The sequence below is a fragment of the Xyrauchen texanus genome, chromosome 12 (genome assembly GCF_025860055.1).
Source record: "Xyrauchen texanus isolate HMW12.3.18 chromosome 12, RBS_HiC_50CHRs, whole genome shotgun sequence".
NCBI lineage: Eukaryota > Metazoa > Chordata > Actinopteri > Cypriniformes > Catostomidae > Xyrauchen > Xyrauchen texanus.
In genome coordinates, this window is record NC_068287.1 from 28549927 (window position 1) to 28664738 (window position 114812).

Sequence of the window (114812 nt, forward strand, 5' to 3'; positions counted from 1 at the left end):
TTACAAAATCCACCGAATATGGTGAGCTGTCTAAAGCCTTTATAATTATCTTAATGTGCCACAATGAATCAAGAACAGACAAAAACCTCTTTGTTTAATCCTGGATGATTCTGAATCACTCATCTCCACACTCTTCTCTTTCACAAATGTCTTTACAGTAGGATCTCACAGCACTCAGTTGTTTTGAGACTGTCACATTTAAATGTGTTTTTGTTCATGTTTTGTGTTCATGTCTTTTATTTTGAAAGTTTAGTCGCTATGTTTCCTGTGATATCCTGTTTCCCTCCATGTTCTTGTGTCTTGTTCTCATTGGTTTATTGTCTTGTTAACTCGTTATCAGTCTTGTGGTGTCATTGCTTGTTATGTGGTTACCCATGTCCATGTATTGAAGTCCTCATGTTTACCATTGTCTTTTGTCAAGTATTGTTTTGGTGTAATGAAGATAAGTCTTCACAGGTTTGGATACCAACACTTTGTAAATAATATTCGACGAGCCAGTTCTTGAAGCCTTGTCCATCCCAGGGCCAGCACCCGAAGCCTCGTCCGCCTCGCCTGCCACGTCATGCCATTCCTAACTCGTCATGCCATGTTGCCACATCTGCCACATCATGCCATTTTACCACACCTGCCATGCCTAGTCAAGAGGCCACCATGTCACATCGCCATGTCTGCCCCACCTTATCAAGTTGGAAAACTACCCCTTCATGCCAAGTCACCATGACCCCTGAGCCTGCCACAGCTACATCTCCTGAGCTTCCCATGGCTCCGCCTTCCGAATCTCCCACAGCTGTGCTCACTGCCGTCCGGAAGCTGAAGAGAAGGGCTCCTACTCCCCAGTCTCTGCCAGTGCTCATGACCACAGAGGTAATTCCCCTGTCACTGCCCATGCTGTATTCACAGCCACAAAGGATGTTCCCCCTTCAGTGCCAGTGCCCATGACCATGGAGGTCTTCTCTCATCACTTTCATGCTCCCGACCATGGAGACTTTTACCCTTCCACTGCCTGTGCTCACAGTCACTAAGACGTTTCCCCTGTTGCAGCCAATCCCTGAGACTTCCACGGCTCTGACCCCTGAGCCTCTCCCTCCTGAACCCTGTCCAGTGGCCACAGCCCAGAACTCTGCCCTGTGGCTGCCTCCCAGGCCTCCTGTCCTGTGGCCACCTCCCAGGACTCCTGACCCTGTCCCTGTGATCAACACATGAATGTTACAGAGATTTTCCTGTTTTTTTGGAAACTTTTCTTTGTCAGATTAGGATGGTGAGAATAAAGGTCTCCTCTTCATCTTCTAATGATGTTTGGCAAACTAATTTATGGTTACCACCACCCAAGTGGACTGGAGTTTGAAGCTGTTATACATGACTGTTTCAAATTAATTGTAATGTAGGCTACTGTACACTTTTGCATTTTCTTCTCTGTTACTATGACGTATCCAACCAGAACCAGTTTGTTCTTTAATACGAGAGTTCACCTTAATTTTCCTGTACCATATTTCCTGCCTTCCCATTTATCTCTGCCTTGCTTAAAGGAATAAATTACCCCAAAAGGATAAATCTGTATTTATTCATCCTTATGCCGTTTTAAACTGTCTTTCATCTGCGGAGCACAAACAAGGTATTTCGATGGAAATGTAAGGTGTTTTTTTCCTCACAATGTCATGTTCAGAGAGGCTCAGGACCCAAATGTAGAGTAAAAAAATAATGGTTTATTTAATATAAAAATAAAACACAATCCAACATAAAATTCCCACAAGAATGAAAAAACAAACATAAACAACCCATAGGGGAAAACAGATATCCAGGCTGGGGCAGAGGAAAATGAGGAACGGGACTGACTGGACCGAACAGGGATGGGAAGGTAATCCAAAACAGACAGGGAACAACAAACAAGAACAACCGACAACACAGGACCGACTGGATCACACAAGATGAACTGGCACTGGAAAGCTCACACGAGGAGCCTAAAATAAGGAGAGAATTCAGTCAGGATCCAGACACCATGCTCCAGACATGAAAGACAAGACAGCTCACGGCCTGGGCGCATAACGCGAGGCACACCTGTGTTCGCGAGAGACAGACACAAACTGAACCAGACAGGATTTCAGGATCCAGACACCATGCACCAGACATGAAACAAGAGAGACCGAAGAGCGCAAGGCAGGGAATTCAACTGAAACAATGTGCTCACACAAACACAGACATGGGACGATGATGCCTCAATCCTGTCAGACAAAAATCCAGACTGACAAAGTGACAGGACCATGACACACAATGCAAGGCAATGGGGTCCAACACTTTCAAGCTCCAAAAAGACATAAAGGCAGCATAAAGGTATTCCATACGACTCAGTTTCTGCAAGTGGTTTAATCCATGTCTTCTGAAGCAATATAATCAGTTTTAGGTGAGAAACAGAAAACATTTAACTCCTTTTTCACTGTAAATCATGACATTTGCATTCTCCTTGGTGATCATGATTTGAAGCTTAATTACACTTCAATTACATCTTCATTTGTGTCCCGCAGATGAAAGAAAGTCATACGAGTTTAAGACAGCATAAGCGTGAGTAAACGATGGGAATTATACATTTTGGATGAACTATACCTTTAAATGGACTTGTATATAATTATTTGCGTATAATTTGCGTTTATTGCCCTTCATTCCTACATGGTCTGCTACTCAAAGAAAAACAAGATTAGAACAAGATCAGAAGAATAGCTTATATAATATCTTGACATGAAGACTGGCCACTTAAATTATCATGGAAAACTAAATTATGACTCTTAATTAACGTTATCTGGACCTCAGAGAAAAACAAATATTTCCTTTAAGCCATTGATTATCAACTTTTTTATGTGTACATCAAGAGCCAACACAGCACCAATATTGTACAACAGTAAACACTGAAATGTAATAATTGTATGGAGATGAGGGGATGTCAAGCAACCTATCCATGTTGACACCTGCCTTATTTGGCTGGGTTCTACCAAGTAACAGATGAATTTGCCAAAATACTGTAGAGTTTGATTGGCTACATGGCTACTTTTAATGTCAACATCAAAAATCTAGGAAGCATTTTACCATCCCTTTAAAAGGTTTTTCTTTTAGAGAGGTCAATGTATTTAGGTCATGAAAAGTCACAATTCCATTACAGAAATCCACTGACCTGCATACAAGGTTATAACATTTCCCATCTGTTGTTTAGGTCAATGGATGTTACAATTTACAAATCATTGTAAAGTGTGTGGTAACTGATATCAACTTTGACAATTATAGTGAATAATTTAATCTCTTTGTTTAAGAAATGTTGATCTATTAAATTGCCCTATGTCATAATACATTAAAATTCCATTATTCAGAAGTTCCATTTACATTTGTATGTGGCATGTATGAGCTCAGTAGACCTCTCATTATTTCTGTTTTGTATTTCACAGTGAGCTCTCTGCTGCTTGTGCCTGGTCTCAACCAGAAAAGCATCATCACCAAATATGCTAACAAGCCAAAGAGAGAGAGATCAACAAGCTTCTCAAACAGAAGAACAAAAATGAGTAACAATAAAAAGTAAAGTTCTGGAGAGAACAGTTGGCAGAATTAGAGAGATAAACACGATGATCTCCCCCACTTAGCAACAACCAACTTAAAGCTCTTGCAGAAACTGATGGATGAAAATTAATATACAGAAACCATCTTAAATGTATGCAGACGTGAGGTATCACTAGAGGTTCACACATATTTATTCGCTCATTTGATTTCAGTTGAAATAACACATTAATTTGCCATCTCTAAAACCATGATTTTTTAACACTGATATATTAATTTCAGCTGTAACCATGTATTTGCATGTCATTGTACATTTAAGTATGTGAAAAATACTGTAAAAAAGAAGAGAAAATTGTTTGTGTAATTTAAATGTAACCCTCCTGTTACGTTTGGGGTCAAATTGACCCCACAGCAACTTTGCCATCTCTTAAAAATATGCTAAACTTTTTAGAAAGACTTTTCCCAAATGTATTAAATGGTAAATGGTCTGCACTTATATAGCACCTTTTTAAACTTAATGGTGTACACTGTGACACATTCACCCATTCATACACACACTCATACACCAATGGCAGCAGTGCTGCCATGCAAGGCGCTAGCCTGCCATTGGGAGCAACTTGGGGTTCAGTGTCTTGCCCAAGCACACTTCGACACTTCCTACACCCAAGGATCTAAATCGCGGCTGGCTTGACCACAGTCATGCAGACGTCCCGGTCCCTCAAGTTGGCTGGCAATGAAATTGACCAAACGTTCAGGGTCACTGTATTGTCTACGACAAATTTGTAGACGTGATAGTCTTCTTCGAAGGTGTCTGACACTAATCTGGAAGTTGTCAATAACTGAGAGACCAGCTTGAGTGAGTCCTTGATCAAAGTAATTACGTATTCGGTCAGCCATTATGCAACAGTGCGTTTAGCTGTTGCCTCCAGATAGACAACTTTTAAAACAACTTTTTGTTATTTCGAGATCACAAGAAAATTAAGTCATGATCACGAGAAAACAACTTTTTGTTATGCCGAGATCACAAGAAAATTAAGTCATGATCACGAGAAAACAACCTTTGTTATGTCGAGATCACATGAAAACGAGACGGAAAAAGAATAAAAACGCAAGGCCATTTTGAGCTTCCATATGTTTATAAACACATTTCTCTATTTTTCTTGCAACCATGAATGAAAATGCATCACTTTTAGATGCAATAAACATAATTTAACAAATGGTCTGTACATCGTAAACATTGTGCAAGCGACTATTCTGAATTTGTGTTTGGCATGCAACACACTATCAATAGTGCTACAGAAAAAGGTATACACATTTGAATTGATGCAATGATCTCTGATGGGTTATGACACCTGCCAGTAACTCGACAGAAAGGGGTTAATATCAGAGTGCTGGAATATTTGGGAGCAACATGCTGATGTCCCATATGATCATGTTGATTGAAAGGGAGAGGTTTACAATTGTTTTTATCAGTAAATAAATTCAGTGAATGTAAAATAAGTTCATTTGAAAATGTAATTTGGATTTATGGCTTATTGTTATTATTATAGCTTTTTATTATAGTTTTTCCTAATGTGAAGGAAGAAGACTGGTTATGTAAAAACAACATAATAATATGTTTACAAACACTATAGGCCTACACTAATATAAACTCATTTTACAACCATAATTCAAAGGGCATTGCTTTCAGCTGCATTAAACGTACATTTACAAATGACCTGTACATTATGTGCACAGTTGCAAAGAGGAGGACTGAACATTGGGTATCAATGATCACTGATTTATTGTTGAAAGTTTATTTTTGTGGATCTGTTTTTTTTTTTTTTTTGCAATAAATATGTAAAAGCTGTTTGTTTTGACTAGGGACAAATTGACCCCAATAATTGTGACGAGGAGCAGGGTGTGGCCGGGCCATAAGGATGGACGCCTGGTACTGAGTTACCCCAATAAGTCAGGAGAGGGATAAAGAGGAGCCGGAGATGCCAGTGAGAGACAGAGTGAGAGAAAGAGAGAGAAAGAGTTGCACACAGTTTGCAAACGTGTGCATTCTGCATTGGGCCGTGAAATTCAACAGTCTGTGTGTCACACAGAGATGTATGTGTGTTTCAGCCGGTGCATGCGTGCTAGATAGCACTTTGTATGTTGTGTCTGAGTGAACTGTTTGTAATTAAAAGTCTTCCGTGAACTGTCCACCCGCCTCCCACTTTCTCCTGGGTAGGGGAGGCAGAGCTCTTTACACAATAATAAATGTCATAATTTTCCAAAATATACAGTGAATTATTGTGCCCTTTCTTACAAACATAAAAATGTATTACTTAATGCCACAAACCGAGCCTTCGAACAGCACAAAGTATTTTTTGTTAACAAAATTTGGATTTTGCTGGTATTGGAACATATCAAATCAAATGCCATGTTTTATCCTAATATTTTGTATAAAATATTTTATTTCATTTAAATGCAACAGGAGGGTTAAGTAAACTTGTTGTCTCAGCTCATGAAATAGCTCAGTAGTACAAGATTTTGCTGATAATTTAACAATGTACAAAAGCACAAAATGGTCTACACATTTGTGGCCTTGTTTATAAGACTCAAAAAGAGATTGGGATTCAATCAACAACATTAAAACGAATGTGGCCTACTCAAGACCCCATACATTATGCAAAATGCACAATAAGAAGATGCTACAAAATGTGTGCTAAAGGTAGATTAAAGGGCTGACACAGCTTACCCAACTATGCCCTACCCTGATTTTCTAAACTAATTTGTTGCCATTCCCTACAGTTATTTTGACAAGCAAGTACTGAAGATTCTGAATTTCCTACTGGCATTTCCTTAAAAAGACACATCATTCACAACTAAAAGTACTCTAGCAAATTAACCTTTTAGATATAATTACTCTTTTGGTAGAAACTACATATTTGGGGTTATCCTACACCATTTATTTTTCAACTGGACATGAATTATGTTCACTTTGAGAACAATGCTTTTTTTCTGTGATACTGTAGACCTTTTGGTATACTGAAACTTTTCCCAACTGCAGGGCAGCTGTAGGGCTTCTCTCCCTTATGCAGTCTTTTCTGATCATTCAGGCTTCCTAAGTGGGCAAAAGTCTTTCCACAATGTGAGCACTTGTAAGATTTTTCTCTAGTGTGGATTATTTAGTGTTGTTTCAAGGAGCTGGTTGTTGTAAAGGCATTCCCACACTCAATGCACACATGAGTTTTCACACCCGTATGTCTTTTCTGGTGCACATTAAAATGTAAACAGCATAAAAATATCGTTCCACAAATAGAACACTAGTAAGGCCTCTCATATGTATGAACTTTCTTGTGATGCTCCAGAGTGAGCACTAAGCTGATAAACTCTGAGACTGTCTGCCAGTGTGAAAGTCTTTCCACACTCATAGCAGGTTAAAGGTTTCTCTCCAGTGTGAATACTCATGTGTTCATAAAGGAGTTCTTGAGAATAAAACTCTATCCACACTGATTGCAGGTGAAAAGGCCCTCTCCAGTGTGAATTCTTAAATGATTATTAAGGGATTATTACGGGTTCCACACACAAGGCATGTAAAAAAGGTCCTTCCTGTGAATTATTTTGTGATTTTTAAGGCTTTCTTTTTGGGTTTCTTTCCACACTGAAGGCATGTGAAAGGCTCACGCTTGTGTGAATAATTATGTGATCATCAAGGTGTTTCTAATGTGTGAATCTCTTTTCACACTGAGGGCAGATGACGGGCTTTTCTTCACTGTGAATTACAGTCAACATTAAAGTTACTTTTGCATCTGAATCTCTTTCTACACTGAGGGCAGGTGAAAGACTTTTCTCTGGTATGATTTTTTAGATCATTAAGGTGACTTTTATATCCAAAGGTCTTTCCATATTGAGGGCAGGTGAAATACTTCTCTTTATTGTGACTTATTATGTGACACTTAATGTGTCCCTCAAATTTGAAACTCTTCCCTTATTGATGGCATTTAAAAAGGCCCTCTCAAGTGTGACTCATTATGTGTCTCTTTAAGTGACCTTTATGACTGAAACTCTTTCCACACTGAGGGCAGGTTAAAGGCCTAGTTCCAGTGTGAATTCTTAAGTGAGCATTAAGGTGTCCTTTATATCCAAAGCTCTTTCCACAATGAGGGCATGTGAAAGTCTTTTTTACTCCAGTTCTTTCAGTGCTATTTTGTGATAAATTATTTTCGGTCTGTGTGCATCTTAAGGGTGTTACTTCAGTTTTGATATTTCTCCCCAATTTGGAATGCCCAAATCCCAATGTGCACTAAATCCTTGTGGTGGTGTAGTGATTTGCCTCAATCCAGGTGGCAGAGGATGAATCTCATATGCGGAGACATAGTGCGTATGGAGGCTTCACGATATTTTCCACAGCATCCACGCACTACTCACCCCGCGCACCACCAAGAGCGAGACCACATTATAATGACCATGAGGAGGTTACCCCATGTGATTCTACCCTTTCTAGCAGCTGGGCAAATTTGGTTGCTTAGGAGACCTGGGTGGAGTCACTCAGCATGCCCTGGATTGGAACTCGCAACTCCAGAGGTAGTAGTCAACGTCTTTACTCGCTGAGCTACCCAGGCCCCAGTATTATGAGCTTTCTGATACTGAGGTTACTCAGTCACTTCATTTAGATCTTCCTCTTTCACTTCCATCAGACCTAAAATGAATATTTTTAAACCTGAAATATAATACATTTGAACCCCAATTTAATATCAGCATACAACAAAGATCAAATATTATTGTATTGAATGTGAGACAGATAAATTAATGTTGAAATGCTGGCTTCTCCAATAACAATGCTAATGTATATTTTACTTTGAAGTTTCCATTCCTGGCCGGAATTTCTGTTTATGTTTTGGCCTGTGTGATCCCGCCCACTGCTCACTCAACAATAGTATTTCGACTCAGCCGGGTTGCCAGATTTGAACAAGTTTGCAGGCAAACAGCACTGCATGCTACAGCCATGGAAGCCTGCAAACGAACTGGATCAGAGATAACAGATTCCACCTGAACTAAAAAGCCTCGCAACAAGGATACATTTTGGAGATACCTTTGGAAGATGGAGACAGCTCAAAGCCCAGAAATCCTTTAATTAGAAATCCTAATTAATTAGGTTGGCTAATTTGCATGTCAACATTCTGGCAACCCACATGAACTTCGAGTCTGGGGTGGGGCAGACAACTCTCCAATATTTTGAATTTGGACTGCAGTGCCCATTTCAAACGCTTGTTGTCAATCTTACATATAGCACCTTTAAAGTAATAATTCACCCAAAAATGAAAATTTTATGGCAATTTGCTATGGAGTGGTGGTGGTGTAGTGGGCTAAAGCACATAACTGTTAATCAGAAGGTCGCTGGTTCGATCCCCATGGCCACCACCATTGTGTCCTTGAGCAAGGCACATAACTCCAGGTTGCTCCGGGGGAATAGTCCCTGTAATAGTGCACTGTAAGTCGCTTTGGATAAAAGCGTCTGCCAAATGTGAACTTACCCACCCTCAAATTTGCTGATAATCTACTCACCCTCAGGCCATCCAAGATTTATCTAAGTTTCTATCTTCATCAAAACAGAATTTCAGATTTTTAGGATTCCATTTCAGACCTCCTCCTTTAAACAATGCATGTAAATGTACTCCATTTTTTGATGGTCCAAAATGCATATTTAGGGTGCATCACTCCAGTCGACAAATAAAGTTCTTCTGAACCCAAACAATTGATTATTTTTAGAAACAAAACAATACGTATAGACTTTTTAACTACAAATGTTCGCTTTCGTACATCTCTGTGACGTGCTCATGAGAGGGATGACGTAAGGTCATTGATAAGGTCACGCGTCACGTGGAGGAGGAGGCAGGAAGCACGTCATTGTTTACAAGAGAAACTTGCACAGACCACAGACCAAGTGCCGTTCACAAACCAAAATATTCCAAAACAATATAAAATTAAAAATTATTTCCAAATAATAATAATAAAAAAACATTACTGCAGTAAATAACCATCCTTTATTTTGGAGCAATACCGTTGTATTATCTACTTGTGCTTTTTCTTTAGCAGAAATATATAGGCTATATGACTGTCAGCAATTCAAGCCACACAAGCTGTAGTTAGTGAAACCAAGTGCAAGAGCGTTTACTGAGATTTACACAGTGAGATCAATGGTACAGGTGATATCACACAGAAGAGATGCATCACAAACTTATTTATGCAGGCAGTGATGAGCGAGTGAATTTAGTGCAGGTGCGGTGAATTAGAATTAGGGTGATGAGGAGCTGAGCTCTGAGGGAGGTGCAGAGCACGAGGGAGTCGTGACAATGACAAAGTTTACAAACATACCCGGATTCGCTGGAAAAAACAGCACAGGAACAGCCGATGATTCAGATACTAACCCTTTGTTTCGATGGTCTGAAATTCTGAGGGGTAAAATGTTCACTGCACACCCTTCAATATTTGAGAGAATGTAGGGGTGTAATGATATCCAGGTTCAGCTCAATAAGCCATGTATAGGCAATCGATGAAAAGTTAACATTTTTCCCGCTGGGCATTTTCTTTGGGGTTTCTATAGGTTGAAGTATCCAGGATACACACACTAAACAACTATTTTGAACAGAACACTAATACATACACATCTAGAGCAAAGACAATTCAAGTTTTGTACAGTGCTCCTCTTGTTCACAATGAAACGCTTCCTGCCTCCTCCTCCACATGTCGCGTGACCTTACCAATGAGCTCATGTCAAAGCTCTCATGAGCGCATCACAGAGATGTATGGAAGCGAACATTTGTAGTTAAAAGTATATAAGTATTGTTTTGTTTCTAAAAATAATAAATCGCTTTGGGTCAGATGAACTTTATTTATCCACTGGAGTCATGTGGATTATACCCTAAATATGCATTTTGGACTGTAAAAAAATTGAGTACATGCACTTGCATTGTTTAAAGGAGGAGGCCTGAAATCTTAAATTCTGTTTTGATGAAGAAAGAAACTCAAATACATCTTGGATGGCCTGAGGGTGAGTAGAATATCAGCAAATTTTCTTTATGGGTGAACTATTACTTAAACACTCAAATGTAAGAAAAAACAAAACATCGGCTGAAATGACGTGAACTATCCGCTAGATGGCGGACATTGCGAACAATACGCAAATAAAATCACACGAGTAGAAGAACAGCACCAGGAAATACAAGCAGTTTTTCTGCTGTCGTATGCAAATTGATTGGTCGAACTGCATGGAAAAGTAAAATTTTCATTTTGTTTTAACAATGCCCGTTTGTTCAGCTTATAACTGCAAGAAACGATCTGATGGGGCGTATAAAGAGGCATACAAAAGGGGCGAATTTTCCTTTCATACGTAAGTTTTAGATGCATTCTCAATTCATGCTTGTTATATTTGTTGTGAATCACATTTTCAGTAAACAAAGGTATATAAAAAATATACAGTTATATAATACATTTGTAAAATATTTGACAGCAGAAGATGAATGAAAGCAATTGGAAAGTATCGCTAATGGTAAATAAAAAAAAATAACAGTGTTAAACAGATAGCTAGTTGCATTGTTGAGGGGCTGGGACCTAATCCCTTTCCCGCACATGTAACATCTGAAATAAAAGCCACTGTTCAAATAATTCTGTTTGAGGAAATAGAAAGGTGTTCAAAATAGCAAAACGCAGAGTGCCCAGCAGAGAAATGAAAGAGGACTTGACAGTAATTCTTGAAATGTCCAGTAGGTTGAACTGGCAGTACTGTCAATCTTTGATATGCCCAGTAAAGGTTCAGAGAAAAATCAGCAGCTGGAGGTCCCATAGAAATATAAAATTCATCTATTGAGGTCCCTGCCAAAATAACCAGAAGTAGGAGGGGCTTGTCATTGGCAGAAGCCAATAACTTGCATGCTTGAGGGGAAGACGTTTCTTCCTCCTCCATAATAAAAGCACTAATGTTATATTTGTTGAAAGTGGAAGCAAAAGGTAAAACTGAGCATGTTTTTAGAACAAAACCAAGCTTCTGGATGTCATCTTTTGGTTTACTTCAGTGCTTCTTTTATAAAAGCAGTCGTAACCGCTTAAGATTGCTGCCCGCAATTTATCACACTCAATTTAAAAGCTCACCATTAACACATAATGTGGACTAATTGCTTATGATAAACAGTATAAAAAAAATATTGTTGTCCTAAATTTGTAATAACAAATGTAATTCTGGTTCTGGTCATTCAATCTCACTTTGAAAAGTCTCATTTTATTCCATTAGGTGGCAGAAAGCATTGGAATGTGAGAGAAAACTTTTTCTATCACAATGTACAGATCTGAAATGTAGGTGGCGCTCTAACGCATTTTAGCCCTCATATGTGCTCGTCCATAGACGTTCAGTCTAATTTTCAGTTCAAGCACCACCATTGTTTCATTAAATATCTTAGCCTCTGAGTGGACTAGAAGCTCATTCTAGAAGTCATGTGAAAGTTGAGATCCTCCCCATTGCGATAATATAAAATGCTTTATCAACAGTAGTCGAAAAAATATTTTCTGATGATTGGTTCTGGACATCTAAGATATAACATTAGATTATTAAGCCAAGCAAGCTTAAAGACATGTAAACAATGGCTAATTATTTAGAGAACTTCCTAAGGTAAAAGCAAATAGTTTTTAGGTATTTGAGGCTTACCGCAGCAGTTATCGGAGCCTAAATGAGACATTTGTATTTGATGACTTACTGAAATGTCATATTTGACTTTGTGATTCTTTTGAAAATCTTTCAAACTGTGTTATAAGGGCAAAACAATATACTGTAAAATCTCATTCCTGAGAGTGAGAGCTTTCATTTGAAATAAAGTTCAGATTCTATGCCAGACTTTTAAGCGTAAACTGTTTTTTCACTGTATAGCAACCTCCATAGAGTTTAAGGGGTTCATTGAGGGCTATAGTTTAAAGCCACTGATTCAAAATGCAGATATGGAAGGTGTTGACAGCATTTCTAAATGTATTTAGAATACATTTACCAGTGGTTGCTCAGGAAAACTGTGGATACCAGAATAAAAATGAACATTAAAAACGCCAATAATTTACCAGACCTCCCTACAAAGCCAAATGATAGACCAATACTAAAGTATTTATACTGTATTATAAAACAGCCTTCATTTCTCCTGAATCTTGAGCATAGCTGAGCCAACACCATTTTTTGACAACACATATATAGACCTGTTATTGTGGTAATAAATTAAAATTGATAAAATAGTACAGCTTTCAAATTAAGCATAAGTATACTGTGAACTAAACCTAAATCAAAAACATAGTTTTCAGTTATCAAAAACATTTTCATGACATTTGTCTTTCATCACCATTGCTTGATTTTCTCATGCCATAACATATTAATATAGGGCATAAATGACTGATGACAGCATTATGTTGTCAATAGACATTTTTTTAACCTTATATTTTATTGCTAAATGCGAACATTTCAGTTTCACATTGTGTAGCACAGTTGAAATGTCAAATTATGTAATTCAGAAGACTTGTAATAATATGGGGGTGGCTGTGGCTCAGTTGGTAGAGCGGGTTGGCCACTAATAGCAGGTGGCTCGAATCCCTGTCCACATGACTCCACATGCCGAAGTGTCCTTGGGAGTGTCCTCCCAATGGCAGGCGAGCACCTTGCATGGCAACTCTGCCACCATTGGTGTATGTGGTGTATGAATGAATGTGTGAATGAGTCACAGTGTAAAGTGCTTTGAATACCGTTAAGATTAAAAAGGTGCTATATAAGTACAGACCATTTAATAATGACAATGCTAACAATATTTATAATACGATTATCATTGTTTATTAAACAAACTTGACCACTAACACACAATCATCTGTTTACCTTTGTCATTCGTTACTCTTTGAGCAATAGGTTCCTCCTACTCTTCCGACAGACATTGGCTAGCACTTCCTGCTGTCAGTGTAATTAAGCCTTGGAAAATCCAAAAAAACAAACATAAATCAAATATATATATTTATATATAATGTATATATATATATATATTGTTATACCAACATTTTGTAAAATTTTTAGCTGCTTTCCAACATTGCTACAGTGTGTCAAACATGCATTGACATGCTTGTGTTTTGTCTATACGTAAAGATTTCCATTAGCTGATGGCTTGAGAGTGAGAGAGTGGCTCCGTCGGATGAGATGGCAGAACTGGTGGCCAACTGGAAACTCTGTCCTGTGCTCAGATCATTTTGAGAAGGACTGTTTTGAACAAGTGGGAAGTCACAAGCGGTTGCGGAAGAACGCCATCCCAACTATCTTTAACTTTCCTAAACATCTCCAGTCAAAGGCAAGTACTTTTGCTTTTGTATTATAAATCAGGCCAGTGTTTCATTACCCAAATATTTGCATATTTTTTTATTATGTTTTGATTGTCGCACAAGCGGATACATTTTTGGTGTGGCTGGTTCATATTGCTTGAACTCCTAAAATGTATATCATATTTATGTGTTAAGTACTATGAATCAGTACTATGTACTTTCTATTTTGTTTATTTAGTCTATTTAGTTTTTTTATTGACTCTTATTTTCCCGTATGTCCACGTCTAGGGGCCAGCTGTCAAGAGACGATCTTTGGTACGTGTTGGAGTTTTTTAATATATTATATATGTATATATGTATCCCATTTTCCCCCAATTTGGAATGCCTATTTCCCACTACTTAGTAGATCCTCGTGGTGGTGCGGTTACTCACCTCAATCCGGGTGGCGGAGGACAAGTCTCAGTTACCTCCACTTCTGAGACCGTCAATCTGCACATCTTATCACGTGGCTCGTTGTGCATGGCACCACAGAGACTCTCGTGCAACACTCTGCGATCCACGCACAATTTACCATGCGCTCCATTGAGAGCGAGAACCACTAATCTTGACCACAAGGAGTTTGCCCCATGTGACACTACCTTCCCTAGCAACCAGGCCAATTTGGTTGCCTAGGAGACCTGGCTGGAATCACTCCGCAATGGAGTCATCGTCAATATTCACGGAGCTACCCAGTTGATTCTTCTTTTGAAGAATCAACCCATCAAAGTGGAATCGTAGTTGACCAGTAGTGTCAAGAAAGATAAATGAGTATAATATCACTTTAGGAAATGTATTTCAGAATTTATTTTTACTTTAATACTAATATTTGTTTTTTTATTTGATCTATTTCAGAATCGTAAGCCAGTAGAATTCCCTATCAAACCAAAGCCAACACCAGTGCCAAAGGCAGCTTTACCATGGTAGTGTGCGTTTATTATCCTTGCTTTAAAAAATTTTTGCTTTACAAAATTCCTCCGTCTAGTCATTTTATACTACTAATTACAACTCTCATTTATTGGTTTGGCAGTCTTGAAGGGAACTTTGTTCATGTGACTCTAGATTCTGATGGTTCCATCCGTGGTCCCTTTCATGCTGGCAGCTTTCATGATGATTACTGCAAACCGCAGGTTCATAATTGATTTTTGTTTTAAGACTTTTGATTGTAGAGCATCTTGATCACATGTACACTTTTTTTTTTTTTTTTTCCTCCACAGAGCATTCACTGGATGAAGCTGGCGGAGGTTGATGATGAGGATGATGACACCAGTGTAGACCTTAATAGTCTTTCAGTAAGATACTTGAGCTAAAACTGTCTAAAAAAAAAAAAAGAAAAAGCCTGACCAATTTTGAAAGTCTCCTGAATGGTGTTTAGCACTGTTTGTATTTTTACAGGATCCTGGAAATGATGTCGCCAGTGATGATGCAACCGTTGAAAATTCCAATGCTCAATTTATCTGGGTATACTTTATGTTTGTATGCATATCCTCTGATACAGTAATTATAACTTTAAGACTTCAAACTAGTCATAGTTATTGTAAAATTGTATTCTTCCTTTCCGGATGTTAAAAAAAGCTTCACTTTTGACCACTTGCCTCCTTTTTTCTCATTCTATCCACTTTACAGGTGACTAAGAGATGGCAATGGCTGAGTATAGATGTTACAGGGCCATTTCAAGAAAGCAAAGGCCCCTATAGCCACATAGTCGTCATCTGTGACTATTACACCAAATGGATTGAAATATTTCCATCAGAAAAGCCTAATTCTGATTCCATTGCCCTGCTCATGTGTGATGCCATTTCCCGATATGGCTTTCCTTTAGGATTTCTCACACCGTGGGGTTCCAGAGGGATTCAGGTCAGAACAGTAAGTGCTGCATTATGTTTATTAGGATTATTTATGTTTATTAGGATTATATATCAGATCAATTAGTGCAGGTTTATAATAATGACAAAAGATTTACTTAGTAATGTTTATGTGTTGAACATTTTCTTGTCTTAAAACCGTTTTAGGTTTAAGTTTTATGAATGATCTTTTCTCCTTTTGTTCTCTCCTGTTGTCAGGTTAACAGAGCGCTCAGTAATATTCTGAAGATTAAAGACATTTCCCTGGTCTCTCGGCATCACCAGGCTTCACAGATTGAGCCTCAAACACAATACCACATTTTCAAGTATATATGTTTAAATCACAATGCTAGAGAAGACCAGTTCTTTTATTTAAATTCACTTGAGCAGAGTAAAAACAATTGGCCCCAAGCATGAACTTCTATTAAAAGCATTTATGCTTGTCTGCTCTCTTACAGCATGGTGGAAAATCTAGTCAAGAAGTATCCAGAAAGTTGGCATTCTCATTTACCTGTAAGTGTGCTGCACTTCAACTGCAGTGTGCACCCAGAGACCAAACACAGACCTCTGTCCCTCCATCACTGTGAGGGAATAAAACCTTCTTCAACACTCCGAGATCAGCCGGTATGCATTTAAAAGGAAATACTGAAAGAAATAAAAGATACCATGAAACTGTAAAACAACTAATCAAATTTTGGAGAAGCACTAAATCTGTGCTCACACTGACGGCCCAGATCAAATTGTTTTGCATGTTAGATTTAAATCGGCACTGTTTTTTGTCATCGGTGTTGTGCAAATGCCTTTATCATACCAATATAGATAAGCCTAAAATATAGACAGTGGGCAGATATCTTCATAATCCTACACCCTAGTATTTCAGGTTTCTTTGATGGTCAGGATTATATCATGCATCAGCGACAGAATTGCTCTGTTATTGAAGGAATAGTTCACAATGACTCCATCCCAGATTTGTATGACTGTCTTTCTTCAGCAGAGCACAAATGAAGATTTTTAGAAGAATATATCAGCTCTATTAAAATGCAAGTGAATGGGTGCCAAATTTTTCAGGCACCAAAAAGAACCTATAGCCATCATAAAAGTAATCCATATGACTCCATTGGATTAAATAATGTCTTCTGAAGTGAAACGCTAGGTGTAAGAAATTGATCAATATTAAAAAAAACAATTACCAAAAAGGTTTGCTTCCGGCCAGCTGGTGACATAAGCACGTAAGTCTCCTCTGCATAGAAGTTCATTCCTATATACCTTATTAGCATCTGTTTCTATGGACCGTGATATTGTTTCCACACAAAAACAATTTATGCAGCGGTCTGAGCTAGGAGGTCATCTGAGGCATCTCCTCCATTCACTTGCATTCATACAGCTCTCCTTGTTGACCGTTCCATGATGGCACAACAGTTGACGTATCCAAACCAGCCAAATGAGGCATCTATGTATGAATATCTATGCTCCTCTATTGCGAACAACTGTGCTTCCATATTTTCCTAAATTTCACACGTCATTTCTCGTGTGAATTTGACAGTACACTTGGGTCACGCGAGAGGCTGTGTGGCTGCTATCCTCATGAATAAATACTGATCTATTCTTTACACACACCTAGCCTTTCGTTTCAGATTCAGAAGACATTAATTAATCCACTGGAGTCGTGTGGATGACTTTTATGATGGCTATACGTTCTTTTTGGAGCTTCAAAAAAATCTCTTATGTTCTGCTGAAGAGAGTCACGTACATCTGGGATGGCGTGATGGTGAGTAAATTATGTTCGTTTTTGGGTGAACTGTCCTTTTAATAACTTGGTGTAGATATGAAAAGATTTAGTTAGTAAAGTGTAATTTATTGATTCTACATATAAATGGCCATAATAATTTCCCTCTAACTCAGTAATTTGAGCTTTTGAGTTGTCTGTTTTAATTATTTAATCTGTATATTATTTTATTGGGTTTTTGTCCAATCAAGCTCAGTGAAGATGACCTCGCAAAGTACACTTTCAAAATCGAGAAACCAAACCCTTTAAAAGGAATTCAGGCACTAAAAAGATTATTCCGTGAGTATGATCGATTCATATACAAATCTCAAACAATGTATCTAGCTGTCTACATTGCTTCACATGTGTTGTCATTATCAAACAAGTTAGAGATTCACTTTTGTTCATACAGGAGAATCGGCAGACTGCATTGTTGTATTGTAAAGCTGAAAGCTGAAAACTGGTAATTGTTTTTTTCCCTCTTTGTTTCCATCTTATTTACTTGTCATAAACATTTTGTAAATGAGAATATGATCCTACTAAATATGCAAATAACTTCCTTTGTTTCAGTTCTAGTGTGCCGGAGGACTGTAACTGGTGCTTCCTTTAAACTGAAGGGACAAATGAGGAACCAGCTCAGTACAGAACACAAACTCAAAAGGATGGACAACAGTGACCAGTTAAAGTCCATAGAGACCCAAACTGAGGTGTTATGTGATTTTCATATTGAAATGTTATGGAGCATGTTGATATAAAATTTGCCTATTAATGGCTTACATGGATACCATTAAAGGTATTGAAGTGCAATGTTAAATGTAATTTAACCCCAACTGTTAGAAGGGAGGAGGAAAAGACAGGGAGGAGGAAAAGATACATCATAGGTAGTGTTTGTACACTGATTCAGACAGGTTAAAGGGATGGTTCACCCAAAATAAAAATAATTTCTTCACATACTCAATCTTATGTTGTTCCAAACATGCATGACTTCTTTCTTACATGGAACATAAAAGGAGATCAGCTTCAGTCACCATTCACTTTCATTGCATTTTAGCTTTTTTTTTTTTCTCCATGCAGTGAAAGTGAATGGTAAACGAAACTTTCGGTTCCTAATGTTCTGCCCGACATCTTCCTTTGTGTCCCACGGAACAAAAAAAAAGTCATACAGGTTTGGAACAACATAAGGGTTAGTTAATGGCAGGCAATCATTTTTAAGGCAGCTGAATATGATTCCAAAATAATTACAAAAAAAATTTAATGGGAATAACTTGCAGCAAAGTTTCAATGAACTGATGATCCTGTTTCTGATGATGATCTCTCAAATTCTCCTGTAGTTGCAAGCAATCCTGAAGGATATTGTAAGGGGTCTGGAATGGTCATTGTGTTTTACATATTGCAAAGATCTGTCAAGATTTTCAAATAAATCTTTATTTGAAATATAATAAAAAATTGAGCTTTTATATTGAGTTAATTTCTCATTGCCCACACTCTAAATGTTTCCAAAAAAGGTATTTTTCAGTAATCCAAACACTTGGAAGAAAATTTGCCATGGGTTCCCTCAGGATTTTCCTATGGGTTTTTTATAATGTCAATTTTCTATTTACAATTAAAGGTCTAAGTGGTAAGCATTATTTGACGATATCAGGATGTTTTGCTCTACATTATAAATTGCATACTATCATACGTAAGACTTGAGTTATTAAGCCGTATTGAATTTTAAGCACATGGTGGCTTCAAAATTCATGTTTGAGATATGTGTAAAGTGTGTGTTGTAGAATAAAACATCCAAGTATCTATCTAAATGTTTAGCACCGACCGACTCAAATTGAAAACCTCCATTATAAAAAGCCATCGCCAAAGCTACAAATTGACTTCACTGCTGAACAGCTCCATCCACAGTTTTCCTGAGTAACGACTGGGCGGCGACATGATGAATCTAATTGCCTGTTTTCGAGATGGCAATGTAAAATTAACTGAAACGGGCGATTATAGATGAGAACAACCATTTAAGTGTTATTTGGAGTCAAAATTAATTGCTCAACTTGTGCAGTTGTTGGCTGTCAAAACAACTCAAAGTAGTTAATGATGTCAACATAACTAACCTCGGACAATTGTTTCATGTCATCCACATACTTAAGTGAGGCAAGTAAAAAAACAAAATGGTAATTTTGAATTTGAAGTATGGGCACCATAGAGCCACGTTGTTTTTTTAGTTTATTTATATATTGTATATGTCGTTTTTTGACAAATTCTACAAATGTAATACTTGCTAAAAATATACGCCGATGTGGTTGAAAACACTGGATACCGGATATTGAAAACAGGCAAACTGTGGAATGCTTCCACATTCAGGAAAAAGGTGGATGCCTCACATTTTCATCTGTTCTATATTCATGTGTATTCTTTCTCCAGTGCAGTCAGTGATACATAACAAAAAAAAAATGAATAAGCTGAAGTATGTAATTTTGATACAAGTGCCTCCTGCCAAGGAATGGAATTGCAGAAATAAACAGCGTTTTCAAAATGGCTTTCCGAATATGCTCTTCATGTTCAGGGTCCTGTTGCACCAGCTATACCTACGTACATTACAACTTCGCCTAGTTGTGGCGTAAATGGGCATTAAGTTACAATTAACACACTAAATATTTCAGTGTTGCACCATTACATTTAGGTAGAACGGAACTATGTATAAACTAAATATTTACGAAAGACTCCAACCAGGAGTAACTGTTGGAATAAAAAAGCAGACTGATATTTTATGACATCAATGAGCATGTTTTGCATGACAGGCAATCAAGCATTTTGACATACATTATGATGTTGACATTTAAACTCTTTTATATTAAGAGAGATAAAACGTTATATAAAAAACCATACTACTTCAGCCTGAAACCGATCTAACGGTGCATTTTCCTGTGATATCCACCCGGTGTCAAAATTCAACATACGATATATATATATATATATATAAGATATTAAAATGAATAAATGTCTATGTTTACAGCCTGTTGTATAAGCAATTCTTTATTTATTGTCCCTTATTCATTTTAGATCGTTATTGAATATTATTATTTACAAAGGCTAAAAATTCCATTAATGAAATCTTGGTTTATTACCTATCAATGGGGATATAATTTATTACAGCTGATAGTTACCTGTGCAAATTCAGTTTGAATGTCACTGTAATGAGATCAAACTGAAATGCATGGCTTTTTAACAGCTCTGTGTACAAATTTGAAGGCTTCTTATTGGATCAATAAAAGTAAACATCATGTTATGTGACTACACATCACTTTACGGAGAGCTTATGACCTAAGTCTTGCATTGAAAACTGGTGGTGCAACTAACTTGGTTACAAACTAACTAGTAGTTACTAAGCCTTTAGTGTGAACTTCATGTCCCAACAGTGGGACCTTATGCACAGCTGGTGCAGCCATACTCAGTTGTTCATATAATCCCGCCCCAACTATAGCCATTGGTTGAGGAAGGTTGTTGGGGTGAGTCTAGGCAGGTTCCAAAAACAAGCACAGGAATTTTTCTAGTGCCACAGAAACACAGTGTTTACGGTTTTTGACAACATTAGCCAAGTAATTGCATGCTTGTAGTTGTCTCTGTCTCTTTAAGTACACGTCTGAAAGCAGCAAGTTGAACCCTGCAGGGCCAGTAGGGGGCGAACACCGGCATTGTGAAGAGTTCGGGCTGCTACCGCAAAGACATCTGGGATTTTGGAGGACTCGCTTGAGCGCTTTGGTTTCTGCAGTGCAGCGTGGGATACTGGAAGGAGTCAGCGCAACAGACCGAGAGAAATGGTGAGTTGGGAAGGAAAGGAATCCTATATGTAGTTTATTTAATCTATTTCTAGTTTGTATTTTCTGCATTTAGTGGATATTAACCAAGCCAGCTCATGGTTGAATTAGCTATCTCGTGTTAATGCAGGCGTTACACAAAGCTCTTTGTTTCTCAATATTTTTAGCAGCCTGGCTAACATTCCCTGCTAAATCCGTCCATTTTCCTGTGTTACTAATTAGATTGACCTCGCTCCACGGCAGACCTTGTTTGCTAAAAGGAAGAACCGATTTACAATTGTGTTGTTTATGTTTGGGCCACGCTTCTCCTCAAACCGAAATGGACTATAAATCGCGGTGTTGTTTTCATGACAGCACTATGATGTAGGAGCGGGCTGGTCTTATCATTGATCATTTTGTGCTGTACCTTTCAACTCCAGTGAATTAATCTAACGCGTAATAATTGTAATGTATATAAATTAATACGCCGATTTTTTTCGAGCCTCAGTTGAACGGCAACGTTATATTCGGCTGCTTAAAGCTGTTGCAATTGCAACCTCTGGTTTGCTGGACCATTATTTGCAGAAAATGGTTTGGCTTGTCCTCGTCTTTTAGGCTTCTTGGAAGCGCATGTAGATATAGTTCTCCTTTTCTAGTTGCATTTAATGATAGAAATGGGAGCACTGAACAGTCGGCCATGTTTGCGTTATACAAACAGCAACACAGCAATGCGTTGCATTGGGTGTAGATATGCTGTCGTTTAATAACTCCACACAACTGCAGCTGTCAGCGTTTTATTTGTGTATTGCCATTCATGAACATTATCAATACGGGTTCAGCTGATTACCTTATACTTTCCTCGTTATTTAAAGGGTTAGCTCCCCCTAAAATTACAATTCTCATAATTGACTGGCACTCATGCCAATGCAGGTTTCTATGACTTCTTTTTGAATATCTCAGATCTGTAGGTCCTTTGTGGATGGCCAGACATTTGAATGTCCATAAAGCATTTAAAGGCAGCATAAAACTAATCATGACAACTTAAGATATAAAACAATAGTGAATTTAACATCTAATGTTAAAATATGTTTTCTAATTGAACAATGCCCTCTTAAATTCTTTGGCCAGTTCATGAATAATTTATTAGATTTGTATATGATTTATTTGAAAGAATTAAAAGATCAGTTCCATGTCTATCCTTGTATTTTTCATCTGGTCGAGATTGATCAGGGTTTAAGAAAGTGTTTGTCTGAAAATACATTTTATTACTTATTACCAGAGTAATTAGTACAGTAATCTAATTACACTGTAGAAGATGTAATTAACTACTTTTAACTACTTCATTAGCACAGAGTATCTTACACAACACTGATTATATAGCTTCAAAAGATATGGATTTAACCACTTGAAGTCGTCTGGATTACTTTAATGCAACCTTTATAGGCTTTTTGGAAAAAAAGGTTATTTCTTCTTGAGTTTAAGGTGAAGAGACTTAACTGAACGATGAGTAATTGTCCTTGTTTTTCCTTAGGATGTCTTTTTGATGATCAGACGTCACAAGACGACCATCTTCACAGATGCTAAGGAGTCCACCACGGTGTATGAACTGAAGCGGATTGTGGAAGGCATTCTAAAGCACGCTCCTGAGGATCAGAGGCTTTATAAGGTCAGCAAAGTAACATTTTTGAAAAAAATCTTAATTTTATTCATTGAGAAGTGTGAATTTTATTGTGGACAGTAATTATATATAATTTTAAAGGATGTATTTACAGTTGAATTCAGAAGTTTACATACACTTAGGTTGAAGTCATTAAAGCTAATTTAACCACTCCACAGATTTCATATTAGCAAACTATAGTTTTTACAAGTCATTTAGGACATCTACTTTGTGCATGACATGAGTCATTTTTCCAACAATTATTTACAGACAGATTGTCCAGTTGGTCAGAAGTTTACATGCACTAAGTTAACTGTGCCTTTTAGCAGCTTGGAAAATTCCAGAAAATTATGTGAAGCAATTAGCTTCTGATAAGCTAATTTAATTCAATTGGAGGTGTACCTGTGGATTTATTTAAGGCCCACCTTCAGACTCAGTTTCTCTTTGCTTGACCTCATGGGAAAATCAAGAGAAATCAGTGAAGACCTCAGAAACAGAACTGTGGTCCTCCACAAGTCTGGTTCATCCTTGGGAGCAATTTCCAAACTCCTGAAGGCACCATGTTCATCTTTACAAACAATAGTACACAAGTATAAACCCCATGGAACCACGCAGCCATCATACCACTCAGGAAGAAGACTCAGTAGTCTCCTAGAGATGAAAGTAATTTGGTGCAAAAAGTGCAAATCAATCCCAGTACAACAGCAAAGGACCTTGTGAAGATGCTTGAGGAAACGGGTCCTATATCATCATAACCTGAAAGGCTGCTCAGCAAGGAAGAAATCACTGCTCCGAATCCACTGTTGCGCTGTTGTGAATGGGGTGAAAAAGAATTGGGTGTACTTTAATTTGGCCATTAAAAAGATAGCAGCATAAAGGTCAAGGGACCAAAGAAGGATAGGAGGTTGACCATCATCTATGTATGCGTTTGAGGAAAGGATTCTGTCTGTCGTCAGAGATACAGCGTTCATAGGCACATTTGAGGCAACTGTGAAGTTATCCTAACTTAAAAGATGTTATTTGCGATGATTTTTAAGAATTGTAATTCTTGTTTTTTCTTAAGTTAGAAATTAAGATGAAATTGGTAGTTAAGAATTCCCTTCTTTAGAATGTTTTGTGAATCTAGCCCCTGTTTCTTAAAGTAGTCTGATGATACTTGTTGTGCATCTGGGCTGTCCACTTCTCTCTCTGTCCTCATCAGATCCAGTTTGCTTTTATCTTTCAAGTCACTAGTGCAAAGAGTAGCCTTCATCTCTTAAAAGGATAGACTTTTCTTCTTTTTTTTTTTTAGAGCGAGAGAGAGAGATTTATTTATTTTTGGCCAGTTTAAAAACAAACTTTTACAGAAGTTCAAAATGACTTGAAGGAAATGCAAGTGCACTCAATACTCTAACAACTGAAAAAAAGATATTGCTTGGGATGTTCCAATGTCATTAAATAGCACAACCATTTTCAACTGTTCTAATAATTAGAAAAGTTTCTTGAATACCAAATTGGCACATTACAATGATTTCATAAGGATGAGGTGTCACTGTATTTACTTAGTAGACTGCAGTACTAATGACTGATAAAAATTGGGCTTTGCCATCATGGGCTATTTCAAACAGTTATGGTAACTTTTTGGTGAAGAGAATCATGTTTTAAGAACAAAAATGTCTAACTGATTCCAAACTATGGAATAGTAGTATGTGTGTATGTACAGACAGGGTCACCCCTTCCCCTCTCCTTGTTTGAGATGTAAAGAACCTGCTCACCCTAACTATAACATGTGAATGACATGAGAAAATGGCCTGATGAGTAGTACAGCGATTCATTTTTATTAAAATGTGTTGTCTCTTGGAGTTTCATGAGCACGGATCCACAGAACATGCTTATGAAACAAGTACTCTTGTTTCAAAATCTCCCCCCTCTGCTACACAAGCTAATAATGCTTTAATATTAACACCATAGATATCTATAAAGCAAATCAAATGTATACACTAATCTATAGTCTCTTCATATTCTCCAGGATGACATGTTGCTAGAAGATAATAAGACTCTTGGAGACTGTGGATTCACAAACCAGACAGCCAGGCCTCAGGCTCCGGCCACAGTAGGACTGGCTTTTCGCATCAGTGGTGAGTCCTTGTTCTTTCACTTGCCTTGCCTCACACTATGTGGTGTTTTTCTTATTAGAATTTACTTAATATGCTTGTTTTCATCACAGATGATGCTTTTGAGCCTCTTAGAGTAGAGCCCTTCTCCAGCCCCCCTGAACTTCCTGATGTGATGAAGCCTCAAGACTCGGGCAGCACTGCCAACGAACAAGCCGTGCAGTGAAGGAGGAACGGACGATAAAGGGTGGGTGGGTGGGTGGGTGGGTGGGTGGGAGGGAGGGGGAAAGGAAGGCGGCAGGGGTGAAATGTTCCCAGAAGAGAGAGAAAAATGTGTTTAAAGATGGTGGTGTGTATTGAGTTGCAAAAGGGGGGGCACATGAGTGAGTGATTTGTGTGATATTGTAACTTTTCAGAGAATTCAAATCACTCTCCCTGTTACTCCTTACTTCCCATCAAGCACTAACAGCTTACTCTTACAATATTGTCGCAAACCCTTCCAGAATTCAGTCTTTGCTCATCTACACTTAAGCTGCCAATCACAATGCCCCTTTTGGTGCAGGGACATTTTGATTTGTTAATGTGATCCCCTCATTTCTGAATAAATTACTCATTGGTCAGACAGCTGTTTCACCTGTCAGAAGTGGTTGGATATCAGAGTATTTAAACGTGTGCTTCGTATTTAATTAATGCAAATGTTATTTTTGGAGAGTTAAATGTTTTGTGTGATTTGATCTGTTGGGGCTGGGGTGGGTTTGTGTTAGTGGCTGTAAAGTTTTACAAATGCCAACTTTACTGATTGCATTTAAAGTATGCTGTGTGTTTATGACTTGATATTATAATTATTCTTATTTAGATCCGTCATAATTTTATCGGGGTGCAAAGGCCAGATGGGCTGAACAGTTTTATGTAACTGATTTACTGATTAGTGTAAATGGACATGGAACTTACTGAAAATCAGAATGGGCATGGATGCAGGCAGGTTATACCTGCATAATAGTGCACACCACATGATTTAAGATCAATTCTGAGAAACAATGGTTTCATTGTAAATACATTTTTCCACTTGCATTGTTTCTTGAAGTGTGTATTTCTTTTCTTTACAATTTTGTGGAGTTTGTGTTCGCCTTGTTTCTTTTTTGAAAATGTGTTTTTTGTTTGTTTTTGTTGAATCTAAAGTATTGACATTTGGTTTATTCCCTGATTTTCCATTTAAATCAGAGCAATGTGTAACTGCTATTCAGTTTTTTTTTTTTTTTTTCTGTGTGTGTGCCATTTTAAAATGATGGAAAGACTCGCTTAAAAATGGAAAGATCAAAATGAATGAAGCCTTTGGACATAGTTGCTTAAACAAGTGAATGTTTAACTTTAACACAAACGCTGACAGTGTACATCCCCAAAAGTCTCAAAACCATGTTTTTGAGAATTCAACCTTTTTTCCTCAGAGATGGCAGTAGGCTATTCCTTGACAGTGCACTTGCAAAAAAAATAAAATGAATTACAAATAAACTGAAAAGAAAATCATGCTGCAGTATCTGTATCTGCTTTCAAATTATAATCTGCCCTTTTACACTCATTGTTTCATGTTCAACGTCTGTTTATTTTTGGTTGCCGTTACCAAATGCAGAGTTGTAGTGTATTTTCTAAAACTTTCTTGCGCCGAAGAACGGACCAATAATGATTGTTTGGAAACCGCATGCGCAGTCGATTTTTCTTTCTCAACCTGAAAGATGATGCTAACAGTCATTTTAGCTAGTCCATTCGGCGGCCATTTTTGGAACACTCGGGCAGGCGGCAGGTATGTTCTATGTAAACAAGCGGCATACAAGTGTAGCTCAGATGTACTTGAATGGGAAAAGACCGAAGTCGCCAACAAGGTTGGTCGAGATTTGAAATCGGCAGCAAAATCTGACATCACTGGGTTTCGTAAATTGTGCTTCTTTACCTCAGATTACTCTTAAAACACGCAATTTCCCCAGCCTTTTAGCTAATTCGCAGGCGATGTCTGTTTCTAAAAGGTGATTGGCTCTTTTACCTGTAAGGCGGGACTTCCTTTACTACATCCGTTGGACGTTCAGTTTTTCTCCCATTCGTTGTGGCCAGCATCTGATAAATAGCCTCCAATGCTAACGACAAAAAGGATGTGTGTTAAAAGTCGGTCTGTGTAAATCTACGTGTTTTGGCTCCTGCTTCTGATCAATATACCCGTTTCAATAAGTATTTGAGGTTAAAAGATCTGATTAATTAAACTTTTCAGTAGTTACATCTGCGAACTGAACGCGCTAGCCTTGTTGGTTATTATTGCAGTAAACCTGCACAGTCAAGTTTTTGTGCTATATTACTGAGTTACTTGATATATTTTACATGCTTTATTGCTCCAACTAAAAACATTATTCCCGTTATTTTTGTGAATCTATTATAATAGCATCATTAGTAACTTTTATCCTGTGTTATTGGGAGACACGTTTATTTGGCTTGCTGTTGGGAGCTGAACTCTCATTTAAATAAGATTTTAAAATAATATCTAGATGGAAGTCCGTAAAAAGTATGTGGCGGCCGCAGGACGGATGATAATGGACATCATTCAGTCTGAATGGGAGCCGCTGTCTCACTGGGAACTTGATCAGCGTCTGGATCGAGCTCTAGAAGAAGTCTTAGAGGCTGACCTGATGGCCCTAGCTCAAGGGCAGTCCTCTTCTGTGTTCATGCAACTGTCTCAACAGGAGGATTCAATTAATTTAACACAAGATCAGACGCAAACAGTGAGCCTTCAGCTGTCAGAATCTGCCTCCGCGAAGAGTGCCTGCGTTACTGATGATGTTATTGAAGGAAACCCTGCCGTTCAGGTAGGCTACATTTCATACGCTGCTGTAGTAAAATACACGTCACATAAAGCTGAAGTGTGTAACTTTTAATGGATTGAAGCATCAGCCATCTACGAGAACCCTCAAAATAATTTTTCAACAACCTAATTTTATAAAAGTTTACTGTTTGCAGATGTAAGCCTGACTTTGTCAAAGGATTGGTCTATAGAGCGCAACAGTACCCGCACACTTTTTCGGCAGTCTGTGTTCTGGAAGTTTTTTCCCCATTCATTTGTTTCATAGACTTTACATAAAATCCAAAATAAATGAGTTGTAAGCCATGAACCAAACCAACCAGCTCGAGGTAAATCGCAACATTACAGACTTTTTGAAAACTTGATAAAAAGACAAGGGTAAAAGGCTGTGTACTTGCCGTCTTTTATGAGAGCACAAACTACAATTAAACATTGCATAAAATGTAATTGAACAAAAATCAGTGGGAATGTATAAAGTTTTTGATTTCAGGTTGTTGATTAGAAGAGCTGAAACAATCTATTTTATGTTTATTACTAAATATTCAGATATGTACAAATACATTATAAGCAGTTTAAAGATAAAGTGAGTCTGACTCGATTATGTCATTCACAGTGCGTCATGAGAGTGGACAGTAAGACACTTTTGTTAAAAATAAAATTGGTCTATAGCATAGCATAGATACAGACTCAACCAGTGGTATGAGTTGGAGGCATTTGTTTGATCAATGCCAGGCGGCTGTTCGGAAGGCTGTTGTTTGTTTAATTTAGCAATTTTGTTACGTGGTGCAGAAATTGCATGGTGGCATAGAAAATTAACTTTGGGATTAATTTTTATTAACATGTGTTTTATTCCTTAACATTTCTTACAGCATGTAACAAGTCTTCTGCAAAGTGCTGACACAAACTACAACAAGAACCGATTGTCTGGAAGAGCTCGACTGTCCTTGTCTCACACTGTCCTCCTTTCTCTCACCCTCCTATCCAAACGCATCAGCTATCGCAGTGTCTCTGCTAGTTTCCATCTGGAGAAGGGAAACATTCATAGGATCTTCTTTTCTTTCTGTGAACGAGTAAACGCTCTTCAGGATAAATGCATTAAATGGCCTACTGGTATGAACCAGTAATTCATTAATAGTTAATAAGTTACTGTTGTCTTATACATTGGCTTTTTATTTCAAATTGTCAGCAGTCAATGAAAATGCGTTAAATAATGGAGTCTCAGAGTCCCAGAATGCAATGTATAATTCATCCTAGTTATCATGTACATATAATATATAAAATATACTGTGGCTTCTAAAATTATTTTTGACACTTCTGGCATTTTTCACTCTTAAAGGAGTATTTCAGGTTCAATACAAGTTTAGCATAATTAACAGCATTTGTAGCATAATGTTCATGACTATAAAATATATTTTGACGTGTCTTTCCTTTTCTTTATAAAATTAATTACATGTGTTACAGTGATGCACTTACAATGGAAGTGAATGGGGCCTATGTATAAACATTAAGATGCACTGTTTCAAAAGTATAGCCACAAGATGTAAACAAATATGCATGTTAAAATTGTGTTATAAAATCGTTTTCTAACCTTTTCTGTGAAAAGTTTATATAAAATTGTACAACTTTGTTGCAATGATGCCTTAAACCCTATAATCTCGTTAAATGCAAACAGCTCAAATAATACGCTAGTATTAGCATAAAAATTTATAAATGCTTTAATAAAATAAGATTCACACTAGCCTTTAAACCCTCAGAAAATTGGCCCCATTCATTTCCATTGTAAGTGCCTCATTGTAACCTTGATTTTTGCTTCTTTATTTTTATATATATATATATTGTCGAAATATTGTTTTGAAGTAATCAACATTATGCCACAAATGCTGTCGATTGAGCTTGTGTTGAATCCAGACTATTTCTTTAAAATGTCTGCAAGCCATTGCATTAGATACAACTTGTCAAATGAAGTAGCATTTGCAAACAAATGATGCTAGATATTTTCTAGAACAAACTTCACTTTTCTTAGTTATTTTTTTCCTTCCAATTATTTTTAACTGACAGGTCACAAGGTCATTTTTGTGCAGTTCCCCTTAAATTTGCACATGTTCCCTAGCAGAGAAACCACTGTTTTTGTTCACCAAAATATGAACTATGGACATATTCCATTAAGTTTGATAACTTGAAAGTGAATTAATACTTTTTAGTCTTAATTTTGAACATTATGTGGTCTTGAAACCAAACAAGCTTCTTTTTTTTTTAATGTTTTGCTTGAGAAGTGTTTGTGCTATATTTCTTCAAAATAAGTGCCATTGCAAATTTTGTGACAGACATAAAAAAAATATTTTTAAGTGCACTTCCAACTTTTTAGGGCCACATGTAAGTATGCTAGCTTTAGTGTTTTGACTGAGTAGACATGTGGAATAGCAGCTCACTGCACCAATTTACTCACGTTCACTGTTGTCTGCGTTCCCCCTATAGGACCAGAGGCTTTACAACATCTGCTTCCTTTTTCCAGCTGGCTAGGTCGCAGTGAGGGACTGGAAGAGAGAGGTCTTCCTAAAGTGTTTGGGGTGTTGGGTGACACACGCATCCCCATCCGCCTACCCACTGGGAAACAGGACTGTGAAAGCGATGCTCCTGAAGCAAAGAGACTTAAGGATGAGCCACATCCAGATTCGTGGCTTAACCTGGAACTGGTCTGCAATGCTGAGGGCCGGTTTATTTATTGCTACATCAGCAGAGGCTCAGAAAGAGACAGAGGAAGTGCATTAGCTGAAAGGCTCCAGCAACACCCTGAGATGCTGCCTCCAGGGACCTGCCTGATTGCCAGAGTTGGATATCCACTCACAAGTCAAATACTCACTCCATTTTCTCCGGGTCGAAGCCCTCAGGAGAATCTCTACAACAGATCAGTGGCGACCCATTTAAGCCGATTTGACCAGACTGTGGCAGACCTAAAAGAGCGATTCCAGAAATTGAGATATCTGGATATGGGGAACTACGACAGGGCAAGAGCAGTGGTTCTGACTGCTTGTATATTAAACAATGTGTTTGTAGACATGGGGGATGTCACAAAGGGACTTGTAGAGAGAAACACAAAAGAAGATGAGGAGGAGGCAAAAGAAGATGCAGCTGGGGTAAAAATGAGGGACACTGTAGTGAATCTTCTTTACAGCGCTTTGGAAGCAGAAACGCATTAATTATTTGACACAGATTATGAAACTGTTCATGTAGAAAATCTCTTGATTTGTATCAAGCATTGTATGACTAAATTTAAGTTTCTTGAAATATTTCAACCTGGATTATATCTGTATTTCTTGAGTATTTAGTAGCATGAAAAAGATTTAATAAAGACATTTTGTATGACTTTTATTCAAACAAAAATACCATGTACAACACGTCCTTTACATGAGAGTGCAAAATGCTCAGTAATGTCAACTAATATTTGCTATTAGTAATTGAGTAAAGACAAACAGACTATTTAATGATTTACAGTTAGCATCAATATAACACAACTTTGTTCTCTTAAGTGGGTTTAACATATGTTATCTCTCTAAAAATACAATATGTACTCCCTTAACAGAAAGGACTATATCAAGGACATGACTAATTCCTATTCTTGGGATGGAGTGTCTGGCACAACACACTCTTTAGGCATTTGCATGGCAAGGTCCTGGGACATACAAGTAATGGCACGTGCCAAATTATTGATGGCCTCAATTTTCCTCTCCTCCAGAGCTTTCTGCTGAGCCCACATGTTCAATTTCCTCTCCTGCAGCTCCAGGTACAACTGCAGCAAATCCTGAGGGGGCCTGGCATTGGGTAACTGTAAGGCTGTAGCTCCGGTGGGTGTGGGCTGTATTGGGGTAAATCGTTTACTGGCTATTGCCCTGCCTAACTTTGTGCCTTTGAGCTTTGCCTTGCGCTGAGAATCAATTTCCTCATAGCTCCTGCTCAGCACCTCATGCATCTCCTTGAAGAACTCCCAGTGTATACTATGGTTTCCCAGTCTTTTGGCTCGTTCAGCATTTTTGCGGTATGTGGCTAACATGTTTCGCCACTTCAGGTCGCATTCAAAGGCTTTTACTGGAACATCTGTGCAGCCATCAGCCCTTAACTTTGCATTTACTCTCTCAGCCACAGTCTCCCACAGCTTCTTCTTTTTACAGACAGGCTGGTCAAACTCTTGGTCCATGTCTAGACGAACATGAACAAGGTGCCATGTTGCTTGTAGTGTCCAGACAAACTCTGAAAGAAAAAGGTTTTAAAAGTTATTGCAAAAAATCAAGACAGGGCCAAATGATTTAATGGGATAGTTCACCCCCAAAAATTACAATTCTGTCATAATTTACTCACCCTCATGCCATCCCAGATGTGTATGACCTTCTTCTGCTGAACACAAGGATTTTTAGAAAAATATCTTCTGTAGGTCCATACAATGCAAGTGAATAGTGGCCAGATTTTTCAAGCTCCAAAAAGCAAATAAAGGCAGCATAAAAGTAATTAATACAACTCCAGTGGTTTAATATATGTCTTCTGCAGTGTTCCAATCACTATGGGTTAGAAACAGATACATATTTCAACCCTTTTTTACTATAAATCTCAACTTTGAATTTCAGAGTGGAGATTTATAGTTTAAAAAAAAGGACTTAAATGTTGTTCTGTTTTACACCCACATCCCTTCTGAATACATAGATTTAATCACTGGAGTCATATGGATTACTAAAACTATTCGTTTGTGTTCTGCAGAAGAAAGTAAGTCACATCTGGGATGGCATGAGGGTGAAAGAATTATGAGAAACAAATTTTTGGGTGAACTATCCATTTCATGTAATGAAATTACGACTAGAAATATGTAATATTTTCATATTACAGGAATGCAAACTATTCACTTTTAGCTAACGTTATCTTTTTAATTGTTTAGTAAAATTTTCTACATCTTCCTTATTAACATCACTTAAAAGCGTTTAAGAGCTGTAAATGCAACAAAAAAAGCTTTAAATACAAACCAATCAACTTAATATATATCTAGAACACTTGCTATAACTTTCTCACCTCTCGTGAGTTTGCATCTCTGGTATTAAATGTCACATTAATTTTCCTTGATTTTAAAAACGTACTACAATTATTCTGAAACTTAACGCAGTTTACTTAAACTCTGAAAAAAAAAAAAAAACATTATGCCTTTGAAAATCTAAAATTATAATTCACTAAAGCATTCAATTTATTAACATATTTAATGTTGGGTATTTTTACAAATCAAAGACGACCAGAATATGTGTGTGATGGGATGGCCAATCTGTAAAATCAAACTCATCGTGTTCTCCGCGCTTTAGATAACCATTGCGCATAATGCTGCATCGAATCACAAAAATATCTCACCTGTTTTGGACTTTTCAGGCTCCAAAGTCGAAACCGTAGTTGTTGATTCCTCCACCTCAAAAGCGTCTGTGACAATTGTCTCAATAACCTCCATGTTGCATTTATTTTCTGTTAATCTTCTCAACTGTTATTGCGATTAGCCGTGGATTTTAACAACTCCACCGATGACTGCTTTTCGAGCGTCAACTACAGCGATGATAATAACAACGCCCTGGTTTGCGCCAACCCAGAACTGACAAGGGAATTGGGTTTTTTCCGGAAATGGACAATGTGCGTGAGGGAGGATTGTGGGAAATGTATTCCATTGTTTTGTATTCTTACAGGCCATTCTTGTATGTGGTTGGAGATCAAAACTCTCTAGTTTCTTTCTGTGGAGAAAATTACTACATTCCCTCTTGAATTTCCAGCTCTTTTGGTTCAGTTATCCAACCATTATATGAAAGCAGCGATTGATTACCGCAAAAACTACAACTCCCATGTGCTTTTAGACGCCGGGTCTGCATATGCCCCTCCCTTTCTGACAAACCACTCTGTTTGTCTTTCTGCTAAAGATGGCGCCAGTGCATTTCTGAGGCGATTGCGCTTTTTAGCGCTTAGGAAATTTGACGTGAGTAAGATGAAAGGTTAATAAAGCCTTCATACTCTTCATCGAAACATAAAAATACACCCAAATAGATTAGTTTAAGACTGTACCGTCTATGTTTTATTTCTTTCGCGGCCTACCTCCCTCTGTAGACCGTAAGGAAATATGTCGCACGGTTAAAAGACTCCGTTTCCCAGAAGCCATTGCGATGGGGTTTCGCTAACTTTGATGTGGTAGATGTAGTTCTTCAGGTGTTTATTTTTCTGTTAGCTGGAATGTGCCAATCATAGTAAAAGCAAATTGTATTAGAATTTTTTTTTGCTGTGTGTTTTACAAAATTAAGATTAACATAAAAATATTTGTATTCTTTATTTGTTTTATTATTAATTGAGAAATAAAATGGTTGGTGTTGAAACTAAATCGTAATCTCATTTCATTGCTGAAATTTTTATTTGCGTTTTAAAGATATAGAAGGTACGTTAATTACGTTTCAGGGGAGGGGGGGTGGCAGGACGGGGATCTGGACTCAAGATTTATCATGTCTTCACCTCTAGAAGAAGGAATTAAAAAAAATGCAAAAGTTTCAGCCAATACCCGGGAGGGGTCATCTGCTTTTCCAGAATCCTCCCTTACCTGGTGTTTAACTCAGCTGTCCAAAACAAGTACATTGGTGGATGCTCACAGTTGTGGACTGGCAGGAACTGTCAATGAGCCCATCACTGGAGGAGAGAAAGCCAGAGATGCAGACAAGAGACTCCGAGCTGGTCAATGGAGGGCGCTAGTGGCCATTCGAACCCATCACATCAAGGGAGATGGCAGTAGGATAGCCCGGTACCAAGCACGGGGAGGACTGCCTCCTTTGCTGGATCTCCTAAGACAACCAGAAAGCTCCAGAAAGGTTTTGGACCTGGCACTTATCATCCTGGCCAATTGCTGCACTCAAAAAGGGACAAGGCAAGAAGTAAGGATGATACAGACAGCATTTATAATAGCTTGTCAAGCTTGCAATGATGTTAGTTGTTTTTGTTTGTTTGCTTGTTTATGATGATTATTATAATTATTTTTTTTCCATAGGTAAGAAAGCTTGATGGTGTGTCTGTTGTTGGTAAGGCACTTAGAGACTATTAGATATGTTAAAAATTTGTGGCTACATTTTCAATTTCTTAGTCAATAGCACAGTTTTCATAATTTTTTGTGGTCTGCTCATGCATTGATAAACATTTGTAGTTGATGTCCTCAAGAGGAATGTATCGGTGGAGACAGTGCAAAATCGAGCTGTACGAGCTCTGGGAAATCTCGCCATGGACCCAGAGGGTTCTGCTGAAGTCCACTCTGCTGGTAAGTCTCCGGAATTCCTGTTTTTGATTTATTAGATATCTTCTAAAAATTTAATTATTTAGAAAGGATACATTTTAATGAACATCCAACCGTCTTTTCAATACAATGGCGGTAGATAATGATTTATTTTCAAGCTTAAAAAAGGATGCAATGCTGTCTTAAAAGAATTGAGGCGACTCGTGTGTCAAATTCCAAGTCGTCAGAAGGAATACAAAGTTGTGTGAAGGTTTTGGTGAGAAACAAGCGATGCACGAACTTGCGTAACTGTACGCTAGCCATTGTGAACAAGCTTTACTCATAGTGCACATAAATGCGCATTGGATGCCAACATTTTTATTGACTTGGAATATGATGCATGAATCGCATGTAATACTTTATAATACTTTTGCATCCTTTATAAAGCTTTAGATGCAATCACAGATCACAATGTGTTTATTAGAACGCAATAATCGCCTTCCTATTACAAATAGGAATTACACTCTATGCAGTAAAAAATATTTATTTCTGTCTCTCTCACACAGGTGGTGTTCCACTTCTCCTCCTTTGCCTGTCTTTCTCTCCACCCCCATCCTCTCCCTCTTCCCTGACTCGAACACCTGAACTCTGCACTCTGAAGCTGGAATGTGCCCAGTCTGCTGCCCGGGCTCTAGTCTACCTTTCAGACACGCCTACCAACCGACACCTTCTGATTTCACAGGGGAGTCTACCAGCTCTCGCTTTGTTCATTGCTCCAGAGTACCCTTTAGGTCTGAGACGGGCATCTTTGCGGGCCCTTCATGAGCTTACCAGAGGTTGCAGTGCTGAGTGTGCCAGGGAAGTGTCCAAGTCTGGGGTGTTGACTCATTTGGGGGCCTTTGCCTCAGGAGAAGGTGACCTGTCTCTGGTGGAGTTGGCTTTGAAAACTCTGGCTAACTTGTGCACTCAAGGCTGCCTGAGACCACTGGTTGGTTCATTGGGTGTCATTCAGAAGTTTGCAGAGGAGGTGAAGAAGGATCCTCTGAAGTCGGGTGTGTTTTTCAAGGCCTTGTGCCTGTGCTGCAGAGAAGCTGTGAACAGGGCAAAAGTAAAAGAGAGCGGGGGATTAGAGGTGCTGATTGGCTTTTTATCTGCCCATCAAAACCATACACTCACACGATTCGCCATTCTAGCTTGTGTTGACTTTGTCTATGATGAATCAGCTCTTGAACAGCTGCAAGAGCTTGGGTTGGTGCCACTTCTTATCAAGCGTTTAGTGGAGCTCGCTAAAGGAGAGGAACTGACCACAGGAAAGATTGACGCCAGAATAATATCTAGTTCTCCATGCTCTGAACTGATGACTTCATGTTTTGACTCATTTGACTTTACTCCTCTTGAAGGCAAGAAGGAGGATATGAGCAAAGAACAGACGTCGGGATCCTCCAGCTTCCTCAGTCTCCGGTTTGTTGCTCATAGTCATTCAGCACGTTTCTATGTGCATTTATATTCGAGCTGTCTGACCAAGTATGAAATGGAATAATTTCAGTCGACCTAAAGCATGTACATTACATTGTGAGAAGAAAAATAATTGTTTTAGTTTGACTGAAATTAAACTTTTGTTTGCTGAGTAAGCTTTACCAAAAGTAGAAAGAATTTGAAAGCGATAATGATCGTAATTTTGTGAATATTTTACTTTTTAGCCCAGTATCTGAACATACCCTTTAAACCATAATTTCACACCTTCCTGTTTGATCGAGCACAAACTAATGGTGTTCATGTTCAGTAATATAGTATGAGCTTAACATGTCTTTGTTTAAATTGCAAAGTATGTCAATGATATTATATGGAGAAAAAACTGTTTATCTCTGTGTTTTCCTTCCAGGTCTTGGCTGGTATCAGAGGGTCTAATCTCTTCTGAGGGGGAGCTGACTGAATCCTCAAGTGGGACTGATGTAGTCTGTGGCAGCCCACAATCCTCTCTCTCACCCTCACTACTTACGCCTTGCTCTGAGCTCTCGCCAACCTTGCATCAACCCCACTCTTCTCCATCCACCCGCTCTAAACCTTGCCGTCTCTCTTCTTCTACTCCGTTATCTGCTCAAGCTGCGCAACTGAAAATCTTCCCAGAGTCACCTTCCTCTTCACATCCCTCTTGCACCTCCACCCTTCAATCTGAGAAACTGCCTTCAATAACAAAACCTTCCATTCCCCCCCTGTCTCCACTCCGAATCTCCTCTCCGCCCAGAAAGAGACTGCGTGTATCTTCATCCACCTCCACACCTACTCGCTATAGTGTGGTCACCTTGGACAACCCCTCTGTGATGTCAAAAACCCCAACCTACCATCACCCCTATCACCCTGAGCCCTGGGCCCCAGAATCCCCTATTCTTCTGCTTCTGTCTCGTTTTTCCCATGCCTCAGACCCTAGCACATCACTCATCAACACAAATGTTTTCTCTGGGCTGTTGTACTACCTCACCCAGCACCATGACCCCAGTGGGCGGTGCTTTCGGATGCTAGGCAGGCTCAGCTGTAACCCAAACTGCCTGCAGGCTCTGGTTAGAACTGGAGCTGTGGCTCTAATTAGACAGAGACTGTGTGTGAGTGGAGAAGAGATCGGAAATAAAAAAGGAATAAATGGAGGAACAGAGAGACAATCAGAAAAAGTAAAAGCCAAAATTGCACAACTAGGTATGTGATGGGTCATCTTAACATTTAACATTGGTACATATTACCAGATTTGTAAAGACAGCTGTGTATACAAAGCTAATGTATGTTTTCTGACTCGTTAGGTCTGGGTCTGCTCAGTAATTTGAGGGTTCAGAGTGAGTCTGGATTTGGCTCTGGCGTTCTTACACATATCATGCTGTCAGGCTCAGAAACTGACAAGCTGTACTGTGTCCTGTCTCTACCGCTGATTAACAGGTATGCTCTATTGCCTGACTAAGATTTTATTATTTTGAGGTGTAATGTTTGGTATGTAACTAATTGATCACATTCTTACTCATTGTTTTATTCTGCAGCAACAGAGTTCTTTTGAAGAAGCTGCTGTTTGATAGTGGAGGACTGGCGGCAGCTCTTGAACTAATTGGGTGTCAAAGTGACAATGACAACGATAATGATGAAGATGGACAGTTTGATAAGTGTAGAACATTTCTGGCTGGTTGGTTACATCCTCTTGAACAAGTGTCCCCTTACAATCTTAATTTCCTGTACCTTTCACTTCTGATTGGCTGCCTCTCCAGTCTTTTGGCAAATTCCAAAGTGGACGGAAAGAATTGTGGAATAGATTGTGGGACCAGAATGGAGACAGCCTCAAACACCATGAAAACAACCCAACCACAAAAGAAGCAATCCATATGTCCATACAAGGAGGCAACTTATGATCTAACTTTCCTCCTTGATGATGGAACCTTCCTTCTTGCCAATCAAGAGGCTGTTGCTGGGGAAAATGGAGAAAAAGATGTCGGGTCTGAGTATTTCAGAGCCCTACTGACGGGAGGATTTGGTGAGGCACAAAGAGCTAAAGGTGAGGCCATCCTTATCAAGGATGTAAACAGTGGGATGCTGTTACCAGTGCTTCACTACCTGCATGGATGTCGTTTGGTTAAAGGAAATGAGAATGAAGACCAAAGGAAAGAGTCCAAGCAAGAGGCGAATTGCCTTGTGTTGGCCTCCCTGGTCTCTGGTGGGTTGGGCAGACCACAGGACGAGATGGACCCATACTGCGCAGAAGAGAAGGAATTTCTGAAAACCCCACTGGCCTATGTGATGATTGGGGCTTGTAGGTTTTTAGTGCCTGGTTTACAAAGGGCAGCTGAGGACCTATGTGTAGACCTTCTATTCTCAGCAGTCTCATCTGTCCTAAGGACTCTGGCCAAACCTTGCTGTTCAGATGATGCTACTATGACAACAAGCAGAATGGATGTGGATTTGGTCTGCAAGGATCCCACACACTCAGGTCCTGAAGGATCACCCCAAGTGTCTAAAAGTAAAATTCTAGTAGCCCAATTAACAGGACCAAACATAATGTCAAAGTGTTCCAAACAACAGTCCAAACTCCAGAACTCTCCAAATTTTAAACAGGTTCCAGAAGTTGTTCCCGCCGCCGCCGCCACCTCTTCGGAAAATGGCAGTGAGGGAGCTTGGCTGAGGTCTCTCCTACCACAATTGTACTGGTTTTCACAACGCTACTCTTATCTGCGACTGGGCCAAGCCTGCCTCGCTATACTGCTGCGGCCTCAGGGGTTTCAGCCTTTTCCCCTTCACCCCTCCCTTTCTGTTGAGTGCTTCCTGCATTTAGTGCAAGAGGCCGACTGCACTGAGGGGCTGAGACAGGACATCTTAAACCTGGTCAAAACAGCCCTCAGCTAGAAAGCACAAACATTAATGGATGGGGAAATGAAATGTGTAATGAACGTAAGTAAGGTTTTGTGTAATGATAAGTTTAAGCTGCTGGAATGTGCAATCTAAAAAAGTGAAAGGAAATTACTGGAGTCTAATTGTGATTGTATTTTGGGATGTGTGGGGCAAGAAAGAATAGGTAGAAAAATCCTTATTACATTTCATTTAGCAAGTAACTTCATTATTTTTAATTATATTGAATATTTTCATTAAATATTTTAACCTTGTAATCTCTATTATTTCATGCTAATATTTCTTTTCAAGAAATGATTTCTTATGTAAAAGCTTTCTTATCGATTTATTATGGGGGGTATTTTATATTCATCAAACATTTCTTTCATTTTATTTAGTCAAATAAAGGGATTCATGTTAATGCTATGGCACATTCTTCTTGGAGCATCCACACATAGTATGTTATTTTGTACAGTATATTATGTCAAAATGATTATTTCATGGAGTTTATGTTGGTTATATTTTTGTTTTTGTAAATGGTGTAATACACTTAAATTATAGTAATGTGGATTAACTGATGTATGGCATGTTGTTCTGTATATACAATAAATGTAACATTTAACTGGTCAAATTTTTGAGGAAAGCAGAGGATGGTTCTCAATAAATGAGCTCCGCATTAATGATGTCTAAGTTGCCTCTTAAAGAATTTAATTGGATAGTTAGCTCAAAATAACAATGTTGCCATAATTTACTCAACCTCATGTTACAAACGTCTTTCCTCTACAGAAACCAAATAAATGATAAAATAATTTTAGAGTTTGGGTGAACTATTCCTTGAAATGTTATGCTACATTTGTTTTTCTTTATTTGTATTATGTACTGTGTATGTTTATGGGGTTTAGGTTATTTTTCCATTCTTGTTTGTTGTCATCACTGCCACAGAGTTATGTATTCAGCAATGCCAGCCTTGCTTCTTGACCACCATTGTGCCCGTTAACAAGGCACTGAAACCCAGGCTGCTTTGTTCTATGTTGTCTGAAATGAATTGCATGAAGATAGTCACACCAGATTTTTTTTTTATGCAGGTACACACACAAAATTCTCTTTACAGTGAAAACAGCATTTTATTTCTGTTAAAAGTGTTAAAACAATGTGTCTGTCGGTTGCAGCAGAATGGGGACCCTGTGGATTGGCATCTGAGACGGACGTTAAGCCGCTCGATGTAGCACAGATGGCAGGGGACATCCTGCTTAGTGGTGAGGTCCCTCATAACCAGTGGGCAGAGCGTTTGCATGAGGGTTGTGGAAAAGGGAGTGGTTTCCATCACCCCAGGGCCATGGCTAAGAGAAAGACGGGGAGGGGGGTAACTATTATGAAACTGAATAAAATCTATAATCAATGTATCATGCAATATTAATCAAAGAATGCATGCAGATGTAGTCTTCATTTTAGCTAGATGGCTATGTAATGGCTTTTAAGAGATTTCATGATTAATTAGTGTGCATACATTTTTTGTTTTTAGGTAATCATGTGTGTCTTATTCCAGCATTTATGTGGTCATCTTTAACCAACGAAAGTCTACAGGACTTGCCTTGGTTCGAATGCGCAAGTGTGGGTATGGAATAAACTCTGGGGTGTCATGGGAATGGGCCTGCATCTTCAAGATGGCATTAATCATGCATACACCTACACCCGGCAGGGCTAAAACGAAGGAGAGGATCTTCCAGGTCCTTGCTGTAAACAAATAAAAAACAGACATATGATACCCTTATTTAATGTTAATGAATATAATGTATTACAAAATTAAGCATTTGATTTATAAGTATACTTCATTATAGTGCCTGACCAATAAGGGCTTTTCAAAGTGTGATGCCAATATCTAAATTGCAGGGAGGCTGATACAATGCTGACATAATGCCATTTAATGATGGCAAAAGAAACTAAAAGTCACTAAATTGCAAAAATGAAATAAATTATTTTACTAAAAAGGGGAATAACCACCTCTGTTGTCAGGCAGGTTATTGGACAAATATCAGCTGATTAACCAGTTCATCACTATTTCATAGTTTACAGTATGTTGATTCATTAATGTACATTTGGAAGTATGAATTTTGTAGACTTTTTATGGAAAGATATGCAAACTGTTCAAAGTTAACTGATTTGTTTCAGTATTTCTGTCTTGCTGTTTGGAATGTACATTTCTTAAGCTTCACATGAAAAGGTTTTAATTATAATAACAGTCAGAACAGTGAGATTCACTGTGAAGTCACAATAGTTTTGATCATCAAAACTGTAAGAATATACGGCAACAAACTAGTTTTAAACTTCTTAAATCCTGCCATAAACACCATGCAAATCATCAGTTTAAAAACAATGGCTAAAACCAACATGTAAAACTTGATGCAATAAACATTTTATTACTCCCTCATCCCTACTTCACAACACAAAGCTGCTTGATTTTTTTTTTTTTACCCAGCTCTAAATGCTTAACCCAGTCCCATAAACTGAGAGTGAGTCCCATCTAGCCCAAAACACTCTTACAAATTAAATGACAATACAGGGAATGTCATACTTCCTCCCTCATGGCTGCCATGCGATGCAGCAGCAAGAGCCCGGCGGGCCACCATAGCAGTGGGAGACATTGCCATTTCTGAAGCAGAGAGAGAAAACAATGCCTAAGATTATTATTCTTTCTATATTTACAGAGAAGTTTACAACATCTGTCCTGTGTTTAATCAATAAAATGTCTTGAAAGTGCTGATATGACATTATAGGCTACAGTATGTGAATGGTAACATCTGTGAACTGATAAATTATAAAATCCATTCCACAGAAATAGAAGTTACTTTTCATGTATAGTACAAAGAATACACAATATTAAATAGGAAGGTCTGTAAAGAGATCATCAATTGTAAAATTACTTTGTGCATACATTTATTATCTAAGCAAGAGTTCACAAGAAATTTCCCATGAAAAGGACATTGTGCAATGTGTTAGTGTTATAAGTAAACACAAACATGTAAATAATGACTTTAACAGGGGTTAAATGTGGAGAAAACAGAAGCATGTCAGTTAGAAAAGTTTTACTGTGGTTTAAAACATACATGTATGTGTACCTCAATATGAAGGTGATGCTAGAGTCTAAGGTCAAATTTCTTTGCAAGGCCTCCTTCATAACTTTACAGTTAAAGAAAGATCTGGCTGTTCCAAAAAATAACCAAAAGCTCAAATGTCCTTTTTTCTTTGCTATTTTTACATGATTTGATATAAGTTTTGGCCTGTTGCTTCATATCTGCTTATCCATGTCCTTCAACACATAATGCTATTTGATATCTCCCTTGAAACTAAGCAATTACATGCAGTTATAGAACATGATAAATTCTAAACATTTAGATGAGTATCATTTTGATCCATCCAATGGACCTTCAATGGTAAAAAAAAAAAAAAAAAAAAGCTTTCGATTGTGTCATTTGTAGCATTAATGTTGTTAAAAGAAGGAAATCCTCAATGCTCTTAATTTATTTGACAAGTATTGTTCTAAAGCAAAACCATACATCTAAGGCATTGTGCACTTACATGCTTTGCTTCTAAAAAAGGACGATCGGGTGATTTTATTCTTTGTTCTTCAGTTATCATCCACTTTTGCTACGCTTCTGTCTGTTTGTCCTTTGGTCTGTCCTGGCCAAGAGTATAAGACTCCTCCCTACTGAAATTTGTTTTTCTGCCAAGAATAATGAAGTTTATATTTGGTCAAGTGCATGGGCAGAACTGTGATGTTGAAAATAGAGGAAGGCATTGCAGAGCAGAATGCTACTTGCTTATATTGTACTATAACCACTTCGGCGCACACCAGGTGTAGGTTTGCAAAAAAGGCTTACGTTAAAAGAAAATAAAGAAAAAAAATACAACGAGTAGTTAACATATGGTGATTAGGTTGTAGCCGGTAAAATCTCTCTGCAGGCGTTCAGACACACGGGTTGGGTTTCTACGTGTTTGTGTGTACGTGACTGTGTGACCGTAAGTGACCTGAAGTCCCATCCGTGATGGCTTTATGTTGAATATGTTTGTCTGTATTCGGTACCTCACGTTTATTTTTTTTTTCCGTTGACAAACGTCGTTACTTCTGCAGCTTTGCCACCTCCATCAAAGCACCATTCGGTCGCGAATTTACGAATGCTATTACTATGGAGACGGACTAAACGCTGGAGCAAGGCTGCAAATCAAGACCTTATTAATATTAAAAAGCTAAGCCTTTCCGGAAGTAGCCTAATTTTTTGTTGTTGTTGCTAAAATCGCCAAACCAAATTAAAGTGGTAGTTAAACCAAATAAGTAAATAAAATAAAATAATAATAATAATAATAATAATAATAAAATGCTGCCTTTATGTGATTTTCGGAGCTTGAAAGGTCTAGTCACCATTCACTTGCATTGTATGGATCCACAGAGCAGAAATATCCTTCTAAAAATCTTCATTTGTGTTCAGCAGAAGAATGAAAGTCAAACACATCTGGGATGTTATGGAAGTGAGTAAATGATGAGAGAATTTTCATTCATCATTTTCAACTATTCCTTTAAGGATTGACAAATCCACAAGTAGCAAATTTGGGTTTAGTTAAAACGGTAATTTACAAAATATCTAATTAGCTATATAAGGTAAATCATTTTATTTATTTATTTTTCTTGAAGAAGCGTTGAAATGCCTGATATATAATTTACTTGTCAATTTGAAGAATTAGACAGTGTGGCATAATATAGTTATTCAATCTTAAATAGATTATATATTTATGTTAGATAAATATGGATATTATTTATGTATTTATTTTTTTCCTGTTTTATTTGTAACTGCAGCGTTGTAACTTTAGCTTCTGCTGTAATCAATTTTTCATCATGTGAATAATAAATCGTTCTCGGTGGATAAGTCAGGTTGATTATTGTCTGGTTTCATGGTTCAGATTATTTTGTGTTTCAAGCATTAAAAGCAACAGACACTTGAGAGTTTGTGTGTAGTATTCTTACATGACACAAGGTGGAGTGCCGAGTCTCGCATTGCTGGCAGCTGTACAATGAAAAACATCTTTAAATTGTGTTAGTACAGATGTGTAAGTCAGATGTGTATTTTCTTATAGCCGCCTATCACCAAACAGGTTACACCAGAAAATGAAATGCTTGTTCTAGCAGTCTACCATAGTTTATCTGTAGTATTAGGGATTGATTGGGTTAACAAATTCTCTTGCTAAAATATACGAATTTGGAAATCGTGCTATCACTGAATGTATATTCGAGAGTAGCCTTATATAAATGTATATTTACATCTGATGTCATTTTGTAATAAAACCTAATTTTTTACATTAGTTATGTGACTCATTTTCTGCCACTTGATAAGGACAACTGTGGTCTAAAATTTGAATGCTCTTGCAATCTAAACAATAGAAATGGCAGAATTAAATCCTCCATGAGCATGCCTTAATGAAAAGGACAAAGCAGCAGAAATGTACTTCTGTTGTTCTAAACATAGTTATGCTTATTATAGCACAGGGCATGATATCATTTTTACATTTGAATAAATTGAACTTGCTGAGTCAAAAGTATATATTATTTTCAATCTGTGTGTATGCACTTTCAAAGTGTGTGTGCATATTAATCTTGTCCTCTTTTCCCGATCATACAATCCTAGTGGTAAAGCTCGGGGCAGGTAAATGAAAGATTGTAGGTTCACTCCCTGCAAGAGATGATTCATCGGCCATCACCATTGTGCCTTTGAATGAAACACTTAACTCCAGGGTGCTCCAGGGGAAGGCTACGGTCTCTTTGCATGACAGCATTAACTAAATGACAAATTAGTAATCTAAATGACTAACTAACGAATGCCTGTTTTGTGATGATACAAGCTGTGATCTTTCTGTGACTCAACATGGAATTTAAAGAAATGCATTTATATAACTGTATGTTTGTGTATAAGTGCTTGAGCATATATGAACAATACATGTGAACATATTTTTTTCACACTCATTTCTGGTTAAAGCTTGTGTATGTGAAAGTTTTAGTGTGTGCAACCCAATGTGTTAATATCTTGTGCACTCTGTAAGAATATTTACCACCCCTGTCTGTACAACTTCCCATTCCAGTGCAAACAGACATTTAGAATCAGGCATGAAGTCAGTCTGCAGTAAACAGAAACAGAGAGAAGGTTGTAAAAACCTGGTATTACACAACTAAGTCTGAGAGACAGTATGCACAAAGTCTGGGGCAGTGTTTGGCTCTGGCCTATTGAATATTTATGTGAGCTTTTCTATGGAAAGTCAATTGACAATACATTTCTCACTCATTTTTATCTCTTTATCTTTTTCTGTAAAAAGTGGTAATGTGTATTTGTTAGATTAAGCTATTTCTATACCAAATCTGACCCTTAAAAAGTAGGTTGGTGTAACCTAATCTAGTCAGGTTAATTCAGTCATTTTAATTCAGATTTTGGACTTAAATGTTACCACATGAAGCACATATGTTAGGTTACCTGACAACACTGCGTTCTCTCCATAAATCTTGCATACACCTGTTTTTGTAAACTTGGCATGTTTCTTGGTCTCAGGAGACATGTAGACTTAACAAAGTCGAATGTGTGTATAAACAGTGTAGTAAAGATTTCTTTGGTTTTGACTGGATTCACAGTAAAAACTAAAGAAAACTTTAACCACGTAAATGGTGAGAAACATGATCATGTATCATATACTATATCATAATTGGTATAGTAGCAACTGTCCAGCATGAAGTTAGATGAAGCCATGCCAAAAAAATGTCGGGGTCTATGTCTTCATGGGATGAATGTAACTACAGTGATATTTGCACTGGAATTTACAAGACTCTTTTACCTCGCTATATTTATTTTTTCTCACCTTATCACTCTCATTCCTTCCTCTTTCATTTATCAAACAGTCAAACATCTGGTCCCTTACGACTCAGTACACTTGATATTGCGTTTTCTAATGCATGTGGGGAGTGTTCTTCCACGTGACCTAGTTGAAACCTCTCTACACTAATGGCAATTTTCTAATAATGGCGTTTGAGTCCTACCCTTTTAGGTGTGAAGCTGTTCTCTATAAACGCAGGTACGCAAACATGATTCCTCCGAATTTCCTCACGATTCCATCTCTTGTCTAGAAGCCCTCTACTGCTTCGCGTTGACTACACAAGTTAGTTGGCGGGATCTTCACAGCAACGAGAAGACTCTCCACTCCCCTGCAGTGCTCCAGCAAACATCACTCCACCTCGCTGCTTCGGCATCCTGATTTTGCAGAATTTCTGTATCCTTGTAATCAATTGTGTATTGTTATAATGAGTGTATAAATATATATCTATATATATATAGTTCTGAGGGACGATTCAGCCTCCCGCGCCCAGGAGGGTGAATCGTCACACGAGGAGGAAAGGCGGGGCAGCGATATCGAGCAGGTTGAACTTGAGGTGGTCCTCGTGCCGACATGGCCCGTGAGCCCTTCAATCTCCATGTAACACTTCTATGCCGATACATTATGTGCGTGCCGAGCTCCAGCCCTCCAAAGAAACGCACAGCCTCGACTTGTTAAGCGGTTCTGATGCTGGGGATGATGACGATGTCATGTTTCTTGCTGCATCAGGTGAGTGGACAATGGATGACATACCGCCCCTTCCCCCAGCGTAGGCGAGGAGCATGTATGTGTCACTGACAAGGAAATGCTTCATGTCTTTCAAGGGCTTGAAGAGCTCAATATCAAATGATATACACAATCTCGTCTTGATGACTGGTTGCTGCAGTCCGGACACATCTCGTAGATTTGCCCCATTCTTCCCTGAAGTTCATAACGAACTTTCAAAATCCTGGCGCTCACCCTATTCAGCACGCCCGCGCAGCGATTACATTCTCTCAAATCTGGATCGTGGGGAAGAAAATGGTGTTTGTCAGGAAAGCAATATTGTTGTTCAAAATATTGTTCAATATGTTGTTTTCTGTGTCTCACGTTAATCACAGGCAATAAAGTTTGCACATTATATCATGTATGAACAAACAAAGGTTGCAAAAATAGTACAGTGCTCACACGAGACGCTCACACTTTTTCAATAAGGGCTTTCCCACTCTAAAGTCCACACATTGTGCAAAAAACACTTCCCAAAGGTCAGCGGCGCATTATATAATGCATGAACATGCAAAGATTGTAAAAATAGTACAGTGTTCGAACGAGACTGTAAGAGAACTTCTCACAAAGCAGTTCAGGTCAGTCACTTTTAATGTTTCTACAATATCATACAGACAGCTTCAACGTATATATATATATATATATATATATATATATATATATATATATATATATATATATATATATATATAGATATATATATATCATATATATAGATATATATATATATATATATACACAATACAGCACTGAGCCTTCAGCTCCACATATATCTCTCTGTCTCTCTCTCTCTCCCCATGGAGGCCCTCTGGCTGCTTTTTATGCCACTCTCCCCGTGCTCACTGAAATTAGAGACAGGTGTTAGACATAATTTAGCTCAGGTGTAAGCGCCCTTACCGCTTTTCTCTCCCAGACGGGTGCTTGACCACGCCCCCGCTGCCACAGAGACGCTCACACTTTTTTAATAAAGGGCTTTCTCACTTCAAGCCCACATATTTGCACAACCGCTTCCCAATGGTGAGCAGCGCATTACACCTTGTAATTAATTACTGATATTGCAAAAAGATTACATCGCTCATTGCACATGCACGAGATGCTCACACTTTTTCAATAAAGAGCTTTTCCTCTTCAAATCCTCACATTATGCACAACCGCTTCCCAATGGTGAGCAATGCATTATATCATGTTATGAACATACCAAATTGCCCTCTGTTCCGTTACGCTGATGCATGGCGAGCTCCATGATCCAATTTGCACGTTGACCACCCCGTTTCAAAGGTGTTCTGTCTTCCACGGTTTCGTCTGGTTTTTCGAGCCTAGATAAACAATCTTCTCACAAAGAATGCAAGGTTATTTCATATGAATTAAGAAGCCTGCTGTCCTGCTATGCGAATGCATGGCAAGTCTTCACGGGCTTGTCAGAGCTGGTGTTTACAACAATCAAGCACAATCTGTGGTCTGACCACATGATATACCAGTGTTGTGTGCACATACTGCGACACACACAGCAGGATTTACAGCCATTATTTCCTTGTTCTGGAGAAGGATGGCAGGCTTCGGCCCATTCTAGTTCTGAGAAGATTGAATCGTGTGCCTGCAACACGACCATACAAAATGTTAACTCAGAAACAGATCTTATCGTACATCCAATTGATTAGTGACTGATTAGTGTCTTTTACATTGCAAAGTCCCAGTAAACTGCACCATACATGAAATTGTCATAATTCTTCATAAGCGATTAGACGACATTCAAAGTTTATGTGACGACTATATCTGTGTATAATGCACCAAAATAGGCAAACATGATTTAATCATAAAGTTCCTTAGAGGAGTAAGATGATTAAATCCTCCTCGGCTGGCTACAGTCCCGACCTGGGACCTAACTTTGGTCCTAATAACACTCACATGGCCCCCCTTCGAGCCTTTGGTTGATTTGTGCATGCTCTCCATTAAGACCACACTACTGCTGGCTCTGGCCTCTGTAAAAGGGTTGGTAACTACATGCACTGTTATTTGACAATTCATGTCTGGAGTTTGGCCCAAGTCTTTCAAAGCTGTTGTCTAACCCAGAAAAGGCTACGTGCCTAAGGTTCTAACCACGCCATTCAGAGTGCAGGTCGTTCACCATCAAGCCTACTTTTCTTCCCCATTTAATTCGGATGAGGAACAATCCTTGCATTTGTTATGCCCTGTTCGGGTTCTGAACCTGCCAGTTCAGACTGTCTGCTCAGCTCTTTGTGTGCTATGAAGGAAGCACAAAAGGAATGTCTCCAAGCAAATACTTTCTCACTGGATCATTGATGCAATTGCCCTAGCTTATATGTCGCAGGGTAAGATTTCCCCAATTGGTGTTAAAGATTGCTCAACTAGAGTTATGGCCTCCTCATGGGCATGGACAAATGGTGTGTCTTTACAAGACATGTTTTGCAGCAGGATGGTATTCTCAAAACACATTCTCAAGGTTTTACAACCTAGACGTAACGTCTCTCTCTTCACAAGTCCTCTCTGTTTAGAAAGCTTGCTATTTTGTTTGCCAAACATATACTTATGCCCCTCCCTTTAAGTACGGGCTCCCCATCATTTTACACAACTGCCTGCATTCAGGCCATTGCAGTTTATCATAAAGTCAAAAGCACTTTCGTTATTAACAAACTCCCTTTCCGACTGGATTTGTGATGGGGTTAACTCATACTGTATGACTATAGTTCATATATTCATTCTGAGTGCTCTCCTCCTGGCCCAACTCAAACACTATAGCAATATTAGAATACTGGCAGTATTGTAGAAAGGTTTCAAATAGGTCGTGCGGAAGGACACTCCCCACATGTGTTAGTAAACGCAATGTCTCGTTCCCTTCATCTCAGGGAACCAAGTTTATGTACGTAACCTAGACATTTTTCACCTACTGACTGCACATGCTTTGACAAAGAAAATCTAAATTGTTACATGGTCAGTATTTGTAAAGTGGGATGAAGGATTCTTGAGTAAAATGGGCACTGCCGTAGGTCTGTTTGGCACACAGACTGGCAGGGGAAAGGAAACAGTGATAAACTGATCAAAAAGAGCACTTCAACACAGGCAGGCCCTTACATCAGAGGTGGTGGGATGGGGAGTTTTTGGCATTGAGACATGTTAATATACAGTGGGGTTCAAAAGTCTTTATTTCATTAGAAAAATGCAAAATAGAAGGATTTTCACAAGTGGACCCAAACTTTTGAACCCCACTCTATGAAATGGCATGAGTTAATATAAAAAACTATTGCAATTTTAAGCTGTACAATATTTCCTTAAAATAAAACAAGTTTAAATAAACAAGTTTTATTTTGGAGACAACAACTATTTTCTCTAAACTTTCTTTCAAATAAGCCAAACATAGAAAGGAAAGAAGTCTTGAGAGGGCAAAAAGACAAATGTAAACAGCTGGATACAATTAACATGTGTTTATGTCTGTTATGAACAGAGAGCAACTGTGACCTCTATAATGGGTCTCTTTTAGTGACCACAAAATATACATCTACAACAGGATCCAAGACACTGACACTGTGTTTCAAATATGTTCAAGATTGCTCTGTTTAATTATTCTGTATTAAATTATCATTAGCTTTCTGTCTCTGCTTACTCTCCATCCCTTTCTTACTGTCTTAGCTCTCTGTATGTCTTGGACTTGGACAGGGGTGTGCTTGTTTGTTTTTAGTAAAAGCCTGTGGCTGTAGACACTTGAGCAAATCTATGACATGCAAGAATCCACCACTAATATTGTTTCTGTCTGAATGTTTCAGCAGGATACTGGATAGAAGGACAATGACTGGATGGAGAAAACCTCTATATAAACCTCTCACATACTAATCTACAACAGAGAGAATAATGTGTGCATAAGAAATCCACATTTTATAGACTATCTATCTATCTATCTATCTATCTATCTATCTATCTATCTATCTATCTATCTATCTATCTATCTATCTATCTATCTATCTATCTATCTATCTATCTATCTATCTATCTATCTATCTATCTATCTATCTATCTGTGTGGCTGTCTCTCTGTATGTTTGTGTCTTTATCTGTCGGTGCCTGTCTGTCTGTCTCTCTGGCTGTCTGTCTGTCTGTCTCTCTGCATGTTTGTGTCTTTATCTGTCGGTTCCTGTCTGTCTGTCTGTCTGTCTCTCTGTATGTTTGTGTCTTTATCTGTCGGTGCCTGTCTGTCTGTCTCTCTGGCTGTCTGTCTGTCTGTCTCTCTGCATGTTTGTGTCTTTATCTGTCGGTTCCTGTCTGTCTGTCTGTCTGTCTCTCTGTATGTTTGTGTCTTTATCTGTCGGTGCCTGTCTGTCTGTCTCTCTGGCTGTCTGTCTGTCTGTGTCTCTGCATGTTTGTGTCTTTATCTGTCGGTTCCTGTCTGTCTGTCTGTCTGTCTCTCTGTATGTTTGTGTCTTTATCGGTCGGTGCCTATCTGTCTGTCTGTCTGTCTGTCTGTCTCTCTGTATGTTTGTGTCTTTATCTGTCGGTGTGTATGTCTATTTGTCTCTATGTTTGTGTCTTTATCTGTCGGTGCCTATCTGTCTGTCTGTCTGTCTGTCTGTCTGTTTGTCTCTCTGTATGTTTGTGTCTTTATCTGTCGGTGCCTATCTGTCTGTCTGTCTGTCTGTCTCTCTGTATGTTTGTGTCTTTATCTGTCGTGTGTATGTCTATTTGTCTCTCTTTATGTTTGTGTCTTTATCTGTCGGTGCCTATCTGTCTGTCTGTCTGTCTGTCTCTCTGTATGTTTGTGTCTTTATCAGTCGGTGCCTATCTGTCTGTCTGTCTGTCTGTCTGTCTGTCTGTTTGTCTCTCTGTATGTTTGTGTCTTTATCAGTCGGTGCCTATTTGTCTGTCTGTCTGTCTGTCTCTCTGTATGTTTGTGTCTTTATCTGTCGGTGCCTATCTGTCTGTCTGTCTGTTTGTCTCTCTGTATGTTTGTGTCTTTATCGGTCGGTGCCTATCTGTCTGTCTGTCTGTCTGTCTGTCTGGCTCTCTGTATGTTTGTGTCTTTATCGGTCGGTGCCTATCTGTCTGTCTGTCTGTCTGTCTCTCTGTATGTTTGTGTCTTTATCTGTCGGTGTGTATGTCTATTTGTCTCTCTTTATGTTTGTGTCTTTATCTGTCAGTGTCTGTCTGTCTGTCTGTCTGTCTGTCTATCTATCTAGCTATCTATCTATCTGTCTGTCTGTCTGTCTGTCTATCTTTTGTCCACTATGTCATGTCCACTGTTATATTTGATAGCATCCCACTACGCCAAGATAACATTTATCTTTATGCTTTGGCTATTACACTGCATAAAATTGTAACTGATATATACATGAATGAACTAGCTCCACTGGGCCCTTGACTTTGGTTTACCATAATGACTCACATTTACCAAATAATTTGACAAATATAAAAAATATTAAAATTATTTTACAAAGTTGATATGAGAGACAAAGTGTATGAAGAACTGTCATGTTTTTGTGGTTCAGTGTGTCTTCCCACAGTTTATGACACACTCTTTGAAGCGGAACGCTAACACAGCACCAACACAGGTGCAAGCAGAGTGACTGCCATACCTTGTACATGGGCTAAATACAGAAATATTAGGCTATGTTTTTTGCTGATAAACTGAGATGGCTGACAATTAAAAAAGTTTATTATGTAACATGAGCACAGAAGGCTTCAATAAATGTGTTTCACTGATAAACACTCGTAAGATTTGTAATTTACTATGGATAAACACCAAAACACACACCCTGTCTCACACATCCGTGTGAAAGCTCTCACAGGGTGTGAATTTGTCTCTGATTATTTATCTTCACCTATTCTGTGGTGGTGGCACACAGTCAAACTCCCTCGGGCCTCCCTCACACTGTGTGTGAGGTATATTTAGGAATAGTAAATTTGCTTATTAATGGATCTGACAGCAGCTACCATTCATTATCCTGTGGTACAGTATGTGTTCTCTTCTGGTCCAAACTTCTGGGTGGCTTGTGGTTAGAATCTGGGTGTCCATTGAAGTGGACAATGGAGCCCAAAGATTCCCCAGTAACAACAAGCCTGTCAGTACATACATTTGTTATTCTCTGTACATCTGTATTTGTTATTCTCTGTACATCTGAAGAGGTTTTTGTATACATAATTTCAATTAGTTAGAGCCTCTGAATCAGCCTATATTCTAACTTTCATAACATACTGTGCACATGAAAAAAAAAATCGTAATCTGTATTTTTGAAGCACTATTGCAAATATATTAAGATTTGTTTTCTGAGAATAAATTGAATTACGTTTGAAAGTCTTAAATTTAAAACTTTAATTCATTTTATTTTTCTTACGCCATTCATGAAATATTCTCTGAAAACAAGTTTTATTATCTTACACAATTTTGGTTCTCAAGAAAATGTATCTTGTTTTAAGGATGTTTAGATATTTCTAGTGGGGAAAAAGGCAAAAATATACTGATTAAGGTTTTTAGATTTCTTTTTAGACTGTACACTGATGTTAAGCAAACTAGTTTTTATTTTCAGAGTTTGTGCACTGTGCTCAACAAAATTATTTAACCCGTAAATGGTTCTATATTAACCAGGACCCCATTTCACCTCCTGTACCTCATACAATATGAGTTTTGCCCCCACTTCTTTAGTATTCCTCAACAGTTCTCTTATGAATAGTCTAAGAATAAAGCAATGCCAAAATTGTTTAATTACCAAACGTGTATAGGGTCTTTAGTAGCCTGAGATTTGTAATAGTGTCACAATATATATTTCCACTTTTACAAATCATATATTAAAATTATTTCATTAGCAGGAAATAAAACAAAAATAACTAAATCATTTTGCTTAATTCTGATCAAAAACGTTCCGGTTCAGAAGTTCTGCAGCCTCCTTTCCAAATGGTTACAGGTTAGAACAGTTAATAACGTTCTTTTTAAAATGATATTCTCTGCACTAAGTTGCCATGTTGTCAGATCTCGCAACAGAAACAAGCAACCTGGTCTGGAAAAACAAGCCCAAAATAAGCCGCTTGCCTCACCAAAATAAGCGATAATTATCAAGCAATTTATCAGCATAGAAATCATAACAAGCATAGAGTTAATTAAAAGTTAATTATCATTTTAATTACAGATCTGCTTTTCAACCAAAACTCGGCTGCATCAAGTCTACATCAGTGCATCAAATCTAGCAATAATTAACTGAAGACTTGGAAAGGTAATTTTAACTCTTTATTTTTCCTTATATCTGGATTAACTGTGCATGTATATGTAGTAATTAAACATAGTTGTTAACAATGTTTTCATTCACAGAATGCAGCATCCACAACAGTCAGTTATACAAAGAAATGTGATGAGTGTGACGATGCAGCAGTTTCCTTCAGGACGTGTTTCTTTTTTTCAGGCAATATGAAGTGGTGAAGTTCCAAAGATTTACTGTGATAAACACTTTGGCCTTTGGTTTCGAAATAAAATTATTGGAATGAAATTAACCAGTTATAACTGGTTACCATTATTTAAAATAAAGTTTTCACTCTGGAACAATTGAAAATCACTTTGTTCCCATTTTCGGTTACATTCTGCAAAGAACATTTACATTTACATTTATGTATTTAGAAGACGCTTTTATCCAAAGCAACTTACAGTGCACTTACAGGGACAATCCCCCCAGAACAACCTGCCTTGCTCAAGGACACAATGGTGGTGGCGGTTCCTTAAACCGTTTTCAGTGCCCGTAATTAAGTTTACAATCAGATGATATCTTTTTCTTTGTTTATTACATTTGTATAAGAAAAATTAGTGCCATATTTTATACAAATGACTAGCACATCATGACAATTTTCTGTGCAGTTGTGGCGAATGATCAGTATAAGTGATTGACTTGATTTTCATTTGACATTTCTTCGACGAAGATGCAACATGGAAGTAAACTATAGCAAGTACAACACATGAACAGTATGATATGTCTGTTGACATTTGGTTGTACTACTGAAAAGTTGTGTGTCTATTTAGACTTATATAGCTTGTGTGTAACTTATGTGTTAAGTGTTGCTCAATTTGCTTTGACCGCCAGTCAGTCTGGAAGTAATGAATCCCATTCTATCATTTGTTGCATCATCTCTTTGTATATACTAAAAATAAAACACCAAAATATAACAGAAAATATTTTGTTCTATTATTTTCTAATTGTCTTAAAAAAGTTAAAAAGGTTAACAATATCTAGAAATTTTGTAGATCCATTTGTGATACAAGAGCCGGGTTAATAAAGACCCAAGGTATTGACTAATGTTTGGCAAACGCCTGTGTATTTAAGGGTTAAACAAATAAGCAAGATGGCTGGAGCTGTGGCACAGCTGAACAAAATAAATGTCAGTTATTATTAAGGTAAAGGAGAGTTATATTACTGTACAAATAACCTGGCTGAAGTCATTTCCAGAGGGGGAAACAAAGTTAATTTGTCCAAACAAACATATTGAGTGTTTGTGAGCATTATTCATCTCACTCCTTGTATAAGTCAGCAAAAACACATATACACACATTTCAGAGAATGGACACAGAACGAGGTGTAAAACTGGAAATGGATGGATGGTAAAACGTTGTTACCGATGGGGTTTTACAATATATGTCTTTATTGCTAATATGAACTTTTGTGAATATATTGTCCAGAGATTGAGGAAGATGTTGAGTGGAAAGTTTGTAACCTGCCTACTGGGATCCAAATAAAAGCTCTTGTCCTTTGTGTTTACTCAGTGTTTCGTTTTGCAAGGTGTTCCTTCATGCCTTTTGAAAATAAAAAGGCGGAAAAGAATGAATGCAAGCAAACAGAAAATGTCAAAAATTGACATAAACTGCTGATGAGGTGGTGATGGCGGCTCTTAATTGCTGTTCAAATATGACTTCACTGGACTCTCTGCCAGTGACTGTCTTAATGTGAAAAACAAAGTTTTATAAATGCTTAATGTGGAACTTTGCATGTCTACATCTTACACTGGTTTGTAATGTTCCCCTTTTATATTTAAAAATCCTCGCAGGCGGGATATTTCCATGGTGTGTAAATGGGACATTGTCACAGAAGTTTACAGTAAGCTAATAGGCAGGCCTGTCAGGACTTTGCAAACTCCAGGTAATAACTTCTTAACTTTATCCACAACAGAATGTGACTGTTCCATCTCCAAAGGTTTCATTTCTCCACAGCAGACGCATTGTCTGTTCTAAATTCTCAACTCTAAATAATCTAACCCATTAGAGAAATGCCTACTCACTGTTTGCAATTATAGACTGTAGAAATATTTTTCACAAAATATTTCTTAAGAGGACACTTCACTTCAGTATTTAAGCTGTATGAAAGTCATTTAAACACTGAAATAAATGTAACATCTCTTAAAGGCATTCCTTTTTCTTAACAGTGAAGTGGACCATTTCTGCACCACTAGTGTCACCAAACGGAGTTGGATAAAAGCTGTTTTTAAACAGGGTTCCCGAACACTAAAGGCTCATCTGCCGTTGGCTGGATAAACAGATAGTTCGGCCTCAAACTCATGCCATCGGATGAGCCAGTGCTGTGCTGGTTGCATTGCTCAAACAACAGAGCAATATTATGAAGGAACCACAGTGTTTTTGGGGAGAAATAAACTGAAATTTCTCATTGAATGGCTGTCAATGCATAATAAACTAATATTCAGGGTTCAAAGCAAGTTAACCTAAATTGACAGCATTTGTGGCATAATGTAGACTATCACAAAAATTTATTTCAACTTCTCCCTTTTTTTTTACTTTTTATTTTTAGAAAAAGCTCAAATCTGTGTAACAGTGTGGCACTAACAATGGAAGTAAATGTAACTTTTAAGTAAATCCATAAACATTAAAATACTCACTGTATCAAAAGTGTAGTCACAAGACATACTGTTAACAGTATAAATGTTAACATGAATTCAGTGTCAAAATTATTTTTTGAGGTAATCAACATTATGCCAAAAATGCTTAATTTATAATGAACCCGTAATTATCCTGTAAAATGGGATAAGAGAAAGTATTAAAGAAAGTTACACATTTCACCTTTAACAAACCAGAGTTAATGTTGTCAATATTATGTATTCTTTTTCTCTTATGTATTTTCTGTCTTATACTCAAATGAATGTACATGAAAAAGGAATGCTTGTTTAAACTCTTAAGGGGTATCTGAAGAAATGATCTGTTGGTGCGATGGAACATCTGTTGAAGTTAATGAAAACAAAAAGAAATCCTGTAAACTTGTAAATGTTCATTACTGAATCATTGCAAACAAAATCCAGTGCAGTGACTCATATGGATGTTTTACTGCTGTTTCCTGAATGACACTTGGTTCTCAGTGTGAGGTGGAGCCCTGTCTTGAGTGTCAGGCCATGTGTGTCAGAGCAAGCGGTTGTGCACCACTGACCTTAACTGATCTTTGGCATATGCTCAGCCCATTTACAGACATCAATATGTGACTTAGTAGCACTCTTTAGAGGAAACTGTAATTATGTTTGAACGTGTTTATGTGTTTAAAGATGATTCATTGTGTTCTAGTTGCATTAGCACAGCAACGCCTTATTAAAATGATGGTATTATCTATAATTAAGTGATGTCTTATTGCTTTAAGCATATTGCTTTTATCCATCAGAAACAGAAATTTCTAAATTTTTGCTCCAAAAATGAAAATAGTTCCAAACGAAGCCAAAGCAGGATCAACTCTTGCTCGTAACAGTGCAATGCATACAAGCATGTCCAACTGATTAGCAGACCTGAATTCTTGTATAATACAAAATGAGAGATCCCAAACGGAATGATATTAACAGTTCCACATGAACTGAAATCAAGGGTTCATATGGTATAGGTATAGATAATATATTGTTTCCCTCATTGCCATAGTCCTCTCCCATCTTTATGTTCCTACAGCATTGCAGTTTTCATGGTTTCAGTCCTGACTTGCCCTTATAATATCTCATTCTCTCACGTTAACCTGTTAACATACTTGACCGCTTGGAATGTGCATGATGTTTCTGCATGGGTCTGTCTTCTTCAGGCTTGGTAGAGCGTGAGGAAAGGTGGTGGTAGAGTGGGATGAGGACAGAGAGAAAGGGCAGGTGCTTGGTCAAGGGGTGCCCAATAGCATTGTAGAGGGCAGGGCTGATCTGGGGGAAAACACTGGCATCCAGTGAATATTTAAAGGCAAGATGGGCAGACTGGCCAGTGGTACTGCTTTCAACTGAGGCCACTTGACTCTCACTTCACCATTCTGTTCGTTTGTCTGTCTGCATATCTGGCTATTTGCTGTAAGTCTGTCTGTCTGTCGGCTTGTCTGTTCATCTGCTAACATGCTGGTACGGGCCCTTCTGCAGACCTCACTGGTCCTGTGGCTGGTACAGAACACCATACAAGGAGGTAAGTTAGATGTGTCTTCTGATGTGCTTGTTGGAGAGGTTTGAGGGTGGATGGACAGACAGAGAAAGAGATGAGAAAGAGAATTAGAATTTGAGTGCATTCACAAGAATGCAGTAAAATTTGCATGATGGAAGGGAATAGGAATAGTGGTCTGTTGTGATATTTGACCACATGTATAGGGTCACATAATGGAAATTTTGATTTATTATATGAATAATTAACTCTATATAGAGAGTTTATAAGGTAACCCAAAGGTCATAGGTTTGATCCCAGGTAGGGTTTACCCACGATATGGAAAGTTACTGAGATCTCACTCGAGCCCTATAATAATTGTGCACTTTTGATTTTGAATGCTGAGAAAATAAAATGTTTTATTTGAATTGGCACTTTGAAGAACAGCTGTGAGTATCTGAGTGAATATTTGCACCATAAGGTTTTGAGACCATCTAAAACATCTTTTTATGCATGAAAAGATACAATAGAATCTTAGAACAATTTATGACAATTACTGTATATATATATATATATATATATATATATATATATATATATATATATATATATATATATATTTCTGTAAAATGTATTCTAAGCTAAACCTTGAATCAATTATATGATGTGATAGATAATATATTGTATAAAATATTAAAAAGACATTTATTACACCATATTACAGTATGCACGCCATGTATTTTGATAGGGTAATTTTCCAAGGGAAAAGGGTAAATTCGTTATAACATGCACACACACACACACACACAAAACAAGTCTCAGACTGCAATACATTACATGAATGGTCTCTAAAATCATTTAAAATACCACAGCATGAAAAATTTTGCATCTCTGAAAATTGCCATTTATAAATTTGAAGAAAAACTCATATCTTCTGGTATCAAAAACAAGAAATTGCTTGTCTAAAGATGTCCAAATTTATGTACATTGTCAGTACAGGATACCTTTCTGACAAACCTTTTTAACTACACCTAGCCCCTATGTTATGGACTTATAACGTTTATTGTGTTGCTTAAACATATTTTTGTATGTTTTAAACTTCGAAAATGTTTTAAATGATCATTACTTATCTGACTGCAAATAGTGGATTTTTACAATTGGCAACGATAACTAAAATATTTTGTTTTTCTTTGATGCTGAATCCATGCTGCTAGCAGATGTTGGTGCAACTTAAACACAAAAATGACTGATTGCATCTAACATGGCAGGATCTAAAGGGGCTAGGGGGTGCATAGCCCCCTTTGATTTGCCTTGAGTTCCCCCAGAAAGTTATGATGCCCGGCCCTTAGAATGACGCCAGACGATCAACGTTGCTCCCTCTAAACATACAAGTGCTTCGATAAATGGAGAATAAACACCTTTGGAAGTGAGCCTTGGCATTTTCTGTTTACCTAGATCCTCTACAGCCTCCGTAACCCTGACCGCAGTTCAAACACTCGTATTTCATTTTTTAAGATCAAATCCTTGGGCCTGAAGCTGGCGGGGAAGGTCAAAATTTCTCAACCTTCTGCCAGTGCCGACTTTTATGATGAACACACAGTCCGTGTATTTTTTCCTACTGTGTTTGGTCATCAATGGAAGCCTGTTCGTAATGCTGAGACAGCAGCAAATTTGATGAGATTGGCGCCGTTAACTGCTTATTGCGTCACAGATTCTCAACCTTGAAAGTTTTATAAGGTGAATTCTAAGAACTGAAACAGGGAGGCTTTAGACAGTGAAAAACATCAAGCAAATACCATTTCTTGGCCAAAATCTATTTGACGACTCTACGTTTAAGTATTTTTTGACATTCCTTTATAAGGCCCCTTATGACCCCCGCTAAACAAAAACATACTTTGTAGATACAGTAATGTTATCAGATGGTAATGCCTTGATAATTTGATATAACCTATACTTTATAAGGGTACTGAATAATTAGGCTCAGAAAGTCCCAAAAAACTCAACTATATTAGGAGATTGTTTAAATGTTGAGATTATCAAATGATCAAACCAGAACTTCAAATAAATGTTAAAGGCACAGTTCACCCAAAATTGAAAATTCTCTTCATTTACTTATTCTCATGCCATCCCAAATGTGTTTGACTCACTTTCTTCTGCTGAACATGCACAAAGATTTTTTGAATTTTTAGATTTCATCTCTGTAGGTCCATACAATGCATAAAGTGAATAAATACCAAAATTATAAAGCTCCAAAGTGCACAGAAAGGCAGCATAAAAGTAATCCATAAGACTCCAGTGGTTAAATCCATATCTTCATATGTGGTATGATAAGTGTGGGCGAGAAACAGATCAATATATAAGTCCGTTTTTACCATAAATTCTCCTCCCTGCCCAGAAGGTGGTGGTATGCACAAAGAATGTGAATCACCAAAAAACTTTATGTCATTTTGGAGCTTCAAAATGTTGGTACCCATTCACTTACATTGTATGGGCCTTCACAGTTTAAAAACTCTTCTATAAATCTTTGTTTGTGTTCCGGAGAAGAAAGAAAGTCATACACATCTGGACTGGCATTAGGGTGAGTGAATTATGAGAACATTTCCATTTCTGTGTGAACTTACCTTGACTTGCTGTTCTTATTTTCTTATAAGTTAAGTTTGAATGCATTTACTTAAAATAAGTCCCTTATTTTCCAATAGGAGTTAGACCACAGACTGGAGCCCTGGAAAGGATGGCGCAAAGTCGAGGTATTTTGCACTAATATTTTTTGTATTGTGGTGCATCTATGAGATATAGGATTAGAGATCATCACATTACTTTTCTCTCAGATATGATAGATGACATGAATATTATAGCAGATACAACTGAATACAATTATCTATTTACTCATGTGTATAAAGCAGTAATCACTAAAAACAATTTCTTTAAAATTGTTGCATTTTCTCATGTCCAGGTGCTGGTATTCTTGGAGCCCGAGGTTATGGAGTGGGCAAGTCGGGAAATACAGGGGGTGAGTATTATTAACCTCTGATGGTGCTGAGTTGAAAATAAGAAGTAGAATATATAAAGCTTTATAATCTTTGAATATAAAATACAATGCACATAACTGACTTTGACCCCCACCCCCCACAGCAGGCCGTTATCTTGGAGGTAAGTTTATTTGTTTCATCTTTTTGTGATTGGTGAAAATGCATGTGAGAAATGTTATGCTTGTGATGTATCTGTTATTATATGCAATATGATATGTGCAGGTGGGCTCACTGTGCATGAAATATGTGTAATTTGTATGAAATCTCTAAGGGGCAGCTTTTAGACCCACTGGGATCAGAGGACCTTTGAAACAAGGATATGGAACACTCGGCTATGGAGGTAAAACATTCAGTCATTTCTAATCAAATGCAGATGGCAGTTTTTTTTTTATTATTAATGTTCTCTGTTAGATTTATTCTCTTAATTATCACTGTGACCTTGCTATTTTGGTTCTAGCAGCCAACCTTGGGGCTGGCCTTGGTGCAAACCTTGGGGCCAACGGACTGGGAACTGGAACAGGGTATGGCCTAGGCAATGGGCTGGGAGCAGCTTTTGGTTATCAAGGAGGAAAGCTTGGAGGAAGAGGTGAGAACCCCTTTATATTCAGCATACTTAACCACTCTTGCAATAGACTTGGCAAAATTATTCAATTAATGTCTCGTTTTTTTTATTTTTCCAGGATACACCAGTAATGGCTTTGGGGCTCAGCAAGGTGAATATATGTGCACTGTAAAAACCTGAATTCTTTATGGGTGTATCCCAATCAGTAAGCATCATATGACACATTCCACTTAAAAGCCATCTCTGTCCGATCTGAAGGTTGTCTAGCAGATTGAATCTTATCTAACAAATCAGAAATTGACCTTGTGCAATGATAAAAATCTTTCACACATAGTGATATATGCTCTCCATTTGCCATGATTAGGTGTCATATTTTTGATTAAGTTGTGTGGGAGTGAGAGTTTATGTGCCTACTTTGAGAGTGTGTGCATGTAAGCTAACGTGTGTGTCTGTCTAACAGGTTTTCTTTTCTTCCTCTAACCTTGAAATCTTTCTTGTCTTGTTGCCAGGTTACGCTGCAGGAGGATACCCTGGCGCTGGACGTGGTATGTAACCTTGTGTTAGCATTAAAAATGGTTACCTTCTCGTTCATGTATGTTTAAACTCAGGGGTCTGACCAATGTTTTATCTTTTACTCAGGTTGCTATAGCAACCACAACTGACCAACTAACCATCCACGTTTCCTCTTCCAATTTTAGGAAGGGGGAAATGCTGCATTCTTTTGTTCCAATAATCTCTTTTTTATTTCAGATTGCTGAGGTTAATGGAATTCATTGTTCAAATGAATTTTGATCAGTTCATTTTATTCTATGTCCTTGTCACACATTTAAGGATGAGTTGATGTTGTTTTAGAAGACGTAGGAACTGTTCAACTGACAGGGCTCAAAACCAGAAGTCTGCAGCTCCACAAAGGTTTTTAGTATCTTCGGGTTCAAGGTTTTATGTTTAAAGTTCAAGTCCAATTGACCAGACAACTAACAGAGGAAGTATGACTTTTCTCAGGCAGACAACATTGGGGTACATTTAGAATCAAAGATGCTTGATTCATCTGGTAGTGCAGGCCTGAACCAAAAGGTCTTCTAATACAATTTTAAGATTTTAAGGGTTCATCAACAAAAGGTGTAGGTCCCATTGTTCCACCAACTGGTTGAACTGTTTCAGATAGGTCTAATGTCCATAATCCTGTAGCTCTAATAGCTATAGGCACTGATAGCTTAGATTGTTTTATGTCACAAAGACAAAGATGCACATTATTTATTTATTTTTTGATGGCAGAAGTGTAGCTGTACCTGTGCCATAGGTCAAGACTTGATAGTCTAGTGAAAACCTTAATAATTTGCCTCCTTTGGAAAGCAGTTCCAGTTGCAGATGTATTAGGAGTTTTCCACTAATGTGAAAATATAGACCTACTCTCTCAAAACAGAAGAACTTGGTAGAATTTTTTTTCCCTAAAAACTTTGGACATGTGTTGGTTTGAATAATCAAACTGCACACTGCTTTGTCAGAACACACACTCATGGTCAAGTTAACTCTAACAGTTATATGGCAGAGGCTATTTGCAGTAAGTGTAAATAGCAAAAAAAAGCATCTCCTTTGCACTGCAAATAATGTAAGATACTGTTTGCACTCCTAATTAAATGAAAATACTAACATACAGTATCACTGCAGTTAGTTTATTGTGTTTTGTGACATGTCCGTAAACGATCTCTCTCTCGTCGCACCGCCCTCCGCCCTGTCACATGTTTACATAGTCTCACAGACTATGCTAACCCTGTCCCCTGAACCTAACACTAACCTTGCCATACAAAAATATACCATGATTTTTCTACAGTAACCATAGTATCACCATGGTCATTTGTAGTAAAATCATAGTAACCACAAAATTAAACATGGTTACTATATTAACACCATGTTACTGTAGTTAATTGCATTAAAACTATGGCTTCCACCGAAAAACATGGTTAACCTCCTACCAGTGGCGTAACTTGGATCTTACGTTCCCCAATGCAAAGAATTTGGGGAGACTGGGTCATTTATCATCACCCGTCAGGACTGCAGTAATTGTAATGGTTCCTTTTGGTCGACTGTTGCAGGCCCTCGCTCACCCCAGGCCTTAGGGCGGCTTCCAACCCTGCCCTCCCTGTAGTTACACCCCTGCCTAATGCATTATTACTATAGTAAAATCATTGTTACTTTTACCTGGATCAAACATTTCTCTCAACTGCCTGATCGTCACAGTGACCAAATCACTGCAAGGCAATCAACCTTAATATAATTTTTTATTTATTATTATAAGTACTATTAAAGGCAATATTAAACAGGATGGGGAAAAGTGGGAATCGAACCTGGTTTGTCTGCATAAAAAAAGCACAGCCACACCAACTTTACACACTACATCATTGCAGCAAAAATGGGGTGCAGTTTGTCTTCAATTTCTGTGTGTCCACCAGACTATTGCAGTGTAAAATAGCAGCACAGTGTGGGCAGGTACTATTTACACCTAGTGAAAATAGATAGTCCAAAATAATATATTTTGATGTAACACCAATTTGCAAATGTGAAATATGTTTCTGTTTGATATTTCTCACCATTGAAATCTTTGTTTCCAGCTGATATGTCTATGTTTACAGGTGTTGTGCCAAGAGGTGGCCAACCCATGTCACAAGGAGAGAGGGGCAATGGTAATACCTCTATGTGTGCATCACTGTGTGGCTTTCTCACTTTTTTTAAAAGCTTTTTCAATCAGCACTATTGAATGTATGTTTACAATATATAAGCTGTTGATACTGCATGATGAACTGATGACGTAAATTTCACAAAACCAAGCAATCCCATGAAAAGAAGCACAAATAGCTTCTCAGCCCTGCTTAAAAAATGGCTAAACAAGCCTGAGGTGGTTTGCTGGTCTTAGCTGGTTTAATCTGGCCTCCCAGCCTGGCCTAGCTGGTTTATTTTAGCAGCAAACTGGTCTCCCAACCTGAACATCTGAAAAGTCAAATCCCTCTGAAACCAGCCAACAGTCCTGCCTGTTGTACAGTCCAGCTGGTAGACCAGCTAAGGCCAGTAAACCACCTATGGCTGGTTTAAGGTGTTTATTTTAACAGGGAGGTGGCATATTGTTCTCGGTTACCTGGCTAAACATGCCTATCCTGAAATGTGTTGAATTTCCCCAACAGAGTACCATCTTTTTTACCCCTGCATCATTGACTACTGTTATGTTTAAAGTAGTATCTTATTGAATGTTAATTTGTGTTGTGGTTTTTAGGTTATGGTCATAGAGGAGTCCCCAATGGACAGGGTGCTATAACCAATGGTAATCTTCCTCCCAGATGTATGTGTGTTTTTTTTTAAAATTGTATTTGGTTTTGATGAATTTGTGTTACTTCTCTATTTTAACATGTAGTATATAATCAAATATATATAATAAGTGCACAGTTGTGTCCAGTGTCCTCTAAATGCAAAGACCTTGATAAATTATGGTGGTTTATTAGTTTTAAATAATGTGGCCTAGTATGACTGTGAAACTAGTACATAGTAACTGCAGCTACGGTTTTTAGGTTATCATGTAGGACCAGAAGTGTCCAGTGGCGTGAGGGCTCAAATTAAGGGTAAACACACTCCACCAGCTCACAGTAACTTTTGATTCACCTATATACTAATTAGAAAGCAATTCATATATCATACCTATAGTTAACTACTGTAATGCTCTGTAGGCTATGGACCAGGAGCAGGCATGGTTAATGGACAAGGAGCTATAAGAAATGGTAAAGCCTTTCCTGTATCTGTCAAACAAAGCTGAAGTTTACATAATCTCAGTAGCAATTAATTAGAATTGATGTGGTCTATGGTATATACACCAAAAGTAGAGTATCTGTGAGTAAACTGTAAAAAAAAAAAAAAGGAGTATTGTTGTTTTACTCCAAAAAAAAGGAACTCTTGTGTCTGTGATCAAGTGTCTTAGACGTTCAGATGTACTAAGAGACTGTATAGGACAGATGGAGTGAACTATGTTGGACTTTTGTGATACAATGCAGGAGGAATCTTGCCCAGTGGACAGGGCACCAATCCTTCCAAGTCGGGTAAACTTCTTCCAAATTAAAATGTCACATATGTAAGGCCAAATGCATGTCACAAAGTGGTGTTTTTTCCCAGTCTAAAATCAACACTTTAATCCAAGCAATATCAAATGAAATGGATATGTGACATTAGATTGTTTAGTGTTTGTTGACTGGAAAAATCCACTCCTCATCATGGGCTCATTGCAGCTGCTGAAGTCTATGAATGTGTGTTTCTTTCTACCACAGCTGTTCACAAGGTTGTTTGTTTACTTGTTATTTTTGTGTCATGCTAGTGCCTCAAAATCAACTTCTTGGTGCTGTTCTCTTTTCTTTGTTTAATGCTTCACTGAGCTTTTCTCTCTATGGACCTTAAAGTCAGGAAAGACACCATTTAATTTGATGTGAATAAACCTGAGGATGTGAGGTGTAAAAGCACATTTTCTTAATTGTGTTGTACTGTCTCATAGAGATAGTTCATCCAAAATGTTGTTCCGAACCAGGTTAGGTTTATTTTTAAAACACAGTTTTCTATCCACTGGAATTGTGGAGAGGTGTATTTTTTTATGTTTTGTTAACTTAATGACCAAGCTACACAACAATGCAACCAATTGAATGGACTGTAATTCTGTCACTCATACCCTCATTTTCTTTCATGCCAAATATGGCGAATAAGGTGCATAGCCACCTCTCTGCTGATGTATGTCCAATGCATGCTGGATTATTTTTCTCCCACAGGCCACAAGTATGAAGCAGTCACACTGTGAAATGACTTGCATGATCACTCTGTCCTACAGGCCATTGACCAATCACATCATTCTGTGCTGAACAGGCTTTATATGTACCAAAAACTAGTGTCCAGAGTTTGACAATTAACATGTTTGTTTTCCACAGGGTATGGCCTTGGTGCTGCTGGATATCTCAGTGCTGGTCTTACTGATGGTTATGGAGCAGGTATGTAGAAATGGCTAAATATTGTCATTAGCTGTGCCATCACTTAAATGTTTTTTGATTGTCCAGCCAAAAGTGTTGTACATACACACACGGTAATGTACTTATTAGATATGTACATGAATTTGCTCATTGTTAAAGAAATAGTGAGGGTTCAGTACAAGTTAAGATAAATTAATCCGACTGAGTACTGTTGCTAAAGCCGTGGCCCATGCATTTTAAGTCTAGACCTTCAGTGCGATTCATGTCATTAAGAAAACACAGTTTCACAACGAATAAGATGCCGTGTCATACATTACGTGGCAGTCAACTAATAATACCATTTGGCATTTTAAAAACACGTCCACGCATGAAAGCCAGAACCAAGGAGGTCTAATACCAAGAAAAGCATAATATTTGCATTTTACATTTTGCTTACAATACATTTTGTTTCGTCAGGCAGGGACGGATTACTGACCAATAATGCCCAGAGGCCCTTGACTACCAGGGGGCCCTTGACTGCCCGGGGGTGCCCTGGGCTTTAAGGTTGCGTGATCTAGTTTGGTGATCCCCCCCGCTTGAAAACCTATTTGGGCATGAACAGACTCAGGCGCTGCTACGGCTAGAGCATGGCTCCGAGCATGCGATTTGTGAAACAGTTGGCACATTTCGTTTGGATCATTTTTCTTTTGCTTTTTGCTATTCGTTTGTAGATTAATTAGGAGTTGAAAGTGATTGAAAATTTAAAAGTTCAATGAAAATATATTTATTTCTTAGGCATGTTACACCAGCAGAGAAGGCTTTGCTCGCCCTGAGAAATCACCACTGGTTGATAATACATTTTGACCTGGCCATTCCTTTTCTTTATAAAAGCAAAAATCTGGGTTGCAGTGAGACACTTACAATGGAAGTGAATGGGGCGAATCCGTAAATGTTAAAATACTCACAAGATGCAAACAATATGTGTGTTAACATGATTTTAGTATGATAAAATTGCTCACTATCCTTTTCTGTGTAAAGTTATATACAACTTGTTGCCATGACAATGAAACAATCAAATTATACATGCTTTTACAGAAGAATTAATGTTAGTGCTTTTATAAAATTACAAGCTTCACATTTCTGCCTTTAAACCCTCCAAAAATTGACCCCATTCACATCCGTTGTAAGTGCCTCATTGTAACCTTGATTTTTGCTTTTTAAAGAAATGGACAGACGAATCAAAATTATTTTGTGTGGTAATCAACATTATGCCACAAATGGTGTCGATTGAGCTTTACTTGAATTGAACCCAGAATATTCCTTTAAAGTCTAAAAGACCCGATTTCAGTGAACTGGATTATTCATTTCAATAAACTTGATCAAAATGTGTAGTTACTCTGCATTAGCACTGAAGTAGAGTATGGGCATATTTAATTGCAGATGCCTTATTTACTTTATTGTTGATGTAGGTCTTGGGGCAGGTGGATATCCACAGGGAGTTCGAGGTGGAAAGCAGAACGGTAAAGTCAATTTTCATATATATTTATTGAAATCTTGAAAAATTAAGCTTTTAGGGTTAGGGTTATGTTAGGATTAGGTTATGGTTAGAACAGAATGGTAAAACATTTATCCACTGTCCTAAAATAAGGATCTGCTTGTGGCCTTCATCAGCCCTCCAGAGGATTTTGTTATAATTTTTGAGGTGTAGATTTATGATATTGAGTGCGATAGTAATGACGTATTATGGTAATGACATTTAAAAAGTCTGGGTGGGGGACACAATTGACCTTTCAACACTTAAATATTAGGAAAGATTTATTGATTACAATTTCCTATGATTGAACAAAAACCTATGATCAATGACTCAATTCATTTCCAAGTGTTTCTTTAAGTCATTTTTTTTCTGTTATTACTGAAGTGCAACCTTTTGTAATGTTGGTGCAGGGGTTTCAAGTGATGCATTGAGCACATAGTTGAAGTGTGGCAAGATCAGCAGTCTGCTGGTTCAGCACAAAGGCAAGAGCAGCACTAGAGTAAAAGCTCTTCTCTGAGATCCGTCTTTCAGATATTCTGATATCAGCATGCATGTTTGTGCAAGAAGCACACACACACTTTCCCAAATCTATGTTCAGCTTTTTTTCACCAAATCATGTTGGTTGCAACGTGGTCGACCTTTACTGAGAAAGTAATTTCTTGTTTACATTTATGTACACGTCACCATTGTTTTCCAGCACTCAGTCTTCAAACAAAGCTGTTTTCAACAAGCTTGAAAATTCTCTTTTCATTAGGCTACAGCAATGGATATGGAACTGACATTTATGGTACTGCAGACGGTTATGGGGCAGGTGAGTCAGATTGGGCTGTTATAATGAAGCATTTTCCTTACAACACACTAACATATAAACATAATTATAATTGAGTGACAATTATAATTATGTTACAGGGCCTGCCTTCCCAGCAATGTTAGCTGATAACATTGGCCTGAATGGCATAGCTGGTAAGGCTGAATGTTATCAGTTACCAATGCATCAAACAGTGAATTAACATTAAAGAGAAAAGTCAGTCAATTTAAACATTCTAACAATGCAAACACCTGCAACAATGTAAACATATCCCCCTGTGTTTAAACTGACTCTCACATGCTCATGCTCAAGTACTTACTATGAAATTGCACAAGATGTTTTGCAATCAAACCTTAAAGCATGCTTTGAGAGCTGAAAATGATGCACAAAGCTTAATGTGGGAAATTTAAGTGCAATATCTTGTACAAAAATAATTTGACTGCAATTTACAGCTAGTGAAAGTACTACTAGAGTGAATTTTTGCACACCTTAAAGGGATAATTCTGTCATTATTTACTCAGTCTCATGTCATTCCAAACATGAATGACTTTCTCTGTGAAACATAAAAGATTCGTTTTTGAAGTATATTCTGGCCACTTATATTCAAGTAGGTTTAGCTGCAGGCCGGAGATCTCCAAATGGGGCGTACTAAAATAGTGTGCGGTTACTCCAGTAGGGGGCAGGGTTGCTCCAAAAGGGGGTTGCGCTAACTCAAAGTCACTTCCACTCACATTTAGGGTTAGGGAAAGGGGTAGGATAAAGGCTCCATACATCTTTGCTGGCAGTTTGGAGCACCCAACCTTTTTTTTAACTCTGCCTGCAGCAATATCCTTCACCTTATTTTCTATTTGATGCAAGTTCATTGTGGACTAGGACTGTTAAGCTTCAAAATGACAACAAAAAAAAAAAGCACCTTAAAAGCAGTCCATATGACTTTTGCACTCTATTAAAAAGTGTGCTAAATTAAAATTCTTCTGAAGCCATAAATATTTGTTAGGGGAACAGAGAGATTAAGATATTTTAAGTTTGAATTCACTTAAAAAGTGGCCTGGATATTGTTCAAAAATCCACCTTTTGTGTTGTACTGGAGACAGAAAGTCATAATGGTTTTTAAAGACATAAGGGTGACAAATGATGACAGAATTGTCTTATTTGGAATAAAAACTAATAATGTAACTAGAGGCACCATTGTCTCCATGACAAGTGAAATAACAATGGTCAACTGTTCCTATTGCAGATCTTGGAGCTGGAGGTCTTGGAGGTCCAGGGCTGGTAGTTGGCACTGGTCTGGGTACTGATGCCAAGTCTAGAAAGTATGGTAAGAATAGGACAATTGACGGTTTATTCACTCTTTTGGGATGAACCTTGCCAACCAATGTGATATCTGTGCAGTCATGCTGATGCCTGCTCTACCCTATCTAGATCTAAATGCCACATTATATTGCACTTGTGTTGTTGTGGTTACTTGAGACCTCTGTAATACATCAGATTTTTCTACAGCAGCAGGTGGTGTACTTGGTGCTGCCGGGTCATTGCCCTACGGTGGACAGCCTGTGGTCTCAGCCGGACTCGGACCTCAAGGGAAGACTGGTAGCTATGGTGGAACTACATACGGAGGTATACCAACTATTGGGCCTGACACTGGCCTGGGTATGTGCAGTGCATATGTTTGTTATTCAAATGCAACATGCAAATCTCAGTTTTCCGGCTTTCCTGATGCTTTGCCTGAGGATTTGACTTGAATATCTCACACCTGTAAGAAAAAGAGAAAGAGAGAGAGGAAGATTTTTTTTTTAAATAAAGAAATAAAAATAATAATTTCAAAAGACTGAGTTCCTGGAGCTCAACTGTAAAGCAGGGCTCTAGCAATGCCAAGATCATGTGTTCAAATCCCAGGTAAAACACAAGCTGATAAAACGTCTACCTGCCATTCCAAATGCAAAAACAAAAGTGTAAATGTAATGTAAATGGTAAGATCAGATAACTACAGTATATGACAGTCATGATCTGTCTTTCTTTTAGCTGGTACTGGTGGAGCCTTGGAACCTTTATCAGGTAAATGCAGCTAATAATGTGGGTAACAGAGCTTTAGTTGACATATTAATATTATCTCTTAGAGACCCCAGTCACATTTTGTGATAATCACATGCGACCCTCTTTATCAAAAACAGTAGGTGGAGGTGTGGGTGTAGGTCAGTTTCCTTATAACGCACCAATCATTGGAGGTGGAATTAATGGTAAGTTGATACAGTATAAAAGTGAGAGACAGAAAGAAAGTAATAGATTCCCTGATTGTGAGACAGCTTTAAATGTGTATACTCACAGGTGATGCTGGCTTTCCCTATGGTGCTGAGCAACTCAGTCTTGGAGCTGATGCTTCACAAAAATCTGCCAAATATGGTGAGAATACATACTGTATGTACATGCACTGGCATGTTTGTTTTGATACTGAACTGCATGTTGAGACCACATGTCTGAACCCTACAAATACAAAAATTAATCACTTGTACATATAGTTCTGTTATTATCTGACCTGATTAGCAACACTTACATTCATTGTAAAATTACTCTAAACAGACTATTTAGCAGAGAAGGGACACTTCTATTAAAATGAATGGGAGAAATTTGAGGAGATTAGAAAGGAAGTCCAACCTTACAGGTAAAAGAGCCACTCACCTTTAGAAACAAACATTGCCTTTCAATCAACTCGAGAATGTGCATGCACATTAGCTATACAAACTGGGAAATGATTATTAATATTTATTTTAGAGTAATCTGAGGTAAAGAAGCACATTTTATGATTCCAATGTTGTTCAATTTTACTACAGTTTTGAAATTTTATTGTAATCTTGACCAACCGTTTAGGAGATTTCAGTCTTTCCCCATTCAAGTAGATAGGAGCTGCTCTAGTATGCCGCTTGTTTACATGGAAAAATAGCTGCCAGGGATCATTCCAAAGATGGCCGCCAGTTGACTGACTTGATAGAAAGACTTTGCTATAAACACACACCTATGATCAGTGCTGGGTGTAATGCAAAGTAAAGTGAAGTAATTAATTACTGTAGTTAAATAACTTTTTAAAGTAAAGTTTGGGGTTACTCTTAATTTTTCAGTAATTTAATTACAGTTTCTTCTGATGTGATTGTGTTAAATACTATATAGATTATACAACAATTCTATATTAAAAAAATAGTGAATTTTAAATGGTTGGATTGACGGTCTCAGAAGCAGAGGCACCTGAGACTTGTCCTCCACCACCCGGATTGAGGTGAGTAACTGCGCCACCATGAGTACCTACTAAGTAGTGGGAATTGGACATTCCAAATTGGGAGAAAAGGGGAAAAAAATAATATATATTTGTTTGCTAATTTAACGCTTCCCCCTTGATAAGGGTAAGAAATACAATTACTTTTCAGATGGCGTATTTAGTACAGTAATCTAATTACACTGTAGAAGATTTAATTCGTATTTAGAGTAACTTACCCAACACTGCCTGTGATTACGATTTCTGTTTTAGAATGCCAAATTGCATAGTTACATTACTTAGGATAATAATTGTTAATTATTGTGTATTTAGTGTGATAAAATCACCAACTAACCTTAACTTGTAAGGTTATATCCAGTATGATTAAAGGGTTTCTTTATAGATGACAAGGGTAATATTTGTCCAATATTTGTAATTTTACATAGTAAGGTTAGTAAGATTTCACACTGTGGTAGACATTTGCATCTGACCGCCTCCAGAACAACACATCAAAGCCAAATTTACCTTATCACTTCCGTAGCCTGCCCAGAAGTGGTAAGCAGTGAGATGGTAAGGAGAAAGCAGGTCAGTCAAGAGCAGAGAACAAATCACAACATTGGGCATTTACTGTCAAGTCGTAAAGGAGAAGCAGCACCATAACCAAAGATTTCTGACAAAGGGTGGAATGAGGGTGGAAAATTACCTTTATTTATTTTTTTTACAAATATTTGGCTCTTTTTTGAGCCAATATTATAAGTGAACCTCATGGAACATATTAAAATAATCAAAAAAAGCATGTCATGACCCCTTTATTAAGTAGTAGACATCAATGACTTGAACCCTCACACAAAAAGAATGTTGAGAAAATGTTACCACAATAAAAATGACTTATAACTAGACAAATAACTAGTGTCCTAACTCATCATATCTAGGTGCAGGCTATGGAGCAGCACTGAGTGCAGGCGGCCATGCTCCCTACACTGGTGAGTACTGAAGCATATTTATTTACACAAGCTGACAGGTTTTCAGATGTCTAATGTGTGATTAGTGACCATGTTTAATTCTTCTTTTACAGGACAGAAGGATGGAAGCAAATCAGGCCTTAGTGGCATTTATGGCAATGGATTCAAAGGTAGCTGAATTATTAGAAGATCTGAATACTTAAAGGAATTCTGTCTTAATTTACTCATCCTCATGTTGTTTCTTTTGTGAAACATAAAAGGAGATGCTAGGCAGAATGTAAGCCTTAGTCACTGTTCAATTTCATTGTATGGAAAAAGATGCAATGAAAGTGAATAGTGACTGAATTTAAATTTTTGGTTGTACTATACATTGTGTGTCATATTTATTTAAATTCATGCTGTTTCTTCTCTTTCTCATTTACCTTTCTCATCCATCTCTTCTAATCCTCTCCAGGTTGATTTCTGAAGCCTTGATGTTAACCCTTTCAGTGTTTGTGGCCCCTTTCTACTTAGTGTTTCTCACCATTGTGCAATTCGTTTTTTGTCTTGCATATTGTTTTGGCTTTACTTGTGCCCATTTGTGTGGGTAAGTGCATTTTTTGTTTTGTTTTTGTTTTTGTCTATGTATATGTATGGTTTTAATGTTGATGGTTATGTTCCTGATTGTGTTGTTTGTGGCTGTTTCCCCAGTCTTGTTCATTGGAGAGTGTTTCATGCCCCTTGTGTGTCACTGTATTTTACTAAAACATGTTAAGCATTTTATTGGCTGTCATTTTAATTCTTATGAAACACTAAACATTCAACCTTTCTATCTGACTCCTTAGTGTTTGTTAGTGAAAAACAAATACTGTAAATGATCAATGTCTCAAGACAGAGTCTTACTTAATCTCTTTGACTGCCACCACAAGAAATACTTAAAGGGTTAGTTGACCCAGACATAAAAAGTAATTTACTCACACTCATATTTTTCATAAGTCTTTTTTCCATGGAACACAAGAGAAGATATTTGTAAGAATGTTGATGCTGCTCTGTTTTCCATATAATGAAAGTGAATGGGGACTGATGCTAACATAAGAAACGGATTTGGAAGAACATGAGGTTGAGTAAATGATGACATCATTTTCATTTTGGGTGAACTATCTAATATCTTATATATAAATCCTTGTGAGTTAATTGATTTTAGTATCTTCTTTTTATTCTGACCTTTAATGAAAAAATATTGACCTAAACCAATCAGTTGAGATGTTTTATGTCATATTTTGAGGATGCTTTTTAGCTTCTCTCTATTCAAAAAGAAGAATTTTGAAAGACTCAAACAACAAGATGGTTTCCTGCTTAACGTCACTGAGTTGGTTTGATTATCATTGGTCAGAAACAATAGCAAATCCGAGCTGTGCCTGAATAAGATTGAAATGTATTTTATTTTTTAAGCTTTAACATGCTAATAAAAACTATGGACTACAAATCATTTGAAAAAATTGTAAGGCTCTTAAGCACAATGATGATAGGCACTGAACATGCACTGGCATCTGAACACAGTTCAGTTAGTCTACCAAAACCCAAAAGTTGTTTTGATTTCTAGTGTAAGACATTTTTGACACTTTTGATCTTTTCAAATGTAAGGTATTATGTTATGTTTCAGAGAGAGGCACTGACAAAATGAATGTAAAACAACACACATGCATCATCTCATGATTTATCACATGGTTGTGCATCACTGCTCTCAGTTCTCATCCGTTTACAGGAAAACCACACAACAAGCATCCTGTGTCACACTAGATCAGAGCCATTCTTATTTCAGCAAAGCAGATGTGTGACAAGAAAACATAACAAAACATAAATTACTCCAAGCTGACAAGCATTTGTACTTTTAATGTTTACATAACAGAGCTGCAGATTAATTTTGAGTCATAAAATACTTGTGTACACTCATTAACTTCTAAACAGAACACAGGTTATAGCAGTTATGAAATTATGCTAATTTTCAAAAACAAATAAGCATAGCAAATAATCTGGTGTGCAGATTGAAAGCGAAAAATAAGACAATACAATTACATTGTGAATGGAGTGTTTTTGAAATCTCATGCCAATTCTTTCTAATTCTTTTTGCACAAACATCCTGCAATAAAGACAGCAAACAATAAATACTTATTGAACATGGCATGTAAAGTTAACAAATGATAAGATTGAATAGATTAAATAGGACCTCTTAAGGTGATAAATACGTGCAAGAGTCTGGGGCCGAATTCACGAAAATATTCTTAAGAATAAAATTCAGAAAATTCTAAGGATTAATTATAAAGGTACACAAGATTGTTGGAATATAGCGCCTAGAACATTCTTACGAACTTTGTTCTTAAGGTAGAAAAAGAATTCTGGTCGCATTATCATATACAAACCAAGGCACCCAGATTTAACCAAAACTCTACTTAGTACAAAATAGATTTAGCACTGTGATTTGTCTTCTGATATATGTACAATTTATCTAAAAGCACTCCTTTGTTCAATAGCATCTCTGCTGGCACAGGACGGGCATTTCGTGACACATAAACCTTTTCCAAGTGGAAGTTCATGGGAGAACCCACATACTTTGCACAATAGGGGCCAGACAAACTTGGGCCACATGTCACTTCAGTTTTATAGAACAGCACACCATGATTCAAATTGCAGAAATTATCAGTCTGACCTGCTGTTATTGGTACTTCACACTTTCCCAGCAGGTCATCATCCCATTTACTATCTTCATCCCACACCTCCATTCTCAGTTTGTCATTTTCAGCCAGCACAACATCACCCAGATCAAAGGTTCTCACCCAGCGGGGTGAGTTGTCATTCTGGATCACGTCAGTGCGTGCGACCTGCTGATCGTTTTTGTCAAACACTTTGACATACGCATCGGTTTCTGAGGTGTGGTCACCCCACAAACCTTCTGCACTCACAATTGTGACCCTGACCTGGGCAAGTCCATGCTTAGATGGACAGCAGTCTGGTGTAATCTCAGGTTTGTTGTGACAGCTGCAGACACAAGGGTCTTTTAGGTTTGTTTTAATGCCGGCCTTGCAAGGTTCAGAGCAGTTCCTCCATAGTGATTTTTCCAGAATATAGTCATGAATGGCTTTCCGCAAGTACTTGCGCAGTGGATTTTTGGTGGGGATTAACTCATGCAGAGACTCCAGAGAATAAGAAATCACATCTGGGTTCTGTGGCAGAGAATTGAGCCATTCCTTGTAGGCTGATGGGTCTTTACCTCCGGAGAAAAGAAGCTCAGTCTCTGTAGTGTGACCACCAGTGACCTCTGTCAGCCTTTTGAAATTAAAATGCAAAGTTAATTTTGGACCTGCTAAAATGTGGTTGCTTGTTTTAAGATAGTGTGGCAATCAGTGTGAGCAAGAACAATATTATGAACTGTAGTATTGACCATGAGTTACAACATAATCATAATTTAAACCCACCTGTCATTAAAACGGCTAGAGAAACTGCTCTTGCTCTCTGTTTTGTCCTTGTCATCATTACAGTGCTTCATTTCTGCTTTCATGTCAGCTTTGCCAAGAACACTGGCATTTGCCTCCACATCCAAGCATATCTTAACCTCTTCTGCACTTAAGCCCTGTAGAGTGGTCTCACACTGTTTGATACTGGTCACAGAGTGTACACTTCCTCCAAGAGTTACCTAGTAAAAAGTGAATTTGTTATTTTAGGGATCTGACCCTTAAAATAATTTCATTAGTGTATCTTAAAGGAATAGTTCACCCAAAAATGAAAATTCTCTTATCATTTACTCACACTCATGCCATCCCAGATGTGCATGACTTTCTTTCTTCTGCTGAACACAAATGAAGATTTTTAGAAGAATATTTCAGCTCTGTAGGTCCTCACAATGCAAGTGAATGATGGGCAGAACTTTGAAGCTCCTAAATGCAAATAAAGGCAGCATAAAAGTAATCCATAAGACTGAAGTGGTTTTATCTATATTTTCAGAAGTGATACGAAAAGTGTGGGTAAGAAACAGATCAATATTCAAGTCTTTTTTACGATAAATTCTTCTCCCTGCCCATTAGGCGATGATATGCACAAATAATGTGAATTGCCAAAAACAAAAGAAGAATGAGAAAGTGAAATTTTAGATTTATTGTAAAAAAGGACTTAGGTATTGATCTGTTACTTACAACACCTATCATATTGCTTCTGAAGACATGGATTTAACCAATGAATTACTTTTATGCTGCCACTGGGATTAGCATTTAGGGATATTCTCAACTCTGTCGGGGTCACACAAAATGTGACAGGATCGACTCATCGCCATAATCATACGCTATATTTAAATCTGTCATTTGGAATTGATGTTGATAATAAAAAAATTCTGCCACAGAGCAATGACATCTCAGATCATTACCTTGTCTCTTGTATGCTACGCTTAGCAAAGGTCACTCAATATACGCCATGTTATCAATTGGGTAGAACTATTCTTTCAACCACTAAAATAGCTACACTAATACATTTCCAGATTTTTCTCAAGAGAGCAGCTCGAAAAATGGAGCGCAAGTGGAAGAATACAAAATTAGGTTTTTCGTGTGCATGGAATAATAGTGTCTTTAGCTGCAGAAAGGCTCTAAAATCGTTCAGGTCTGCATATTTGAGAAAACTCATAGAAATTAACCACAATAATTCTAGGCGTTTATTCAGAACTGTGGATGAATTAGTTAGGAATTAAGCTTTAACTGAACCAGACATTCCATCGCAGAACAATAGTAATGACTTCATGAACTTCTTTACTGAAAAATTGAAATCATCAGAAACAAAATTGGATTATTCACCATGAGCAACTTCAATCCTTTGCTGTCATAGGACAGGTACATCAAAATCAAGAAAATGTATGTTTGATGACCAAGCTAATAAAATAAGTGTTTCTTGTAATCTCAGAACCTCTTTTTAATATTATTAACTCCTCATTATCCTTAGGGCATGTCCCAAGAAAATTTGAGATAGCAGTTATTATACCATTATCAAAAAAAAAACACAGCTTGATCCTGGAGAGTTGGCTAATTATAGACCAAACTCAAATCTCCCATTTATGTTGAAAATACTAGAAAATGTAGTGTCCTCCGAACTATGTGTATTTGAAAAATTACAGTAAGGATTTATGCACCATCATAGTACATAGACTACACTCTATTCATCTGAATGTGGATCCTTTTCTCTTCTAGTGCTTTTAGATCTTAGTGCTGCCTTTGACACCATAGACTATTAAATTCTCTTGGATAGGCTTGAGAATTATGTTGGCATTTGTGGACAGGCATGAGCTTGGTTTATGTCATTTAGGTTAGGCTCAGTGAGCCTGGTTTCCCCAAAGGTTATTTTTCTACTTTAAACAACATCTTATTGAGTTTTCTGTTCCTTGACACAGTCGCCTTAAGCTTGCTCACTGGGGGTCTAAATAGAAATTTAATTGTTTTCTATTATTTATTTTAAGGCATAATTTACAATCATGCCTTCTTCTTTTTTTTTAAACCTCACTATAATGACTCGAAGACATTACTATATTACAGCTTTTTCTGTTGTAGCGTCATTTTCTGTAAAGCTGCTTTGAAATTATGTGTGTTGTGAAAAGCACTATACAAATAAAAATGACTTGAACTTTATGTTTTTTTTGATGATTCAAAGTTTCGGTCACTATTCACTTGCATTGTCTGGCCTTACAGAGCTGAGATATTCTTCAAAAAAATATATGTTTGTGTTCAGGAGAACAAAGAAAGCCAAGCAGGAATGGCATGAAGGTAAATTATAAGATAATTTTAATTTTAGGTAAATTATTCCTTTAATGTATTCAGGTTAATTAAGTTATGTTATATAATTTGTATTTATTGAAATATAACCCAGTTCATTTAAATGATAAATTATTTTTTCAAAATGAGATTTTTGTAGACAGGCATAATGTGTCATAATTGTCCAGTCACAACATATATTACAACACAAGTGGTTTTAAATACCACTCAACAAGGCATAAATTATAAAGGATGTAATTGATAAAATCAGAATTACTTTAGTAATATAATGGGTTCCATAGGTGTTAATGAACTTGTAGAAGCGCTGTTTGAAATCAATATTGTATTCCTTGGGAAGCTCCTTCACAGAGCGCTTAAACTCAGGATGCAGCACGGGCTTGTGAGAGACCCTGTAGCTATAGGCAGACATGGAAAACATGTTAGACAATGTAGGACACGATTACATAATGGCAAATATGTTCCTTTTATAATCAAGAAAAAAGAAAAGGAAGGGATGAATCAGTGGAAACAGTGGTCTATTGTACCTGTAAAATGCACAAGAAATACTCTGACTGGCGAAATTGAACTTGTCCTTTTTGGTCTTTTCCATTGAGTACTCCGCAAGCTTGGAGTTAGTCCCAGCCATAATGAATGAGCCTCCATTTTGATGAACATTTATCCCCAAGTTTAAACCCCAGTTGTTCTCAATTGAGGATGTGCTCGAGCTGACCAGTTCCTCGCTAGACAGGAAAAGGGAACTTGATATTTTAATGCTGCACTTTTGACTGGGTCTCCAGTCCACCACTGATATTGGAAGCTTTTGCTTTTCCCCATCCATGTAGGGATTCTTACAAATAGTGCATGATTTGTCCTTTTGCATCCAGATTTCAGTGTTTATAACAAAGGCTCCTTTGCGCTGCATCTTGGTCACATCATATCCCTCACCAGCAAGGTTAGATCCGGGAGCAAAGTTTGCATTTGCGCATTCATTCGGTTTACCTTTACTGCATGACTGCACAATGGGCAGAAAGAGGTAAAAAACAAGCCTAGCCCACATTACTGAAACAGGTATTGTGAGATGCAATGAGTCAAAGATGTAAGGATGCTCCTCTTTCCTTTGGAAAACACATAAAATAGTAAACAAATGAATAAATAAATCATACACCTTTTCAAAAGAGTAAAATGTCTGTCTTTGATTATATCAATGATTTATTGATCAGAAGTTCCAATGTGAAATCACAATAATAATGATATTTGACATAATGGTATAGAATGACAGCATTATAACAAGGATAATGTAAAGATGAATATTGTTATAATACTCCTGAAATTATAGTTACTTTTCATTACCAAATTAAGTTTTGCTGCATTCAGGAACAAGAAAAGCTCTGGTCTAAAATGTTACTTATTCTGAAATATTAACAGGAATTTCATGACAGAAGGCATGCCCTGATGTTCTGTTAGACTGTTACTAATGGCGTGTAGTGCATGACCATGATGGGAAAATGGTTAGGATGCATTAAACAATTTGCGAGACAATTTATGGAGAACTGTAAAAAGAACAAATTTCAGTTGTATATTTCCACAGCATTATATCATAGGTAAAACAAGCATAACAAGCATATCATACATCAAAAACACTACAAAGAAGGCAGCCTATGTTCTCTAAATGGTGATGTAAAATTCTCATCTTACCTGAAGCTGCTTTGTTGTGTCTAAGTGTCGCTTGTGAGTGTGAGAGGGGTTTGTGAGAAGTAAACTTAAGCTTGTGGGTGGGATTTACTGTCATGTTCTACTAATAAAACAATACACGCAAGCACAAAGTCACATACCAAGTGGGGTAAGAGTATGGTTTCAGTTCAGAGGAATTGCTTAGTCTTAATTGGCCACTTCTGTGGTGAAGCAAGCGGACGGAGCTGCATGTCAGTGGAACATGTGAGCGTTCAATTACACATTTAAATGCATGCGTGATAGGGGAGTTTTTTTTAACCCTGACTCTATAGAACCAGTCATATCAAAACTAAACTAAATGTTAAATGTTCCTTAGATTTTCTGTTCTTCACATGGGGCTGCATAGTTTCTCTTGAGGTATAACACAAATCCAGCCTCCTACACACTTTTCACCGTTTTGCAAGCAAGAATGACATGAAATCCCTTAAGATGAGTTTAACTCTTTTATTAACCACATAAAAGCACATTTTATTGAGATTATTGCAAATGCACACAAAATGAAATACAAATAAAAATAAAACAAAGAACAAAAAATTTAAATTAAAGCCGAAGTGCAACATTTTGTAATGTTATAATGCTTTCTTCTATCCCAGCTGACTAATAGTAAAACATTTGTAGGTTGATTTCCCCAAAAAGGGTAATTATTAGATCGCCCTGACTGCCCAACACAGCAATACGGACTAACTGAACCAAACTGTATGATTTTTGTAGTATTGCAATCTGTTTGTCCAACCAATGGTGTGAATGTTTGAAAATCTGTTTGAAAACATCCATTATTTTTACAATCCTGTTTGGTGACACTAGTTGCGCAGATATCACACACTTCAGCTTTAATGGCAATTAGAAAATGCAAATGATCAGATGCAAAATGAAGATCTTCTTTTATTTATTTAGATATTTTTGCTATAGTTGCTATGCATTATTTTAAGCTTTCACAAAGCATTTGCTTTTTTTTTTAAGTGTTCACAAAATTGATGCTTTACTTTTAGCATCTTTGGTCTGACTGAACATGAAGCGCCGCTCACTTAAAAGCACTCCCTTTTTCACCAGCATATCTTTTGGGACAGGCCGGGCATGTCTTGACACATATATCTTCTCTAGATGAGATGACATTGGAGATCCCACATACTCAGAGCATAAAGGGCCTGCTAAGCCAGGAGCACAAGTTACAGCTGTTTTATAGTACAGCGTACCATGGTTGAGTCCACAAAAGTCATTTTTTACACCAGATTTCAGTTTCAGTATGCATGCTCCCAGTAGGTCGTCATCCCATTTGTTGTCCCTATCCCATACCTCTAGTTTCAGACCACCAAATGTAGAGAGAACATAGTTGCCAAGATTAAAGGACCAGTTCCAGGTTGGTGAGTTTCGGTTCCAAATCACTGGTGTCATCCCTAAAAAGAATTTGTGATTTCTAAAGACTTTGACATATCCATCAGTCTGTGAAAAGTAATCTCCCCATAGACCTGTTGCCTTCACTACAGTTACAATAATCTGAGCAAGTCCAATTTGTGCAGGACAGCAGTTAGCTTTTATACCAGGGTTGTTATGACAGCTGCACACACAAGGTTCCTTGGGGTTAGTTGCAATACCAGTCTTGCATGGTTTAGAGCAGTTCCTCACAAGGGCTCTCTGCAATATGTAGTCATGAATGGCTCTGAGTAATTGTTGACTTTTAGGGTTTTTGACTGGCAGCAACTTATAAAGGGGCTTTAATGAAAAGGAAATCACATCTGGTTTTTCTGGCACAGAGGACAGCCACTGTTTGAAGGCGCCAGGGTCATTGCTGGCTGAGAAGAGAAGTGCAGTGTCTTGAGTATGGCCACCAATGACTTCAGTTAACCTTTAAAGAAAAAACATTGTTTCAAAGAACTGACTGGACAACTAGATCAACATTGGAATCTATTATTTGAAGTTTAATGCTTTAATTTTATATTGCTCCAGATATGGTTAAATGTGGATTCTACCATGAAACTAAATTCAAATAAATCTATCTTATAAAGATATCTATTATATATATACATATATATATAACTACTGTATTTTATCTATAATGTTAGTCTATAATGTCTATATTGTTTTTTAAGGGTCTGTTTTACATCAGGGGCTCTCAAATTGGAGACCTCCAGGGGGGAACAACGGGTTGCAATGTTGCCTGCAGAACATTTCAGAGAAAAAAGTAGTTTATTTAAAAAATAAAAATAAAGTTTAAAGGTTTTATTTAAAAACACACATTTCTGATATTTTTACTTTCAAGTTTCATTCTGCTTTTAAAGACTAAAGATTAATCCTTTTGGCAGCAATTCAGTGATTTCTCTTCACCATTGTCATCTTCAGCTTGCTCACTGGGGGTTTCAAGACAATATTTCCTGTAAGCTTCTTTGGAAAACAATTGTGTGAATACCAAATTGAAGTTAATCAGATTAAACATGTCACTAATAGTGGGTAGATAAAAGATATACTGTCAATTTAATTTAATGGAAACACTTATGAGATTATGATTTAAAAAATGTATTTTAATTTAGCATTATAATTTTTGCCACGCTTACTGTTTTACGCTTTTTTTTTTTGCCACGCTTTACAAGGTATAAATGGATCCTTTGCAAGAGAATCATATGTGGGGGTTCTTGATAGAACAAACCTGTCACTGAAACTGTGAGAAAAACTGTCCTTGTTCAGTTTCTTGTCTCTGGTCTGTTTACAGTGTTGGAATGCTGTGTCAACACTATTTTGTCCTACACTTGCAGATGCCTCTACGTCAAGACATGTTTTGACCTCATCTGTACTAAGGTCCTTAAGAGTAGCCATGCATTGTTTGACACTGGTCACAGATTTCACAGCTCCACCTATTTTCACCTAAAAACAAAAGGTTTCGGACAACAGCAACATGAAGTACGTGAGACACATTAGAGTCATAAGAAACATGTAAGATATACAATTAATAGACACATATAGAGCCATGTTGTGATGCATTATATATATATATATATATATATATATATATATATATATATATATATATATATATAACAGTATATTATTATTAGGGCTGTCAATCGATTAAAATGTTTAATCGAATTAATTACATGGTTTCCTGATTAATTAATCACGATTAATCACATTTAATCGCATATACAAATATTTGCTGAGAAAGCCCCTCATTTAACAATAATTCACTATATAATGATGAAATAATGATATAGTTATCTTTAAAAATAAAAAAATTACATAACATTTTTAGGTCACTGTGTCAAGTTAAATACAGTATAACTATAAAAATACAAAAATACTTAGAACACATCTTGAGATCCCTTAGTTCAAATTGAGTGTTCTGAATCAAGTGTTTTGAACGCAAGAATGTAACGCATGTTTGTGTTGTTCTGCTGCTGAAGGGTTGTTTTCTTCACTGTATAAACTGCACATTGCCCATACAGCTGAAGTTTCACTTACTGCCCTCTGGAGTAAACGCTTGCATTTCTCAAGAATCTTCCTTACTACGGTCTGAGGGCACTGCGATTAATTGCGTGAATTTTTTTAAAGCATTATTTTTTGTAAAATTAATCGCACTGAATTAACATGTTAAATCGACAGCCCTAATTATTATTAATGTATTTTTGGGGGGATTTTTTTTCTTGATTACCTTGGTAATGTAATGTGTGCCAAACCTTTCAACAAGTGAAAAGTAGCTTTCCTTTGTTTGGTTGTCATATACCTCTGGAAGGTTTGAGAATTCATGACTCAATTCTTGATGAACTGGAGAGCGACTGGAAATCCTGTAGCTAAAGACAATAGTCTTAATGATGAGCACATAAAACCCACTAACAATCTAATATGTCAACAATTACCATAATTCAATGACCACAACTCATCAAAGCCACTGACAAGATATAAAATATTAGAAGATCTTATGTTTCTTAGAAGATATACAGTATGATCTTCATACAGTATGAATACATATATTTATACATGTAGTCACACTTTGCCTAGAATTTGTAGAAATGTACTCTTGACATTTTCTCAACCAACTTCTTGAGGTATCACCCTTGGATGCTTTTTAAAAAGTATTGAAGGAGTTCCCAAGTTGGGCATGCATAGATAGATAGATAGATAGATAGATAGATAGATAGATAGACAGACAGACAGACAGACAGACAGACAGACAGACAGACAGACAGACAGACAGACAGACAGACAGACAGACAGACAGATAGATAGATAGATAGATAGATAGATAGATAGATAGATAGATAGATAGATAGATAGATAGATAGATAGATAGACCTACCTGTAGTACGTACAGGACACAGACTGCTTGACGAAGCTGAACTTGTCCTTTTTGGTCTTTGCCATGGAATACTCAGCCAGTCTGGAGTTAGTTCCAGCCAACATCAGTGACCCCTTCATAAACATTTTACCTAGTCCCAGGCCGATCTTCCAGTTGTTCTCTATAGAGGAGGCACTGGAACTGACTAGTGACTCACTGGACTCATAAACAGAGCTGGACAATGACATGCTGCACTTTTGGGATGCTCTCCAGTCAACCACTGATATTGGGAGCTTCTGCTTTTTGCCCTGCATAAAAGGGTTTTTGCACAGGTTACATGTGTTGTTCGTGATCTCCCATTTACTCATGTCAATGACAAAAGCCCCCAGGCGTTGCATCTTAGTTATGTCAAAGCCCTCCCCAGCCAAATCAGATCCTGGTGCAAACTCAGCATCATGACAGTCTGCTTCTTTGCCCAGAAAACATGCTGGGCTAGTAAGAAGAGGAAAGGACAGAAGAAGCTCAGCCCACAGGATAACTGCAGGGACCATTGTGAGATTGGATAATTGGCTGTGTAATAAAGAAATAATAAATAGATTAAAAATAACCTAATTGTTGTAAATTGCATACATTAATCTTTACATAACTTTGTTTTCTTCTAATATTGTTTTTAATCAAAATGCAGGCTTTATTTAGTGTATCCTTTATCAGTAACTACAGTAGAAACTTACCAGGCGAAAAAACATTTAAAAATTTTTTTTTACAGTCTACAATTTAATGTTTAATAAAGTTATACAAACATTAACAAACATTTTATCTTTGGCTTTCAATTTACTGATTGCTCAGCAATTTAGCTTTCACTATGATATTGTTACTTTGCATAATTACAAAAAAGCTACTTACGCAGTTAGTGCTTAAGCATTATCAAAAATGCTTGCTAAAAAAATAGCTATAATATATAATATTATAACATATTTATAAATAGTAATATATAGTTAATTAGTAAAATATATTAATACATACTTTATTTATTCATAAATAGTACATTTGAATATGCTTTTATCAGGCATTAAACATTGATTCACAATGTAGTCCATTTTTTACTTACCTAGAATAAATTTTCAGTGTGTCTAAAATCAATGAACCTCATGAATGCGTCATGCAGACTGAGAGAGTATCTAAGCTGCACTCATATTTATATATTTACTGTATGTCTATATGTCCAACCAGTGCAATGGACAAGGTAAAGAACATTAACACTTGGTCATCACTGACTCATAAGTGTAAAAGTTGGAAAAAAAAAAGGTATAAAAGTTTGAATGTGGTTAAAACGTGTTGCTTGACATTGAAAGGATGTAATGTGCAATCGAATTAAATGAAGATTAAAAGAAAGGAATTCAAATTCAACAATTACAACAACAAATGTTATTTGTATACTCACAACAATGGCATTATCTTTTTTTACGTTAAGTGCATGTAACTGAATAAGATAAACACTTGTAAGCAATTAAATGTGTACATTTTTTTGCTAAATTTTGTCACTTAATTTGATAGAGAGAAATCGTGGAGAGACTGCATTTTATGCTTCTTACATTTGGAAAACTGTTTAAATAACAAAACTCCATGTAGCTTAAAAAATAGAACTTTGTATATACCTGTCTATTTCATTTTTTCATTGTATAACAACTTTCTCATATTCTATTATTCTCTTGTAATCAAAGCTTATTGTTAATCTCAATACACTGATTCCAATTCAGTTAAGGTGAAAAGTCCTGTTTATTCGCAGATTTCCTACAAAAAGTCCCTGAACAGAGGCCCAGATTAATCAACTGCCCCCTACTTTTATATATTTGTGGCCTTTTGCCAGATAGCTGCTCCAAGCTAATAAAATTAATGTGGTTTGAAAGAGGGTGTGGTAAATGTACCATGAGTGACTCATGAACAAAAAAAAAAAAAAAAAAAGAATTTCACCTTTAAGTGGTTGGAAAGTTTTGGCTGGGTTTTGTGGTGTTAACACACTTTTAAAATGGGCAGATTTGAGAGAGAAGTACAGCGCTAATCAGTAGCAGTTAGATTTGGCTGCATTGTTCACATGGAATTTTAAATGCTACAAAATTAGTTTTAAGCTGCATACATACATTATATCTGTCATAGAAGCATGTACTGTTGCAGGGTCTAGTAAATACATGAGTGAAAAAAATAATAAAGGTCACAAGCAAGCAAACACTCAAAATTTGCCTCTCTAAAGATGAGTAATACAGACTACTTATTGTATCTTTGCACCACTATAAATAATCAATCTGAATCATTGCATGTCAAAATGCCATCTGCTCACCCCTATTTAGTGTTAGTGTGGTCCAGTTCTGAAAGATACCAGTCATTCTCTATTGGTTGAGCCATGGCGTGGTCATCTAAAAAAAGATACGATTGGCTTGCGGTGTGCAGGACAAATGCCGACGGCCAATCAGCTGGATTGCAGTTACAATACTTACTGATAAAAGTGTGCTCATTAATTTTCATAATTAAGCTTTTACGTGAAATAATCAGTACAAATGGGCATGTGGACCAACACGATAGATATTGTAGTAGGCTACATTTAGCTTCGATATTAGGCCTACTAATATAGGCTAGACTAATCATAAGATTCCTCCTGATGTATCATTATACCATACACGCAAAATTAACAATCATTATAAGTAATCTAAAATCGAAGAACCTCATTAATGAGTGTATTTAAGCTGTGCTCATATTTATATAGGCTACTGTATGTCTATATGTCCAAACAGTGCAATGGACAAGGTAAAGAACATTAACACTTGGTCATCTCTTACTCTGACTGGTGAAAAAAAGTAGGCTATAACAGTTTGAATGTGGTTAAAACGTGTTGCTTGACATTAAAATTATGTAATGTGCAATCAAATGAAATGAAGATTAAAAGAAAGGAAATCAAATTCAACAATTACAACAAAAAATGGTTGTATACGCACAATGGCATTCTCTTTTTTTTTAATTTTTTTTTTTTACGTTAAGTGCACGTAACAGAATAAGATAAACACTTGTAAGCAATTAAATGTATAAATTATTTGCAAAATTTTGCCAATTAAGTTGATAGAATTAAATATTTGAGATTTTTTTTTAAATACACACAATTTATATATAAAAAATAACATTACTATTTATATTTTTAAATATATAAATATAAACATATATATGTATAAAGAAAATTCAAATGGGCACAAATTAAATTTCTCCAGTCCTCGTACCACCCCCTGCTCGTCCCCGTTGGTCCAGACTGGATTAGAGCGCTGCAGCATCAGCGGATGACAGCGAGTAAAGGCCGGGCCGCTGCGCCCCTCCACCAGCCGCGTGTTCACGCACACCGGTATGACAGAGTCTAGGAGAAATGTACGGGATATTAACCTATTTTTTTTGGCATAGCTGCTTATCGGAAACGGATGTGCTCCTCAAAGCTTTCGTTTAAAACTTTGCTGGTCTGCTGAAATCACTGCAAGCTAGCAGCAACATCACTTGGCAACACAAGGAGACGTGTTCATGTGAGCTGACCACCACGTACATTCCTCTGTGTGCTGGATGACAAATGCCAAGCCTACGGATATAGATGCATTAGTTGAAGTAGGAGGACAAACAGGAATGCATGTGCCACTGTTTGGGATAACCGGTTGTGTATGCTCTGATAAAACGGTGACTGTGGAGCTCATGTGTTTTTGCAGTCAGCACAATCAAGGTGAAGGCAGCTAGCCCGTTAGCTCTTGAGCTATATGGGTAGTATGAGAAAGCACTGAATGCGGTTGATATTTAAATATCTTCTTTGGAGAAAAAAGAAAGGGAAAAGCACACGAGAAGCGTGCACTTTGTCCCTACATAGTGCACCACTTCTTCCACATTGGATAACAGTGCTCTTCGCTGATGATGATGATGATGATGATGATGATGATGATGATGATATGAGTTCCGCGTATGAGGAATGCCAGAATATGCTTGATATCTAATAATAATAATAATTATAATAAACTTGACGTATCTATGATAATTAGGTGATATTACATATCAAATTCGCATGCTTTTCATGTTAGCAGAATACCCTATGTTAACTCCCTAAAACCCTTGGGACGACATATCGATTCTGGCATTGTACTGTATATTTTGATTACAGCAGGGTCTGTGCCAAACAATATTGTAATATCATCACAATATAAACACATTACTTCCCATGATTTAGAATGGTATTTGATACCAATCACCTGCTTCGTTCATGTAGAATTGTTCTGTAAAAGAGAAAGTTAGTATCAGTTATTTGCACGGCTAGCTGAATTCAGAGGATGTCAAAGCTTTGGACGGACTTGTGATTGAACTATACGGATAAATGAGGAAGTTGACCTGAATCGACGAATTACGACTACGGCTCACGTCTTTAAGTTCATAAAACTACCTGCCAACGGCTGTTTGATGAGCAGTAAGCGAAAGCCTCCTCTGAAGTCGAGCTGACAGAAGCTGGTGGAGTTTACTTTAAAGAGTTGGGAAGGGTGTGACCGCACTTCGTTTAAATGTTACGCGAAGCACTGTAAATATTAGCGAACCTCACTATGAACGGAATCTGCCATTTCTACGTCAACCCGTGTGGATGACACCACCGCCGCCGGCACCCTTCGAAAGCAAGCAGCGGAGTAAAAACAAACCGACGCTGAGGAAAAAGTTGACTTTTTAAAATTAATTTGGCTAAGATCAGGTCGGTTTGCCATGTAGCTGGCTGCATTTGACCGGACTGGACTCCTACGACTAATGTCTAGAGTGTCCACATTTTTTTTTTGTCTGTGTCGTGTTTGTGCGTGTAGATGTATAGTGAAGTTATTTTGCCGTCGACGTGACTGTTTCTGGTTGCTATGGCATTTTTAAACGGCCCCCGACTGCTGGACTGGGCAAACTCTCCTCCACATTTACAATTCAACAAATACGTCCTGACCGGCTATAGACCCATCTCCTCCGTCCAGGAGTGCATCAAAAGTCTCTTCTATCTGCACAATGAGTTGGGGAACATCTACACACATGGTGAGACTGATATGTGACATTACATCATTTCCTCTCTCTTAAAGTTTAAATGCATTTGACCGAATATATCTCCACTTTGCGTCATTGTTTTACTCTTTCTACCGTTTTTGTTTTACTGCGAGACATAACTTCTATCATGTCAGTACGAGCTTTACTCATCCTGGCTTCCTACCAATATTTGCATTTGTATTTCCCATTCATAGTTATAGTCTATACCCTATTTAAATGACAAGCGTTGTTATATCATCAGCGAAAGGGAGTATATTTCCTACTTAAAGGAATATACCATGTTCAATACAAGTTAAGCTCAATCCACAGCATTTGTGGCATAACGCTGAAAATAATTTAGACTTGTCCCTCTTTTTCTTTAAAAAAAGCAAAAATCTGGGTTGCAGTGAGGCACTTACAATGGAAATGAAAGGGAGCAATTCGAAACCTTAAAAATACTCACTATTTCAAAAGTATAGCCACAAGACAATTAATATGCCTGTTGACATGATTTTAGTGTGATAAAATCAATTACTAACATTTTATGTGTGAAGTTAAAGACAATTTTATAACTTTACATCTCAAATAATACACACGTTTTAACAGAAGGATTAATGTACAGTTGATGTCAGAAGTTCACATTCACCTTAGCCAAATACATTTAAATACAGTTTTTCACAATTTCTGACATTTAATCATACAAAACATTCCCTGTCTTAGGTCAGTTAGGATCACTACTTTATTTTAAGAATGTGAAATGTCAGAATAATAGTAGAGAGAATGATTTATTTCAGCTTTTATTTCTTTTATCACATTCCTAGTCGTCAGAATTTACACAAACTTTGTTAGTATTTGGTAGCATTGCCTTGAAATTGTTTAACTTGGGTCAAACTTTTTGGGTAGCCCTTCATAAGCTTCTTACAATAATATGCTGGAATTTTGGCCCATTCCTCCAGAACTGGTGTAAATCAGTCAGGTTTGTATCATATTGAGGTCAGGGCTTTGTGATGGCCACTCCAATACCTTGACTTTGTTGTCCTTAAGCCATTTTGCCACAACTTTGGAGGTATGACTGGGGTAATTGTCCATTTAGAAGACCCATTTGCAACCGAGCTTTAACTTCCTGGCTGATGTCTTGAGATTTTGCTTCAATATATCCACATAAATTTCCTTCCTCATGATGCCATCTATTTTGTGAAGTGCACCAGTCCCTCCTGCTGCAAATCACCCCCACAACATGATGCTGCCACCCCCATGCTTCACGGTTTGGATGGTGATCTTCGGCTTGCAAGCCTTTTCCTCCAAACATAACGATGGTCATTATGGCCAAACAGTTACATTTTTGTTTCATCAGACCAGAGTAGGGCTGGGTATAGAGTTCGATACACTTTAGGCACCAACTGGATTGCCTCTAAACAATCGAGTATCAAAATATTTCTTGTCGTTTGGTACCAAATTTCGATACCTAAGGGGTTAATCTCGTCAATGTCAGTGATAAGCATGTAGCATGCTAGATGTGCATCAAGGAAAAACACTAGGTTACGCCCCGAGACGCGGCTCACACATGTAAAACACCCATAGATGTAAAAGATGTGGAAAAATCAAAAGTGTGGCTACATTTCTGCAGGCTCGATTCCAATGCAATGCAATATTTGTGGCAAGATAATTGCTGCCAAGACCGGCAACACAACAAATCTGATGAAGCACTTGACAGTGCACTGAATAAACTGAAGAGCAGAAAGTTGCTCTGTCTTCGACTGCAAGAAGACCGAGCTGGTTCAGTCATCCTCTCAGCGTCCTCCTGCCACAGAACTTTAACATGCCGACCAAACGAGTCCTCCTCCAAAACTACTGATGAATGCAGGGTGCAATAACTGGGACTCCGACAGGTAAGGTTAACGTTTAGCAAACAAACCATCAAACAAAATCGGCTAACTTGTAGTGGTACATGCTTGTGTACATGTTAAATTAACATTTCTGTGCGCGGTGACATAGTCCTACTGGGACCTACGTAATGTTAGATATTGTTTGGATGTATGGTATAGATAGCTAGCTAAATCGATGCTAAAAATGCTTTAATATTGACAGTAACTGATCAAGTTTAACTCACATTAAACTAGTTATCTTGTTAAACCGTAATTATCCTTAGGGTTGGCTGAATTAACAGTTTAGCTTTCTTGTTTTTTTTTTTTTCCTCTTCACATTAATGTTATGGCCTCTGGCCCTGCCAACCCTGGCATGAGGAGACCAGAAGGCTCAGGTGACAAACTGAAAAAATAGTTTTTTGGAGGTCATGTTTGTAATCTTGTTAAAATGGGTTTCATAAAATTGGTATAAGACTCGTTTTACTGGGTATATAGATACTTGTCTACCTGTTTCCTCCAGCATCTTCACAAGGTAATTTACTGTTGTTCTGGGATTGAGTTGCACTTTCCATACCAAACTACGTTCATCTGTAGGAGACAGAACGCATCTCCTTCCTGAGTGGTATGATGGCTGCATGGTCCCATGATGTTTATTCTTGCGTACTATTGTTTTTACAGATGAACGTGGTACCTTCAGGAATTTGGAAATTTGAGTTTGAAGGTAGGCCTTAAAATACATCCACAGGTACACCTCCAATTCAGTACACCTCCTATCAGAATCTAATTGGTTAATTGCCTAAAGGCTTGACAGCATTTTCTGGAATTTTGCTGCTCAAGCTGCTTAAAAGCACAGTTAACATATAGTATGTAAACTTCTGACCAACTGGAATTGTGATATAGTCAATTAAAAGCAAACAATCTATCTGTATACAATTGTTGGAAAAATTACTCATGTCATACACAAAGTTGTCCTAAACAACTTGCCAAAACTATGAAATCTGTGGAGTGGTTAAAAAATTAGTTTTAATGAAGTCAACCTATGTATGTAAACTTCTGACTTCAACTGTAAGTGCTTTTATAAAATTGTACATTTCTGCCTTTAAAGGGTTCTATGGCGTTAAATGTTGGACAAAACAGCGCAAGCATATAAACAGTGCGCAAGTGAATTACAACAGTGTGAGCACCATGACAAAGCTCACACGTAAAATGTAAACCTGCAAATCTTGCAAATCCCAAACTCGAGCACAAAAAAATATGATAGTGCACAAAAATTAACAAGTCCCGAGCAGAAATAACAAAACCGCAAGTCATGACAGGTCCCAAACACACGCGCAGATCTGAACCCACGCGCAAGTTATTTTCTGCACACGCGCACGCAGATCTGTACACACGCGCAAATTATTTTCTGCACACATGCGCAGCTGTTTTTCCGAAAATCTTTATGAACACAAGTCGGTTTTGACACTCAGGTGGGGACCAATCCTTTCTGTTAACAAATGCTATTTGCTGCTGACCAAATCCTGTGTTGATTGGCTGCAACTCTTCGAATCGCTCGTGATTGGCTGTTGTTGGGCGAGGACAGACAAAGCTGGAACTGGGAATATTTTTTTTTTACAAGAAAAAACATACAAAACTCTCGTAGGGGAGAAATAAGAAATATACATCAATAGGAACAATACAATTATTGTCAGTGTAAATGAAAGAAAAGCATCCCTACACAATACTGAACAACAAAAAGCAAACAACAAGGGGGTATTAGTAAAAAAAAAAAAAAAAAAAAGCATCCTTGAGACGTAGCATACAAGGGGATATTTATCAAAACAACAATTGTCTGGATATAACATCTTTCTTGCAATTTTACTAGACTTTTCTTAAATACAATTTAAAATAATTCATAAATCATGAAAAAGAAGGCTTTGAATATCTCCACTTACGAATATGATATTTACCCATGAGAACAACCATATTAACCAAATCAGATAGGCATGAATCTATATTATCCATATAAAAGAGAATGTGTGATAAGTCAAATGTTGGGATGTCATCAATCTTAAATGACAGCCAATTATGTAAATCAGACCAGAAGCTTAAAACATAAAAAGTACAAGTGTTTGAGAGTCTCATCAGCTGCCTCACAAAATACACAGGGATCTACTTCAAATTTGAACCTCTTTCTAAGAAAGTCAGCAACCGGATATATTTTATAAGTTATTTTAAAGTGAGTCTCTTTGACTTTAGGGGAAATGGGCCATTTGATGAATTTGAAATGTGATTTATCTTTGGACAAGGTTTTCATATTTGGAACTTGTAGACAATCCTCTATTATAATCCAAAAAAATTATAGATTTCAAAAAATCATTGATACATTTGTTATTACATTTACTGTCATATAAATTACATTCATTAATAACTAGATTTGGTAAGGTTGGTGAGTGCTTTGGTCAATGTGTTTTGGATTAACTGTAATAATGGTAACGGTATTGCTTTACACATCTTATTACATTCTCTGTAAGTGCAGTTAAGATTATACTTGAGCAAAAATACCCTTCTCATACCAGTGACTTTTAACAATGATTTCCTATTAATTGTAATGTCCCTGTTATTCCATAGGGTGGATCCATGGGGAGAAAAATTGTGGGTAAATATAATTTTACAGTATTTGAGAAGTTGTTTGTGGAAGTTTGATTATTTAATAGGAATCTTAGTTACCTCAAAATCAAATTTAAAAGAAATTCAAGCCCACATATTTTATTAAATAGAGATCTAGGTATGTGAAACTGAGTAAGGTTGAGTAAACGAGTAATGTTGTGATAAGTATTATTTCCACCATTGCCCCAAACATTGATTCAAAGTCCAAGGGGTGGATACCACCCTTCTCATACTCTTTCACTAACTGTGATTTCCTAATAAAATGGGTTTTATTTTTCCAAAGTAGGGAACTAGGAAGATTGGAAATCAGATGATGGCAGACAGTAAAGAGGCTATGCTTTCTTTCTAAATTCCTCCTTAATTTCTTGTAGCTGTAAGATGTTTTGTGCGGCCCTGGGACCTTTGGGGCCTAATGTACGCTGTGTTTACGCACTTGCGCTGTTTTGTCCAACATTTAACGCCATATAGTTCACCCAAAAATGAAAATCCTCTCATGTTTTACTCACCTTTAAGCCATCCCAGATGTGTATGACTTTCCCTCTTCAGGAGAATCAAAGTGAAGGTTTTTATAAGCACATTTTAGCTCTTTATGTCCATATAATGCAAGTAAATGGATGCCATCAGGCTGCTGGCTGTTTGACAGTCCAAAAGTCATATTTAGTAATCCATGCAACTCCAGTCAATGATCATCTTCTGAAGCAAATCGATAGGTTTGTGTAAAAAATAAATCAATAATTAAAACTTTATTAACTTAAAAAAATCGCTTCCTGCCAGCAGTAGACGCATCAGTGACATAAGCACAATGGTGCATTCACGTGAGAAGACGGACACTTAAAAGTTTAAAAATTTGTAATGATCGATTTGTTTTTGACACCTACCTATCGGTTTGCTTCAGAAGACATTAATTGATTGAGTGGAGTTGTGTGGATTACTTTTATGCTGCCTAAATATGCCTTTTGGACTGTCAAATAGCCAGCAGTCTAATGGCACCCATTCACTTGCTTTGTATGGACAAACAGAGCTGAAATGTGTTTATAAAAATATTCACTTCAGTTCTCCTGAAGAAGGAAAGTCATACACATCTGGGATGGCTTAAAAGTTGAGTCAATCATGAGAGTATTTACATTTTTGGGTGAACTAACACGCCGTCATTACAGCAGAAACAACTCTGTCATTTTGGGGCATACAGATCATTAGAGACTATAAAGGGTCTACTATTATTTGTGTACACACAATAACAACAGAACCTTGTGCTTTTGTAAAATAAAGAAAATAAAAAGGGTGAGCTGTCAGCAGTCTCTGGGTTTGCGAGCATATATCTGAAACACGTCACAAAAATGAACTGAAACTCTGCGAATACTTATCACACAAACATGAAACATATGTCTAAAGAAAGCTTAAAATGTTTACTTTTAAATAAAACAAATAGTGTCCTGCAATGTAATCTGTTTGAAACAAAGCGATGTACAGTTTTTTCTGGCTCAGCTAATTATCTCTAATGTGATCACACCCACGTACAGAGGGCGATATTCATACGGTAATGTGCTGAGGCAATCAATGCAAATGGTACACGCCCTCGACTGTGACGTAAAAACAAAGTTCATTCACTTTTCTGCGCGTTTGAAACACAGTACGATACACAAGTGAGAGAACTCCTGTATAGTGATGAAGAGTTAACATTTTCCTCAGAAGAAGAGCGTTTGTATTTTGAAGAGAGACTTGATCCAGCCAAGGATACAATTTCGGATGAGTAAGTCATTTAGTTTTGCTATTTTATATAAACATGTACATATTTTACTAGTGGGACTGTTTCCAGACTTGCTAGCCAGGAGTATTGAAATTTGAAACATGTCCTAAAAAGCAAGTTTTACTTACATTTAAATGCTGTTTCGGCTAAAGCAGGCATTTAAATTGTATGCTGTATGATATAAATGTGATATGTAATATGATATAAAAATAATATGAATGTTTAGATTATATTTTAAGTAGTGTTTTTGCTGCCTCATTATCATCAATAAATCTTGTGCTTGCAAATATGTGTTCAGGTTAAATGAGTAAAATGCACTTTAAATATGTCAATTTCTGAAGTATCATTTGACACTTATTGACATGATGCAGAAAATTCAGCTTTGATCACAAATTGCATTTTACAATATATTCAAATAGAAAACCGTTTACAATATCACTGTTTTTTTACTGTATTTTGGGTCAAATAAATGCAAAAAACACATTCCTAGTTGATAGGCCCAGGGGAGGGGTCTTTTGTCTCCTCAGGTGTGAATTATGATCAATATTCATGATAGTTGATGCCTCCTCGCATATGACCTTTCTAACACTAAAAAAGTTAATTTACTATAATTAGTTTTCACCTCATTTTGTAGCAAAAAAATCTAGGCTACACAATCCAGTTCTCAAATGGCTTGTGGACAAATGTTTAGTATGTGTTATATGGCATTATTTCAATTACTTCAAATTTTAGTTTTTTCAAAAACCATACATAAACATTATTTTCTCAAAAATACAAACATGTACACACATGTTGCTCACATTTTATTGTAGCCCAGTTTGTGCTAAATTCAGTGATATCAGACTTTAGCCATTAATGTGTTTTTAAGCAACTGAAAAAGGCACAAATGTCAAGGCATGTCAAAACTTCTCCAGGGCCCAAAACACCCTCAGACCCCAGAAGGTTAAACCTTCCAAAAACTGTCCCCATTCACTTTCATTGTACGTGTCTTATTGTAACATAGATTTTATTTTATTTTTTAAAGAATAGGATCGATGAGTTGAATTTTTATTTTATTTTTTGTGAAAATCAACATTATGCCACAAATGCTGTTGATAAACCTTAACTTGTATTGAACTTGGAATATTCCTTAATATGCATTTTGTAACAGCTGTTTCATAATACTGAATGATTATTTTTACATCAAATGTATAGTCTCTGTCCCACTATGTTGCTTTACATCACTACAAGCTGCAGTTTGCTCAGTGTAGCTATATCACATAGTGCTATTATCGTTTACTACTTTGCACTGTAATCCATTGTTGTGTGCTGTGTTTTTGTATTGCAGCTAAGTATAGTGGCATTGACTAAGTATTCCCGTGCACTGGGTACAGAGAGGAAAAGTAAAAAATTTATAATCTGTCTTAAAAGTCAGAAAATATTTGCTCCATAGGAATTTACAGTTTTAAACGTGTAGGCTCAAGTGCAGTACTTTGTCCAGTATCATCACGCTGGTTCATGTGGTCGCAGTTATCCTGTCATACATTCCTTTCCCTTTCAAGAAATGTCTGTGTGCACTGTGCACTGGTAAAATTGTATTACTAGTGTGTCTTTTTGTTTGATGATGAATAACATATTCTAAACCATAGAGTTAAAGGTACACAAAGTTATTTTTTGGTCTTTGACTTACACTGACATGTAGGAACACAGATTCAGCATTATTCAAATGCAGCCATTTTTACCAATGACATTTACTATTCACAGTAATCCATGATTATTTAATCCATGAGTAAAAGTGTCCAATAACAGGGTGGCTACTAAGGTTAATGCTAGTTCCTTCCAAAGTTGGATGTGTGGTATTCCGACTTGATTTCTCTATACTCCGACCATAAAGGCATGCCATTGCCAGATGCTTGGTAGGTGACATTAAGCAAACAAAACTACAATGTTCCTGTTGGCTTAGCATGTGTTCATTTGTCTCCTAGTGGCCAAATTGATTAAAGATGCTGCTATTTTAGCATTTGTTGTACAGGTGTGTGATTGTCATTGAGTATAATTTACATAAGAGTATAATTAACCATGTTTTACACACCTGTTTCTGCAAAAAACGGGTTGCTAAACAGGTTTTGTTATCATGTAATGTAGAAACTTATTTGCAATAGCCCCTTTCCCATCTACAGTCTCTGTACTTTTCCCTAAGTAACTTTCTAGATGAGAACTCTTATGAGGAAAGGCAGCCTACGAAGGCAGCATTTTCCCTACAGATGCAGCTTATGTATTCGGGTTACAGTTTAAACTGTGTGCGTGAGCCGCGCGAGTGCTGCTACAGCCGCAGGGAGAGGGGAGATGGTCAGGATACCATGTAGCCAGGTACAACCCCCTCATAATTTATACCATGATCAATGGAACATGTAAATGATTCATGCTGCAGCACCTCCCACAGTCCCCCTGCGCCCCCAAAAGTACCTTCCCCAGAGTTGTAGCCAAAATGTCCCTTAAAAAGGCGTGAAAATTAATAAAAGTCCCAGGAAAATGTACCTAAATGTGGTAAAGGGCCTAATAATCGGTATACAATAGTACACTGTCCACAATATACATAAGATAGATATATTTATACTACAATGTAATGGGTTTTAGCTAGCTATACTGTATGTAATTATAAAAAATAGCAATGTACTGTAACTACATGTCATCTGGCATTAGATAGCCAGCTAGGCTGTGCCTATGGTGCTAAAGGTTGTCATAGAAAGGCATGTCTGTAGTTTGACACCTTGCTTGTGGGTGAAATTGTGTGTGACGGTCTAATCATTGTTTTGTATGTCATGTCAAGTCATTTTATTTGTATAGTGCTTTTCATAAAACATAGTTTCAAAGCAGCTTTACAGGAAACTGTAATATCTATAATGTCTTTAAAAGACATTACAGATATTACAGTTTCCAGTAAAGCTGTATATATATGATCTATATATATAATGTGATCATTGTGTAGTATGATTAAATATGATTGTAAAATGTGTATAGAAATTCAATAATTAAATAATAATTGTATTTAGATCCCTTGTGAGCAAGCTGAATGCAACTGTGGCAAGGAACACAAAACTCCATAAGATGTTGGTTCTGCTGCCATATCACCCTGCAGCTATTACCTGGATGCCCACTAAAGCTAAACAGGCTTGAGCCTGGCCAGTACCTGGATGGGAGACCTCCTGGGGAAAACCAAGGTTGCTGCTGGAAGTGGTATTAGGGAGGCCAGCAGGGGGTGCTCACCCTACGGTCTGTGTGGGTCCTAATGCCCCAGTATAGTGATGGTGACACTATACTGTAAAAAAAAAAAAAAAAAGCACCGTCTTTTGGATGGGACGTTAAACCGAGGTCCTGACTCTCTGTGGTCATTAAAAATCCTGAGGGGGCACTTCTCGTAAAGAGTAGGGGGTTTAACCCTGGTGTCCTAGCCAAATTCCCCCATTGGCCCCTATCTATCATGGCCGCCTAATAATCTCCATCCCTGAATTGGCTACATCACCCTACCGTCTCCTCTCCACCAATAGCTGGTGTGTGGTGGGTGTTCTGGCGCACTATGGCTGCCGTTGCATCATCCAGGTGGATGCTGCACACTGGTGGTGGTTGAGGAGATTCCCCCTATACTATGTAAAGCGCTTTGAGTTTGAGAAAAGCGCTATATAAATGTAAGTTGTTGTTGTTGGTTAATGGAGAAAAATAACCTTGGGAGAAGCCAGGCTCAATATGGGGGCCAGTTCCCCTCTTGTTAAACAACTTGAATATAATGCCAATATTAGTTATTTGTGTGCAGTGCATGGGATGGTTGTAAATTGTTAAATTAAGTGTTTTAGTTTTAGTGTAGCCTGGACTGCCTGTATCTGCTGGTGGTTCCCTCTCCTGTGGCTTGCACAGATGTTTATGTGTGAACAAGGGAACTATCATACAGGATAGGGATGCATTTATCACGTTATCATACTCCAACCTGAAGCGCTTTTCTAACTCGCCTAAATGTGTACTTAATGGAGCAAACAGGTCAGATGTCCAAAAACACAAATTTGTGCAGATTGTTTAAAATCACTAACACATTAGTATTTCTATTATTTTTGATTGACACTTTGTGTATATTGGAGGTTTTCTGTCTATATTAATCTAATACATTTGATCCAATTCACTCTTTCAGTGCAGTGCTAACGGCCACTGGCAAGTTTACGAAAAGTAGGATGGAAGGGCAAGAGTAATTTACTCGAAATTGGAGTTGAAGATTTTCGAACAAGTTTCCAAGTTAGAAGTCCCATTTCAAAAGGTGCTCTGTTGTATATTTCCTGGTAGGAATTTGGAAATTCTGACTGAAATGCAGAATAAGCAAGTGGTATTCAGCTGGTCATGTGACCTTAACATGGCAGTCTCAATTAGGGGAGCCTCTCCATATAGAATAAAACAGCTTATATAAGGCTACTGATAGGCCTGTCATGATTATTGAATAATCGTCTGATCGTGGTTATTTGATCTAACCATGGTTATTTAAGATAATTCAAATTCCATCACATTTTACTGTCCAAATAAGGGAATTTTAAGCCAGTATATAAAGGCCAAATAGGTGCATTTGTCTCATTTTGCAGTGTATGCATTTTATGTAAGCACTCCAGTTGAACTTTCACTGAGCCGCACTGCGGACTGCACACAGAGCAACTTCTAAGGAGAGCAGTAGTGTAGTCTAGGGCAGTGGTTCTCAACCATGGGGCCGGGACCCCCTAGGGGGCCTCAGCATACTTCTAAACGGGCCTCAAGATGACTTAAAATTAATTTAAAATAAGAAATATTAAAATAATAAAAATAATCCCACCTAATTAAAATGTTAAATCAATACTTTATGATGTATGCCTACAAAATAAAAAAATAATCTTTCTGAAACTGAAAAAAAAAAAAAGATCCACGATTAATTATTTTATTCAGACACATCTAGTGTCAGGTGAGGGGGGCCTTCAAACGTTGTCTTGGACACTGGGGGGCCTTGGAGTCAAAAACTATGTGAACCACTGGTCTAGGGCATACACAGGCATATGCCGTATGCTCATCCAATATTTCTTAGGATTTTGCGAATGCCCACCAAAATTAAGTGATAGTGCATATGGCCGCTGAACAACGAGTATTTGACCCGGAACTTTTGCAGTCTTCTAATGCGATACCGCAGCACCGTTAAGTGACCATTTTAGTGAAGTGTACGGAGAGATTCTTTCTAAAAGCGCAGAGCTGTGGGAGGTAAGAGCGCAACTGATGGCACGAGCAAGACAGACAATATATCCGAATAATCTGATCCACAATCAGAACGTTCATTTCAGACATGATTGGATATTTGCTAACAATAATATTTTGTGTTTCAGTAAGGGGCAGGACATTTCCAGCGTCTAATGCACAAGCATCCCTGGAGTAAACATAAGTTGCACTGTAAATTTATTTTCCTGCTAAATAAATACATTGAAATGTAACTTATGCAATTCAACTTTTAGAAAATATTGTGTGTTATTGCACCCCTGCTAGTTTTTGATGCTCTTCACAGATGCTGGACAACTGTGTCCTGTAAATATATAAAATATCTTCTTTTTTTTTCTCTCTTTTACTGCTGTTGGAGTCGACTTTTTCTCATGATATCAAATCATTTCAATTTATATTTCTAAGTAGGAAAACAATTTTATCATACACAGAAAAGCACATACTAGTACACAAATAAAACAAATAACCATTAAATCTTATGTAGGCTATATATGGTAATACAAGCAAACATGTTAACATGAACATTACTACACTCATATTAGCTTCATAAATGCACAGTACGCCCACCTCTTCAGACACTACTACACCACTGGAGCGTGTGAAGATTAAACACTTCTGTTGCACTGTGATGCACATGCCTTTTGTGGACGTCTGTGCCAAACTCCCACAAAACATTTTAAGTGAGAATTTTGATAGTGAATGCAAAATTAATTTAAAAATTGTAGGGGTGGGCGATATGACCCATGGTATGGTATAAATTAATTTTATATCACAAGTAACGGTATATATCACAATTTAGTTTTTATTTTCCTTTCGGAAAATCTTTCCTTTTTATTTGTATTAAATATCCATGTGATAGGGGTGGGCAATAATCACTATCAGTCTCACGTGCAGCCAGAAGAAGCGTCATGCACACAGATATTTACATATTGCGATATAGACAATATAGAAAAATCTCTACCGGTTGACATTTTATTCAGACGCCAAAATGTATAGCTATACCACCCAGCCCTAAACGATAGTGTAATGGCAAATGTTCTTGGACATTACGGGTTCATTAATGCAGTGTCAGTGATAAGCAGTAAACCAGAGGAGAAGATACCCGCTACTTTATTTCTGTGGAGATGACAGAATGAAGAATCATATCTTAAGAGTCTTAAAGGTTTTCCTTCACATGAAATTAGGGCTTGTGGGTTTAATCGGAGAGCTTTAAAAAAAGTGAATGTGAGGAATTCAGGACAGATATTTTGCTATTACATAATATAATATAATAGCTGTTTACAGTAGATTGTCTGCGTTGTCAGTCAATGTAAAATGGACCAAGACTAAAGTTGATCAGAAAGAGTGATATAGTAATTGGAAATATTTTGATATTTAAAATAATATTTTTCTTGTCATTCATAAGGAAATGATATGTACCTATTTTATTATGATCGCAAGTTTAATATGAATAAATTAAATTTAATGTTAATGAAGCACATGTTCACCTTCAAAAGTATTACAATTGATATGACAATTAATCGTAATAATTGCAAAAGCCCTAAAACAGACAGTTCATTATTTGACAATTAATCATCAGCCAAATTTCATAATCATGACAGCCCTTGTTGAATGGAGTCTTCATTTCATGTGGGTGGTCATGATTGAAAACCTAATGTATGTTTTAAAATTATTATTCATTTCTTTAGGGGTAAATAAATTTTATGTGAAAAATAAATGACTGAGTGCAACTTTAAGGGATGACAAAACCTATTTGCTGACAAAACATGAGGAAATTCTGCCTCTGGGTTATCTCTCAAAGCAGCAGTTCAGAACGGTTCAGAGTAAATTTGAGAGTGTTATGGCCTCATGTTGTCAAATAAGCAGAAATCAGAGGTTTGAAATGAGTGACACAGCTTAACTTGACCCAATTGATGACTTTGCTGTGGGAAGTTAGAAATTAATGTTGCACCAGGTTGTCCTTATGTATGCTGAAATATAGAGGCATTTAGGCCTATTGACTTTTACTACTGTTTGAATTTATAAAAAATGCCAGCAGCTGTTTGGATTGGAGGTTTGAAAAGAACAAGGGGACAATGAAGATTCTGAGTAGAATGTATCACTTGTAGCTGATTATTTGAACTCACAAGACCTTAATAGGCTGCTTTTCATTCTTGCATTTAAATGCAAGAGAGTTGCATTCTCCTTTGCAATGTTTACTTGGAGTATTTGTGTTTTACTTTGCATGGCATGTTTGCACAAATTTCTCCCATGTTTGCATGCCATATCTCCATTGTTTTCTTCATAGGTAATACATGTTTTTACCTACCTGCATGTAAAATCAGTTTGTAACTGCTTTGTAGAGAGAGATTCAAAAGTGTGTAGCCTGACACTTGAGATGACTAATAATGTCATTACTGACATTTTCCTGTTCTAACCACTGCTTTACTGATGTATTTGTGTGTGTGTGTGTGTGTGTGTGTGTGTGTGTGTGTGTGTGTGTGTGTGTGTGTGTGTGTGTGTGTGTGTGTGAGCATGTATTTATCACTTTGTGAGGACCAAATGTCCCCATAAGGATAGTAAAACCCAAAATTTTTGACCTTGTGGGGACATTTTGTTGGTCCCCATGAGGAAAACAGCTTATAAATCATACTAAATGATGTTTTTTGAAAATGTAAAAATGCAGAAAGTTTTCTGTGAGGGTTAGGTTTAGGGGTAGGGTTAGGTTTAGGGGATAGAATATAAAGTTTGTACAGTATAAAAACCATTATGTCTATGGAAAGTCCCCATAAAACATGGAAACACAACGTGTGTGTGTGTGTGTGTGTGTGTGTGTGTGTGTGTGTGTGTGTGTGTGTGTGTGTGTGTGTGGCCTCTCCAGAGATTATTTAGCAGAGATGGGTCACTTTTATTAACATTTATGGGAGAAATTGGAATGCTCAACAAAGGAGCTCTGAGTGCCCAACAATCAACGGATGTAGAAAGAAAGTTTAAAGAGCCAATCACCTTTTAGATAAAATTTCATTTTTAGCGTAATATGAAGTAAAGAATCACAATTATGATTCCAGTATTGATATTATTGCTGATTTAAAATCTGTTCTTTGATCATAATCTTGATCAACCATTTTTGAGGTTTTGGTATTTCCTCAATCAAGTAGATAGGAGCTGCACTGGCATGACTTCCAGAGACTGTTCCAAAGATGGACAACAGTGGACTGACTTGCTAGAATGACCCAAATGCTGTGTGTAGCAGACTGGTCCAAATAGTTGTTGGTGCTTTTTTTTAGCCTCAAAATCTTTTGATTAGAATTTTTAAAACCGTCAAAAAACATCTTATATATATATCCTGACTTGAAAATAAGCTATGATTATTGTCAGTGAAGTTAAACATTTGAAAATTGATGTGAACATTTTTGCTCAATTGTGTAAGTATCACACGGATGCACACACCTTTCTGGACTAGAGTGCATGTTAGTGGCTCTGCCAGAGGTAACACTCAAAATAGATAGAAATTAGTGCTGGATGAAAATTGTGCGTTTACCTGACCAGGGCAAATAATTTGTCATTGGTGGAGAGACGGGCCCAGAGAGAAAGAGAAATAGCCAAAAAAAAGTAGCCAAACATGAGTTTGTGTAAACCTGAATAATCGTCTTGTTAGGTTATTTGAGCCACTAGTGTAATGCCAGTGCTTCCAGTCATTTAATGCTAAAGATATGTAAAGATCTTTGTGTGTAGTTTGCATGGTGGCAGCTGCTTCTAAGATTAGCATCAGCAAAGCCAACTGAGATCCTTTTTGTACTTGGCTGTACCCAGGGCCTCCATAATTCTGTCGTTTAGGCTGCGGTGATTCAGCTCAAGGGAAGCAATAAAACATTGCAGGGCATGTGTAAGTGTAATGGCAAATAACCACACTCTCAATCTCTCTCCACAGGCAACGTGCGTATCAACAGCACTTGTGTCTTCCGTGCACAATGATTGAGTCCCTTTGTCTCATTCTTGATTCATTTCCATGCAGGAATCCCTCTGCTCTGCTTCCTGGTGCTGCTCCCACTCAACATTCCCTGGTCGCAGATCAGTGTGACGTGGCTCGGCTTGGTGCACTTTTTGGCCTGTTTATCTCCACAGCTGGGTTCAGTGGTCTACCATCTCTTCATGAACCATGAGGGTGGTGAGCCCGTCTACAAAACACTTCTCACGCTTGATATGTGTGGAATCTGCATGATCAACACGCTAGGTCAGCATCTCGGACTAGTGTTGGATCGGTTTGATTGATCCATCACATCATTTTCAGTACATTGTGTTTTTATTTATTTCTGTACTGTACTTTTCCTCTGCTGACTCAAGGCTTTTTTGACACTCCACAATCTGATATTTTTTTCACAGGTTGTTCATATTTACAATCATCTGATGAAGTGATGTGTCATCAGGACTTATTTAGCTATGTTCACCAAAATGAAAAAACACAAGCCTCACTTACTGCAGTGCATTAGAAAGCTGAGTCAGAATAGCACAATACTGTAAATAAGTAAATTTGTATTTCGTCTTTATCTACACTCATATTCCAGACTGGAGTAGCATTTAACAATATGAGAAGTGGTCACATTGCTTTAAAAAAGCAATGTTGCAACAGAGGAAATAAAGAAAAAACTAAACAAAATAGGTGAATTTAAATTTGTCAATTTAGATTTGTCTGTTTTGTTATAAAGAACGTTAGACTGCTTACATGGGCTTGGCCTGCGTGATTTAATTGACTGTTTAGTAAAAGTGAATTATAATAAGATATATATTATACAAGTTTATGAGCAAGTCATCTAATTAACTGCATACAATGACAAAAAATTAAATAAAAATCATGTTACATTTATGAAAAAAAGAAAGAAAAAGAAAATGGGCATCTGTTGCCAGAAATTCACCGTAGAAAATATAGTGACCAAGAGTTGCTCTTCCAGTAGCAATGGCCAGTAAATATGTATTGTATAGACACAGCACAGATTCACTCACACAACCACAAAACTCCATCACTAAAATAATGCAATTAAAGGGATAGTTCACCCAAATATTTAATTTCTCTCATAATTTACCTTCATGCCATTCCAGATGTGTATGACTTTCTGTCTTCTGCTGAATACAAACAAAGATTTTAAGAAGAATATTTCAACTCTATCTAATGTCTATCCATACAATGCAAGTGAATGGGTACCAACATTTTTAGTTTTTAATTCCAAAAGGACATAAAGGCAGTTTAAAAGTAATCCATAGAACTCCAGTGGTAAAATCTAAATCTTAAGAAGCCATATGTTAGGTGTGGGTGAGAAACAGATGGATATTTAAGTCAGTTTTTACTATCAATCTCCACTTAAACATTCTTCTTTTGTTTTTGGTAATTCAAATTCTTTGTGCATATTGCCACCTACTGGGCAGGAAGGAGAATTTATAGTTAAAAGGACTTCAATATTGATCTGTTTCTCACCCCAACCTATTATATCGCTTCTAAAGATATACTGTAGATTTAACCATTGGAGTAACATTAATTACTATTATGCTGTTTTTATATGGATTTGGACCTTCACAATTTTGGTACCTATTCACTTGCTTTGTATGGACCTACAGAGCTGAGATATTCTTCTAAAAATCTTTGTTTGTGTTCAGCAGAAGAAAGACAGTCATACAAATCTGGGATGCATGAGGGTGAGTAAATGATTAGAGAATTTTTATTTTTGCATAACAGCATAAAATGTTGTTGTTGCATAACAGCATAAAACAGCATAAAATGTACATTGTGGTGCTTTAAAATCTAAAGCACCACAATGTACTTAACTGATATAGAAAAATAAGATTAGACATAAATATTTGAATAAAACCTAATCAAGTGTGATGGGTCACTTTATTGAACACCCAATTATTGATTTTCATCATAATTTTAACAAAAGCGTGTACTTTAACGTGTACTTTTCTGTTAAACATACTGTACATTTTCACCATTAACTGTATAGAAAGCAAATCAAACTTTTTACTTCTAAATTTCTTTAACATAATTTTTCTATGAAATTACATGTATTGTCTTGTTAAATAAAATATAATTTGTTACCATACATGGTAAGGTAACTACTAGTAAACAAGAATTTTACATTTTCATTGAAAGGATACAATTTTTTACACTGTATTTATGATTGTTTGGAACATTTTTCATTTTTTAAATTCCCTGTTCAAACAACAGAGACCAATGTTTCTCATGTTTGTTTTCCTATATAATATGGATGAAAACTAATACAGTTTTGTGGGGGAACTATAGCTCCATTTAAATAGCAATTGTAAGTGTAAGCACTTGTTTAACTTTAAGTAATTTAACAAGCTTATGCTCATACAATGTAATGCACAAGTATTAAATACACTTGAAATTCACCCATATTTGAATGATGTGAAAATGAAACAGTTTGTCATCCTAGTAACATTGTGTTTTGGTTCTCAGGAGCTCTGCCAATTGTGTACATCACTTTACACTGCTACCCCTTTACCCGCACAGTGGCTCTGCTAGTGTACATTCTGCTGTCCAGTTACGCCATCTACTGTGCCATCACAGCACGCAGCAGAGTACGACGCCTACGTTCCTTTGCCTGGCAGTTGCTTTTCCGCTTCTCATTTTTCTTACTGCGCTGGGTGGGTGTGGGTGGAGGGAGTCCCACCTCACTGCGTCACTTTGTTACTATGGATGCACTGGCAGTATTAGGAGGGGTCATCAATATCACCCGGATCCCCGAGCGTTTCTGCCCGGGCCTCTTTGACTACTGGTGCAACAGCCATCAGATCATGCATGTGCTAGTGGTAGTTTCCATACTGTACCTGCACTGGGGGGTCCTGGATGACCTACTGTGGATCAACATCCATGACTGTCCCTCAGACTGACAGTGGATCTGCTGGTCTGGATTACAGGTCATGAGGGAGTGGGTGGGTCGGGGTGTGGAGCTGTTGTGCTTTGTACATTAATGTGCACGAAAGTCCATTAGAAGCGTTTTACATGTTTTTTTAGGAGACACCAGTGCCAGCTTCGACATATGCTTGTTTGTGCCATCAGTAGCCAGAATTTACATATCTGTATTTGCAGAAACATTGTCTGTGCGTGGCACTGTTTAGATCTACACAAAGGCAGAATTTTGTTTTGAGAACTACACGTTCTATAGGCTTACTCACATTTATATGCAGATGCACATACACACATACGGGGTCTGACATTATTTGATGTCATATATACACCAGCGTAGAAAATATTTATTATATAAGCTCAAAAAACGAAAGGCAAGATTTAGCCCTCAATGATTGGCTCTCAAAAACCAAGACTTACTCTTTGAAAGCATGGCTTTTGGGAAAACTCATTACAGTTTGTCCCTATTCTCAGTTTTGCTGGTGAGTTATTGAAACAAAGATCATCAGTGCATAAATTATGTACACATGCACTGACTTAGACCTACAACTTTCAAAAGCTACTCTATTGCAGAGTATGCAGCATATCAATTGTTACATCATTGCCTACTAATAACTAACACTACACACACGCATGCACATGCACACACACACACACACACACACACACACAGATACACTATGTACTGTAGGGCCAGTCTCACTGCAAGATTTACTGGAAATACTTGAGTTGATTTTATTTGTTTTATTACACTGTGTTTGTGTTGTTTTTATTCCATTTACATCCAATACTTGTTAGTGAAGGGCAAAAGGGGTCATTCCTTGGTTTGCAGCCTTGCCATTGATATATGTTTACTGGCTGATTAAAGTTACAGAGTGCCCTTTAGTGACTTTAGTCAGGCAAGGTTTGTTATCTATGAGGGGGCATTCATTTAATACAGTTTTTTTTTTTTACATTATTGGTGCCCTGGAAAAGTTGTTGTTACCTGCAGAAGGTAACATAACAAGTTTTCTGTGCTGTGCTTTTGAATAGTCCTTTTTAAATCTTGTTCACTCATGGTTTTAATATCCTAATCTGCAGTTTGGGAGATTGGATTTTGTACTGCTCTAAATAAGATTTAATTTATTTTTGACCTTTAACCACAATTATCTGCGTAACCTTGGATTCAAGACAAGGAAAATTATTTTCTTAATGGCGGGCTGTTTGCACAAAGGCTTTAATTCTCTGTTCCTCATCATCAGATGTGGCAGAGAAATATTAAACTCTTTAATGGGACAATATTACACATGCCAATAAGTGGATTCCCTGTTAAAGACTATCATAACATTGTCATAACATTGGTACTACTATATACATCACCAGTGTTGAGTAAGTTACTCAAAATAAGTAAACCACTACAAATTAATAACTACTTTTACGAAAATGTAATGAAATTACTTTATTGATTATTTAATCTAAAAAGTAATCACATTACTAATTATCTTACATTTAAGTTACTTTTTAAATCACTTTTCCTAGAGAAGTTTTTGGTTTTCCGCTCATTCAAAATGCCTGTATTTCCTCATTCATTTTCGCACACCCTTCAGCTCTCACAGAAATGCTAACAGATGTACATACAAATTCATATTTTAAATGTATTGTACATATTACTTTAGTGCAAGTAGTGTACTTAAAAGTAATTACTTTAATTGAGAGTCAGTAACTGTAATCTGATCACAAGCATTACAAACTGTATATGTTACAACACTTTTTACTTAAAAGTAATTAGATTACAATAACTAATTACTAAATAACTAATTACTTTGTTATTGAATACACCCAGCCACTTAAGCAACAACTCAGTGTGTTATTTAAAGTTTATCTCTGTCCCTAGTTATGGAATGAATATACTAGAGGTAGACCGATATATCGGTTTTACCGATTAATCAGTGCCGATAGTTGCTTTTTGGAAATTTCGGCAAAATGTTTATAGTTGCCGACAGTTTTTTCATAATTTCTTCATTTCAAAATAAGAGTCCCCATTGTGTTTCTGACTTGTTTATACTTAAAAGTCCAATGTTATGCACCAAATCTTCATTTTTCTATTACTGTAACTATTGGGATTTTGGTTGAACAAAAAACTGCATCAGGGATTTTAGTCAGTTTGGAATCTTTGTTATTGCCTTCCATAGTAAATAAATATTTTTATCTTTTTTGACATTCTATAAATCGATTTTAAAAATTATATATTGGTTATCGGCATTCCCCACCACTTTAGTTATCGTTATTGGCTAAATCCACTATCTGTCGACCTCTAGAATAGATACTTTTCAGAATGGCCTCCCTTATGTAAGTTTAGTTTCCAAAAGACTTCAGGATTAATGGAGCTGTTTACAATACTTAAGCAGAAAAACAATCACATTTATATATCTACTTTAGAATGTGATTTAGTGTGTAGATTGGATAAATCAAATACTATGGAGATGTTAATATTGTTGCAAATGGGATGTAATATTATGTGACGACATTTTTTTAAGAATTGAATATGTTACTTTAGAATGCTTATGCATTGCTGAGCAGAACAAACCAAGGATGACTCCTCCAACCCTTCCAACTCTTTTAATAAGTGACAAAACAAACAAACTGTGATAGGTTCAGTGACCAAAATCAAGATCAATTGAATTGCCTCCTCTACCCTTACCATTTGCGTTACATATTTATTTTTGGTGTGTTATGTTTATGATGTTGTTTTGCTATTTTAAATGTTGTTAAATTATAATTTTTTTCACGTCAATCTACACTCTATACCCCATAATGACAAAGCAAAAAATTGATTTTTTATAACTTTGCAAATTTATTAAAAATACAAAAACTGAAATATCACATTGACATAAGTATTCAGACCCTTTGCTATGACACATGAAATTTAGCTCAGGTGCACAAGATTAAACATAACATTTGATTTTCTAATGCTTGTGCATTGCAACCACTGAACTATGTGCTTAATGTGCAGTAACAGAGCGAATGCATCAAATATATGTCTAATGAAAGGGAATGAAACAGAGCAGTCCAGAGGCAATACAACCATATCAAATAATTAACTGCACTGTTTGTTTTTAACCTAAAGGGCTTTGGATCAAAGTGAAAACTGTTTAAAAACTTAAAGTCCATATAGGTAATGTAGATACCTGTATGTAGACTGAATATGCATTCAAATGCAAGCTGCATACATACTGACATTTTTATATGTATATTAATATGTAAAACAACAATGTTCTAAAAAATATATGAACGATAATGTATTTCATCTCAGAAGGTAACACAAAATAATTGTTCAATTTCTTTTTAAAGAAAGTACAAATTGATGATTTGACTATTCAGTGAACAGTTTAAAAGTCTTCAGCAAGTCAAAATTGTGAGATCACAATGCCAGTGACCATTGTTGAGGTCTGACAGGGGAGTTAACAATGCTTTTAGAATCTCTAGGTGGGTCAGCAGCATCATATTAACTGTCTGTAATAATATGATGTCATAATGTCATTATAACATGGTCTTGATTTTGACAATTTAGAAAACATTGTGATATAGTTTGGTTGGCAAAATCTCTTTTTTACATAATGAAATGTTTGGAGAGGTGTCAATATAAATGCTTTGGTTTTGAGAATGGGGGTCTTGATATGTAATTACCTCTGAAACCCACTGGATAACTATGCATATCAAAATATGTACATATACTGTATACACACAGACATGTTTGTACATGTGAATTCCAAAAAATATGTTTTACTACTCCTGAAAAGAAACAAATCTGTGTATTTACAACAACATATTTTGCTCAGAGTTGCATCTTTACCATGCCATCCTGGGGTTTCCTCTTCTCAGGGTGCCCTGTCAGTGCTCACTTGTACTGAGTGACCTTGACAACTGATTTTGGGCCAGTTTTCGTTCTGTCATGTCCTCTTCACTATAATGTGGTTAACATCAAGGACTGCCAAAATAATGGCTGGATAGTTATAGGCTTGTAAGGTATCAGGTATTTTGGGCATGCATCCACTTTGATGCATATTCCCTTTGTGGGACTGAATGTGTGTCCATACATGCTGATCAAGAATTTGTTTATTTATGTAGATTGTTAAGAGTTGTGAGAATGTGCAGAGCATGTTAAACCGGAGCCCTAAAAGAAATGGATTGCATTACAATCCATAGGAGTAACAAGGATGATGTTCTCATGAATGACATTCTCCTGTCTGTATATTCTATTGCCCTGTGGTAAAACAAACAAACAATAATAAAAAAAACAATGACATGATGTATAAAATTATAATAAAATTTTTTCTAAGTATGCAGGTGCTGGATAGCCTGTTAATGATAATTTACAAACTATTTATCATTAGTTACATTTCGCATTATTATGACAATAGAGATATTGTTATTATTACTATTATTCTGAGATGGGTTACCACTATCAATGATTATCTTAATTTACGTACAAAGGCTGAGAATACTAACGCACATAGGGTGATAGGAGGTCTGTGAGAGCTGTCTTTTTTCCTCCACAAAATATGTTTCATTTAGTTGTTTGGCGCCATCTGATGGTTACAGTGCTCTAGTGGTCCTTGATTGACAGTAAAAGCATCAGTGATGTTTGGCTGAACCGTGTTGACCTTTTAAAAGTCAGGCACATAGATCACTCTTTGAGTTCCATTGACCAATCATCTTTATTTATTGTTGTTTTATTGGGTCTTCTAAACTCATTAATGGGAAATGTTGCCATAACTTTGGTAGTAACATTTTGTGTTATAATTGGTTTTATCTACAAGTGTGTATTTCTGTTGGTTTATTTTATGGGGCCTATATTTTTCCCTCAGTCTGTTTGCTTGGCAACAGTTACATTTGTTCACAGACAGATCTTCCAAACCCAACGGTCTCCAGCAGCGATTGTGCAATAAATTGAGGTTTATATTTTTAAACGTCTCTTGACTGTCTTGATTTTCCTAATGTCTGTGGGTCTATTCTGGTATTTTGACCTCCAGTTAATTCTTGTTTACTGTGTTGATTTACTCAGAAATATCGTGCTAATAATGTGGTGTATGTGTTGAAATTAAGTGGTATATTCATATATTTCAAATCTGTTAATATGGGGGTGATTCTTAAGAAACCTGTTAAGAAAATGTTCCGGTCCTATTTTTTTTTTTTTTTAAATAAGACATTTTGGGGGCCTGGGTAGCTCAGCGATTAAAGACGCTGACTACCACACCTGGAATCTGGAGTTCGAATCCAGGGCATGCTGAGAGACTCCAGCCAGGTCTCCTAAGCAACCAAATTGGCCATGTTGCTAGGAAGGGTAGAGTCACATGGGGTAAACTCCTCGTGGTCGCTATAATGTGGTTCTTGCTCTCGATGGGGCACGTGGTGAGAACACATTGAGAATTGGGCATTCCATATTTGGGATAAAATAAAATACAAAAAGAAATTATATTTTGCATATAGAAAATACTGCCTATTATTAGGGCCATTAACACTTTTTAAAATTGTAATGTTTCATGGCAATTATGCACATTTTACCAACAATCCTCGTTAACGTAACAGGAAAAAACATTGTCATTATGATATTCTCATTACAGTGAAAAAATGACATACTATTTCAGTTGTAAAGTATTTATAGCCTACATTATACAGCATTTTAAAATGACTATTAAAACGATGATTTAAATGACTTTACAGCTCAAATAATATGCGTTTCACAGAAGAATTAATGTAAGTGCTTTCACAAAACTATAAGCTTCACTTTTCTACCAGTAAACCCTCCAAAATTTGGCCCCATTCACTTCCATTGTAAGTACCAATGTAACCACAAAAGTAACCACTGTTTTGAAGAAAAGGAGAAATGAGTTGAAATTATTTTTTGTGATAATCAAAATTATGCCATATATGTCGAGTGAGCTTAACTTGAACCCATAATATTCATTTAAGTGTTCTTTAAATATTGTCACAACGCAAAATATCTTAAAGGTGCATTCAGTAACTTTTGT

General features: G+C 37.2%; 11 protein-coding genes across 22 annotated transcripts; 7 read left to right on the forward strand and 4 right to left on the reverse strand.

Annotated features, from left to right (window-relative positions):
• The first annotated feature begins 10726 nt into the window (after nucleotides 1–10726).
• Nucleotides 10727–18924, forward strand: LOC127653034 (uncharacterized). 2 transcript variants are annotated; one of them, XR_007971769.1, is made up of 13 exons: nucleotides 10727–10897; nucleotides 13664–13862; nucleotides 14122–14148; nucleotides 14725–14792; nucleotides 14900–14999; nucleotides 15087–15161; nucleotides 15265–15330; nucleotides 15496–15735; nucleotides 15933–16039; nucleotides 16172–16337; nucleotides 17348–17481; nucleotides 17691–17778; nucleotides 17891–17936. XR_007971769.1 is itself a non-coding variant. In XM_052139524.1 (13 exons), exons 1-12 carry the CDS (start codon nucleotides 10809–10811, stop codon nucleotides 17920–17922), a joined length of 1257 nt encoding a protein of 418 aa, XP_051995484.1. In that variant the 5' UTR covers nucleotides 10727–10808; the 3' UTR covers nucleotides 17923–17941; nucleotides 18049–18924. The 2 variants fall into 2 exon arrangements, 1 of the variants encoding a protein (XP_051995484.1); XM_052139524.1 differs by lacking the exon at nucleotides 17348–17481 and adding an exon at nucleotides 18049–18924 and having other exon boundaries at nucleotides 17891–17941.
• Nucleotides 18925–21138: 2214 nt separating this feature from the next.
• elob (elongin B) lies at nucleotides 21139–25265 on the forward strand. The gene is made up of 4 exons (XM_052139946.1): nucleotides 21139–21284; nucleotides 22792–22926; nucleotides 24926–25034; nucleotides 25124–25265. The coding sequence occupies exons 1-4, from the start codon at nucleotides 21282–21284 to the stop codon at nucleotides 25234–25236; spliced, it is 360 nt and encodes a 119-aa protein (XP_051995906.1). The 5' UTR covers nucleotides 21139–21281; the 3' UTR covers nucleotides 25237–25265.
• Nucleotides 25266–26785: 1520 nt separating this feature from the next.
• On the forward strand, nucleotides 26786–31201 carry LOC127652979 (uncharacterized). The gene is made up of 4 exons (XM_052139442.1): nucleotides 26786–26808; nucleotides 27539–27856; nucleotides 28719–28959; nucleotides 30325–31201. The coding sequence occupies exons 2-4, from the start codon at nucleotides 27539–27541 to the stop codon at nucleotides 31044–31046; spliced, it is 1281 nt and encodes a 426-aa protein (XP_051995402.1). The 5' UTR covers nucleotides 26786–26808; the 3' UTR covers nucleotides 31047–31201.
• A 30-nt stretch (nucleotides 31202–31231) lies between these two features.
• Nucleotides 31232–33393, reverse strand: LOC127652980 (uncharacterized). Its single transcript, XM_052139443.1, has 2 exons — nucleotides 33229–33393; nucleotides 31232–32094 (listed from the first exon to the last, which is right to left on the reverse strand). The coding sequence occupies exons 1-2, from the start codon at nucleotides 33320–33322 to the stop codon at nucleotides 31460–31462; spliced, it is 729 nt and encodes a 242-aa protein (XP_051995403.1). The 5' UTR covers nucleotides 33323–33393; the 3' UTR covers nucleotides 31232–31459.
• A 364-nt stretch (nucleotides 33394–33757) lies between these two features.
• On the forward strand, nucleotides 33758–40363 carry armc5 (armadillo repeat containing 5). The gene is made up of 7 exons (XM_052139205.1): nucleotides 33758–34772; nucleotides 34886–34916; nucleotides 35039–35149; nucleotides 35671–36565; nucleotides 36987–37795; nucleotides 37897–38029; nucleotides 38128–40363. Exons 1-7 carry the CDS (start codon nucleotides 34350–34352, stop codon nucleotides 39476–39478), a joined length of 3753 nt encoding a protein of 1250 aa, XP_051995165.1. The 5' UTR covers nucleotides 33758–34349; the 3' UTR covers nucleotides 39479–40363.
• Nucleotides 40364–40559: 196 nt separating this feature from the next.
• On the reverse strand, nucleotides 40560–43187 carry LOC127653174 (cytochrome c oxidase subunit 6A, mitochondrial). Its single transcript, XM_052139749.1, has 4 exons — nucleotides 43037–43187; nucleotides 42033–42110; nucleotides 41052–41194; nucleotides 40560–40800 (listed from the first exon to the last, which is right to left on the reverse strand). Exons 2-4 carry the CDS (start codon nucleotides 42106–42108, stop codon nucleotides 40711–40713), a joined length of 309 nt encoding a protein of 102 aa, XP_051995709.1. The 5' UTR covers nucleotides 42109–42110; nucleotides 43037–43187; the 3' UTR covers nucleotides 40560–40710.
• An 8116-nt stretch (nucleotides 43188–51303) lies between these two features.
• LOC127653312 (keratin-associated protein 10-10-like) lies at nucleotides 51304–55263 on the forward strand. The gene is made up of 2 exons (XM_052139958.1): nucleotides 51304–54338; nucleotides 54434–55263. The coding sequence occupies exon 1, from the start codon at nucleotides 51494–51496 to the stop codon at nucleotides 52490–52492; it is 999 nt and encodes a 332-aa protein (XP_051995918.1). The 5' UTR covers nucleotides 51304–51493; the 3' UTR covers nucleotides 52493–54338; nucleotides 54434–55263.
• A 3048-nt stretch (nucleotides 55264–58311) lies between these two features.
• Nucleotides 58312–74389, forward strand: LOC127652661 (uncharacterized). 11 transcript variants are annotated; one of them, XM_052138935.1, is made up of 24 exons: nucleotides 58312–58522; nucleotides 61174–61221; nucleotides 61428–61484; nucleotides 61607–61624; nucleotides 61775–61843; nucleotides 61961–62089; nucleotides 62184–62216; nucleotides 62575–62610; nucleotides 64675–64746; nucleotides 65331–65396; nucleotides 65623–65673; nucleotides 65779–65829; nucleotides 66100–66144; nucleotides 67015–67074; nucleotides 68502–68552; nucleotides 69321–69377; nucleotides 70612–70692; nucleotides 70875–71024; nucleotides 71397–71429; nucleotides 71546–71611; nucleotides 71700–71774; nucleotides 73551–73601; nucleotides 73694–73750; nucleotides 74035–74389. In XM_052138935.1, exons 1-24 carry the CDS (start codon nucleotides 58456–58458, stop codon nucleotides 74037–74039), a joined length of 1428 nt encoding a protein of 475 aa, XP_051994895.1. In that variant the 5' UTR covers nucleotides 58312–58455; the 3' UTR covers nucleotides 74040–74389. The 11 variants fall into 11 exon arrangements, with proteins under 11 accessions (XP_051994895.1, XP_051994903.1, XP_051994896.1 ...); XM_052138943.1 differs by having other exon boundaries at nucleotides 70875–70991; XM_052138936.1 differs by having other exon boundaries at nucleotides 70878–71024.
• LOC127652660 (perforin-1-like) lies at nucleotides 74164–81145 on the reverse strand. The gene is made up of 5 exons (XM_052138934.1): nucleotides 81038–81145; nucleotides 79888–80457; nucleotides 79620–79758; nucleotides 77033–77250; nucleotides 74164–76883 (listed from the first exon to the last, which is right to left on the reverse strand). Exons 2-5 carry the CDS (start codon nucleotides 80397–80399, stop codon nucleotides 76010–76012), a joined length of 1743 nt encoding a protein of 580 aa, XP_051994894.1. The 5' UTR covers nucleotides 80400–80457; nucleotides 81038–81145; the 3' UTR covers nucleotides 74164–76009.
• Nucleotides 81146–82036: 891 nt separating this feature from the next.
• Nucleotides 82037–85888, reverse strand: prf1.9 (perforin 1.9). The gene is made up of 4 exons (XM_052140028.1): nucleotides 85359–85888; nucleotides 84714–84852; nucleotides 83715–83929; nucleotides 82037–82916 (listed from the first exon to the last, which is right to left on the reverse strand). Exons 1-4 carry the CDS (start codon nucleotides 85886–85888, stop codon nucleotides 82037–82039), a joined length of 1764 nt encoding a protein of 587 aa, XP_051995988.1.
• A 3618-nt stretch (nucleotides 85889–89506) lies between these two features.
• On the forward strand, nucleotides 89507–108994 carry paqr4a (progestin and adipoQ receptor family member IVa). Its single transcript, XM_052140062.1, has 3 exons — nucleotides 89507–90404; nucleotides 105898–106116; nucleotides 108352–108994. Exons 1-3 carry the CDS (start codon nucleotides 90239–90241, stop codon nucleotides 108783–108785), a joined length of 819 nt encoding a protein of 272 aa, XP_051996022.1. The 5' UTR covers nucleotides 89507–90238; the 3' UTR covers nucleotides 108786–108994.
• Nucleotides 108995–114812: the final 5818 nt, after the last annotated feature.

Bases quoted from the DNA above. Each gene is read 5' to 3' on its own strand.
- elob (XM_052139946.1), top strand. The intron at 22,927-24,925 runs GTCAGCAAAGTA...CATATTCTCCAG, and splicing joins AGGATCAGAGGCTTTATAAG to GATGACATGTTGCTAGAAGA. The intron at 25,035-25,123 runs GTGAGTCCTTGT...TTTTCATCACAG, and splicing joins ACTGGCTTTTCGCATCAGTG to ATGATGCTTTTGAGCCTCTT.
- armc5 (XM_052139205.1), top strand. From the start codon at position 34,350: ATGTCTTCACCTCTAGAAGAAGGAATTAAAAAAAATGCAAAAGTTTCA. The intron at 34,917-35,038 runs GTAAGGCACTTA...AAACATTTGTAG, and splicing joins TGATGGTGTGTCTGTTGTTG to TTGATGTCCTCAAGAGGAAT. The intron at 36,566-36,986 runs GTTTGTTGCTCA...TTTTCCTTCCAG, and splicing joins TCCAGCTTCCTCAGTCTCCG to GTCTTGGCTGGTATCAGAGG.
- LOC127652979 (XM_052139442.1), top strand. From the start codon at position 27,539: ATGGAAGTCCGTAAAAAGTATGTGGCGGCCGCAGGACGGATGATAATG. The intron at 27,857-28,718 runs GTAGGCTACATT...CATTTCTTACAG, and splicing joins AAGGAAACCCTGCCGTTCAG to CATGTAACAAGTCTTCTGCA. The intron at 28,960-30,324 runs GTATGAACCAGT...TTCCCCCTATAG, and splicing joins ATGCATTAAATGGCCTACTG to GACCAGAGGCTTTACAACAT.
- prf1.9 (XM_052140028.1), bottom strand. From the start codon at position 85,888: ATGGTCCCTGCAGTTATCCTGTGGGCTGAGCTTCTTCTGTCCTTTCCT. The intron at 84,853-85,358 runs GTAGGTCTATCT...TATTGTCTTTAG, and splicing joins GTGTCCTGTACGTACTACAG to CTACAGGATTTCCAGTCGCT. The intron at 82,917-83,714 runs GTTTGTTCTATC...TTTTCTTTAAAG, and splicing joins TCTCACAGTTTCAGTGACAG to GTTAACTGAAGTCATTGGTG.
- LOC127653174 (XM_052139749.1), bottom strand. From the start codon at position 42,108: ATGGCAATGTCTCCCACTGCTATGGTGGCCCGCCGGGCTCTTGCTGCT. The intron at 41,195-42,032 runs GTATGACATTCC...ATTTGTTTACAG, and splicing joins TGGCAGCCATGAGGGAGGAA to CAAGGACCTGGAAGATCCTC. The intron at 40,801-41,051 runs GCAAGTCCTGTA...TCTTTCTCTTAG, and splicing joins ACTTGCGCATTCGAACCAAG to CCATGGCCCTGGGGTGATGG.
- LOC127652980 (XM_052139443.1), bottom strand. From the start codon at position 33,322: ATGGAGGTTATTGAGACAATTGTCACAGACGCTTTTGAGGTGGAGGAA. The intron at 32,095-33,228 runs GTGAGATATTTT...TTTTTCTTTCAG, and splicing joins GCCTGAAAAGTCCAAAACAG to AGTTTGTCTGGACACTACAA.
- LOC127652661 (XM_052138935.1), top strand. From the start codon at position 58,456: ATGCTGGTACGGGCCCTTCTGCAGACCTCACTGGTCCTGTGGCTGGTA. The intron at 62,217-62,574 runs GTGAATATATGT...TCTTGTTGCCAG, and splicing joins TGGCTTTGGGGCTCAGCAAG to GTTACGCTGCAGGAGGATAC. The intron at 67,075-68,501 runs GTATGTAGAAAT...TTGTTGATGTAG, and splicing joins TACTGATGGTTATGGAGCAG to GTCTTGGGGCAGGTGGATAT.
- LOC127653312 (XM_052139958.1), top strand. From the start codon at position 51,494: ATGTTTGTGTCTTTATCTGTCGGTTCCTGTCTGTCTGTCTGTCTGTCT.
- paqr4a (XM_052140062.1), top strand. From the start codon at position 90,239: ATGGCATTTTTAAACGGCCCCCGACTGCTGGACTGGGCAAACTCTCCT. The intron at 90,405-105,897 runs GTGAGACTGATA...ATTTCCATGCAG, and splicing joins GGGGAACATCTACACACATG to GAATCCCTCTGCTCTGCTTC. The intron at 106,117-108,351 runs GTCAGCATCTCG...TTTGGTTCTCAG, and splicing joins CTGCATGATCAACACGCTAG to GAGCTCTGCCAATTGTGTAC.
- LOC127653034 (XM_052139524.1), top strand. From the start codon at position 10,809: ATGCCCGTTTGTTCAGCTTATAACTGCAAGAAACGATCTGATGGGGCG. The intron at 15,162-15,264 runs GTAAGATACTTG...GTATTTTTACAG, and splicing joins TAGACCTTAATAGTCTTTCA to GATCCTGGAAATGATGTCGC. The intron at 16,338-17,690 runs GTATGCATTTAA...TGTCCAATCAAG, and splicing joins CAACACTCCGAGATCAGCCG to CTCAGTGAAGATGACCTCGC.
- LOC127652660 (XM_052138934.1), bottom strand. From the start codon at position 80,399: ATGTGGGCTAGGCTTGTTTTTTACCTCTTTCTGCCCATTGTGCAGTCA. The intron at 77,251-79,619 runs GTAATTCTGATT...ACTTTTTACTAG, and splicing joins GAACCCATTATATTACTAAA to GTAACTCTTGGAGGAAGTGT. The intron at 76,884-77,032 runs GTGGGTTTAAAT...TAATTTCAAAAG, and splicing joins TCTAGCCGTTTTAATGACAG to GCTGACAGAGGTCACTGGTG.